The sequence below is a fragment of the Mobula birostris genome, chromosome 2 (genome assembly GCF_030028105.1).
Source record: "Mobula birostris isolate sMobBir1 chromosome 2, sMobBir1.hap1, whole genome shotgun sequence".
Lineage (NCBI taxonomy): Eukaryota > Metazoa > Chordata > Chondrichthyes > Myliobatiformes > Myliobatidae > Mobula > Mobula birostris.
In genome coordinates, this window is record NC_092371.1 from 210,867,849 (window position 1) to 211,002,363 (window position 134,515).

Genomic DNA, 134,515 nt, shown 5'->3' on the forward strand with positions numbered 1-134,515 from the left:
AATAGTTGTGTCATCAGCAAATTTATAGCTGGCGCTTGAGTAGTGCCTAGCCATACAGTCATGGGTGTAGACGGTTTACTCTTTTCCACAGATGCTGCCTGGCTTGCTGAGTTCCTCCAGCATTGTGTGTGTGTTGCTGATATTAACTAAGTCTATGTTCTGTAGAACTAGCATAAAAGAAACAATCATGTTGATGAAATAGATTTGACCACCTTGGGAGATGAAGTCTATAATGTAAGATGAACTATAGGCAAAGTAGGTAATTTGCATTCATCAGCATAACTGGGAAGAAGACGACAGCTTTGTGAGGTAAATGCTGATTTAGGTCTAACATTCTGATTAGTTCATAATTTAAATAAAAGTCAAAAAATAAAGAAGTTGCAGAAGTAGTTTACAACTATTTTGCTCCTATCATCAGTGCAACAGTTTTGTAATATGGCTTCCACATTGAAATATCCCCATTAAGTAATGCTTTGTTTGTAAAACAGTCATTAACCTTGTCCCCAGGTTAATGGTCAGTTGAGTAGAAATAGGTGGATTTGGTAACGGAACAAACATAATCTTAGGGTTAAAAGTGGCAATATAGTGAACAGCCATTTACATTTTCAGACTGGTGCTGGGCATGAGGTAGGTACAAAATTTGATGATAGTGGAACATGTGCAATGTTCCCTCTAATTTCTTTTTTACAGTTGTACGGATCAACCATTACTCTGAGCAGGAAATTTTCTTTACACAGCTTGAAAACTGCACAACACATTATATAAAAGAAAATTTCCAACTGCACGGCAAAAAAGGCCACGTGTGCAGTAGCATTTCTGTTACTGTGTGGCCGTGCACCCGCGCAACTTGAGGGAACAGAAAGTTTATTTACAGTGTGCATATTTATATAAATTAAATACGTAGTGTAAAAAGAGGAAAAAAAGTAGAGGTAGTATTCATGGGTTCAATGTCCATTCAGAAATTTGATGGCAGAGAGCAAGAAACTGTTCTTGAATCATTGGGTGTGGTGCCTTCAGGCTCCTGTATGTCCCTCCTGATGATAACAATGAGAACAGGGCATGACCTGGGTGAGGGGGGTCCTTACTGATGGATGCCAGCTTTTTGAAGCATTCTCCTTGAAGATGTCCTGGATCTTGGGGAGGCTGATAGAGCTGACTCAGCTTACAACTTTCTGCAGCTTATTTTGATCCTATGCAGTGTCCCCCACCCCACCAGATGGCGATACAGCCATTTTGAATGCTCTCCACAGAACATCTGTAGAAATTTGCAATTGTCCTTGGTGACATACCAATTTTCCTCAAACTCCTAATGAAATATAGCTGTTGTCATGCATTCTTTGCAACTTTGTTGATATGTTGGGCCCACCATAGATCCACAGAGATGTTGACACCCAGAAACTTGAAATTGCTCATCTTTTCCAATCTGATCCCTCAGTCAGGATCGGTGGGTGTTCCCGTCTTACCCTTTCTGAAGTCCACAATTCTTTGGTCTTGGTGACATTGAGTATGAGGTTGTTGCTACAACACCACTCAACTAGGTGACTTATCTCACTCCTGTACACCTTCTCATCACTATCTGAAATTCTGCCAGCAGTTGTGTCGTTAGCAAGTTTGTAGATGGCAGTTGAACTGTTCTTAGCCACACAGTCATGGGTGTAGTGAGCACAGCAGTGGGCTAAGCACACATCCTTGAAGTGCACCAGTGTTGATTATCAGCAAAGTGGAGATGTTATTTCCAATCCTCACAGACTGTGGTCTTCCAGTGAGGATCTAATTGCAGAGGTAGGTACTGAGGCCGAGGTTTTTGGAACTTTTTAAACAGTAGGAATAAGACCCTTAGATATAGGAGCATAATTAGGCCATTTGGCCCATTGAGTCTGCTCGCCATTTCATCATGGCTGATCCAATTTTCTTGAGGCCCAGTCTCGAATGATTTATTAACACTAATACAGTAAATGTCTTAATACAACGCAGAATTTGAATCTGCAAATGCTAATTTGATGTCAAAAGATTCCTCCTTCTGTTAATTATTTTTTCCCTCTCCCTTCACTCTTTTTCTATTCTCCACTCTGGCCTGTCTTTTCTCTTCACCTGCCTATCATGTCCCCTTGGTGCCCTCCTCCTTCCCTTTCTCCCATGGTCCACTCTCCTCTCCTTTCAGATTCCTTCTTCTCCAGCCCTTCATCTTTCCCACCCATGTCACTTCTCCTATCACCTTCTAGCTTGTACTCCTTCTCCCCACCTTTCTATTCTGCTGTCTTCCCCCTTCCTTTCCAGTCCTAAAAGGGGGGGGGGGGCGCGATCCAAAACATCGACTTTTCCATAGATGCTACCTGAACTGCTGAGTTCTTCCAACATTTTGTGTGCGTTACAAAAGCACAAACATCTTTTCCTGAATACAATAAATTCTAAATCTTGACTTCCACATTGGAAAGAACATCTTTTGCTCTCATAATATACACCAATTTAATTTAGCAATAACATTAATTTTCTTTTGTTTTTGATGCTGTGGGAAACTTTTATTATGACCAAATTAAAGAATTTTGACATTAGGATGTTTGTGTCATGCTAAAAGACTAATATCAGGGCTGACATCTTTTAAAGTGTTACCATTGAAGTGCTCTTTTAAATTCCTGTGCAAATCTTAGCTGAGGGAACTGACACTAATTTGGACACTCTTTGGGCTCACACTGCTAAAAAGCAACGGCCTTGCTGTATTAGCCTAGACAACAACTACCACCTAATTTAACATGTCCATATCAAAATGCCCTCATACACAGTTCCCAAACAAGTTGTGAATATTGAGTAATACTATTTTCCCTTTTCTTCTTAGTGCTAGCCTTAATTGTAAAACTGGGGTTACAATTAGAATAAGAAGCTATCTACAGTTAGGAGGGTTTTCTTAAAATCTCATTGAAAGGGTCAGACCATGCTAGATCTACTTCACCTTAAAATAAACAAGTTAGGAAATACACATTTTTACAGTTTATGTTCTGTATAATGTAGCAAATATAACATTAAATCAAACATTCATATTTTAAATTCAAATGGTATTTAATTCATTTGCCAAACTGGACCATTTCTGTGCAGGTAAATTAAAGAGGATCCCACTTTCTACTTAAGAGTTTTATAGTGGATTACCAACCCAGAATATTGTTTCTAAATATACTATGTCAGCTAAGTTATTAAGGGTCAAAATATTATTATATTTTAAAGATTGCATTGGAATGGCTTTATTGCTACCTTATAAGTAGACAAATCTGATATGAACTTACCAAGCTTCACAAAGAAACTGGACAAATTTAAGTGCAAAATTGAACAGCGAGATATATGTAGAAGAGATACGCGAACAAGTTGCAATTGAAGGCACTAATCAAAATGGACTAAAAGATCCAGTATTAAGAGTTATTAGACTGCATGTCATTTAATATTAAATTGTTCAGATAAAACTAGATCATGTATACAAAATGCAACCTTTTTACAGTGTCACATTCAGCAAAGAATGTACATTTTTATTGGTTTAGTTTAGTCAAGCAGAAATTTCATTTTATTGATGGAATTTCTTGCTTTTGTCCTTTGCGTAGTCCAGCAGCAACTGGCAAGGTGTGAACTCAGCACCATAAACATTTTCATATTTCAACAGCTTGTCAACTAGTGTGCTTGCTCCGTAGGAATCTATGAACTTGAAAGGCCCTAAAGAAAATGAAACCCCATAAAAATCAATTTAGAGTAATATCGGCACTGTTAAGATACTTTAAGCTATTATTGTTTAATAGAACAATTGATAATTCGTTGTATGGTTGAATGGAAAATGTAATAACCCGTAATAATATAATTTAAAACTCTACATCTTGATACCTTAATGGCTTTGCACTATCTACAAGGCACAACTTAAGGGTTGTATGGAGCATACAATTACCTAAGTGAGTGTAACTCTTAACTTTCTTCGCCAGGAGTTCCCAATCTGGGGTCCACAGACCCCTTGGTTAATGGGAGGGTCCACGGCAGAAAAAAGTTTGGGAATCCCTAAAGCAGCCACATTTTTCTCAAAACTAAACATTCACTGTAAGAACTAAAAACGCAAACACGAGGAAATCTGCAGATGCTGGAATTTCAAGCAACACACATAAAAGTTGCTGGTGAACGCAGCAGGCCAGGCAGCATCTCTCGGAAGAGGTACAGTCGATGTTTTGGGCCGAGACCCTTTGTCAGGACTAACTGAAGGAAGAGCTAGTAAGAGATTTGAAAGTGGGAGGGGGAGGAGGAGATCCGAAATGATAGGAGAAGACCGGAGGGGGAGGGATGGAGCCAAGAGCTGGACAGTTGATTGGCAAAAGGGATATGAGAGGATCATGGGACAGGAGGTCTAGGGAGAAAGAAAAGGGGGAGGGGGGAAAAAAGCCCAGAGGATGGGCAAGGGGTATAGTGAGAGGGACAGAGGGAGAAAAAGGAGAGAGAGAAATAGGAAGTGTGTATACAAAAAAAAACAGATGGGGTACAAGGGGGAGGTGGGGCATTAGTGGAAGCCTGAGAAGTCAGTGTTCATGCCATCAGGTTGGAGGCTACCCAGACGGAATACAAGGTGTTGTTCCTCCAACCTGAGTGTGGCTTCACGGCCTCCTCTACTGTAAAGATGAAGCCACACCCAGGTTGGAGGAACAACACCTTATATTCCGTCTGGGTAGCCTTTTGCAAATCAACTGTCCAGCTCTTGGCTCCATCCCTCCCCTGTCTTCTCCTATCATTTTGGATCTCCCCCTTCCCCTCCCACTTTCAAATCTCTTACTAGCTCTTCCTTCAGTTAGTCCTGACAAAGGGTCTCGGCCCAAAACATCGACTGTACCTCTTCCTAGAGATGCTGCCTGGCCTGCTGCGTTCACCAGCAACTTTTATGTGTGTTGCTTGTAATTCCAGCATCTGCAATTTCCTCGTGTATGGGTATTAAATGCTGGCTCTGTCAGTAATGCCTTCACCTCCGTGAAAAAAATAAATGATTGATGTCTGGCATTCTCTTCATTTGCCCATATAAAAAAGGCAAAAATCAACATGCAAAGGAACCTCACCATTCATTTTCCTTCATGTAACAGAACACTGGAAACTTATGCCAATTTTTTTTGCCTTCAAGCCAAAATCATTGATATTCCTATGTATAATACTACCTTGTTATCAGCAAATCACAACTAGGCTCACCAAGGAGAATAAATAACAGTATACTTCTATGGCAATTATTAACAAATCTTGAGGATGCAATGCAGAATAAACTCTTCCGGCCTTTCGAGCTGCACCACCCAGCAAACTCCCTGACCTCACCTAATCATGGGACAACTTACAATGACCATTCAACCTCCTAACCAGTACGTCTTTGGATTGTGACAGGAAACCGGAGCATCCAGAGAAAACTCATGCATTCCATGGGGAAAAGGTACAAACTCCTTACAGAAGACGCCAGTGTTGAACCCCGTGCTATAATAGTCACGCTAATTGCTACACTATTGTGGTGCTATTAACAAGTCAACATTTCAATTAATTTTCTATTAAAACAAGTTAACTTAAAATTCCCACTCTGCATTAAAGAGCACTCCAAAGGCCAACTTTGGCAGCAATCTTTTTTTAAAAAAAAAATCCAAATTTCAATGCCCTGGACAAAAGTAGTTTCAGAATGAGTAATTTCTTACCTCCAAGATGTGGTGGGAACCCTAGGCCAAAAACAGCACCAATGTCTCCTTCAACTGGGTTACTTAATATTCCTTCTTGAAGGCACATTACCGCCTCATTCACAAATCTTGATACCAAACGCAATTGAATATCTTCATCTGTTGAACTTGAGAGGGAGAAAAGAAAATGAGCAAATTCGTTTGTAAAATAAAGACTTTACTAGAAGGATGATCCTGCTCTTTAAGAAGGGAGGGAGGCAGAAGAAAGGATAGGTCATTTAGCCTGACTTCAAGGGTTGGGAAGATGTTGGGAGTCCATTATTAAAGATAAGATTTCAGGGTACTTGGAGGCATATGATAAAGTAGGCCAAAGTTAGCATTAAAGGGAAATCATGCCTGACAGATCTGTTGGAATTCTTTGAGGAACTAACTGGCAAGGACAGCAAGAGGGGAGTTAGTGGATGTTGTTTACTTGGATTTTCAGAAGGACTTTGACAAGGTGCTGCACACAAGGCAGCTTAACAAGACAAGAGCCCCTGGTATTACAGGAAAGATACCAGCATGGTAGAGAATTGGCTGGCTGACTGACAGGAAGCAAAAACCTCCAATGGGGATGTGGGGGGGGGGGGGGGGGAGTCTTTTCCAACCAGCTGTGGTAACTAGTGGTGTTCTGCAGAGGTCAGTGTTGGCACTGCTTCTTTTCACTTTGTATGTCAATGATTTGGATGACATATTGATAGCCTTGTGGCCAAGTTTGCAGATGATACAAAGATAGGTGGAGGTGGAGATAGTGTTGAGGAAGTAGCGAAATTGGGAAAATTGACAAAGAAGTGTCAGATGGAACACAGTGTAGGAAAATGTACTCAAAGTAGATTTATTATCAAAGTACATATACAGAATACAACCGTCCCCCCACAGGCAACCACACAACCCATTCAAGAAAACATTAAACACCCAGCGCACGAGAAAAAGAACGAACTGTGCAAATGGCAAAAGCGAGTGAACACCACATAGAATAACGTATATCAAACCAATAGTATTCAGTTTAAGCAACACACACAAAAAATGTTGGTGAACGCAGCAGGCCAGGCAGCATCTATAGGAAGAGGTATAGTCGACGTTTCGGGCCGAGACCCTTCAAAAGGACTAACAGTTAGTCCTGACGAAGGGTCTCGGCCCGAAATGTCGACTGTACCTCTCTCTATAGATGCTGCCTGGCCTGCTGCATTCACCAGCATTTTTTGTGTGTGTTGCTTGAATTTCCAGCATCTGCAGATTTCATGTTTGAGTATTCAGTTTAGTTCAGTTCAGCCCCACACTGCAAGCCAATGCAGGCCGTAGGGCCATTTTTTGCCGCAGCACCCGAGTTTGCATTGGTTGCCCCAATATAACTGATCAAAAACAACAAAAGGGTAACCAGAATTCCAGAACAAATCCAATATGAACTTCAAGGTCCTCCAAAATGAGAATAATCACATACTTTGGTAGAAGGAATAAAGGTGTAGACTATTTTCTACCTGGGGAGAAAATTCAAAAATCAGAGGTGCAAAGGGACTTGTAAGTCCTTGATTGTCTAAAAGTTAACTTGCAGGTTCAGTGGTGGTAAGGAAGGCAAATGCAATGTTAGCATTCATTTCAAGAGGACTAAAATTTAATGGCAAGGATATGATGCTGAGGCTTTACAAAGCATTGGTCAGACCACACTTGCAGTACTGTGAGCAGTTTTGGGCCTCTTGTCAAGGAAAAGATGTACTGGCATTGGAGATCATCCAGAGGAGGTTTATGAGGATGATTTCATGAATGATAGGGTATGAGGAGCATTTGATGGCTCTGGACTTGTACTCGCTGGAGATTATAAGAATGAGGGATGGATCTCATTGAAATCTATCGAATACTGGAAGACCTGGATAGAGTGGATGTGGGAAGAATATTTCCTGTAGTGGATGAATCTAGGACTAGAGGGCACAGCCTCTGAATAGAGTGGTAACCATTTAGAACAGACACGAGAAGGAATGTCTTTACCTAGAGGGAGCGAATCTGTGGAATTCACAGCCATGAATGGCTGTGGAGGCCAAATTACTGGGTATACTTAAGGCAGAGGTTAATTAGTCAGGGCATGAAGGATCATGGGGAGAAGGCAGGAGATAGAAGCTGCGAGGGAAATGGATCACACATGATGAAACTGTGGAGCAGACTTAATGACCAAATGGCCTAATTCTGCTCCTATATCTTATGGTCTTTTTTTTGGCGAGTGTGTGCATGCATGTGCATCTGCGTGTGCGTGTGCAATGTTGGTGGGACGATGTCTTTTTCATGCCTTTTACAGGGCGTGGAGCAAGAGAGAGAGACTGTGGCGCGCCAGTCGTCACACAGACATTTTGCAGTATTTTTCCCTTTATTTTACGAGGTCGAGTTGCGATCTCGACACTCCATCCGGCATGGATGGAAAGTGTACTCGGGAGCGGCCCCGACTGGATTTGAACCCAGAAGCCTTCGTTCTAGCACTGATGTCATTGCGCCATCAACCGGCCCTTATATCTTATGGTCTAATGAAAAGAATAAGCACTTTGCTAGTTTGCAAATTTGATCCACTGGGAAAAAAAATCAGCAAAAAAAAAAACAAACATTATCTACAGCAAAAACTTGCAGATTTGGTTCTGTTAACAAGGCACTCAACGGGGGCAATATCAAACATATAGTGATGGTGTGCCAGAATGTATTGAGACCAGCAGCTAAAAGCTCATTCAAATGTTGAGTTTAATTAGCATCTTAAGGTTAGCAGAACTAGAAGAACTAGGTAGCTCTGAACATGGTAACTCTGGTGGGGTGAGATTTGGACAGGAACACATACTTGCTAGTGTTATGCATTTTCTTGCAACACCTGACTTAATAACATAGTCAAAAATAGATACCTGACTGCAAAAATTCCTTGTGACAGTCCAAATCCATTAAAAATATAAATGGAAGCAATAATATAAAAATCACTTACCTGCTCACTGGAACTGTTATCTAATTTGTTATTGACAATGGAAATGAAAGAATGTAGATAAAATTATCAACATATGTATCTGAAGGATTTATAAAATATTTTGCATTTTACATACACTTCAGGGTTTCCAGGCAGTTTTAAATGATCTAGAATTTCCTTAGCACCAGGATTCAAATTTTTGGCTTTCACGCCTGCCTGGTAAAGGTAACAACCTTTGCCTGTCTTACGGCCTGAAATTGAAAAAATAAAATTGAATTTGATTAGTTTGAATAAATACGAACCTGAGAATTTTAATAAAATTTTCATGCTTCAGCATTCAATTGTGCTGAGAACTTCCATGATTCTTCTATTTTATTATGTGTGAAGTGAGCACCTTGATATACTAGCCATCTCCTAATGTAAGTAATCTGATTTCATAGTTTGTTTAGGTCGCTTGATAACTTATCTTGTGTAAAAGGAGAAGCTCACAGAAGGAGGCTAAAGAATTATGTGGCTCTGATAGCAGAGTTTCTCAGAGCTAGTAGAAGCATTAAGAGATTAGTGGTCAGTGCAACAATGAGTAAACATTTGGAAATAAATAGTGAAAAATTATGGGATGGGAGATAAGTGGAAAAAAATCCACTGTAGAACCTAAGGTTTCTAAAATAAAGCAAATAACCTTTATAATTTCAGAAATGTGATTAAATTCTGAGATAAAGGGGGAAGATTAAGTAACATTATACCATGATACTGAAGGAAAGTGTAAAAAAATGTTTCTCACACAGCTTGCAATAAAGCATCAGAGAGAACTGAGCACTGAAATCAGTGCAAGGACCACTGGAATCATTTCAGGGTGGCAGAGGTCAGGTATGATTTGGTTGGAAAGACATTGTATGATGAACACACCAACGGATTTTTTAAATAAAAGATGTAAAGCTTGAAATCAGTTACAAAATCAGCTTTGAAAGGGGGTATATTACTACAGTTGTGAAGATCCCTGTTGCACCCAGTAACCCTGTGATCGCTGTCTCAGAGGCCGATGTCAGGCTGTCTTTAAAGAGAGTGAATGCTCGCAAGGTGGAAGGTCCCAATCAAGTACCTGGTAAGGCTCTGAAAACCTGTGCCAAACAACTGGCGGGAGTATTCAAGGACATTTTCAACCTCTCACTGCTACGGGCAGATTTCTCACTTGCTTCAAAAAGGCAACAATTATACCAGTGACTAAGAAGAATAAGGTGGGCTGCCTTAATGACTATCGTCCAGTAGCACTCACATCTACGGTAATGAAATGCTTTGAGAGGTTGGTCATGACTAGACTGAACTCCTGCCTCAACAAGACCTGGATCTATTGCAATCTGCCTATCGCCACAATAGGTCAACAGCAGATGCAATCTCAATGGTTCTTCACATGGCCTTAGACCACCTGGACAATACAAACACCCATATCAGGGTGCTGTACATCGACTATAGCTCAGCATTTAACACCAGCGTTCCCACAATCCTGATTGAGAAGTTACAAAACCTAGGCCTCTGTATCTCCCTCTGCAATTGAATCCTCGACTTCCTAACCAGAAGACCACAATCTGTGCGGATTGCTGATAATATCTTCTTCTCGCTGATGATCAACACCAGTGCACCTCAGGGGTGTGTGGTTAACCCACTGCTCTACTCTCTCTATACACATGACTGTGTGGCTAGGGATAGCTCAAATACCATCTATAAATTTGCTGATGATACAACCATTGTTGGTAGAATCTCTTATGGAGACGAAAGGGTGTACAGGAGCGAGGTCTGCCAACTAGTGGAGTGGTGTCACAGCAACAACCTGGCACTCAACATCAGTAGGACGAAAGAGCTGATTGCGGACTTCAGAAAGGTTAAGACAAAGGAACACATACCAATCCTCAGGGGAATCAGAAATGGAGAGAGTGAGTTCCTGGGTGTCAAGATCTCTGAGGATCTAACCTGATCCCAACATCGATGTAGTTATAAAGAAGGCAAGACAGCAACTATACTTCATTTGGAGTTTGAAGAGATTTGGTATGCCAACAAGTACACTCAATAACTTCTATAGGTGCACCATGGAGAGCATTCTGACAGGCTGCATCAATGTCTGGTATGGGGGTGGTGGGGGTGGGGGGCTACTGCACAGGACCGAAAGAAGCTGCAGAGGGATGCAAATCTAGTCAGCTCCATCTTGGGTACTAGCCTACAAAGTACCCACGACATCTTCAAAGAGCAGTTGTCAGAAAGGCAGTGTCCATTATTAAGGACCTCCAGCACCCAGGGCATGCCCTTTTCTCACTGTTACCATCAGGTAGGAGGTACAGAAGCCTGAAGGCACACACTCAGCGATTCAGAAACAGCTTCTTTCCCTCTGCCATTCAATTCCTAAATGGACATTGAACCCATGAACATTACCTCACTTTTTTTAGTATATTTTTTATTTGTTCTTTTGCACACTTTTTAATCTATTCAATAAACGTATACTGTAATTGATTTATTTATTATTATTTTATTTTGCTTTTTTCCCTCTTCTTCTATATCATGTATTGCATTGAACTACTGCTAAGTTAACAAATATCACGACAGATCCTGGTGATAATAAACCTGATTCTGATTCTGAAAATTCCAGTGAAGAAATTGGAAAAGAAGCCAGCTGATAGATTATGAAGGAAAAAAATTGATTTCTGGCACAAAACCGAATCTCAGCTCAAGAACTTAACCGTACATTGCGACAAGAGTTAAATAATTAACAGAAATGGTGATGCTATGGTCACAAAACTATAATAGATACTGAACATTCAGGCATTTTAATTGAGGATTATAAAAAAATGCATTTCCATATTTTGCCTTTAGCTAAGTTAATTTATAGCTGATGTTAGTTACCTAAAAATCCCTTTTCAGCCATTCTTTTCAGTACTTCAACATTTCCACCTGCTAATCGAGAGCCAAAGGCTTTCCCCAAATCTTCTGCAACATGTGCTGCTACATCAACACCAACTTCATCAATCAGTGTGGCAGTGCCTACAGGAAACCCAAAGGCTGTTGTAACCAAATCCAATTTTTTTGGATCACCAGTTTCCTAGAAATTTAAATTGTTGGTATATTAGACACACAAAAAAATGTTATTTCAATATATACAATTTTTGCTGCATTCCATCATAAAATTTATTGCTAAAATTAGTAGACTGAAAAAAGGCCCATTGAGTTCAATTCAATGCCTGGCGTCAACGGTTAAAGAAACAGCATTGAAGGAAACTTGTCATTATCACTGGTGAAAGTATGCATAAATCCTCATTATCCAGAGGATTTCATAATTTTTCAATATTTGCTGACTGGCTCAACAATGCTACAATGCAAAATAAAATCAGTTTGTAATGTTAATGTCATCAGCAGCTACAGTTCATTATACCTAACATGTAACCATCATCAGGTACAAGTTCTATTTGATACATTGATTTGAATTTAACCGTTGATGGCAGGCACTGAATGATTCAATTTAGGCCAAGTCACAGAATTGTATGGTATTTTAATATAACTCCAGTGTATTTCCTGTGTATCAGCTCAATAAATGCAAATAGTTTATCTTAATTTCCATCCCCATCTTGCTGGAAGCAGATCAGTGCTAGAGTATAGGTCATACATAATCCTGAAATAAATTCTACCAGAAAAAGCAGGATCTCCCAGTGGCCACACAATTTAATTCCACTTCCTATTCCCATTCTGATATGTCTACTCTCGCGATGAGGCCACACTCAGGTTGGAAGAAGCTTATATTCCATCTGGGTAGTCTTCAACCTGAAGGCATGAACATTGATTTCTCAAACTTCAAGTAATGTCTCGCCCACCCCCTCACCATTCCCAATCTCCTTTTCCCTCTCTCACCTTACCTCCTTGCCTGCCCATCTCTGGTACTCCCCCCCTCTTTTCTTTCTTCCAGGGCCTTCTGTCCTCTCCTATTAGATTTCTCCTTCTCCAGCCCTGTATCTCTTTCACCAATCAACTTCCCAGCTACTTACTTCACCTCCCCCCGCTTCCTGGTTTCACCCATCACCCTGTGTTTCTCCCTCTCCTCCACTCCTCATCATTTTTTCTCCAGTCCTGTTGAAGGGTCTCGGACCAAAACGTCGACTGTACTCTTTTCCATAGATGCTGCCTGGCCTGCTAAATTCCTCCAGCATTTTGTGTGTGTTGCTGAAATAAATGTGCCACATTTTGACACGCAGCAACTTACAGTATAACCAGGTCAATGCCAGTCATCTATTTTGTCACCACATTCCCATCAACTCTCATCAGACTGAGTCACACATGAAGAATGAATTACTGAGGCTGAAAAACCTACCAACTCACATATCTTTGGGAGGAAACTGCAGGTGCTGGTGGAAAGCTACAGGCTCACATAGAGAACATACGAACTCCACACAGACAGCGTGGGAGGTCAAGACTGAACACAGGTTGTTGAAACTGTGAAAAAGCAGTCCTGCTTGCCCTGCCATTATACACACTAGATTCCGTTTGGATGTTGTTGGTTATTAACCACAGAATGCAGACTAATCATCAGACTTTGGTAATAAGCAAAATCATTGGAAACTGATCAAGAGCAAGGCATTAAACAAACTAAGAAAAAGTGGTTTGCATGGATTTAAAACTGCAATCAGAATAAAAGTCTTCACAAATGGGGGGGAGGGGCAAGAAAGGCAATGTTTACTTTGAAAATTGCAACAGAACCAATTCAAACTTTCAAGAAAATGTTCTATTTATAATCAATAATTTGGAAACTTCTCTATAACGCATGAATGTTTATACCATGTTGTACATATGTTTATACAATAATAAACCAACTTACATTAAAATACTAGTAAACCCATTATGAAGACCAACAGTTTTAAATGAAGCTAACATAATCTAAACAAACCTGTAAGATTCTAAGTGTTTCGGCCAATGTAGGCGCAAGACATCTTGTTGTATAAAAACCAGGGCTGTCCTGAAGAAAATAAAGTCAATTTTCAATTCTAGAAGAATACACTTTTTAAACAATTGGCCCTCCCAACAAAATCATATCCTTAAAAGTTTTTTCTTCAATAGTTAACCTCTGTTAGAATAGAATTGCAATTTGTCTGATCAATTTTTAAACCTCCAACTCTATTATGAGAAAAGGCTCCTGTTGACAAATGATCCAAACAAAACACTATCTAAATGAGAACAACTGATCAGTAATGGTTACTCTTCCAGCAATCTTACATTTCACAAAAAAATTCTAAATGAGCATCCATTACTTCAGTAACTGCATTTCTAAATAAAGCTTGGTAAGTACCCCATAGAAAGTAATAGTGTCTTGCTTTTTGACTTGATCAAATCAACATGCAGAGACTGTTGCACCAAGAGCATGCATTCTACCTAGCATGACATTCCATATTGGCTTGGAAAAAAAATAATACACAAGAAATTTCACACTTGACAATTAATATAAAACCAACATAATTGTATTTGGTTGATAATTATTCACATTTCTTTCCCCTTTAGTTCATGCTGATTTCAAAATTGTTTAATCTGACTGTTTACTCTAACCTTAACTCTATAAGATACCACAACATTCAGGCCCAAAGGGCCCCTTTTCCCCAATGCCTGCAGAAAAGTGAACTGAAAAATGAAAACCTGAATGACTGATAGCAGGTTTTGTTAAGATTCACTTGAGCAACCACTTATGTCTTTATTATCCATTGAGTCCAAACAACAATTCAGTGTTTCTTTCTTGTACAAAGTGAAAGAGAATCAGTTTGAAATGCATAAAACAGTCACTTCTGCCACTGATCTGAAGTCATTGGCCAATTATGTTATCTTCCAAATCTTTCTGTCTTGGTTGCTCTTCAATAAAAGTTTCTAGGCAAACATTAGTTGACCACAACCATTTGTTTCTCAACTCAATATATTAATGGTTTAAATTTTCCTACAAATCAGTTAAAATACATTTCTTCTTCCTATCGGTATTTTAGAATTAATTTTATAATTACTTTTAAATAAGAACTATTTAACATGATAACAAGTTGCAAAACATTAAGTTTTTATCCAAACCTTTGTGTAAAGTTACAAATTTCAAAATACTAATTCTCAAAAAGTATGCCCAAGTCATTTTAAATTTGACTGACAAAAATCCAGATTATTACAGCAAAGGCTACCAGGACAATTCATAAAGTATCATTAAGTAAAAAGCATCCACAAAATTAGCATCTGGACAAATATAACATTGAAATATTTCACACAGAAAATACCGATGTGGAAAATTGGCATTTTCTTTACAGATTTAGTTGGGATCTAAAATTACCAAGTTATTTCGATCCTCCAATAAGGATTATGGCAATGGAAACTGAGATTGTGCCATTTTAAAGATTTTACTGGCTGACAGTCAATTCATAAAACATTTTCATAGTATAGTTAAACGGACAATTTTAGATAAAAGTTGAATTTCCATACACTACAGTGGCCAACATCATGGGGAATATAATTTCTTGCGTTATCTAACAAATCTGGCCACACCTCTGTAGCCTCACAAACCTATCTACAAATGGGCAATGTCCTCTACAAGTACCTTTAACAATTATGACTGAATGACTGGTAAATTAGAAACTGTGCATAATCATATACAAGTTATATGAAATTCATCTGAAATGTTAACTCAGTTTCATTCTTCATAGATGCTGCCTGATCTGTTGGGTATTTACAGCATGTTCTGTTCTGAAAGAACGTGTGCAACATTTCAACTTCCGAAAATAGCTGTGCATTTAAGAAAAATGCTCGTTGTGGCTCATTCCTCTTTCAAAAGATTTTGGAGTTCAAGTTCCATTCCTGGACATAACTTCCAGACTGGTACAGCAGTGCAGTACTGATGGACTGCAGCACTTGCCTTCTCTTGGCTACACTAGAGACTGCAGATATTGTGATGGAGCAAAAGATACTGCAGGAGGAACTTAATGAGTCAGGCAGCATTTGTGTGTGGGAGAAGGGTGGAAAGGGAGGCAGCAGAAAAGGCTGACATTTCAGGTTGAGACCTTGCATCATGGCCAAGAGTGGAGAGGGAAGATAACCAATCTGTACAGTGTAGGAAAGGCAAGACAAGGACCAATAGACCATCACCAGACCAAAGAGTAGTGAAAGATTAAGGGCAGATGGAGCCAAGTGGGAGAAGGAGAATGGTAAAATGAAGACAGAGACAGGTGGATGATAGGTGGAAACCAGGTGGGGGTAAATGTGGAGGCATCAGATTTCAGGATGGTAACCTTTATGTTCCTGCTTATCATTCTCCAGCAGCTGTTCCATTAGGGGAGAGATGGAACCAGATGGGGGTGGGATCTGGTGGGCTGAATCTGCTGAGTTGGATAAGATTAGAAGGATTGTGACAACACTTGTGGGCTACCCCCAGTACAACCTCGGACTGTGATGGCCACTGATGTAAATGACATGTTTCGCTGTATGTTTCAATGTTCCTCTGCACATGTGACAGACAAAGCTAATCTTATGTTTAAAAAATACAGGAAAATTCCATCAGCAGGGTTAAGTTGGGCTGAAATACCTGTTTCTGTGCTATATGGCATCAACTAGGAGCTCAAAATGGCCATTGCAGAGCACAGGTGACACATTTGCCATGTCAAGTGAATGGAATAAATACCACTATTTTGGAAAACATGGATTACTCAGGTATCCTGATCAATATCTAGTCCTCAATAAACAGGGACAAATTATCTGTTCATTTAGACATTGTTTCTTGTGGGAGCGTACTGAGCACAATTCTCACCATTTTCTGCATTTCAGAAGTAATTCACTGGTTGGAAATCACTTTCTGATGAACAATGAGTATTGAAATTCATGCCTTTTATTTTACTTTTTAAAGTAAAAACAAACTGTAGTGCAATCCAAGTAACAATTAGCAACAGTTAAATGCATTTGAAAATCAGTAGCCTAAATAGGGCCAAAAAGCAACGAAACAGACTTTTAACATCTTAAACCACCGGGCTGCTATGTCTTCCACTCGCTGTGAAAATGGGGGACACCTCCCTCTCCCGTCAGGAAGAGAGAGAACCTGTGATTCGTCGAATGTCGGATGAAATGCGAAGCCTTTGGGGTAACTTTGGTCTGTGTCTTTGCTATTGTTTAGCACATGCTTAGGCTCGGTGATGGTGCCAATGCACTTTTTTTGCTGGTGGGGGGAGGGGGCATCATTGCTTGCTGCAGCTTACGTGCGTGAAGAAAAAAAATGGGGTGGGGACTTCGGAGTTCTCATGTTTAACTGTCATTCATTCTTTGGGGCACTTCTCTGTTTTTGTGGGTGTTTGCGAAGAAAAAGCATTTCAGGATGTAGATTGTGTACTGTATGGCCTACACTATAATACAGGACTACCTTACACTGTAGGGACACGTCGTTGCATGTGCTATTCGGCATGTATTGAGCATGCGCTATTAGGCATGTATTGATCTGTACGGGTGTGCCCAGTTCGGTTTCTGCCAGTAAAGAACCATGAACCTTAGCTCCCATCTCCAGCATCTTTATTAATAGCATTGTTGTGTAACCAGACCACATACACAACAGATTGTATACATTTCTTTGACATTAAATTCGACTTTTGAACCTTTGAGATCCAAAATGAGAATTATTTTCCTGTATGGAATAATTCTCCATGTACAATGCCTATAAAAAGTACTCACATCCCCCTTGGAAGTTTTTGTGTATTATTACTTTACAACATTGAATCACCGTGGATTTAGTTTGGCTTTTTTTTTTGACTGATCATCAGAAAAAAAACTCTTTCGTGTCAAATGAAAACCGATCTCTACAAAGTGATCCAAATTAATTACAAATATAGAACACAAAATGTACACCCCCTTCAGGTCAGTATTTAGTAAATGCATCTTTGGCAGGCATTATAGTCTTTGAGTCTGTGTAGATAGGTCTCTATCAGCTTTGCACATCTCAGCACTGAAATTTACCCCATTCTTCTTTACAAAATTGCTCAAGCTCTGTCAGATTGCATAGGGATTGTGAGTGAACAGCCTTTTTCAAGTCCAGCCATAAATTCTCAATTGGATTTGTTGTTTTAAGCCATTCCTGTGTAGCTTTGGCTTTATGCTTGAGGACATTGTCTTGCTGGAAAACAAATCATTCCCAAGTTGCAGTTCTCATGCAGACTGCATCAGATTCCCCTGTATTTTGCTGCATTCATTTTACCCTCAAGCCTTGCAGGGCCTGCAGCAGTGACGCATCCCCACAGCATGATGCAGCCACCACCATGCTTCACGGTAGGGATGTTTTGTTTTTGATGATGGTGTTTGGCTTATACCAAACATAGCGACAAGTCTGATGGCCAAAAAGCTCAATTTTAATTTCATCAGACCATAGAACCTTCTTCCAGCTGACTTCAGTCTCCCACATGCTTTCTGGCAAACTCTAGCCGAGCATTCATGTCAGGTTTTTTCCAACAGTGGCTTTTTCTTTGCTACTATCCCATAAAGCTGTGACTGGTGAAGCACCCGGGTAACAATTGTTGTATGTGCAGTCTCTCCCATCTCAGCCACTGAAGCTTGCAACGTCTCTAGAGTTGTCACACGTCTCTTGGTGGCCTCCCTCACTGGTCCCCTCAGATTTTGAGGATGGACTGCTCCAGGCAGACTTACAGCTGAGCCAGATACTTTCCATTTCTTGATGATTAACTTAACTGTACTCCAAGGGATATTCAGTGACTTGGAAATTTTCTTGTATCCATATCCTGACTTGCACTTTTCAATAACCTTTTTCGTGTAGATAGTTTGAGTGATCTTTTGGCTTCATGGTGTAGTTTTTGCCAGGATATTGACACACTAGCAGTTGGACCTTCCAGATACAGGTGTATTTTTACTGCAATCATTTGGAACACCTTGACTGCACATGGTGATCTCTATTTAACTAATTAAAGCTACGTCCCACACTAGACTGGATAAATCCGTAACCGAAGCTTTTGCTCTTCGTCTTGATCCTCCGTCCACACTGAAACGGCGTTTTCCTCCCCCGAAAATGGAGCTTTTCTAAAACACTCTCCAGAGTGTTTAAATCTGAAACCGCCAGTTGGGTGTTGTAGTGTGTACGGGGTAAACAGAGGTTTTAAAAAAAACCTGTCGTCTCTTTCATTGGTGAAGAGACTATGGCTGTAGGAAATGTTTCCAGGGTGACCCCCCGTGGGAGTGGGGAAGATGTTGGTGGGGCGACCCAAGGGTCTGGGGTCTGTGTGTCCATATGTGTAGCTACTGTAGTGGCTGTGAGGCTGGTATTGTGGCAGTGAAAGGTACTGGTGGGGGGGCCATCATATTCCTCATCATTGCAACACACACAACATGCTGGAGGAACTCAGCAGGTCGGGCAGCATCCGTGGAAACAATCAGTCAACATTTCGGGCCGGAACCCTTTATCAGGACTGAAGGAGGAGGGGGCAGGGGCCCTATAAAGGTGGGGGGAGGGTGGGAAGGAGAAGGCTGGTAGGTGCCAGGTGAAAAAAACCAGTAAAGGGAAAGATCAAGGGGTGGGGGGAGGGGAAGCAGGGAGGAGATAGGCAGGAAAGGTGAAGAACAAATAGGGGAAATCACAATGGGTAGGTAGAAGGAGGCGGAACCATGAGGGAGGTGATAGGCAGCTGGGGGAGAGGGCAGAGTGAAACTGGGATATGGGAAGAGAGGGGGAGGGAATTACCAGAAGTTGGAGAATTCAAAGTTCATACCAAGGGGCTAGAGACTACTCAGACAGTATATGAGGTGTTGCTCCTCCAACCTGAGTTTGGCCTCATCTTGGCAGTAGAGGAGGCCATGTATGGACATATCCAAACGGGAATGTGAAGCAGAGTTGAAGTGGGTGGCAACCGGGAGATCTTGTGTGTTGTGGTGGACGGAGCGGAGGTGCTTGACGAAGCAGTCCCTCAGTCTGCAACAAACATCAAAGTTGCTGGTGAACGCAGCAGGCCAGGCAGCATCTCTAGGAAGAGGTAGAGTCGACGTTTCGGGCCGAGACCCTTCGTCAGGACTAACTGAAAGAAGAGCTAGTAAGAGATTTGAAAGTGGGAGGGGGAGGGGGAGATCCAAAATGATAGAAGACAGGAGGGGGAGGGATGGAGCCAAGAGCTAGACAGTTGATTGGCAAAAGGGATATGAGAGGGTCATGGGACAGGAGGCCCAGGGAGAAGGAAAAGTGGGGGGGGGGGGGGCGGAACCTAGAAGATGGGCAAGGGATATAGTGAGAGGGACAGAGGGAGAAAAAGGAGAGAGAGAAAAAGAATGTGTGTATATAAATAAATAATGGATGGGGTACAAGGGGGAGGTGGGGCATTAGCGGAAGTTTGAGAAGTCAATATTCATGCCATCAGGTTGGAGGCTACCCAGACGGAATATAAGGTGTTGTTCCTTCAACCTGAGTGTGGCTTCATCTTTACAGTAGGGGAGGCCGTGGATAGAAATATCAGAATGGGACGTGGTATTAAAATGTGTGACCACTGGGAGATCCTGTTTCCTCTGGTGGACAGAGCATAGGTGTTCAGCAAAACGATCTTTGAGTTTTTAAATTCCCTCAGTCTGCGTTGGGTCTCACCAATGTAATGGAGGCCGCACCGGGAGCACCGGATGCAATAGATAACTCCAACAGACTCACAAGCAAAGTGTTGCCTCACCTGGAAGGACTGTTTTGGGCCCTGAATAGTGGTGTAGGGACAGGTGTAGCACTTACGCTTGCAGAGATAAGTGCCGGTGGGAGATCCATGGGGAAGGACGTGTGGGCCAGGGAGTCGCGGAGGGAACAATCCCTGCGGAAAGCGGAGAGGGGTAGAGAGGGAAAGAGGTGCTTAGCGGTGGGGTCCCGTTGAAGGTGGTGGAAGTTGCAGAGGATAATGTGCTGGATCCGGAGGCTGGGGGGGGTGGTACGTGAGGACAAGGGGAACTCTGTCCCTGTTGTGGTGACGGGAGGATAGGGTGAGGGTCGAAGTGTGGGAAATGGAGGAGATGCGGGTGAGGGCATCACTGATGACGGCAGAAGGGAAACCACGATCCTTAAAGAAAGAGGGTACTTGAGATGTCCTGGAACGGAAAGCCTCATCCTGGGAGCAGATGCGGCAGAGACAACTAGGAATAGGGAATAGCATTTTTGCATGTGGCAGGGTGGGAAGAGGTATAGTCGAGGTAGTTATGAGAGTCAGTGGGCTTATAGAAAATGTAAGTGGACAGTCTGTCTCCAGAGAAGGAGACTGAGAGATCAAGAAGCAGGAGAGAAGTGTCCGAGATAGACCAACTGAATTTGAGTGCTGGGTTGAAGTTTGAAGTAAAGTCGATGAAATTGGCATGGGTGCAGGAAGCAGAACCAAAGTAGTCGTCAATGTAGCGAAGGAAAAGTTGGGGAGCAGTACCAGTATAGGTTTGGAGCATAGACTGTTCCACATAACCAACGAAGAGGCAGGCGTAGCTGGGGCACATGCAAGCGCCCATAGCTAAACCCTTGGTCTCACATCGGTGAGACCCAAAGCAGACTGGGGGACCGCTTCGTCGAGTACCTCCGCTCCGTCTGCCACAACAGACGGGATCTCCCAGTTGCCACCCACTTCATCTCTGCTTCACATTCCCATTCGGATATGTCCATACATGGCCTCCTCTACTGCCATAATGAGGCCAACCTCAGGTTGGAGGAGCAACACCTCATATACCGTCTGGGTAGTCTCCAGCCCCTTGGTATGAACACTGAATTCTCCAACTTCTGGTAATTCTCTCCCCCTCACTACCCCCATCCCAGTTTCATTCTGCCCCCTCCTTCAGCTGCCTATCACCTCCCTCATGGTTCCGCCTCCTTTTACTACCCATTGTGCTGTCCCTTATTCCTTCTTCACCTTTCCTGCCTATCCTCTCCCTGCTTCCTCTCCCCCACCCCTTGATCTTTCCCTTTACTGGTTTTTCACCTGGCACCTACCAGCCTTCTCCTTCCCACCCTGCCCCCTCCCTCTTCAGTCCTGATGAAGGGTCTCGGCCTGAAACGTTGACTGTTCGTTTCCACGGATGCTGCCCGACCTGCTGAGTTCCTTCAGCGTGTTATGTGTGTTGCTTTGACCCCAGCATCTGCACAGTATTTTGTGTTCCTCATCATTGCAACTCCCTCTGCAACAGAGTTAGTCAATTTTTCAATGTTCGTCGTCAGCCAGGTCATACTGTCTGTGAACTCCCTGTCGGTTGCCTCCATACTCTCCAGTATTTGATTTTTCAGTTTTAAGTCCTCCTGCGCGAGAGCCAACAGCTGTCCATCATTTGGCAATTTCCTTTTAAGTTTTTCTAGTCTGTAACTGGACAAACACACACCAAGTATACCGTTTCCTCTTCGTTTGTTTTCTGTAGGTGTGTCCTGTGCATGCCCAGTAGGAGGAGATTCGCCCAAATACCCGTTTTAATGCGGAACTGGCATTTTCAAAATTATCTGGTCTGGTGTGGACACAGCCTAAGTGATTTCTAAAACCAACTGGCTGCACCAGTGATGATTTGGGTATGTTATATTAAAGGGAGAGGTGTGTGAGTACTTAAGCAATTAATTATTTTGTGTTTTATATTTGTAATTAATTTAAATCACTTTGTAGATATCTGTTTTCACTGTAACACAAGAGCTTTTTTTTCTGTTGATCAATGTCCAAAAAAGGCAAATTAAATCAACTGTGATTCAATGTGGTAAAACAATAAAACATGAAAACTTCCAAGGAGGATGAATACTTTTTATAGGCACTGTATTTGAACATAAGCTTGTCACATAGTTTAAGACTGGAGTAGCTGATGATACCAAATGTTTAAATGACAGGTGAAACATAATAATTACCTTAACTACAATAATCACTTTTCCTTGTTTGAGGCCAACTGTTACAGCTGCTGCAGTTGTGTCCTTGGAGGTTTTATCAGTAGTGATGATTTCCAGTAACTGCATCTTATCCACAGGTGAGAAATAGTGCATTCCAATTACCTGGGCATGAGAATGTATGTACTCATAAACTCTTAACAATTAACACCAAAGGCTGGAACTTATTCTGTAAGTTCACATTTATCCAGCATTATTGTAATGTAGTGACAGCACTCAGAAAACCAAGTAGGTTATAATTCTCATCATTACTGGCCAATTAACATCATATTAAATGTTATAATGGTTAGATAAAGAAAGATAGATCTGAACTATACTGCTACTGGAAAGTAATATAAATTTATTAATAAATCACAATTAATACCTCTTTGGTGAAGTAACCTCAGAGAAAAAGCATTCCAGTATATGTGTTTACTTGACCTTCAAAAACGGATTTTGAGAAAACGATGACAGCACTTTTCTTGTAAGGCATGTTTAGTGTTTTAATGTATACGCAGAAAAGTCATTTTTTGAATAAATATTGATAAGTCAATTGAATACATTTTTGTTGCTTATGGAAATAACTACATTTATCAAGGAACATTTCCTACAAAACAGATGTCAGCACAGAACTTAAATTCCTTTTGGAAAGACTGGATCAAAAAACAGATGGTCTTAGACAAAACACATTCTCAAAGTAAAAGGCATGTAAATCATATTGACATGGTAATAAAGAAGTAGATATTGGAGATGCCTTGGATGTAGTCTACAGGAAGTTTTTAGCTAAATTTGTATTTTAATATACAAGTAACTAGAAATTATTCTCAACAAAAGTCAGTTCAAGGTTACGGGTTCATAAAATGCTAAAAGCAGCACCTTAGATTGATAAAACTGAGGAAAGAATTCCCATCTTATGACAATTAGCATTTTAAAAAAAAGGGACTATGATAACTTAAATCACTTATTGTGTGAACATTGGGCTCCACACTGTCAACAAAATAAGGATTTTATGGAAAAATGCAAAATAGTTCAATAGTTAGGCAACAGAATGTGAGGAGAATCCTGTAAAAGATTTTTACCTTTTAAAAAGTAGAACAATACAAAGACAATGGAGAGGCGTAACTAGTATTTAAAATGATGGTAAACAGAAACAGACTATAATAGCTGGATCAAGAAGCTAAAGGTATAAAATAAAAGCCATTCACAATTTTTTTTACAAGTTGAGCTTGAGGAGTTCACTTCCAGGCTGCACATGAAATATGTTAACATTCTGGAAATGATTGGATAAGAATATGAATATGAAGGAAAAGGAATCACAGAGATTAAAGAACTGGATGATTAGAAGTATCTGCTCAGACTGGCTGAATGTTTCCAAAGGAAAACACTCCTTTCACTATGGAAATACCAAAGGCATCATTATAATTTTAACTATTGATGAGGAGCAAATGACCCACATACGTTTCATTAACCCTGAACTGAGTTTGATATTTTATAAAGTTCTTACTCAACAAGTTTCCATTTCAGTTAAGTTCATGTTACAACTTTACTTTTGTTGGTAATTTAGCTTAAATAAAAATACATGGCATATTCATTTTTAAATATATGCATCCTTACTAACAATTGGAGAGAAAACACTGCCAAATCATATCCTACCTTTTCTGGTCTCTTACTGACAGCAGCAATTTCAGAAATTGGAAGAGCAGATGTGTTGCTAGCAAAAATGCAATGAGGGGATACAACCTGCCAGAGGAAATGCAGCACAATGTATTTTACTGAGCAATATGCAGGATTTGACTTAATATGCATTGTTTTTCTTCGGAAACTTACAGCTTCGACTTCCGTCAGGACATGGTGTTTGATTTTCACATCTTCAAATACTGCTTCAATCACCATGTCTGCTTTCTCAAATCCTTCATAGTCTAACTGACTAATCAGATTTGAATGGAATCTATCACGTTCAAATGATGTTAAAGCCTTCTTCTTTACTTTATCATTCAGTCTGTTAAAATTCCATAAGGTCACAATCATTATAAACATATAAGTTTCAGTGTTTTAAGGCAGTAAACTCTGGGAATAGCCACAAATCACCCATTAACAAATAACCCAGTAATACACTAGTGTTACTCAAAGCAACTTTAAAATATTCTATGATCCCACATAATCCAACTAATTAATTCTTACAAAAAAAAAGCACAAAATTGCAAGAGAAACATCCAACAAATACCATTCCAACATAATAAATAAATTTAAATGGGTCAAAATGCAAGATCTTGAATTACCATATCAATTACATACAAAAGACATCTAGCAAAATTGTCACTGAAAAGAAAAAATTGTTTAACTGCTATATACCCTTTGTAGATCTGTTGTTGACCCCTTTCAAGTCCTTCTAATGTAGTATCTTTTAAGATCGTTGAAATGCCTTTATCAATTGTGACTTGGGCAATACCAGCACCCATTAGACCGGCACCTAAAACAGCAATATTCCTGGAAAAATAAAAATTGCAGTTCATTAAATCACAAACTGAGATTGTGTAAAAGAAAAATTACTATATTTCACTAACCTGCCTGAGGGATTTGGAATACAGAGTGGTGGAGAACTAGAATGCATTTAAACCCACCTGAGGCCAAAAAAGCACTTCATACTTAACTCAAAGTGTAAAAAAGCACGTTAAATTCATACTATGTAAAGGAAATGATCACATCTTTCAACAAAAATAATGACCATCAAATAAGGAGTGGAAACAAAGGGTATTTGAGGCATTAGATGCTCAGAAACCTAGTCAACAGAAGGAAGATAATTTACAAAGTCAAGATTTGGCTTTTAGAAAGGTTAATATGAAACCTGTAGAGAAGCAACAAGACTCAGTGCTGGTTAATAAAACAGAAGTTAAACAAACAGATGATGTTAATTACTACTGCTATACAAAGCTTTACTGTTTGGCAATAATCCAATGACACCAACAAGTTCAAGTTTAGTGTCATTCAAATGTACACATGTATACTGCCAAGTGAGACAAAGCTCCTCTGGATGAAGATACTCAGTGCAGTACAAATAACTCGTGCACCCGCGCACACACATACACACACTATATAAAGTATTAGCACAAATAAATTAATAATAAATGCATATTCAAATTAAAAAGTAAACAGTGTAACGCTACTGGCACTTCATACACGAGACCTGATTAGTGACAGAAAGTTCAGTATTCTTATGGCCTGGAGGACAGAAGCTATTTACCGTCCTAATAGTTCCTGTCTTAATGGTATGACATCTCCTACCTGATGGTAGGGGTCAAAGAGCTTGTTGAACAAGTCAAATGACGACATTTGCTCCAACATCAATCAAATAAAAGAAGATTTTTTTTCATTTCACATTTGATCAATCTTGTGTCATTTTAAATGTGTTTTGTAGAAACTGCACACACAAGGGACACTTCTGAATTTGTCTGGGCATACAAGAAAATCAAACAGAAAACCATCTTATAAAGAAATACACTTACTCGCATTCTTTCTGTGGCTTTCCAAACTTGTTCTTCTTACACTCTACTTGACCATGATAAAGTCCAATCAGAGCTCTTGATTCATTTGTCATTGCCAATTCTCCAAATTTCTAGTTGGGAAAATTTGAAATAATTCTTGGAGTACAAAACACTAATGCTTATTGACTGTTAAGAATGTTTCTTGAAGATTTTTAAAGATATCACATGAAGAAAGTACATGGAAGAATCAAAGGTAAATGAGAATAGTTAAAGCTTCTGTGACATTACAAGAATGTCAAGAAGGGTCAAAAAGATATAAGAAACCAATTAGAAGGCTTAGTCTACGTAATACATTTGCTGTGTCACTAAATTAACATTACCTATTACATTTTACATTGTCAAATTTGAAATGCAGTTATCAAGATGGTGCCAGTGACCTACACGACTAACAGCAATGTCCTGCTGACAAGACACAAAACCACTACTTCTTCTCCTCCTTCTTTAAATATACTCCTACTAATCTGTGTGAGATTGGAGCCGGTGATTTACATTTTGATAATGTGTTTTTTGGGCTGACAGTTCTGTTGCCTCCAAGGGAATTTGATGTAGTTGAGCGTGAGGTTAAGAATGGAATATGCGGCCTAATGGTGGAGCATAATGGCTCCAATTTTCCAACAACTCATTGATTAATATGTTGAGCAAGACTAAAATCTAAGAGGGCAAGAGTGAAGGGTGAGTGCTCATCTGCCTGCATTTGACCAGTCTCCTCCCTCACTGCTGCTGGAGGAAGGTACAGGAATCTTAGGTCCTGAGCAAGGTTTAATTGGTGTGGTTTGTGGATTGGAATCCTTTTTTTTTGAAAAAGGGAACTCTGCAGTTCATGTTATATGTGTTTCTGGATTTTGTTTATGCCAAAAAATAAATACACTGCTATACTGCAACATTTTGATTGGTGTGGACTGGCTCTGCAGCCTGTAGGCAATGAATGATAGCGCTAAATTGAACTAGACATTCCAACACTGTTTCAATTATTCTGTGATTTGATGTTTAATATTCTCCTGCTTTTTGAGATTTGCATGTTTTTTACTTCTGTTGTGTCTTGGGTGCTTCATATTTTCTTTGAGTTGGTTCCATGGCTGTCTGCAGGAAGATGCATCTCAGGGTTGTATAATCCATACACACTTTAATTTTAAACGTACTTCCAATTTTTCAAATATGGTGAATAGAAAAATTTGAAGCTGAGGCAATATTACGTTTCTCAGAAAAATGGCCAATATGTGCCACAAGAGGAATGTGTAACATAAGAGGAAATGAGACAAAAAGCAATTTTTAGAGAAATCTTTGCAAAGCGGATTTTTACAGTGAACAAAAATAATTAGGATTAGGTAATTCAGCACTCATTTTTTTGCTCCTTTCAAAATTAGCCTGTGATTAAATGTGAAGCAGCATCTTTCCAAAGGATGTTCAAAGACACAGCAGAATATGGTCTACACCGTCCCATCATTACCTTCCCAGAATATCTTGATTTTACACAATTAGCTAAGAGAGATAAATATCTCTCTCTTACCTGTGATTCAATCAGGTAACCAGCATCAGATCCCTGCTCTGATCCAGTCTTCACCACCTTCATTGAAGCAAATATTTTGAATCAGAAAAATTGAATTACACATGATCTTACATTAGCTTCACTGATCTAAAGAACAGTGTTCTAATAATTACCTCAATGATCTTCAATGGGGCGGGATAAAGGCCTTTGGTCTGTGCCATCACCTTTTTCTTCACCATTTTGTAAATCTGTTCCCTGATGAAAGGGAACTTCATTGCCCAAGACTGAACCCCTGCAATGACAATCATATAATATTTGTGTATTTCATGATATTCAGGAACCTGCATTTGCTCAACCACTTCGACATGGATAACATCATACAGCACCACAAATGAAAGAAATGGAACCTCTAGCTAAAAAGATGAATTTTAAGTAGGATACTAAAAGACAGCAAAAGAGAATGCAAAATAATGGCACAGTTGGACTTTGATGATGAAAACCCATGTGTGATATGTGAGAAGACATGTAGGTGCCAACTGTAGAGGTTCAGTATGGAAAAGAGATAAACAATAAGATAGGATTGAAAAAACCTGCAGAGGCTAGTCAGGTTCAAGGACTTACCATAATCTTTAAGGCATGCCTGTAGCGTAACAAGAGTACCCACTAATCGCCTTGATAGCTACAGCTCAAGAAACACTTGGGAACCTCAACATCATCCAGAAAAAAATAGCTGTTTAATCAACGCCATCTTCTCAAATACTAAATTCCTTGATAAACAGCATTCTGTGGATGTAATGTGCCCTATTTACAATCACCATTACCTCTTCAGCAATCCTTCCCAAAACCACAAGTCTACTATTTAGAACAGGTCAGCAGTTTCTCTCCAGATTTCACATTTGGAAATCACTTACTATTATTTTATCATTGTCGACTTAAAGTTTACCTTCATATTGGAGAAAGGCTAACTTTGAGGAGATGCAAAGGATTTAGAAGGAGTGGATTGGGACAATTTGTTTTATGGGAAGGATGTAATAGAGAAATGGAGGTCATTTAAAGGTGAAATTCTGAGGGTACAGGATCTTTATGTTTCTGTTAGGCTGAAAGGAAAGGTTAAAAGTTTGAGAGAGCCATGGTTTTCAAGGGATATTGGAAACCTGGTTCAGAAAAAGAGAGAGACCTACAATAAATATAGGCAGCATGGAGTAAGTGAGGTGCTCGAGGAATATAAAGAATGTAAAACGAATCTTAAGAAAGAGATTAGAAAAGCTAAAAGATATGAGGTTGCTTTGGCAAGTAAGGTGAAAATAAATCCAAAGGGTTTCTACAGTTATATTAATAGCAAAAGGATAGTGAGGGATAAAATTGGTCCCTTAGAGAATCAGAGTGGACAGCTACGTGCGGAGCCAAAAGAGATGGGGGAGATTTTGAACGATTTCTTTTCTTTGGTATTTACTAAGGAGAAGGATATTGAATTGTGTAAGGTAAGGGAAATAAGTAGGGTAGTTATGGAAACTGATGATTAAAGAAGAGGAAGTACTGGCGCTTTTAAGGAAGATAAAAGTGGATAAGTCTTCAGGTCCTGACAGGATATTCCCTAGGACCTTGAGGGAAGTTAGTGTAGAAATAGCAGGGGCTCTGACAGAAATATTTCAAATGTCATTAGAAACAGGGATGGTGCTGGAGGATTGGTGTATTGCTCCTGTGGTTCCATTGTTTAAAAAGGGTTCTAAGAGTAAACCTAGCAATTATCGGCCTGTAAGTTTGACGTTAGTGGTGGGTAAATTAATGGAAAGTATTCTTAGAGATGGTATATATAATTATCTGGATAAACAGGGTCTGATTAGGAACAGTCAACATGGATTTGTACGTGGAAGGTCATGTTTGACAAATCTAACTGAATTTTTTGAAGAGGTTACTAGGACAATTGACGAGAGTAAAGCAGTGGATGTTGTCTGTAAGGACTTCAGTAAGGCCTTTGGCAAGGTTCCACATGGAAGGTTAATTCGGAAGGTTCAATTGTTAGGTATTAATACTGAAGTAGTAAAATGGATTCAACAGTGGCCGCAAACACGAGGAAATCTGCAGATGCTGGACTTTCAAGCAACACACATAAAAGTTGCTGATGAGTGCAGCAGGCCAGGCAGCATCTCTAGGAAGAGGTACAGTCGATGTTTCGGGCTAACTGAAAAAAGAGCTAGTAAGAGATTTGAAAGTGGGAAGGGGAGGGGGAGATCCAAAATGATAGAAGACAGGAGGGGGAGGGATGGAGCCAAGAGCTGGACAGTTGATTGGCAAAAGGGATATGCGAGGATCAAGGGACAGGAGGCCTAGGGAGAAAGAAAAGGGGGAGGGGGGGAAACCAGAGGATGGGCAAGGGGTATTGTGAGGGGGACAGAGGCGGAAAAAGGAGAGACAGAAAAAGAATGTGTGTATATCAATAAATAACGGATGGGGTACAAGGGGGAGGTGGGGCATTAGCGGAAGTTTGAGAAGTCAATGTTCATGTCATCAGGTTGGAGGCTACCCAGATGGAATATAAGTTGTTGTTCCTCCAACCTGAGTGTGGCTTCATCTTCACAGTAGAGGAGGCCATGGATAGACATATCAGAATGGGAATGGGACGTGGGAGATGCCAGAGAGTAGTGGTGGATAACTGTTTGTCAGGTTGGAGGCCGGTGACTAGTGATTGTGCCTCAGGGATCTGTACTGGGTCCAATGTTGTTTGTCATATATATTAATGATCTGGATGATGGGGAGGTAAATTGGATTAGTAAGTATGCAGATGATACTAAGATAGGTGGCGTTGTGGATAATGAAGTACGTTTTCAAAGCTTGCAGAGAGATTTGGGCCAGTTAAAAGAGTGGGCTGAAAGATGGCAGATGGAGTTTAATGCTGATAAGTGTGAGGTGCTACATTTTGGTAGGACTAATCAAAATAAGACATACATGGTAAATGGTAGGGCATTGAAGAATGCAGTAGAACAGAGGGATCTAGGAATAATGGTGCATAGTTCCCTGAAGGTGGAATCTCATCTGGACCGGGTGGTGAAGAAAGCTTTTGGTATGCTGGCCTTTATAAATCAGAGCATTGAGTATAGGAATTGGGATGTAATGTTAAAATTTTGCTAGGCATTGGCGAGGCCAAATTTGGAGCATTGTGTACAGTTCTGGTCACCAAATTATAGGAAAGATGTCAACAAAATAGAGAGAGTACAGAGGAGATTTACTAGAATGTTATCTGGATTTCAGCACCTAAGTTACAGAGAAAGGTTGAACAAGTTAGGTCTTTATTCTTTGGAGCGTAGAAGGTTGGGGAGGACTTGATAGAGGTATTTAAAATTATGAGGGGGATAGATAGAGTTGAGGTGGATAGGCTTTTTCCATTGAGAGTAGGGGAGATTCAAACAAGAGGACATGAGTTGAGAGTTAAGGGGGACAAGTTTAGGGGTAACATGAGGGGAAACTTCTTCACTCAGAGAGTGGTAGCTGTGTGGAACGAGCTTCCAGTAGAAGAGAGGCAGGTTTGATTTTGTCATTTAAAATTGGATAGGTATATGGACAGGAAAGGAATGGAGGGTTATGGGCTGAGTGCAGGTAGGTGGGACTAGGTGAGAGTAAGTGTTCGGCACAGACTAGAAGTGCCAAGATGGCCTGTTTCCGTGCTGCAATTGTTATATGGTTATATAAAGTGGAATACAGCAGCTCAAAGTAACAGTTTGTCACCACTTTCTCAAGAATAATATAAATAGTCAATAAATACCAGTCTTTCTTGGGACTATCACTTTCTATGATAACTGCAAAACCCTATTATTTTTCATTTTAGTGCCAATGGTATGCAAATGTTATACAGGAGTCCCCTGCTTTTCGAACGTTCGCTTTACGAAACCTCACTGTTACAAAAGACCTACATTAGTTACCTGTTTTCGCTAACAGAAGATGTTTTCACTGTTACTAAAAAAGGCAGCGCGCGAAAAAAAGCAGCGTGCGCCCCGAGCAGCCACTCCTTCCCCGGAACTGCATTCTAGCCGGCATTGCTTAAACACGTGCCTGTAAGCAGCCATTAGCAAGATGAGTTCTAAGGTATCGGAAAAGCCTAAAAGAGCTCGTAAGGGTGTTACACTTAGCGTAAAACTAGACTTAATTAAGCGTTTCGATCGTGGTGAACGAAGTAAGGACAAAGTGAGTTTGGCTTGTGGAAGTTGATGAAGATGATGTTGAAGAGGTTTTGGCATCTCATGACCAAGAACTGATAGATGAAGAGCTGTTGCAATTGGAAGAGGAAAGGATAACAATCCAAAATGAATGCAGTAGCAAATGGACTGAAAGTGAAGTCGTCCAGGAACTGAACGTGAAGCACCTGCGTGAGATTTTTGCTGCAATGATAAAGTACGACTTTAATTTTGAAAGGGTACGTCGGTTTAGGGCATTATTTGCAAGATGGTTTGAGTGCTTACAGAGAACTGTATGATAGAAAAATGCGCGAGGCTAAGCAGTCAAGCAAGCCTTCCACATCAGCCGACGAACCTCGACCTTCGACATCGAGGCAGGCAGACATAAAAGAAGATGACTTGCCTGCCCTGATGGAAACAGACGACAAGGTGACACCCCAGTGTCCCACCACCCCAACCCCTGGATTGCGGACAGATACTGAACCGCGAAGAATGCAGCGGTAGTCGGGACGCATCCAGCACATCTTTAAGAAAAAAAACAAAATAAACAAGCTTAATTAGGTGCCACCCGGCACGTAAATGTCGGCCCAGATAAGAGGCGATTGCTGATTGCGTCGCCTCTGATCTGGGCCAACATTTACATGCTGAGTGGCAACTAATTAATTAGCTTGTTTATTTTGGCTTTTTTCTTAAAGATGTGCTGGGTGCGTCCCGGCTACTGCTGTACCCCTGCACGCTTCGCGGATTGGTATCGGTTTGCTGCCCGGAGGGTGGGGGCCACTGCACCACCCCAACCTCTGACGACTCAGCCTAACACATCATCATCAGTGTGCTCTGCGCTGACTTCTCGATTCCGGTAAGTGATACTGCACTGTACATTTCTACTTTATATAGGCTGAGTATTTTTATGCATTATTTGCTATGATTTGGCAGCTTCATAGCTTAAAGATTACTGGAGAGAGTGTTCTTGCTGAGAGCACTTGCGTGAGATTTTCACTAGGAAGAACAGTGCAGGCAATGATTGTAGAGAAGTATTTCTACTTTATATAGGCTGTGTATTTCATCATATTATTCCTGCTTTTACTCTTTGTTACTGTTATTTTAGGTTTTATGTGTTATTTGGCATGATTTGGTAGGTTTTTTTGGGTCTGCGAACACTCACAAATTTTTCCCATATAAATTAATGGTAATTGCTTCCTCGCTTTACGAACTGTTTCATAGAAACGCTCTACCTTCGGATGGCGGGGGAAACCTGTAACAGTAAGTGCAATGACAGTGATTCTCTGGTGTTATATGGTGCCTAAAATGAAATTGACAAAATATGGGGAAATTTAAGGTGGGAAGGGATGCCTTCACCTTAGTCACTAAAATACATTCAAGAGCCTTTATAAAGAAAACATTAAGAAAAAAATTGGGACAGCTGAAACTGACAGAAAGGACTAGCATCTGAAAAATATTAACAGTACTTTGAAATAGAGCAGGGGTTTCCAACTTGAGGTCCATGGACCCTCAGTTAGTAGAACTTCAGGAGAACTCACACTTTACATTGATGGTACAGCAGTGGAAACTACAAGCAGTTTCAAACTTTTGGGACTGCACACAACCTTTCATGGTTCCAGAACACATCCTACATAGTCAGGAAAGCTCACCAATGCCCCTTTCCACTGCCTATCACTCGATGAGGACTGGCGTGTTTCCTTGATTTTCCCTTGCTGAAGTCCGTAATCAGTTCCTTGAAGTTACTGATGTTAAGTGCAAGGTTGCTGTTCTGACATCACTCAACCTGTAGATCTATCTTACTCCCGTATGCCTCCTTGTCACCATCTGAAATTCTGCCAACAAAGGTTGTGTCATCTGCAAATTGATAGATCATATTTGAGCTATGTCTAGCTACACAGTTATAGGTGCAGAGAGAGTGGAGCAGTTGGCTACACACACATCCTTTAAGGTTCACCAGTGTTGACTATCAGCAAGATGGAGATGTTATTTTCCGATTTGCACTGAATGTAGTTTCCTGGTAAGAAAGTCAAGAGGGAGGTACAAAAGCCCAGGTTTTGGAGCTTGTTGATTAGGATGGAGGGTATGATTGTGTTGAACGCTGAGCTGTAGTCAATAAACAGCAACCTAACGTAGGTTTGCTATTGTTCAGGTATCCAAAGCCAAGTGGCGAGCCAGTGAGATTGTATCTGCTATAGACCTATTGTGGTAATAGGCAGGAGTTGATTCTGGCCATGTTCAAAACACTCATCACAGTAGATCAGAATGCTATTGGGCAATACACATTGAGGCAGCTCACCCTGCTCTTCAGGGGCACTAGTATAACTGTGAAGCAGGGGGAGCTTCTGAATGTAGCGGTGAGACAGGGGTCCCCAACCTTTTTTGCACCGCGGACCGGTTTAATATTGACAATATTCTTGCAGACCAGCCGACGGGGGGGGGGAGGGGGGGTGGTGGAGATGGTGTTCAAGCACGGTTGCCAACTTTCTCACTCCCAAATAAGGGACAAAAGTAGCAGTCAAATATGGGACACTTGTGTTTACCCCCAGAAAGACTACCATGACCATGAAGCCTCGCGCGAGCACCTGTGTGCCCATGCGTGTACGTGCCGATTTTTTCCCCTACAAATCGGTTTTGGCTTAAGGCTGATTTATACTTCTGCGTCAAATCAGCACCATAGGTATGGCATAGCCACGAACCCTACGCAGTGCCTACGCGGATCCCTACGCCGTAGCCTGGCACGCACCTCTCCCAAAATGTAACTACGCATCGCGGCAACGCAGACTGCAACAACTGTGATTGGTCCGCTTGGTAGCATCGCATTTCCTCCACGCTGCAATAGCTTCCCATTGGGCGACTGAAAGGCAGGGAAGGAACTCTGGCTGCAATGCTTTCCATAAAGCTTCACAGACCTCCGGAATTATGGAGGACACATTTCGCTTTTACGAAAAAAGACGCTCGCCTTAAACTTGTTTACCCCAAGAAAGACTATCATGACCATGACACCTTGTACGGGCAGGTGTGCGCGCATGCGTGACATGTGAATTGCAGAGCGACGCAGACACACCAACGCAGAAGTATAAATGCTCACAATGGTGTTGCCCACTTGCATAGCCTACGGCACAAGCCTGACAGAGAAGTATAAATCAGCCTTTAATCTTCCCGATTCTGTTAAGTGAAACTACGCTGTACGTGCATTATTTCTACTTTATATAGGCTGTGTATTTATCATATCATTCCTGCTTTTACCATATGTTAGTGCTATTTTAGGTTTTATGTGTTATTCGGTATTATTTGGTAGGTTATTTTTTGGGTCTGGGAATGCTCAAAAATTTTTCCCATAGAAATGAATGGTAATTGCTTCTTCGCTTTACGCCATTTCGGCTTATGTTACGAAAGGTTTCATAGGAATGCTCTACCTTAGCGGGGGAAACATGGGACAAGGGCAGTCCTGTATGGGCAAACCAATTTAGCCCAATATATGGGATGTCCCAGCTAATACGGGACAGTTGGCAAACCTATGTTCAAGTTCAACAGTGCGTGACAGGGAATAAGGAAAGGTGCAGCTGACTCATATCGTTTCATATCATCAAATCATACCGTTTCCTCGCGGCCCAGTAGCAAATGCTTTGCGGCCCGGTGGTTGGGGACCACTGCAGTGAGAGATTGAAGATGTCCTTGAACACATCCATCCGTTGGTTGGCACAGGTTTTCAGTGTCCTACCAGGCACAACATGAGGGCCTGATGTCTTGACGGCCCAGCTACTCACTACTGGATCAGATTTCAAGGAAATGTGCCTCTTCACGATTAAAATTTAATTAAAAATGTAATACAGAAATGCTTGCAATGTTTCTGAATTTGGCAAAAAAACTTCAAGCACAGGCAATGGATAGAGGTCATAACTATGAGATCATAAATGAAGATTACAAACATTACAACAGAAGAATACAAAATTAAACATACCATTTGTTGTGGCAAAAAAATATTTATAGTAATCTGATAAACTGCATGGAAAGACACACAGAAATTATATAATGCAGTTTAGAACTTAAAAAAGTTCTACTATTGCAGTAAATTATATATTTTGCTTTGAATACTTACTGTCAGTCAGCTTCTGATCCTTCTTAAGAGAAATTTCTTTATTTGCTATTCCTCTGGCACAATTAATTGCCACTTCTTCCAAGTATTCCACTGTCCTCTCTTCTGGAGTTTTCAACCCAGGGCCTATCAAGTTCAAAAGTTAATGCAATTTTAATTATAAAGCATTTCAGCACAGGCACAGGCACATCATCTATCTACTTCTATGAGAGCAACAATGTCCAGAATGAATGAGAACAAATTATGAAGATACTATACCAATTCCAGAGTCATTTGTAAACAACATTTCCTTCCAAAAATTATTTTAAACATCAAGTAGTACTGTTCATTGGTTAGATTTCTGCCAGTCTACTTTTCTATCTAGTATTAAAGTACCACTTTTAAAATAAAAAAAATTCAAATATAGACCAGCTATATTTCTGTACACCATAAAACTCTGTGACCATGATGGAGTATTTAATCATGATAAATTATACAGTACGAAATTAATGTTGGACAAAATCTAGAAAAATCATTATATGCCATGAACTGATGTTTACTGGAATAAAGACAGACATTCCTTGATATACAAAGAGGTTTGCTCTCTGGGGGAAACACAATGCAGAATTGATAAGCTTTGTCATGTATTTTTTTTTTTAAGTATAACTTGTACAATGTTAAAACTTTTGGATTAGCTTCACTACAAAAACTCTGTACTCCAGTGCTCAAGAACTTTTGACAAAAATAAATCCATCACTATGGCTTTTGCTGACAGCAAAGACAGACAGACTTGATGAGAGACTGGAAAAATGTAATGTTTGAGAGATCAGGCTGTCCTTATACACTACTCACCAAAAGCAATATTCAAGTCCAGCAAATAGTAAGGAAGGCAAGTAGTATGCTGGTCCTCATTGCTAAGAGGATTTGAGTACATAGGATATGGAAGAGTACAGCACAGGAACAGGCCATTCGGCCCACAATGTTTTGCCAAAACTAGATTAAAAGCAAATCCAAAACACCAAAACACTAATCTCTCCTACCTACACCTTCTCCATATCCCTCCATCTTCCTTATATCCATATGTCTATCCAAACATCTCTTAAAAGCCTCTAATGTATTTGCATCTACCACCACACCAGGCAGAGCATTCCAGGCGCTAAGTAAAAAAAAAATTACTCCTCCCATCCCCCTTAATCCCTTCTCACCGTCAATGCATGCCCTTTGGTATTAGACATTTCAACCCTGGGAAACAGATACTCTCTGTCTACTCTAGTTATACCTCTCATAACCGTGTAAACCTCTATCAGATCTCCCATCAGCCTCCGACACGCCAGGGAAAACAACCCAAGTTTACCCGCCTCTCGTGATAGCACATGCCCTCTAAATCAGGCAGCATCCTGGTGAACCTCTTGTGCACCCTCTCTATAACCTCAACATCCTTCCAAGAGGAGGGGAAACTAGAACTGTACACAATACTCCAGATGTGGCCTAACCAGAGTTTTATAAAGTTGCAACATAACCTCCTGACTTTTGAACTCAATGCCTCGACTAATAAAAACAAGCATTCCATAAGCTTTCTTAACCACCCTATCAACCTGTGTAGCCACTTTCAAGGAGCTCTGAACTTGGATCCCAAGATATCTCTGCTCAGCAACACTGTTAATGACCTTGCCCATAACAAGGTATGGTCTCCTTGTATTTGCCCTACTGAGGTGCAACACCTCACATTTATCTGGGTTAAACTCTATCTGCCATTTCTCAGCCCATATCTGCAATGGATCTATATCATGCTGTATTTTTTTTGCCAGTTTTCTACACTATCTACTACTCTACCATTCTTGGTATCATCCACTAATTTACCAACCCACCCACCTACATTTTCATCCAGATCACTTATATACATTACAAACAACAGAGGACCCACCACAGATTCCTGTGGAACTCCACTAATTACAGACCTCCAGCTCAAATAAGTTCCTTCAACCACTACTCTCCATCTCTTCTGTCTTCCATGCGCAAGCCAGTTCTGAATCCAAACAGCCAATTTGCCACAGATCCCATGCATCTTAGCCTTCTGGATTAGCCTCCCGTGTGGGACTTGGTAAAACGCCTTACTAAAATCCATGTAGATAACACCCACTGCCCTACTCTCATCAATCTCCCTCATCATCTCGTCAAAAAACTCAAATCAAGTTGGTAAGGCATGACCTACCACACACAACGCCATGCTGGCTCTCCCTAATTAGGCCATTGGCTTCCAATTGCTCATAAATCTTATCCCTAAGAATTTTCTCTAGCAATTTCTCTACAATTGACGTGAGATTCTGGTCTACAGTTCTTAGGATTTTCCCTTGTTCCCTTCTTAAATAGGGGTACAACATTGGCCACTTGCCAGTCCTCCCAGACCTCACCAATGACTACAATAGCTAGGATGCACTGGTGCAATTATACCGGACCTTGGACAAGAACCCACCTAGAGCTTTGTGTGAAGATTTGGTCTCCTTATCTAATAAGGTTGTTCTTAACATGGATGTAGCTTAGAAAGTATTTGAAATTGATTCTATAAAGGCAGGATACGTCAAGGAGGAATTGGGTAGATCAGGCCTAAGGGGAACATGGTAGCATAGTGATTAGTGCAACACTATTACAGCTTGAGGTGTTCCAGAATTTGTTCAATTCCAGCGCCAACCATATATTGTCTCCAGGTGCCCCAGTTTCCTCCCACAGTTCAAAAATGTACCAGTTAGTAGGTTAATTGGTCATTGTAAGTTGTCCTGTGATTAGGCTAGTGTTAAAATAGGTGGGTTGCTTGGTGGATATACTCTCTTTAGAAAAGAATGAAAGTGGAATCTCATAGATATGTATAAAGATCTAACAGGACGAGGTACATGGAGGATGTAGAACCAGGGGTCAAAGCCTCTGGTATGGATTTCAAAACTCAGATGTGAGGAAGCTTCTTCATCCACTGGATGGTGAACCTGTAGAATTTTCTGCCACCAAATGCAGCCAAGGTCAACTCATTTAAAATAGTCAAGGAAGTAGATAAATTTCTTGATGTCATAAGACACCTGAATTATGAGCCTCAATTGTGCTGAATTGCGGATGTCCCACGATCCAAATTGTGCTCTTAGGTTATGTCTCTATATTTATGGGAGCCACGCTATCTTATTTGACATCTAAATAGATGGTTTGCTGGTAAAGTGGTTTGTATTCTTGCTTTAGTTTAATTTTAAGGCTTTTAATTTTTATCAGATAAATGCTTTAAATTAAATTTTCTGACTTTTAATTTCAAATCATTTCTAATTGATTTAATGATTATGAAGACACGCAGTCCTCTTATATTGTCATTTAGTAATGCATGCATTAAGAAATGATACATTATTTTCTCCGGTGGGATATCACAAAACACAGGACAAACCACGACTGAAAAAACTGACAAAACCACATAATTATAACATATAGTTACAAACAGTGTAACAATACCATAACTTGGTGAAGAAGTCCGTGAGCACAGTAAAATTCAAAGTTTCTCAAATGTCCCACATCTCATGCAGACCGGAGAAGGAAGAAAAACTCTCCCTGCCACGCCGACCACAATCCGACTCTGAGTCATCCGAGAACTTCGAGCTCTGATCAGCTCTCCGACACCGAGTACTGAGCGCCATCTCTGTCCAAACGATTCGACCTCCTTCTTGGTCGCCAAAAGCAGGCAACGCCGGGGATTTTGAGGCCTACCCTCTGAAAGATTCACGACCATACAGTAACGACAGCAGTGAACGGGCGTTTTAGAAATTTCTCCAGATGTTCCTCTGTGCTTTCACGTCCATTCTCCATCAAATCAGAATTGTCAACTTTTAATCCTTAAATCTATTCAATTGTTTCCAAATGACCAACTACTTAGATTAAACAAATGCACAAGCTTTGAAAAAGGGCTTCAAATTGTAGGCTGTTCTACCTCATGCAAACAACTTAAGTAACATGGCCTGTAGATTCATTACAGCATCACAGAATGCATGTGAAGTGCAGGCAAATCAAGCATGATCCAGCCAAATTATGGCAGGCTAAGGCTTTCAGTCTATTTGAAGGGAAAAAAAACTCCAACTTTTTTCCCCCATTGTTAAATGTAGGATTTCTTAGAAGTATTAACTTACCCAGGGGAGAAACTAAATGGTCCACTATACCCATCTTCTTGGCTTTATCAGCTTGAATGTTTTTCCCAGTCAACATCACGTCAAGAGCATTAGGAAGGCCAATCTGATAATAATTTAAGGCAAGAAATTAGAAAATTGAATTATATTCAATGTACCGCTGAGAACCAGGCCATCAGGACAAAATGCTTAATACCAGTTTATGTTCCAGATAAGCTATTATCTCCAATGATATATATCCTTCAACTTTCTTGTCCAGTGTTTATTGTATGTCATGCTATCATAATAAATCTGTATATTATTTGTCTGTCCAAATAACTCGGTAAGGATGATCATACATAACTTTCCTCTTTGAAATCTGTTTTCAACTCTTGCTTTTTTTCCTTAAAATTTTATCTATTATGTTTTTGAACCAGGAACGGTGCCATCAATTTGTATCATCAGGATAGGGTCTTGGGTGTGTACATACGTGTGTACACACACACACACAGACGTGACTATGTTTTTTTGCTCGCTGCTTTAGATTGCTATGTTTTGCACCTCAGCCATGTTTTGTTTGGCTGTATCCGTATATGGCTGAATAATTAAATTTGATTTTTAAATTAATTTGATTATGTATCTTGCATATTTAGTTATACTATATACACATAGACACTTTGTTTGGAATTTTTTAAACATTGGAACAATTGTTTCCCCTCATTCTCTTATTTCACTTCTAACACATTTAAAAGTCACAAACAAGAGCAAATCCACTGTAAGTCAAAGTAATACACACAAAATGCTGGAGGAACTCAACAGGCCAGGCACTATCTATGGAAAGAGTAACCATTCAACATTTCAAACGAAACCCTTCATCAGGACTGGAAAAAGAGAGAAGTCAGGGAAAGGTGGGGGGAGGGGAGGAAGAGTACAAGGTAGTGGGTGACAGATGCAACCAGGAAATGGGGTGGGGTGAAGTAAAGAACTGGGTAGTCGACTGGGGGGAAATCTGATGAGAGCGAACAGAAGGCCATGGCAAAAAGGTGGGGGGGGGGGGAAGCACCAGAGAGTGGTGACAGGCAGGTAAGGAGATAAGGTGAGAGAGGGAGAAATGGCAATGCGGAATGGTGAAGGTGGAGGGAGTAACTGGAAGTTTTAGAAATTGATGTTCATTCCAACAGGTTGGAGGCTACCCAAATGGAACATAACCTAAGTGTGGCCTCATCGCAGCAGCAGGAGAGTCCATGGACTGACACGTTGGAATGGGAAGCAGAATTGAAATGGGTGGCCATCGGGAGATCCCACTTTTTTCGGCGGACAGGTGTTTGGCAAAGCAGACTCCCATTCTGCGTAGGGTCTCACAGGAGGCCACAGCGGGAGGACTGGACATAGTAGATGACCCCAACAGACTGACAGGTAAAGTGTCACCTCGTCTGGAAGGACTGCTTGGGCCTCTGAATGATAGTGAGGATGTGAGGCAGGTGTGGCACTTGGTCTGCTTGCAATGATAAGTACCAGGACAGAGATCAGTGGGGAGGGACGAATGGACAAGAAAGACATGAAAGGATCCCTGCGGAAAGTGGGGAAGGAGGGAACGATGTGTTTGGTGGTGGGATCCTTTTGCGGATGGCAGAAGTTAAGGAGAATTATGTGCTGGACGCGGAGGCTGGTGGGGTGGTAGGTCAGGACAAGAGAAACCCGATCCCTGGTGGGGTGAAGGTGGTTGGGGTGAGGGCAGACATGTGTGAAATGGAAGAGATGTGGGTGGGGCAGCATTGATGGTGGAGGAAGGAAAGCCCCTTTCTTTGAAGGAGGAGGACATCTCATTAGTTCTGGAATGAAAAGCCTCATCTTCAGAGCAGATGTGGCAGAGACGGAGGAATTGAGAGAAGGGGATGGCAATTTTTACAAGTGACAGGGTGGGAAGAGGTATAGTCCAGGTAGCTGTCAGAATCAGTGTATTGATAAAAGATATCAGTAGATGAACTGTCAAATCAGTATCTATTGGGGGGGGGGGGGGGGGGAGAGGAGAGAGAGAGAGAGAGAGAGAGAGAGAGAGAGAGAGAGAGAGAGAGAGAGAGAGAGAGAGAGAGAGAGAGAGAGAGAGAGAGAGAGAGAGAGAGAGAGAGAGAGAGAGAGAGAGAGAGAGAGAGAGAGAGAGAGAGAGAGAGAGAGAGAGAGAGAGAGAGAGAGAGAGAGAGAGAGAGAGATATAGAGAGAGAGAGAGAGAGAGAGAGATAGAGATAGATGTATGTATGTAGAGATATAGAGATGGAGAAAGGAGAGGGAGGTGTCGGAAATGAACCAGGCAAACTTGCGGGCAGGGTGTAAGTTGGAGGCAAATTTAAAAGACTATTCCTTTTATGCAAAGTAAAACACTTCAAGAGGTCTTAAAATCTGAAAAATCAACATGCTTTGTGTGAATATTTTTGGGATAAAACAACCATATCTTCTCTTTAAGTTACATCTAAAAGACATATTCTAAGTTACAAAGAAACCTATAATGGTGCATAATAGACTCATCAAGTTCATTTTTCCCATTGCTTAGTAGGTTATTTGATTATGAATTTGACAAACAAGAACAGCATCACTGAACTCAGTTACTTTGGTTGATACTGCAATCAAATTTGCATAGTAGACTTACTTACCATCTTAGGCAATCGCTGAGTACCACCGGCTCCCGGCAGTAAACCAAGCATGACTTCTGGAGTGCCTAGGACTGTCTTTCTGTCCTTTGTTGCTATCCTGTACTGGCAGGCAATTGCGACCTATAAGCACATTCAATAATTTAGTTTCAGTGATAGGTGTATTAAAAAAAAATCTACGTTTTTTTGAATAAGATACAATGAGCTATTTGCCTACAGAGAATGCTGTGTCACCATTTAATTACAAAACTGAAAGCAATCACAAGTTCCTCAGCAATCTGTCACAGAGTTATGCATATATCATACAAATCACTTCAACTCAAATGATGTTCATCATATTCCATTTCTAACTCTGCAATGGACGGTTGCATTCCTGGGCGAGGAAGAGTCTTCGCCTAGGAGACATATGAAATTCTGTGTGAAAGCAGAAGCCACAGGGCTGATCAATCTTCTACTGGATCGGAACAGAAGACTCTTACGAGCTGCTTTCAATGGCCTATGCCCCAGCAGGGCGCTGAGCTTAAGAAGAAGATACTCCATTTCTGATTGAAAAATCACATGAAATTAAATATTTTTAAATATTTTGGTGATAATTTCACTAAATCATGGATTTCTTCAGTTCCAGAACTGAAAATGAAATAGTGATGGATAGAACAAGATCTTGAGTTATATCAGAATTTATAAGGGTAACAGTGCAAAACACAAGTTGCTGAGTTGGCTTATCAGAAGGCAAAGATAATCGTGAATGAAAAAAAACAACAATTCAGTCAAGATAAAGGATAACAAGACATATTGCTAGCTCTAAAAATAGCTGTATACATTATTGAAACAGGCCCTTCAACACATGTCCATGTCAGCCTTTTATTCCATCTACACTAATCCATTCTGCCCACATTAGGACTATCTTTCAATGTTTTGCCCATTTGAGCCTGTCTAAATGGCTTTTATATGTAGTAATCGTATGTGATTCTACCACTGGCTCTAGCAGCAACTCTGATAGCTCAACTACTCTCTGAAAAATACTTAAATTTTAGATCCCTTTTAAAACTTCTTCCTCTCACCTTAAACTATCTTGTTTTTGGTACTATGGGGAAAAGGTTTCGACTATCTCCCCTATCTATGCCTCTCATAATCCTATATACTTCTTTCTTCCAAGGGTCACCCCTCAGATCATTCACTTCTGGAAAACAGCCTAATCAATCTCTCCCCATGAAGGTTATGGGTCAAATGCAGGCAAATGGGATTTGCTTACATTGGGCATCTTGGTCAGCATTGAAGGGCTTGGTTCCTTCCTGTCTAACTCCATAACTCTACGATGCCTAGTCCCTAAATACAGCAACATCTCAGTAAATTTACTTTTCACTCTCTCCAGCAAAAATCACAGTTTTCCTATAATAAGACTATAATCATTGAGTGTGATCAAAACAACATTGATTCAGTACTTACATGCTTCAATAATTATATCTTACTTTAAGTATGCTGTGGGGAAAGGGAAGTGTACATAAGTTTTGATTTAAACAATTAGAAAAGTCCACTTTTCAAAAGCAAGAAAATAATAATAGCAAAACAGGAAAACACTGAACCAATGCAAAATTTTTTTGAAGGAATTCAGAACATTGAGGTAAATGCCTCTTAGGTGAGAGATGCAATTCATTCAAGACATATTTATATGGAGCAACATAAATAAGCAGGTGTAGATTTACTCTGGAGCTACAAAGCATCTGCTGGAAGAACTCAGAGAGTCAGGTAGGATCTGTGAGAGGAAAGGAAAGGAATCAGTGATGTTTTGGGTTGAAACATTGCATCAAGACTGAGAGTGGAGAGGCAAGATGATCAGAATGAAGAAGAGAAGGGGAGTCTGGAGTGGCTGGTGGACTGAGGAAGGCTGAAAGGTGACAGCCAGGTTCTGATAGATGGGGGAGGAGAACAGGGTTTGACTGATGTTGGGAGATAGTGGTGGTCATTAACTTCAAGCCCTTTCTCCTCGTTTCTCTGCAACTAGTTAGATTGCACATAACAAAGAAAGAACAAAGTCCATACCTCAAGACCGCCACCCAGACAGGAACCATTGATAGCAGCGACAACTGGCTTAGTGGACTCTTCAATCTTCGAAAAAAATTTCTGTCCTTCTTGAGATAAACGAACCACCTCTTCAGCAGTTTTACACTCCTCTATCATACTGCAAAGAGAACAAGCTTTTGTGTGACTACATTTCATACTAATGTAACCCACTTACAATGCAACTTTTTTCACATTCATAGGATTTAACAATACTGCAGCCAATGCCAACTTCTTGCTAAGAGCTTAATTTATATTGGACCAATAAATAATCTTTTGAGCTACTTTTGGAGACTGCAATACAATCAAAGGCTTCAACATAACCCGAAAAACATTTATAAATTTTAAACATGTTGATCAAATTAGAAATCATTGTTTCTTGATTACTTAATTCAGACCGTACATAGTAAGTTCTTAAACTGTACATTACGCAAAGTTTTCTTTCCCCTTTAAGAATAAAGATAATCTGTCAAGAAAGTAACTTTCTCACACTCTTCAAAATTAAAACTGGTAGAAAAACAAATGCTATGATTAATAGCTTTAAAAAAGCTAAGTTTAAAAAAAAGAGGAAAAGAAGCAATATGGACAGGAAATAAACCGAAAAAATGGAAAAGCTGTATATCATATTGCATAAATAACATGGGAATTTTACATCACACAAGGGTCTACAGTCTTCTTGACTGTCAGATCTTTGGAACAACTAGTCTCACCCCACTGCTCTTCTAGTCCTGCAAATAATCCTTGTTAAATGTTGGAAATAAATTTTAAAAATGCAACATACTTGATGTCAGCACCAGCTATGAAACAACCCGGTTTTGATGAGATAAGTACAATGCTTCTGACTGCATCATTTGCCCAGGCTTCATTCATCACATCAGTAAATTCTGACTGTAGCTTTTGGGATAGAGTGTTAACCTAAACAGAATCAAAAGGAAACAAATTTCAAATCACTCAAGTCACATATAAACACAAGAGATTCTGCAGATCTGGAAATCCAGAGTAACACATACAAAATGCTGGAAGAATTCAACAGGTCAGGCTGCATGTACAGAAAAGAATAAACAGTCCACATTTTGGGCCAAGTCCCAATGAAGGGTCTCATTATTTCACTGGATATTATCTCAAGACTTAATTTCCAACATGCACTTGACATTCAAAGGCATAGAATCAGATACCTCAATAAACACCCGTTCCTATAATAATCTTAATTATTTCCACATTGTACAATTTTATACGGAGCTGAGAGATTTTAGTGCTGGACCCTTTGCATATGATAGGCCTTTGTCAATGCTTTCGAAAATATTCTAGAACATTAAAAACTTTCACATATCACTTTCTGAGAGCACTGGATCTGGATAAATTCAAGAGAGTTGATGAACTGGTTAATTTAACTCATTCAGCAGCCAATCATTATTAAATGCTCAATTTAATTCTTACCTTGGAATTTGGTGTGTTAAATCGCACAACCGCAACATCACTTTTGACTTCATAGTTGACATGGGTCCTCTCTATAAGAAAGACAAAAGGAACTTTATTTTTCTTTTTTAAAAGAATTCCTATAGTTCTCCTCAGTTTCCAAAACTGCCTCTTGCTTGCAATGCCATCTCTCAATTGTACGTGTTGTTAGTGAATAGAACTGTTGCCTCAACTCCAAAAATTTCCAACGTTTTTCTGTTCTTTTATTAGACGTCTGCAACTATTATCGTAGCTTTAAAAAAAGTGTCCAAATACTTTAATTCTAGGCAATGCAATTGAACTCTGCATCAACATTCCAAAGGAAATCCTTTAACTGAGAAATTCATCCTGGTATATAAGGAGATCAAATATCATTTCCAACTATTATCATAATAAACTGCTTGTTAAGCATTAAAACTACACCTTAAGAAAAAAAATCACAAAAATAAACACATACATAATGTACTAAGGTTGTAAAACTATTACAGTGATGATTATATAATATAATTTTGTGGTACATTAAAATATAGAAACATCTTGTTGAAGTGTGAGAGTTAAACCCTATCCATTTTCCATTGATTTCATATTATCTGTAATATTCATAAGAAGATTTTATAGGCAAAAATTGCTTTTTCTACACAATTGTGCCTTTTTTGTCCATGAAAGTTAAAGTTGTCTTGAGGCATGGGTTTAGTTAACTTGAAATGAAACTAAATATGGATTGATTATTTGTCGGCCTTTTATAAATCTTTGTCTGACAGCTTCAACTCTTGTTTGTGTAAAAGTTATCAGTTACTAATAAATATCCACAATACAATGTCTTAAGTAAAGCTTTCAATTTTTAGCTTCTTGCGATGCAACCCAAAATACATACCAGCTGTAGAAATGCTAATTTGATTTTAAGAGATGCTTAACACAAAGATTAAGTAAAAAAATTCTAAAAGTCCATCTCCAAATATTAATTGTATTCCATCAATATTTTCTTTTCCAACTCACTAATGTTGAAGGAAAATTCTGAAAATCACAATTTTCAGTATTTAATTCAAAATTATTAAAACAGAACAAAAATATCCAACTTTTACAGATTTTAGCATAGTGATTTTTTGTTCCACACATTGTTATTTTATATTGGAAAAACTGGATAATCTGTTTATAGCATTTGATATTTGAACCATAAGCATCAAAGTGCCCAGTCAATGTTCTTGACATGAAGTGGTTTATGAACAACCTATTTTTGATGCTATTATTAAAAGCACTTACCCATCATAATTGATGAAACTGTGAAACAGCGATGGAAGTTATCTAAAATAGTAAAATGAAAATAGTTAAATTTAATAACTAACATGAGTCAACCCAAGAGGACTTTAGAATCAGGCTTCTTTTGAACTAGTATATTCCAAACTAAGTTGTGCTGACTCTCTACATCAATAAGTCACACGAATAACTAAAAATTCAATATTGGAAAAGCAGAAATTTCCTCAAAGTGCATTCCTGGAATACCAATGCCATTGGCTTTAATTGTATGCACTCACCACTTAAATGTTTGAAATTAAATTATTTACACCCTTGTAACATAACCTTCCTCTTTTAACATTTTATGCTCTAGGTAATGAATGCAACCATTCCATAAGGCTTCATAACTGCCTATCTACCTGTGCCGTTCCTTCTGGGATCCTTGGAAATGTACCAAAGTCTCTCTGCTCTCCAGTCCTACTTAGTGTCCTACCAATCACTGTACAAATCTTAACTTTTTAGTCAGCTCACATTTTTCAAAATTAACTTCCACCCTCCATTGCTTTGCCATTTTTACCAATTTATTGATGGTATTATCTGCAAACTTATAGTCATAGTCATAGTTTATTGATCCCGGGGGAAATTGGTTTTTGTTACACTTACACCATAAATAATTAAATAGTAATAAACCATAAATAGTTAAATAGTAATATGTAAATTATGCCAGGAAATAAGTCCAGGACCAGCCTACTGGCTCAGGGCATCTGACCCTCCAAGGGAGGAGTTGTAAAGTTTGATGGCCACAGGCAGGAATGACTTCTTATGACGCTCTGTGTTGCATCTGGATGGAACCAGTCTCCGGCTGAATGTACTCCTGTGCCCAACCAGTACATTATGTAGTGGATGGGGGACATTGTCCAAGATGGCATGCAACTTGGACAGCATCCTCTTTTCAGACACCACCGTCAGAGAGTCCAGTTCCATCCCCACAACATCACTGGCCTTATGAATGAGTTTGTTGATTTTGTTGGTGTCTGCTACCCTCAGCCTGCTGCTAGATAAAGTTAGGAACAGTATCTGACCATGTAGTCATGAGTGTACAGGGAATCCAGTAGGGAGCTGAGGACACACCTTGTGGAGCACCAGTGTTTAAGTAGGTGCTGCTGCCCATCCTTACTGACATTGGTTTGTTGGTCCAGAAGTCAATGATACAATTGCAGAGGAAGATATTGACTACCAAGTCCAGCTCCAGGTGATGAATTTGCTTGGAATTAGTGTTGAAGTTGCAGTTGTAGTCCTAACCCAGTGTGTGACTGAGGTGTCTTTACAGTTCAGATGCTCCAGAGATGAGTAGATCTAGCAACTGGCATCCACTGAGATCCTATTTCGGCAGTGGGTTGAGTTTGTCTGGAAGTCTGGAGTTAAGGCACACCCTGACCAGCCTCTCAAATCACTTCATTTTGGTAGATGTCAGAGACACTGGACAGTAGTTACTAAAGCACGTTATTGTGTTTTTCTTAGATACTGGGAATATAGTGGTGTTAAAACAGGTAGGAACTACAGATTGAAGCAGGGAGAAGTGAAAAATATCTGCAAATACCCCTGCTAGCTGAATTACACGTGCACTTTCCAAAAGATTGACCTTACATCTGCTAGTGATTATGGATTCAAGTGCACTGGAGACTGTTGGGGTGGGCAATTTCATACATTCTTTTCTGTTGAAACTGTGCATAAGTGTTGCATATTTTGCAACACACACACACACACACACACACACACACAGTATTGAAGGAACTCCCTAGGTTAGGCAGCATCTATGGAGGAGAATAAAAAGTCAAACACGAGAAAATCTGCAGATGCTGGAAATAAAAAGTCACTGTTTTGAGCAGAAACCTCATCATCTAATGCATCTTTTAATGTTTTCTCTTTTATTTTTCCCCTCCTGCCTGAAAATCTCTTCTGGCAACAGAGCTTAGAAATATATTGTCAGCTGCATGAATCTGGTGTTGAGTGTGCTAACAATGTTGCCTGCCCAGTTCAATGGAACTAGGGCCACAATGCTAGAGATATTTGCAGTGAATTTGAAGGACTTTGCAGAGACAGTGATGCTGCCATCTTTTCCCAATGCCTAGAGCTGCTGTTTGCAGGTTATTCAGATCTCTGGAACAACTATTGCCAAGTACACCAGAGGTCTGAGATCCCTGTCAATCTGCATCATACAGCCCTCTGAAAACAAAGGTTCAGCACACATCCCTAAAAATGCAGAACAATCCATTTTATATACCACTTCTCAGCAAAAATAGTCATCAGTGGTTAAATTCACTGTTGTCATTAATGTGCTAGCACAACCTTTGGATGACTGGGAAAAAAAAGATTTGAAAACGAAGACTTTAGATCTGGAACAAAACTCACGAATTCCTTTATTCCTTTAATTGATATAGCATTCCAACAATGCTGATTTTGAAATGAAAACCAATTAAAAAGTTAGTGACAAGAAACATGGCTTGGAATTCTAAAGTGACTTCCAAAATAATACAGAGTCATAGAAAAATACAGCACGGAAACAGGCCCTTCAGTCCAACCTGTCCATGCTGAACCATTGACACTGCCTACTCCCATCGACCTGCACTGGGAACATAGCCCTCCATACCCCTACCATCCATGTACCTATCCAAACTTCTTTTAAACATTGAAATCCAGCTTGCACGCACTACCTGTACTGGCAGCTCCTTCCACACTCTCACGACCCTTTGAGTGAAGAAGTTTCCTTTCATGCTCCCCTTAAACTTTTCATCTTTCACCCTCAACCCATGACCTCTAGCTGTTGTCCCACCCAACCTCAGTGGAGAAAAAGCCTGCTCGCATTTACCCTAGTAATACCCCTGATAACTTTGTATACATATCAAACCTCCTCCTAATCTTCTACTTTCTAAGGAATACAGTCCTAACCTATTCAGTCTTTCCAAATAACTCAGGTCCTCCAGACCTGGCAAAATCCTTATAAATTTTCTCTGTACTTTTTCAACCTTATTTACATCTTTCCTGTAGGTAGGTGACCAAAACTGCACACAATACTCCAAGTTAGGCCTCATGAACGTCTTATACAACTTCAACAAAACATCCTGTACTCAATACTTTGATTTATGATGACCAATGTGTCAAAAGCTCTTTTTTTTTAATGATCCTATCTACCTGTGCAACCACTTTCAGTGAATTACAGATCTGTATTCCCAGATCCCTTTGTTCTACCACACTCCTCAGTGTCCTACCATTTACCCTAGTTGGATCCACCAAAGTGCAAAACCTCGCACTTGTCTGTATTAAATTCCATCTGCCATTTTTCAGCCCATTTTTCCAGCTGGTTCAGATCCTGCTGCAAGCCATGATAACTTTCCTCACTGTCCACTAAACCCCCAATCTTAATGTTATCCACAAATTTGCTGATCCAGCTAGCCAGATTATCTTCCAGATTGTTGATATAGGTGGCAAACAACAAGGGAACCAGCACCAATCCTTGCAGTATTCCAGCAGTCACAGGCCTCCAGTCAGAAAGTCTACCATCTCCTACCACTTTCTGGCTTCCTCCACAAAGCTAGTGTCTAGTATATTGGATTAGACATCTCATCTTGAATGCGGTGTGACTGAAACTCCTTGACCAACCTCCCACGCGGGATCTTGTCAAATACATAGAGTCCACATAGACAACAGCCACTGCCTTGCCTTCATCAACTTTCCTGGTAACTTCCTCAAAAAAAAAACTCCGTAAGATTGGTTAGACGTGACCTATTGTGCACAAAGCCATACTGACTATTCTTAATCAATCCATGTCCATCCAAATACTTATATATCCAGTCCCTCAGAATACCTTCCAATAACTTTCCCACTGCTGATGTCAGGCGCACTGGCCTAAAATTTTCTGCTTTTTTTATAGCCTTTCTTAAACAGCGGAGCAACATTGGCTATCCCCCAATCCTCTGGTACCTGACCTGTTGGTTAGGATGATTTAAATATCTTTGCTAGGGGCACTGCAATTTCTGTACTTGCTTCCCACAAGGTCTGAGGGAATACCTTGTCAGGCCCTGGGAATTTATCTACCCTAATTTGCCTTAGTACAGCAAACACCCTCTTCATAGGTGCTCACCCTCTTCTCCCCTGTAATCTATCAACTTCAAGGGTCCATGAAGTTGAAGTCGCTTTGCCTCATTTCTATAGACCTCATGTCCGTCTACTCAGTAAATGCAGATGCAAAAAAAATACTTTAAGATCTCCCCCATTTCTTTTGGCTCCACAAATGGATTACCATTCTGATCTTTCAAGGATCAATTTTGCAATCCTTTTGCTCTTAACATATCTATAGAATCCCTTAGGATTCTCCTTCACCTTGTCTGCTAGGGCAACCTCATGCCTTCATTTAGCCCCCTGATTTCTTTTTTTAAGTGTTCACTTGCATTTCTTATAGTCCATAAGCACCCCATTTGTTCCTTCCTACCTATAACTGCTATGCACCTCCTTTTTTCCCTTAACCTGGGCCTCAATATCTCTTGAAAACCAAGGTTCCCTGCACCTTTTATCTTTACCTTTTATTCTGACAGGCACATACATGCTTTGTATTCTCAAAATTTCACTCTTGAAGGCCTCCCATTTATAAAGACACTTTTGCCAGAAAACAGCCTGTTCCAACCCACATTTGCCAGATCTTTTCTGATATTATCAAAATTGGCCTTTCTTCAATTTAGAAACTCAACCTGTGGACCAGACCTATCTTTTTGCATATTTATCTTGAATAGTGGTATTGTGATCACTAAATGAAAAGTGTTCACCTACCCAACCTTCTGTCACCTGCCCTGTCTCATTCCCTTATAGTAGATTAAGTATCGCACAATCACTCACTGAGACTTCTATATACTGATTAAAGAAGCTTTCTGGAACACACTTGACAAGCTCTATCCCATCTAGATCTTTCACAGTATGGGAGTCCCAGTTAATATATGGAAAGATAAAATCACCTACTGTAACAACCTTATGTTTCTTGCCACAGTCAATGATCTCTCTGCAAATTCTCTTCTAAATCCCTTGGACTGTTGAGAGGTCTATAATATAGCCCCATTAACATGGTCACAAATGGTTTCACCCAGTCTGTCCTAACTGAGCACTGCCTTGACATTTTCCCTGACTACTAATGTCACCGTTCCTCCTTTAATTCCTCCCACTCTGTCACATCTAAAACAATGGAACCCTGGAAATATTGACCTGCCAGTTCTGCCCCTCCTGCAACCAAGTCTCACAAATGGCTACAATATCATAATTCCAAGTGTTGATCCATACCCTGAGATCAGCTGCCTTTCCTATGATACTTCTTGCATTGAAATACATGCAGTTCAGGACATTGCACCGCGCTCAACTTTATCATTCCTAACATGGTCTGAGGTCTTCTTAACAACATGACTCCACAACCTCTCTACTAACTCTTCTGGCACTCACGTTCCCATCCCCCTGCAACTCTGTTTTAAACCCCACTATGCAGCACCAGCAAAGCTTCCCGCTAGGATATTAGTCCCCTTCCAGTTCAGTTACAAACTGTATCTTCTGTGCAGGTTGCACCTTTCCTGGAAGAAAGCCCAATGATCCAAACACCTCCTACACCAAGTCCTTAGCCATGTGTTAAATTGTATAATCTTCCTACTTCTGGCCTCACTAGCATGCAGCACGGGTAGCAATCTTGAGATCACAACCCTGGAAGTCCTCCCCTTTATCTTAGCACCTTGCTCCCCGAACTCACTTTGCAGAACCTCGTCATTCTTCCTCTCTACATCATTGGTACCTACATGGACCACAACCTCTGGCTGTTCACTCTCCTACTTAAGAATACTGAGGACTTGATCTGAGATGTACTGGACCCTGGCACCCAGGAGTTTTAACTGAGTAAATATACAATGACTCAGTTTCTATTGATTGACCTTTTCCCCTTATTTAATGATTTTACTGAACAATCATATCACATTCAGTTAGCAAGGCAAATTTCATCAAGTGAAAGGATATATTGTGCAAGAACATTATCTCAACCCAATATTAAGCAAAATAAGATGTTAAACCACCCTTCGGCCTTTTTCCTGAAGGCTGTGCATCAAGGGAGATGAACAACTGAATTCAGTGATGTAAAATGGAATAATTACAGAACATGCTGTAAGTTAAGTTTTCAATGGAAAGTCATTTCTAATGACATGTGTTGTGGCCCATTAGGATGTAAAAAAAATGTTTACTTAATTTCTTCACATAACTATCATGATCAGCTTTTTTGAAGAAATTAATGACATTTTAATTTTAGAATATAACTCTAAATATTTTTATCTGATATTAATCTTTTGCCATCAAATAAACATACCAAAGAACATAGTGCAAACAGTACACGTGGGCAACTGGAATTACTGAACTTGTCTACCCCCTGAATTATGCAAATATGCTAGATGTAGCATGCTATTTAATCATTAAACTTTGGCACAGATTGTTCACTTACTTCCCATACATGGTTTAAACAACAGGCTGGGATAACCTTTGTCCCACTTCCAACGTGTATGCTTGTTTGCAGATTAGGCCACCAACTGTTCTGTTGGTCTAACACTACCACAAATACTTGCACCATTCGATATGATTGCAACACTTTGCAATTATGACAAAAAAATAGTAAGGATGGCAATTTAGTGCTCAGGATGAGCAGAGCAAAAGTAACAAAGCACAAAGTTAAACTGCATTTAAATAATGATTTTGTTGAAAACTGTCAGATCCCAAACAGAGAGGAAACTGAAACATGAGTTAACACCAAGCTGAACTCTTAAAATGAAGACAATACTACTTTTTATGGACACTAAATATGTGGTTATCATCATTACGTGCTGTGTCGTATGATGCGGACGATCATGGTCTACAGGCTAGTGGAGGGAAGGAGCGCCTTATACCTCCTTTGGTAGAGACGCATCTCCACCCCGCCAGCCAAATGTATGGTACAATGCACAAAATAGCATTGTACATCAAAATACTGTACCCTGCAATAACAGATGAAAGCAATATTTTCAGACTAATCTGCTTTTCATTTCCTTAGGGTTTAGTTCTACATTCACACATATCTTTGCATTATTGTCCAGATTTGAAGTTCACCAAGATGCCTAGCTTAATAGGACACATTATTTAAAATTTGAAACACCATAAATGAGAAATGTAATGATAAACATGATATAAGCTGGACATATCTCAAATTTGGAGCCACATAATTAAAACATTCACAAGTTGCTTGAATAAGGGGGTTTGGAACACAAGCAAAGAAATAAGGGTTTTTTTTGAAGTCTGGACCTGCAAGAACTAATCCACTTACAGGGAATCTAATCGGGTATTTAAATTTATAAAAGTTTCCAACAGTGAAAAAGCAACACACAAAATGCTGGAGGAAGTCAGCAGGTCAGGCAACAGTGAAAGGGCGGTGTTTAATAGACAAGCACATCAGTGGTTTTGGATAATTAATATTCTATAGTTCGCAAGTGGCTCTGCTTTGAGGGTTTCAATTGACAATGAAATATATTTTTATCTAACTAAAGAGAAAGACCTCCAGTACACTAAGTTAGAACCATTCTTTCACCTTAATAAAAAGGGACTGATGGCAAGAGAAAAATGGTATGCATCTGGAGGATAGGAAGATCCTGACATACCAAAACATTGCGGGGAATAATTCTATAGATTCTTTTCTCATCTATTTCTCTCGCATCTCAGAAGTGAGCATGTCAGAGGTAAAGTAAAGTGACCAACTTTAAGAAAGGAGAAAACAAAACTTGATTGTGAGAGACTATGTTCCCTTTAAGCTGTGCGCGTGTGCGCATGCACACGCGTTTTTCAACCAGCGCACAAAGGAAATTAATGTGTGCACAAAAGGTTAGTTATCTAAAATAATGTAGTAGTTAATAATTATACTTATTGAAAATAATCTTTCAGCTAAATGTTTCTGTTAACTAGTTAGTCGGTTTTTCAAATACCACAATGCACGTCACTAATTTACGTCACCTCACCTATCCTGTTCCAGGATCTGGGAGACAATGTTTCGTGCAGTGACAAAGTTAAAGTTTTGCTAAGCCAACAACGTGAAGAAAACATCACAGTAGATACAAGTTCGCTGTTGACCTTTATAAATAGTCTTTGTGTTCATTCAGAAGAAAGGTTTCCTGAAGATGAGGTACAAGAATGGTCAGCTTTTGATTTCTCCGCAATTGCAGATTGTGACTTCACATTTGGCGATGAACAAGTTAATGCCTTATGTCTAAAATATCATGATTTTCTAGCTGAAGATACTGTAATAGTTAGAAAGTTGATTTCAAATTTTCCGTGCAAGAAAAAATTAAATCCAAACTGATTTCAAACTTTGCTCAAATGGTGGCATTTGTACTTCAAAATGAAGAGTTTTGCAACCATGCACAGTTGGTGGACATTGGGGGAACCTTTCTTGCATCTAGTGCGGACTGTGAGCGAGGTTTTAGCCTAATTAATCAACTCAAAAAGAAGCTGAGAAACCGTTTAGGTGAATGCCATTTGGATATGTTAATGAGAATCAAAAGCTATCATAGAACCAGAGAACATTACAGCACAGAAACAGGCCTTTTGGCCCTTCTTGGCTGTGCCGAACCATTATTCTGCTTAGTCCCACTGACCTGCACCTGGGCCATATTCCTCCATACACCTCTCATCCATGTACCTGTCCAAGTTTTTTTTCTTTTTTTTGTAATTTATTTTTTATTGAATATCATCAAACATTTCCATAAGATGTATTTCAGATACTGTACATATATTATATAATCATATTCGTCACAAATCTCCACATAATATTTATCTGATAGAAAGCAGAGGAAAGAAAGAACAATCGAAAGAAGAAAACTATGTACAGAGCAGGGAGTAATCTTTTTTTTTAATAACATTTTTATTGACGTGAGAATAAAATCAGGCCTATGAGGTGTTATGTAGTTAAACCATTTTTTCCAGTATGAATAAAATTGTTCCAACTTATGATTAACAGATGCTGTTATCTTCATTTTGTAAATGTCCATTGTAATTTTAATCCATACATTTAAAGCTTTCCTGTGATAACCATTTCCTAGTAAGGGTCTTTTTACCAGCCACCAGCAGTACATTCATTAAATACTTATCTCTTTTCAACTATTCTTGACGTATATACCCAAAATATATAACCCCCCTGTTTGCTGGAGAAATTGTGGAAATCAAAATGCAAACCATTATCATATTTTCTGGGAATGCCCTGTTATCAAAGACTATTGAAATGGGATACATAATGCCCTAAAAGACATCTTTAAATGTGGAATACCCTTTGAGAGTAAGACCATATCAATTGGATGGAAGTTCTATTAGTCTAGATAGAGTTTACAAAGAATGGGTAAATGCCAAAGACAGGAGAGAGAAAAAAATAACTGAGTGACTTAAATATGTTATTTTGTTGTTATTCTGTGCAGTGTACTAAAAATTAGAGGGAACATTGGTGATAGATACAAAGGGTTCTCCCGGGGAATTGATCACGATAATCTCTTGATAATAATGGGTGATCACTACACCCATCTCCTACCCAACCATCATATGGCTGAAGAGCTCTTCCCTGAGATACAATGAAAATTCTGCCCACAATACCAAGCTATATAAGGAGATATTGTAGTTAAGAAAAATAAGAATTGGTCAAAAATGTAGAATTTAACATTAAAACAAGTAGAATGGGTGCAAACACGAGGAAATGGGTTCAAGGTTTAGGGAGGTAATTCCAAAACTTAAAAACTGTAGGTGGCTCAGGTCACAACCATCAATTTGGAAAGCCGAAGAGACCAGAAATGGAGAATTGGTGGGTTTTTGAAAAGATAATAGGACTGGAGGACACCACTGTGACATTTGAGATCTTTTGTTCTTCTCACCTGATATGCTGCATTTTATGGAGTGGACACAAATCAATTCCATTTGTTTCTGATGACATTTAAGATTGTATTTATATACTGACTATTTAAGTTATATAAACTACTTTTTTCCAATGCTATTGCAAATGCAAATTCAATTCAAAGCAATTCACGCAAAATGCTGAAGGAACTCAGCAGGCCAGGTAGCATCTACGGAAAAGTGTAAACAGTTGACATTTCGGGCTGAGACCCTTCATCATCAATTCAAACAGTTTTAGTTGCTGACCAAAGGAAATTTTAGGTAGTTTCACTGAGTAAACAATTTACATATTTTAGAACTTTGCTCCCTCAGAGAGCATTATGATGAAAATTTATCAGAACTTCTGTAAATAAAAAAAATGAATCAGATCATGAACATAAAATGTGATCGGAGCACTTCATAAAAACCTGATCATCGACTGAAAAGTAGATGTCAATTTGACAGTTTTTACTATGGATATTGTTTGGCAACTTGGGATATTTATAACATTGTTTTTATATATATTTGTTAACTTTATGCCTAAGATTTTTACTCTTCTGCCTATGAAATCTTCACTGACCTTCAAGCACACGTTAACTCCAAACTCTTCCAAACGGAAACCTCAAATTAATATTTGCAAAAAATCATAATTTGAATTATAACAAATTAAATTATGACTGATATAAATTTGATGTTGGTGTCAGGTAAAAGGTTTAACCACAACAGACTTTAATAAAATAGAGGTGACCCAGCATTAGGAGGAGGCCATATTCTTAGAAAATTGTCGCTATTGTAATTTTCGATATCACAAAGATATACATGAAACGAGAAACACAGTTGGGGAAAAAAGTTGTTTACTTTATTTTCCCACATAAATTCTGTGAGAGTGAGTTTTATTGTTCTCAATTTTTTTGGGTGGTGATTTTTAAATTTCTTTTACACAAATTGGTATATTCGCAAATTCTCCAACTAAAATCACTAAATTTTCAATAAATGAAAGAGTTGATTTTCATGAGTGCTCAACTAAGATCCTTAATTAAAACAGAAGTTTATATTCAACACTTAAAAAGCAAATGTTTAAAAAATCATAAATACTGTAAGTTGCCAGTGTCCACCGTACAAAGGTCAAATTGACATTTACTTTCAGCAACTATGTCAATAAATGCCTGCTGCATAAACAGTACAGGGACAACCTTATAAAAATTAATCCTAGAGATGCTGCCTGGCCTGCTGCGTTCACCAGCAACTTTGATGTGTGTTGGAAGAGTTATTATTAACTGTTTTAATTCATTTATTTCTAGTGCTGTTGGTCAAAATTGTCTCTGAGAAAAAAAAGACAGAAAAAGCTGGAAACACTCAGCACGTCTGGCAGCATCTGTGGAAAGATGATACTTGACCTGAAACATCTTTTACAGATGCTGGTCCAGCTGCAGTTTCTAGTATTTTGCTTTTATCTGAGTATTTCCAACAACTATAGTTCTCTTTTTTCACTTACTGACAAGAGGGCTGATTGACATCATCCTACACAATGATAGGAAATTAAAGTGCAATATTTAATTTCACATTCCATTCAAACGTTTTAATTTATTTGTTCTTTCAAAGATTAGGGTGGCAGCTAAAGCGTTTTTATTCGAAGAGAACACTCCCAATTGGGCGAAACCATTATGTAAAAACAAAACAAACATTTAACGTGGAAAAACATTTGAGTTTTGTATTGCCAAGTTCAATAATATATGCAAATGTTCTTTTATATCATGAGCTACGTAGATCGCACAGTACAACATACGTCTCGAACACAGAAGTGTGTGTGTGTGTGTGTGTGTGTGTGTGTGTGTGTGTGTGTGTGTGTGTGTGTGTCAGTCAGTCGGTCGAAGTATCAGATCTCTATAAACTTGTCTCCAGGAGAAAGTAACGAATAATGCTGGAAGAATTTTTCTTTTGACTTATAAGGTCGAAAAGCTGGTCTAATGACCAGAGATGAGATAGTGAAATTCCGTAGCATAAAGTTATCAAAATGTCGTGGCATTTATGTCCAGTTTTAGTAGCTGTGAGACGCACTGCATCAACACAAACTGTCGCTAAATTTAGGCATCTATTCTCAGACAGTCGGCCGTAACGAAGGAAATAAAAACTTGAATTCCTTCCATAAATGAAATTATATCTTAAACCGTGTGTACCTGAAAAGCGCAGCCGCCTCCCGGCTAAAAGCCGGAGCCGTAGTGGCAACGCCACCGTCCGTGCCACCGCCGCCATCTTCTGCTTGACCCGGCTCCGCCCTGTGCAACGGCCTAAGGGAAATCTCGGGCTCGCCTGAGCAGAAATACCCGCAGTGGGTCTAATAGGTCAGAATCGCATTTAATCTTGAATATTTTACTCTCTATTTCCTCTACCGCTTTAAAATGTTTTTGTGCGGGGGGAGGGCAAAATACAATAATGGGCGGGCTTTGAGGTTAGGCTGGGAGGGGACCTACGCTGGTTGTTAGGGGAGAGTACTACGGTTCGGGTCCAGGAAGCCGGAGATTGAAGCGAGAACGGAGCACTGCGGGATCGGAGAATCGAGGGGTCGGATAGGGAGGAGCGCGGCAACGAGAGGCCGGAGCCGAGTCGGAGAAGCAGAGGTGAGGGGCCGGGAGCTGATAACCTTGCTCAGCTGGCAGTGGGCGAGGCCATCTTATATTTGTGAAGCGGAGCCTGTGGAGAGTCTTGGGCTTGGCTGGCGAAGATGTTGGATGTCTGACATTAAAAGAGAAAATACTGAACATGCTCGGCAGATGGGGTTTTTTTTTGTGGAGAGATCATTGCTGGAAATGTATTATAAAACGGATGACGATGCTGTTGCTTCACTTGGTTTAGTTGAGACTTTACTACGGATAATTTTTGAATTTGGCTTCATAGTTGTGAGGCTGGAGGGGAGAGGGGTGGTGTGTGTCCGGTGGCGGGGGAGGGAGCAAGTTATGGGATGGATTTCGCTTGGGGCATGATTGTCCACGACCAGAGTGTCCGGTGCTCGGCCCTGTCCCTCGCCCCAGTCATCGCCAATAATTTCGGGGGAATTGGATTCGTTGTCATATCAGGCCCTGTGTCTTCCCGGCCGTGACAGAGTTAATTCTCAATGTTGACTATTCTGTCAACTCATTTTGTAAACTCTTCTCGCAACTCTTTGCAATGTAGTAATTTTGTTTTCACTTGCGCTGATTTTAAAGTAACTTATTGATAAAGTGTAAAAGGTGTAAATCTCTTCATGTAAATGGTCCCGTTGATACTTACGATATGTCATTTCGGATTTCACCCTTACAATCTTGACTTCATTGCCCATGCAACTAATACGTCTTTGTAGTTTTTATTATTTGTCGTGTTTGAATTTTAAGTGTGTGATGGTCAACTTCGTTATTTCTAACTATACAATTTAGAGTGATATAGTACATTCTTACACACTGTTCCACGAGAGTAGGCTAAACTTTATAATGCCATAACTCTGAAAAAGTTGAAACTACAGGTTGAGCACTCCATATCTGAAATGCTTGGGGTTGGAAATGTTTTGAGTTTTGGAATATTTGCATTTATAATGAGATACCTCGGGGATGTGACCCAAGCTTATACATATATCCCAAAGGTAGTTTTATATAATATTTTAAATAATTTTGTGCATGGAACAATAATGTATAGATTGAACCATAAGAAAGATGTTATCACCAACAAGAGAAAATCTGCAGATGCTGGAAATCCAAGCAAGCCACACAAAATGCTGGATGAACTCAGCAGGCCAGGCAGCATCTATGGAAAAGTGTGTAGTCAATGTTTTGGGTAAGATCCTCATCAGGACTGGAGAAAAAAAAGATGAGGATCAGAGTTAGAAAGTGGGGGAGGAGAGGAAGAAACACAAGATGATAGGTGAGACCTAGAGCAGGAGGGGTGAAGTAAAGAGCTGGGAAGTTGATTGGTGAAAGAGATAAAGGGCTGGAGAAGGAGGAATCTGATAGGAGAGGACAGAAGGCCATAGAAGAAAGAAAAGGGGCAGGTAAAGAGTTAAGATGAGAGAGGAAAAAGTGAATGGGGAATGGTGAAGGGGGGAGCATTACTGGGAGTTTGAGAAATTGATGTTCTTGCCATCAGTTTGGAGGCTACCCAAACTGCCAACCTGAGTGTGGCCTCATCGCAATGGTAGAGGAGGCCATGGACTGACAGAATGGGAATGGTAAGTGGAATTAAAAGGGGCGGCCACAGGGAGATCCGGCTTTTTCTGGTGGACGGAGCATGGGTGCTCAGTAAAGCGATCTCCCAATCTCTGTGGGGTCTCACCAATAAACAGGAGGCCACACTAAGTGTACTGGATACAGTAGATGACCTAACAGACTCACAGGTGAAGTGTCGCCTCATCTTGGAGGACTGTTTGGGGCCCTGAATGGTAGATGTTATCACTACCTCGGCCACCCAGGTGGACAGTCAGTAGCTGTTTGGCATCGCCTTCATTCTTGACTCTGTGTTTATGTGTTACTAGTAAGCAATCATCATCTAACACTTGTTCATCACACATATATACAGATGCAGATATTTAGCATGTTAGATTTTCATCAGTAACAATCTTAGCAAACTCAATGAATTTCTCTGTTGCTTCATGAACATCAGATGCTTTATCACAAATGTTTAAAAAGTTAATGCCTTGTCTTTTCTTAAAATTCTGCAACCAGACTGCTGAATATTCACAATTACCTTAAATTTTCAGTTTGTCATGACAGATCTTTGCTTTTGTCATGATAGCAGACCGTGAAGTGGCACATGTTCACTCCATGCTGATGAATCCGCGCTTTCAATACATCGAGATCTTCATTTTTTGCTTTAGGCAGTGTTTTTCTAATATTCATTAGCTTCTGTTCATTACGTATGTGAGGTCACTTCTCAAAACTTTCTCATGCACAGAGACCTCCTCTTTGTTTGGGAACCTTCCCAGTTCCTTGTTGAAATATCTGTTTGTGACGTTATGACAGCATTCAATATAACATTTGGATTTTGGAGGTTTTTGGATAAGGAGTGCTCAACTTGCATACTTTTTGCTTTGGTTACTGCAATATACATGCAATATTGCATAATTGTAGTCTATAATAATTGAAAAAAGGTTCAAAGGTTCATTTATTATCAAAGTACACAACTCTGAAATTCTTCACCACATAGCTACAAAACCAGGAAAGAAAAGAATGGCAGCATGATCATCAACCCCCAAGTTCCCCTCCTCTGTACAGAAATAAAATGCGGTCAGGCGAAAAGCCAGAATATAAAAAAATAAGACTTTGTCTTTATTAATAGTAACAAAGATGTGACCTTACCACTGCTGTGCTGCTTGATAATATCTGAGACCACTTTGTTCTGTTTTGCCTTCTACCCAGTTAAGAATATAAATTTATGGAATTGATTTGTGTTTATTAAACAAGTTTCATATTGTGGTTAAGTATCATACTTCATATGACTTCAGGATTTTGTCTTGTGTATACCGGTACTGGTCATACTAACAAATGGAGATACAGGTTTCCCCCGCCATCCGAAGGCAGAGCGTTCCTATGAAACAGTTCGTAAGCTGAAATGTCGTAAAGCGAAGAAGCGATTACCATTTATTTATATGGGAAAATTTTGTGAGCGTTCGCAGACCCGAAAATAACCTACCAAATCATGCCAAATAACACATAAAACCTAAAATAACAGTAACATATAGTAAAAGCAGAAATGATATGATAAATGCACAGCCTATATAAAATAGTTAAAATAGAAATACTTTTCCACAATCATTACTGCACTGTTCTCCGTAGCGAAAATCTCACACAAGCGCCGTCGACAGAAAATCTCACCCAAGCGCTGTTGGCAAAAACACGGCGCAAGTGCTCTCCAGTAACCTTTAAGCTATGAAGCTGCCAAATCATACCAAATAACACATAAAAATGCGCAGCTTATATGAAGTAGAAATAATGTATATACAGTGTAGTATCACTTACCAGAATTGGTTCAGCGCCGAGCACACTGATGATGGTGTGTTAGACTGAGTCGTCGCAGTTTGGGTGGTGCAGTGGCCCCCTCCCTCCAGGCTGCCGACCGATACATTGCCGCGAAGCATGCAGGAATGCAGCGGTAGCCAGGAGGCACCCAACACATCTTTAAGAAAAAAGCCAAAATAAACATGCTGTTTAATTAGGTGCTGCCCGGCACATAATTGTCGGCCCAGATCAGTGCCGATTTCCGATTGCGTCGTCTCTGATCTGGGCCGACAATTATGTGTCGGGCGGCACCTAATTAATTAGTATGTTTATTTCAGTTTTTTTCTTAAAGATGTGCTGTGTGCCTCCTGGCTACCGCTGCATTCTCCACGAATCGGTATCTGTCCGCGGCTGGGTGTTGGGGTGGTGGGACACTGGGGCATCATCTCGTCGTCTGTTTCCATTAAAGCAGGCAGCTCATCTTCTCCTATGACTGCCTACCTCGATGTCGAAGGTCGAGGTGCGTCGTCTGCTCTGGCTGATGTGGAAGGCTTGCTTGACTGCTGAGCCTCATGCATTTTTCTATCATACAGTTCTTTGTAAGGACTCAAACCATCTTGAAAATATCTCCTAAACCTATGTACCCTTTCAAGATTAAAGTCGTACTTTATCATTGCAGCGAAAATCTCACGCAGTTGCTTCACGTTCAGTTCGCTACTGCATTCGGTTTCGATTGTTATCCTTTCTTTTTCCAATTGCATCAGCTCTTCATCTATCAGTTCTTGGTCATGGGATGCCAAAACCTCTTCAACATCATGTTCGTCAGCTTCCACAAGCCAAACTCACTTTGTCCTTACTTCGTTCACCACGATCGAAACGCTTAATTATGTCTAGTTTTACGCTAAGTGTAACAGCCTTAGAGCTCTTTTAGGCTTTTCCGATACCATAGAACTCATTTTGCAAACGGTTGCTCACAGGCATGTGTTTAAGCAATGCTGGCTAGAATGCTGTTCCCGGGGAGAGCGGCTGCTCGGGGCGCGTGCTGATTTTTTATCGCGCACCGATTTTTTTTTTTAACTAACCGTGAAAACACCTTCTGAAAGTGAAAACAGGGAACTAATGTTGGTCTTTAGTAACAGTGAGGTTTCGTAAAGCGAATGTTCGAAAAGTGGGGGACACCTGTACACATTTTGAAGGAAAATACTCTTTTGATGCTGCTGCTCATCTATATACAACTTAGCTTTTCCTTAAAATTTGCATTAGCTTTATTTATTTGATGATTTAGCATGTTTTAAAGAAATTGGTGCAAATGAATTTAAAAATGCCAATTTGAATACTGAGCAAGCTTTTAGAAGATGTACGGCAAGACTTTTGCCAAACTGTTGGCAGAATCTCAGATGGTGACTAGCAGGCATACAGGAGTGAGATGGCTGGTTGAGTGATGGTGCAACCACAACCTTGTACTCGATGTCAGTGAGACCAAGGAATTGATTGTGGACTTCAGGAAGGGGAATTTGAGGGAACGCACACCAGTCCTCTTTGGGGAGTCAGTAATGGAAAGGGTGAGCATTTTCAAGTTCTCTGAAGATCCATCCTGTGCCCAAGGTATTGCTGCAATTAGGAAGATATGTCACCAAAGACTCAAGCAAATTCCTACAGATGTACTGTGACTCGCATTCTAACTGGCTGCATCACTATCTGGTATAGAGGGGCCATTACACAGGATTGGGAAAAGGCTGTAGACGGTTCCAAACTCAGTCAGCTTCATCATGGGCACTAACTAGCCTCCCCAGCATTGAGGACATATTCAAAAGGTGATCCCTGAAAAAGGTGGCATCAATCACTAAGGACCGTCATCACCCAGAACATTACTTATTACTACCATCAGAAAGGTCCTGGAGCCTGAAGACAGTTTATAAACAGCTTCTATCCCTCTGCCGTTAGATTTATTAATGGACAATGAATCAACCCATGAACACCTCCTCATTATTTTTACTCTCTTTACCAGTGCACTACTTATTTAATTTTTTTTGTATATCTTCCTTATTGTAATTTATATTTTTATATATTGCACTGTACTGCTTCCACAGATCAATAAATTTCATGGCATTCAGTATGTCAGTGATATTAAACTGGATTCTTATTCTTAAGTATTAATTTTGGTAATGACATTCTATGTATCAAAGAAAAAATATGCAATGATGTTCAGAAGAATAATATCAGTTTTAAAAAAAAGTTGAAGGCATCTCAGTTTTCATTAGTCATTTTTTATATATACATATATATTAAATACAAACAGGAAAAAATGAAGTTAATATTTCTAATTATAGAAATGTTAAGTTAGTTTTTCTTTCCCTATTTTATAGCACATTTCCAACAACAGCAGCATTTTGCTTTTGTCTACAGAAATTTGCTTGAAAATATAGCTACAGATTTGGCAGTGGGGAATTAATGTTCTGTGGCATACTGATGAGCAGTTCTTACAACATTGAACTTTATTTCTACAGAAATTAATTTATAAGTCATGGCTTCCATGTTGATGCACACGTTTAGAATTGTACCCACCAATGTGAAATGGGCTGCAAAATTAAGTAAGTATGTGCGTAATATCAGTTTGAAATATTTATTTTCATCCAATGGACATTTGTTGCATTGCTACTCTACTTCTTGCCACTCAGTTTTTGGTGGTACTCTGATTATACTGTTACTTTTTTCAGGCAATCAGTTAGGCTTCTCCACATTAATTAGTGAAAAGTTCCCTATACACCTAACGTGGCACATATTTGTTTTCTGAATTTAATTATGAAAGAAAATTACATACATAAATAACAGCTTCATTTCATACAAAACAGAATGAAGTTTAATCAATATACACTGTACAATATCACAATTTTAATAATTTTGATAGAGGATGAGCCATTGATTTTTATTTACTATCGAATTGACTCTGACAGGACATGATCCTAAAGAACATAGAATAGTACAGCACAGTACAGGCCCTTTGGCCCACAATATTGTGCCGACCCTCAAACCCAGCCTCCCATATAAGCCCCCACCTTAAATTCCTCCATCTACCTTTCTAGTAGTCTCTTAAACTTCACTAGTGTATCTGCCTCCACCACTGACTCAGGCAGTGCATTCCACGCACCAACCACTCTGAGTAAAAAACCTTCCTCTAATATCCCCCTTGAACTTCCCACCCCTTACCTTAAAGCCATGTCCTCTTGTATTGAGCAGTGGTGCCCTGGGGAAGAGGCGCTGGCTATCCACTCTATCTATTCCTCTTATTATCTTGTACACCTCTATCATGTCTCCTCTCATCCTCCTTCTCTCCAAAGAGTAAAGCCCTAACTCCCTTAATCTCTGATCATAATGCATACTCTCTAAACCAGGCAGCATCCTGGTAAATCTTCTCTGTACCCTTTCCAATGCTTCCCCGTCCTTCCGATAGTGAGGCGACCAGAACTGGACACAGTACTCCAAGTGTGGCCTAACCAGAGTTTTATAGAGCTGCATCATTACATCGCGACTCTTAAACTCTATCCCTCGACTTATGAAAGCTAACACCCCATAAGCTTTCTTAACTACCCCATCCACCTGTGAGGCAACTTTCAGGGATCTGTGGACATGTACCCCCAGATCCCTCTGCTCCTCCACAGTACCAAGTATCCTGCCATTTACTTTGTACTCTGCCTTGGAGTTTGTCCTTCCAAAGTGTACCACCTCACACTTCTCCGGGTTGAACTCCATCTGCCACTTCTGCATCCTATCAATGTCTCTCTGCAATCTTTGACAATCCTCTACACTATCTACAACACCACCAACCTTTGTGTTGTCTGCAAACTTGCCAACCCTCCCTTCTACCCCCACATCCAGGTCGTTAATAAAAATCACGAAAAGTAGATGTCCCAGAACATATCCTTGTGGGACACCACTAGTCACAATCCTCCAATCTGAATGTACTCCCTCCACCACGACCCTCTGCCTTCTGCAGGCAAGCCAATTCTGAATCCACCTGGCCAAACTTCCCTGGATCCCATGCCTTCTGACTTTCTGAATAAGCCTACCGTGTGGAACCTTGTCAAATGCCTTACTAAAATCCATATAGATCACATCCACTGCACTACCCTCATCTATATGCCTGGTCACCACCTCAAAGAACTCTTATCAGGCTTGTTAGACACGACCTGCCCTTCATAAAGCCATGCTGACTGTCGCTGATCAGGCCATGATTCTCTAAATGCCCAGAGATCCTATCTCTAAGAATCTTTTCCAGCAGCTTTCCGACCACAGACGTAAGGCTCACTGGTCTATAATTACCCGGACTATCCCTACTACCATTTTTGAAGAAGGGGACGACATTCGCCTCCCTCCAATCCTCCGGTACAATTCCTGTGGACAACGAGGACATAAAGATCCTAGCCAGAGGCTCAGCAATCTCTTCCCTCGCCTCGTGGAGCAGCCTGGGGAATATACCGTCCGGCCCCAGGGCTTATCCATCCTAATGTATTTTAACAACTCCAACACCACCTCTCCCTTAATGTCAACATGCTCCAGAACATCAACTTCACTCATATTGTCCTCACCATCATCAAGTTCCCTCTTATTGGTGGAATACTGAAGAGAAGTATTCATTGAGACCTCACTCACTTCCACAGCCTCCAGGCACATCTTCCCACCTTTATCTCTAATTGGTCCTACCTTCACTCCTGTCATCCTTTTTTTCTTCACATAATTGAAGAATTCCTTGGGGATTTCCTTTACCCTACTCACCAACGCCTTCTCATGCCCCCTTCTTGCTCTTCTCAGCCCCTTCTTAAGCTCCTTTCTTGCTTCCCTATATTCCTCAATAGACCCATCTGATCCTTGCTTCCTGAACCTTATGTATGCTGCCTTCTTCCACCTGACTAGATTTTCCACCTCACATGTCACCCATGGTTCCTTCACCCTACCATTCTTTATCTTCCTCACCGGAACAAATTTATCCCTAACATCCTGCAAGAGGTCTCTAAATATAGACCACATGTCCATAGTACATTTCCCTGCAAAAGCATCATCCCAATTCACACCTGCAAGTTCTAGCCTTATAGTGTCATAATTTGCCCTTCCCCAATTAAAAATGTTCCTGTCCTCTCTGATTCTATCCTTTTCCATGATAATGCTAAAGGCCAGGGAGCGGTGGTCACTGTCCCCCAGATGCTCACCCTGGCCTGGTTCATTACCTAGTACTAGATCTAGTATGGCATTCCCCCTAGTCGGCCTGTCCACATACTATGACAGGAATCCGTCCTGGATACACTTAACAAACTCTGCTCCATCAAAACCCTTGGAACTAATCAGGTGCCAATCAATATTAGGGAAGTTAAAGTCACCCATGATAACAACCCCGTTATTTTTGCACCTTTCCAAAATCTGCCTCCCAATCTGCTCCTCTGTATCTCTACTGCTACCCCCAATAGAGTAACTGCTCCCTTCCTGTTCCTGACTTCCACCCATACTGACTCAAAAGAGGATACTGCTACTTTACCCACCCTTTCTGTAGCTGTAATAGTATACATGACCAGTAATGGCACCCCTCCTCCCCTTTTTCCGCCCTCTCTATCCCTTTTAAAGCACTGAAATCCAGGAATATTGAGAATCCATTCCTGCCCTGGTGCCAGCCAAGTCTCTGTAATGGCCACTACATCATAATTCCATGTATGTATCCAAGCTCTCAATTCATCACCTTTGTTCCTGATGCTTCTTGCATTGGGGTGCACACATTTCAGCCCTTCTACCTTACTGTCTTTACACCGTTTATTCTGCTTCTCTTTCCTCAAAGCCTCCCTATATGTTAGATCTGGCTTTACTCCATGCACTTCTTTTACTGCTGTATTGCTCTGGGTCCCATCCCCCTTGCAAATTAGTTTAAACCCTCCGGAACCACGCTAGCAAACCTACCTGCAAGGATATTGCTCCCCCTCGAGTTCAGGTGCAACCCATCCAATCTGTACAGGTCCCACCTTCCCCAGAAGAGATCCCAATGATCCAAAAATCTAAAACCCTGTTCCCTGCACCAACTCCTCAGCCACGCATTCAACTGCCATCTCCTCCAATTCTTACCATCACTGTCATGTAGCACTGGCAGCAATCCTGAGAACGCCACCCTTGAGTTCCTGTTCTTCAGCCTTCTGCCTAGTTCCCGAAACTCACACTTCAGGACCTCATCCCTCTTCCTGCCTATGTCGTTGGTCCCAACATGTATCACGACTTCTGGTTGCTTTCCCTCTTGTACCAGGATGTCGTGTACCCGGTCAGAGACATCCCGGATCCTGGCACCTGGGAGGCAACAAACCATGCGGATGTCCTTCTCACGTCCACAAAATCCCCTGTCTGCTCCCCTGACTATAGAGTCTCCAATGACGACAGTTCTCCTCTTCTCCGTCCCACCCTTCTGCACCACCTGGTCAGACTCGGTGCTGGAGGCCCTGCCACTGTGGCTCACACCTGATCGGTTGTCCCCACCAACAGTATCCAGGACGGTAAACTTATTATTCAGGGGAATGGGTACAAGGGTGCTCTGCACTACCTGTCTGCTCACCTTCGCTTTCCCCCCCTGACTGTCACCCAACGACCTGCTTCGGACAGCCTAGGTGTGACTACCTCCCTGTAGCTCTCATCTATGACTGCCTCATTCTCCTTTATGAGTCGAAGGTCATCCAGCTGCTGCTCCAGATTTCTTACATGGTCTTCCAGATCGCCCAGCCATATGCACTTCTGGCAGATGTGACTCTGCGGGAGAGGGGCGTTCCCCCAAGACTGCCACATCTCACATGAGAGGCACATCACCGTCTCAGGAGGCATTGTAAAGACTAACTGCGAGCAAGCTTGTCCTCCACCTCTTCTCATCGAAGCCTCTCAAGTCAAAGCCTCAAAGCTCCACTCCTTCACTGGCCCACTCACTCACTGGCCGCTTTCCACAGAAGGAGAATTGCAGGTCTATTCTACCTTATTCCATCGAATAATTATCTATATTGTAGGGGCAGGAGTACAGCAGGTTCCTTGTCCTTCGTGGATGAGTATAAAGAGAACAAATGTTTCTGACATAGGCAATAGCAGATTTCCATTAGTTCATATTTATTGCAGTTAGGAAGAAAATTGAGATTTAATCCTATTGAATATCAAGTATTTGCTTTTTTTTAATGTTTCCATTAGAAAAGTGTCTTTATGATGCCACATATACGGTTGCAGAAAATCACTACAAAATCAGACTGGGCAATATTATCATTTCTCGACGATTAAAATTAATTTATTTCAAGAAAGGAAAGGCCTGCAGAAGTCAAAAATATTGGTGTATTCTCATTAAATCAATTCAATAGTTTTAAGTGCTTGTGAAGTCAATTGCCTGATGATTTAAAAGTGCTAAAAATGCTTTATGCAATTAATCTTTTTATATATCTATGATGAGCCAAGTGGGATCTGATAATTGCTGTCACCTTTCCTTTACCAGATTTGCGTTTATTGAGCTCTGTTTCTTCTACTCAATCTCAAGGTACAGTGTCTTTCTATTTGCTTTCTAATATTTGACATGGATCTAGTACTAACTTCCCTCAATGCTTAAATTCATCTCATTGAGATTTCAAGATATAAGTTTATTATTGTTTTAAAATTATTTCCAACAGTGAAATCAAGCACCAAGAAAACTCTAGCAAAACCAGGGTTGAGAAATGTTGTTCTGGTTGAAGGTGTTCGAATTCCATTCTTGGTGGCTGGTACCACGTAGGTATTAAACTTGGTGTTTGAATCTGCATACTATGTTTACGGATACTTGTATTTGTTGAAGCAAGAAATGTATCATTTGTGGAATTTCCATTATTTTTCCATTTTCCTCTTTGCTGCTTCTCTCCTAGAAATGGTGATTTAATCTGACATATCCCAACAACTTATACTCCTTGTTTGTAAATATTTTGTAATTGTTCAATGTATGTTTAACCAGGGCAACCTGAGTAATATATTTTGATTCTGCCTATAGGATAGTGGTTGAAAAGTATTTATAGAAGGAAAATAATTCAGAAATTATTTTCTTGTACGTGATGGATAAATGACAGTGTTTGAAAGACTAATAAATGGCTTTATCGTACAGATGTTCATTGCATTACACATTGCACATAATTGCAGCATATGCTTTTCATACTGTGTTGTGAACTAGCAAATACTGCAGTCACAGGCACTTTTAAACTTTGAGTTCTCATGTTGTTTTCCTAATAGTTCTCCAATTTTCATTGCTTGAATACAGTTTTGAGTTGAAAGATGTCAAGTCACATCTGCTATTTTAAATGGAACATTTTTAGTTTAACAGAAATAATGTAAATGTTAATGTTCTGTTAATGGTAAATAAATTTGTCAGATTACATTCATTAAGCATGTTACAGAAATATACATTTTTTATTTGCTTAGTATCTCTTGTGATTCACTGGAAATTTGAATAAAAATGATTTTCAAATTTTGAATGTTTCAGTACAATGCTAACTCTTGTTACCACAAGGAAAGTTTTATATGATTGTACGTATAAAACCAGTTATATGTTGATACATCATGTCTTATAGGTATGCAGAATTGATGACTCATGATTTAGCCAGGGCAGCACTAAAGTAAGTGAGAAGACTAAGCTTTGAAATTATTGTTTGTACTTTATAGTATTGTACTTCAGATTATTAAGAGTTTCTTTTGGAAACTAATAGCATTTTTATTTATATAGGGGACTACTGAGAAGAACCAATGTCCCAAAACCAGATGTTGACTATATTACATTTGGTACTGTTATTCAGGAGGTCAAAACAAGTAATGTTGCTCGAGAGGTATGTGGGAGTTCTATATTTGAAGATTTTTATTTTTAATATTCTGCTCCTGATATAACTCATCTTATTGTTTTGCCTTGGACATCTTTAAAACCTTTAAAGATTTTGCATAATGAATATTTTCTTTGGTTTATTGTCCACAGTTATTTCTGTAAATCAATCCGGAATTCAAATTGCTGCATCAAAGCAATACTAATGGATTACTGTATTATCAGAAGTGTTGTATTTTAAATGAGTTAACAAATCCTGTTTGGCAATATAAATGATTCCATTTTGACTTCTTAATGTTGCCTTGGTCAACGTTATGTTAAAACATTGTGAACATTGTATTATTGGGTAGGAAATTCCTCTAAATGGAACCAGAAATGATGACAGAATGGTGAGGGTTTTTTTCAACACAATATAGTCTATGAATTGGAGAAAAATTTGGAAATAGAAGTTTTCTATTGCACCAGATTTTGATAGTGGTGTGGAAAGAAATCTTGGTGAATTGCTGTGTTGCATTTTGTAGATGATAAAGGGTGCAGTTATGACATCCTCATAAAGACATTGTATTTTTGGTGTGATAGCCAAGTTGCCACTTCAGCAATTTGCTTTATTTTGAATGGTGTTGAGCTTGTTGAATGTAATTGAACCACATTCATCTGAATGGTATTTCATCACACCTTAGTATGACCTTTTAAAGCTTTGGGAAGTAAAGAGAGTGAAATGTTGGGGGTTGCCTAGCCTCTATATCACATTTCAGCAAAGACTTCTGCTGATGAAGTAACTGAAGCTGGTTGGATCCATGAGGCACTTGAATCTTCAGTCTGAGGCACAAGAAATATATGACTTTCAGATCAATGGGCTGTGCACTTTGTTCATTTACTCAAGCAAGAACATTTTTATTTATTCTATCAATTGATGGAACTTTCCACTCAAAGTACAAATTTGGAAAATGGCCATCTGTAAAATGGAAACATTTTGCACTTGAATGGCAAAAAGTCTTTGTTTTGAAGGGTGTATTATACCAAAGTAATTTATTTCAAAATCTGAAAATCTCATGGAGTAGGATGTGAATGTTGTATGCACAAACTTTTAGAAGTGCATGCTTTAGAGATTTATTACAAAATGTTACATTGGTGGCTACTTTTTGAAATTGTTAATGGTGTGTCTTTATCTTGCTGCATCTTTCTGTTTGTGTAGTTGTTTTCACACAAGCAGAAAGAAATGTTGGGGAAAAATTATATGGAATGAAAGAGTACAAAACAGTAAGTGAGCAAAAAACGATAAGGACAGATAACTAACCAGTAGTTTTCAGGACAGCAAAATTAGAAATGTTTTCCCCAAAATTGCATCCATACTGCTATTAGATAGAAGAAACATTAAATTGAGTAGGTTAAAGAAATAAATGTTCATTTGTAAACAAAAGAGACATGTTAGAATCTGGAGCAAAGAACAAACTGCTGGAGGAACTCTTTATACACAATATGCTGCTGCAGGCCAAAAACACAGCAGTTCTACCAGCATTTGTGTGTGTTGTTCTGATTTCCAGCATCAGCAGATTTTCTCTTATTTGTAGGGAGAACTGGTCATTTGGCTTTGAGTAGGTTAGGACATAAAATATCAATAACAGTAGAACCTGTCACCATTTGTACTCTGGCAGCATTTTATCAAATCAAGCTGATTGTTTGCCTCAGTTTCCACATTTCCATTGTCATTTGTGGATAATGAAGTAGGTTTTTTGTGGATAGTGAAGTAGGTTTTTGTGGATAATGAAGTAGGTTTTCAAAGCTTGCAGAGAGATTTAGGCCAGTTAGAAGAGTGGGCTGAAAGATGGCAAATGGAGTTTAATGCTGAAAAATGTGAGGTGCTACATTTTGCTAGGACTAATCAAGATAGGACATACATGGTAAAGGGTAGGGCATTGAAGAATGCTGCAGAACAGAGGGATCTAGGAATAATGGTGCGTAGTTCCCTGAAGGTGGAATCTCATGTGCATAGGGTGGTGAAGAAAGCTTTTGGTATGCTGGCCTTTATAAATCAGAGCATTGAGTATATGAGTTGGGATGTAATGTTGAAATTGTATAAGGCATTGGTAAGGCCAAATTTAGAGTATTGTGTACAGTTCTGGTCACCGAATTATAGGAAAGATGTCAATAAAATTAAGAGAGTACAGAGGAGATTTACTAAAATGTTGCCTGGGTTTCATCTCCTAAGTCACAGAGAAAGGTTGAACAATTTAGGTCTTTCTTCTTTGTAGCGTAGAAGGTTGACTGGGGTCTTGATAGAGGTGTTTAAAATTATGAGGGGGATTGATAGAGTTGATGTGGATAGGCTTTTTCTATTGACAATGGGGGAGATTCAAACAAGAGGACATGAGTTGAGAGTTAAAGGGCAACAGTTTAGGGGTAACATGAGGGGGAACTTCTTTACTCAGAGAGTGGTAGCTGTGTGGAACGAGTTTCCAGCAGAAGTGGTTGGGGCAGGTTCGATGTTGTCATTTAAAGTTAAGTTGGATAGATATATGGACAGGAAAGGAATGGAGGGTTATGGGCCGAGTGCAGGTCGGTGGGACTAGGTGAGAGTAAGAGTTCGGCTCGGACCAGAAGGGCTGAGATGGCCTGTTTCCGTGCTGTAATTGTTATATGGTTAGTTCCAAAATTCTACATTCCAGAAATCAGTATTTCTCAGTCTGAGTCACTATATTCCTAATGACTAAGAATCACTGTTATCGAGAGTAAATATGTAGGAACCATGTATCTATGTTCTCTCTGCATTGTATTTTGTGGTGTACATTTATTGTTATGGTAGTTAGTCACATGGGTGGAGACATGATAGAAGCGAAGAGTTTGGTTGTGTGTTCATGCTTCGTCTTTAGTTCAGTCTAGAGTCAATTAGAGTTAGATGCAGCAGGGAATGATATCTTTTTTGTTGACCACTTAATTTCGCTTAAACATCACCTAACTTCACTTAAAATCGCTTAATTACATTGAAGGAAGTTAAGTATGTTTATTACACTAAGACTTTATTTTGTTGTATCGCTAGTTTTAGTTTCATTAGTTTTATTATTTCAAGAGTGGTTTGCTAGTTGCTTAATAAAGGATCAAATGAATTTCTTTGACTTTGTAACTTTATTATTGGATGGGAATGGAAAGCACGTCATACAGGATTATGTCCTCCCCCATGCCCCCCCCCCAACTTTGCAACAATTGGTGGAGACATTTGGTAACTGCACACCTTAATGGCCAAATTTAGCATGATTTTCTAGGTGAAGTACAGTATGTCTTGAAGATCAATTTGTTCTGTATTTTTGAATACAGTGTCTAACGTTCCAGATTTTATGAATCAAATGCATCACATATTTTACTTCATATGAAGAATTCCTCAAACAATTGGAAGTTGTTAGGGATTTTTCTTTCATTAACTGAATAAATGTACGGTGTGTATTTTATGTTATGCAAAAACTCTGCTGTTTTACTTGGTGGTTTGATACTCTCGGCTGCTATGATTTTAACAGGCTGCACTTGGAGCAGGGTTTTCAGAAAGAACTCCAGCCCACACTGTAACAATGGCTTGTATTTCTTCAAATCAGGCAATGACTACAGGTAGGTCAAGATTATTGCATCCCTCTAGTCTATAGACTTGTATCTGCCACAGTATTTGGATTCAAACTGTTGCTTGAGTTAATTGCTGTTCATAAACTGAACTAATTTGGAATATTACTTATAAATTAGTGCATTCTTTTTTGAGTAGTCTGGTCAGACTAGCTCAGGACCAAATTTCTAAATTTTTATCTTTGGAATTGAATTTCTCTTTGCTTTTTTTTGAGGATGTTTATTTATGATGCATCTCTTGTATTACAGCTTATGGTCTGATTGCTTCCGGTCAGTGTGATACAGTAATAGCAGGTGGTGTAGAACTGATGTCTGATGTTCCCATCCGTCACAGCAGGAAAATGAGGAAGGCCTTACTTTCGCTTCCCAGAGCTAAGACAATAGGACAGAAATTGGCTCTGCTTGGAAAAATCCGCCCAGACTATTTTGTTCCTGAGGTATTACTCTAATGTATTCTTACAGTGTATGGGCAAGAATATAATTATTTATTTTAGAGCATGGTAGCAAGTCTTTCCAGTCCAATCGGTCTGCACTACCAAGTTACACAGATGTGACCGATTAACCTACTAACCCATACATCTTTGAAACGGAAGAGGAAACCCGTGTGATCACTGGGAGAGCAGGCAAACACTGGGACACTGGCACTGTAGAAGTGTTACACTAACTACCAAGTGCCACAATCATACGTTTTGTGTTGCTGCAATTGTTAATAAATGTCACAAACTGATTCTTGCTTTTCCAGCCCTTGAAAATATTTAAAATATTGTCACACCTCTATAATGGCAGATTTACACTAATAAGATGTGCAGGTACTCAAGGCCGCTGTGTTTACTGAAGTAGAAAACTATCAATATTTTATATATATTCATTTGCTCCGTAAGTATTCAGCAGTGGTATCCTGTGTGTTTTTAATCAGTTTTTGAAAAAGTTGGGATTTAATTTTTGAGCTATAGCAAAGTTGAATATGTGTCTTACAGTTCACGGCTTTTTTAAGTTTTGGCTAAACTTCCTTACTGAACTTCTTGAAGAACCCAGCTGGTGTGCACTCACAAACATTTGCACTGAAGTCCAAAACTTACCAAGAGTCATTGAGAATATAAATAGTTCTGTATTAAGCATTTGTTGGTAAAAATCCAACTGAATATTGTGTGATTGAAAATGGTGGTGCAACATATGCTCAGAATTACTTAAGGCTCCTGTACAGATTATAAATTGATGTCAGACTGTTTGAAAGGAGTATCCTAATTATAAAGCAAGCAAACATAATGGTGTAAACAATGGAAATTATGAAATTTAGTCCAAAATATAATTTTAGTAATTTATGTAATTTCTCTAGCTTCCAGCGGTAGCTGAATTCTCCACCAATGAGACGATGGGGCATTCTGCAGACAGACTTGCAGCAGCATTCGGTGTATCCCGAAAAGAACAAGATGAATTTGCTTTGCGTTCACATTCTTTGGCCAAGAAAGCAGAAACTGAGAAGCTTCTTAAAGACGTCATTCCATTCAAAGTGCCAGGTAGTTATCTTGTAGAAAACTTATGAAGAGCTGTTTAATTGAAAAATGACAAAATTCTGCTAATTGAAAATACTTAGCCTTGGATTTGTTCCGTAAGCACTGCTTTAAGGAGTCTGAAGTTTAGAGGGGAAATCTGTATATTTAAGAACCTCTCTTAGTCCTGTTTCATTTTGCAAGTAGTATCATTACTAAAATTAGAGCTGTTTAAGAATGGTCTATCATGACTTTCAACATCTAGAGATGAGGGAGGCTGTCATAGTCATATTATTTTACATTATAGGAACAGATTTTTTTTCTAATCCTTTTATCCATTCATGGCAAGCACTCCTTTCCTGCCATGTCTGGAGCGAGCAAACATTTTGCAGCTTTGTTAGTGCTATGGGGAGGGGGTGAGCTGTTAAATTAGCTTGTCTTAATGATAATTTCGTAGGTTCCTAAGGGTGTTTTAGCTGTGGGTGGGGGGGGGCTGATACTGGGGATAAGCTCCCACTACCTATTAAATCTCTCAATGGCATGTGTCTCAAATAGCCTCTGACAACCAAGTCCAGCCCCTGGCCTCGTGTAGCATAGCTACTAAGCCTGGCAGAATCATTTCTGCTGACAGAAGAAGGGGCAAAAGCTGGTTACTGGCACCTTAAAACCAGTCATTTCGGGTAGATGGTGCTTCTCAGCTGTGGTTGGCATCTCATCTAAGGGAAGGAAAATTCTGATCTCGAATCTTCGGTGCCTTGCACTTGTGGGGAAGGCTTCGGGAATAAACCCCAAGGTAAAATCTAGAGCTGGGGTCCCTAAGGCAGTCTTACATTGAATTTAACGCTGATTGCAACTCCTGCGACACTGCTGGTGCCAAATGAAAGAGGTCTCTGACTTTCCTTTGGATTTATTAGCTATGAGGAGAATGGTAGCTTGTTAGATGGGCAACAGTTTACTCTCTATATTTTACTAACCACTTAGACAACTGGAATGCAACATCTATGGTCATCCTTGACCATGGAGGACCTCTTACTGACTACAGGAAGAAAATAAGCAAAATAGGTGCCTGAAAGCAAATTCTAATAGTAATATGGGTCAAAGATAAATGTTAAAAAGTTTAGAATTAATGATGCTGTGTCTGAATGCTCACACCATTCATGACATGGTACTTGAAATAATAGCACAAACAGGTACAATCCAATTGCCATTATTGAAAAATACCAAACATTGTCTGTCCACATATGATCTCCCAACCACCCATGCTTTTCAATGTTGATGACTTTTACCAAGCATGCTCATTTTTTCTGGTATCTTAAGAAATACATTCTGTTTAGATTAATATTGTGGTCTGGTATTAAACCAAGTCACCTTCAGACTCAATTTCTATTTTATTATGTCACTCTTCTCTAAAGGCAGTTTGCTCTATATATGAGAGGATTTGAAAACAGTAGTAAGGAAATCTTATTTCAATAATACAGAGCCTTAATGAAACTATACCCAGAAATTTGTATGGCTTTTTCCACTGCATAGCCATTGATCCTCAATCTTGCATAATAATCTTTAAAGTTAATTTGTCCATGCTTAAATTTATCTCAGTGTTCTTACAACTGTTATGTATTTACACTTTTTTTAATTTACAAATTTTGTGCTGACTTGTAAACCTTAACCATTTTCCCCCTTACTCAGTGTGAATTTGAAGCCACACCTATAACATTTTACTGAGTTTACTCATTAAATTTTAAAGCAGCAGAGATTGGTAATGGAATTTGACTTATTCATATGATTGAAACTACCATGGATTTTTGATGCACTGTTCAAAATAGAAGGAAAAAGGAAAACTCAGGAGTTAGTAATTGTTCAGATAAGCTGATTAACCGAAACAGGTTTTCTTCCTGGGGTCATAAGTAAGAACAGTAAAATTTTAGTGTCTTGCAGCCAGTCTCTGTGCTCTCACCAATCTGATTTTGTTGCTCATTTGACTGGTTGTTTCACAACTGCGGTACAAAGGATTTTTATTGGAGCAAATAAAGGAAATGAAATTCCAACAGACACTTTACTGAAATAAATTGATGTATTCACTTAGATCTAATCTAAAACAGGAAAATGCTAAAAATACTCTGCAGGTAAGGCAGCATCTGTGGAGAAAGAAATATTAAGCAAATCAAATCACTGTTTGCTGTTTAAAAAAAAAAGGAGAGAAGACGACTTGTCTGGCTAGGCAACCTGAAATTATTTATTTATTTTGTGTTAAATCAGGCCATCACACCGTCATCAAAGATAATGGAATTAGACCATCCTCGATGGAACAGTTGGCTAAATTGAAGCCAGCCTTTATCAAACCGCATGGAACCATTACTGCTGCCAATGCTTCTTTCCTGGTAATTGCTTACAAGGTTGAAGTACTATTAATTTGAGAAGTTGGAAGAGGAATGCCAAAACTTAAATAGTATTTTTTATTTGATTGACTCTTGCAAACTAACACACACACATTCATAAACAACACAAAATGCTGGAGGAGCTCAGCAGGCCAGGTAAAGAGTACAGTCAATGTTTCAGGCCGAGACCCTTCATCAGGACCAGCATCTGCAGATTTTCTCTTGTTTGTGATTGCACACACATTCATGTTGGTTTTCATTAAAAAGAGCTATCAGCTCTACTTTGTCTTTGATAGAGCAACTCATCACAAGGTCTTTGTAGTGTCATAGTCATAGGCAGTTATTAACAAAGATTAATGCTGTGCTAGGACATAATTGGAATTATCAAACAGTGCTTGGTCATTCCAGTAGGTCTTGAAGAAGTAAAGGATAATTTTGGAGGTTAGCGTCTGAGAAAGGCATGTGCATCAGGAAGGGATGATTCAAGATCTGTGAATGGCAGGAAAGATATTGCATACACTTGTAAGTCTAAGGAAGGCCAAAGCCATTGAAAATGGAGAGAAGCATTTTAAATAGGACCTCCTGTTGATCAGCAGGATATGAATAATGGGTGAATAATTGGTTTATGTTGAATTCAGTTCATTTGTCTTTTTTTCTTGAATAACTTATTTTAACAGCCTGAACCTGTGGGATGGTATCTCTTATGACTGTTGAGCAAATTAATGGGTTTATTGTTCATAATAATAAACAATAAAGGACAATATCAATCACCTATAATAACTGAAAAATTAATTAATCAACTTCAATCAATATGTCTACATCTTACTCAATCAAAGGATAAAGAAAACTTAAAAAATGAAAAGATAATGTCCATGTGTCCAAAGCCATCTATTCAATCCAGCAAGTTTATCATTGCTATATTTGGACGACATTGGTTTGGATTTAGCTGGTGAGTGTGGTGGTTCCAGATAGAATGGATTCTTCATGGAAGCCAAATTCCTGTGAACTTTGAATAGCTGGCAAAACTGGAAGTGAATCTTAGTCAGTTGCCAAATGTTTTTGGGCAGTTTTCCCCAATGCATCACTGAAGGTCTGATTACTCCTTGAGGTTGCATTGTTCTCCGGCAAACACAATTGCTACTGTCTCCTTTGTCACCAAAGTCAAACACTTGTTTTCTTGCTGATCAGGATAAGTCTGCTGTCTCTTATTCTCATACCCCATTTCAGAAAATGGCCAGTCTATCAATTTAGCCAGCTGCAAGGAAGGAAAAGGGAAGCATAACATCTTTGAGGTCTAGTCATTAAATTCATCAGGATCTCCACTTACCTGGGCTTTCCAGACTTCCTACTTTTTCTCCACCTCCCCATAAACAATGAATCTATATTTGTATTGATTAGCTTTGAATTCTTTCTCTCTGTATCCCAACCCCATCCAATATTCAAAACTTGGCTCTTTTCAGTTTCATGGTTCAAGACTTGATTAACAGATTTTCGTAACATTTGTATCATCTCTCAGCCTTTGAGAATTTGCCAATCCAAGTTTACTGATGAGGCTTCTCTATTTAATTCTAATTTTATTACATTTATTTAGTTATTGGGAATTCAAAAGCTCCAGTTAGTCAAGAATCAGAGATGTACTTGTTTAGTTATTTTGCTTGGTATAGTTTTGAAAACTTATAAGGAATACATACTGTTCCAGGATTTGGACATGTCCTTAGGGCAGATCTTACCGTTAGGTTTAAATTGTGTAAAATAATAGCACCAGTAAACAATTGTTCCAGGAATAAGGAACTTCAGCTATAAGATTAGAATGAAGAAGCTGGGGTTCTTGAAGCAAAAAAGTTGAGACTTGTTAGAGATGTACAAGATCATGACAGATTTAGTTTGGATTAATCAAAATAATTGTTTAAACCCCAAAGAGGATATATTTAAAATTACAGCATGAGATTGCAGATTTAAGGAGAGCAAACTATATTTTACTCAATAAAAATGATCTCTAAACATGATGAGAAAAGAACAATTTTATTCCTTCAACACACATAAAAGTTGCTGGTGAATGCAGCAGGCCAGGCAGCATCTCTAGGAAGAGGTACAGTCGACGTTTCTTTTGTTCTATAAGTCTTTTCTCATGGTCTTAATTTCAGACAGATGGTGCTTCTGCTGTGTTAATAATGTCTGAAGATAAAGCACTGGCTATGGGCTACAAACCACTGGCTTATCTAAGGTAAAAATGTTATTCCTTTTCTACTTGAATGGTGGGGGAATCAATGTGGAAATTTGCTAATTGATGAAATAATACATAGCACTATTTTGTTTCATTCAGGGACTTTGTATATGTCTCACAGGATCCAAAAGACCAGTTGCTGCTTGGGTAATTATTATTATTTCCAATTACTTCATATTTTTTGGCTGTTTTCTTTCTATAATGCAATTTTCTTTTAATGCTAGGCCAACATATGCAACTCCTAAGGTTTTGGAGAAAGCTGGATTAACGCTTAATGATATTGATGTCTTTGAGTTTCATGAAGCTTTTGCAGTAAGTTCATTACTTCATTAAAGGAAACTGTAAAAATGTAATGTAGAGGAGTCCATTCATTGCAGTTTTAGTTATAGCTGATTGAAAAGTTTTACCCAAAATCCAGTAGCCAGAATGCTTATCAATAATTGTAGGTATATTTAAAAAAGTATAAATAGGGTAGGGGTGAATTGATATATTTAAAAATAACTTTCGTTTCTCAACTAACCTCTTGTATAGCCAGCATAAAATAATAATGTACATAGACGGTATAAATAAGTGAAAGTTTTCTTTTGCAAATACTTTGGGCTAGTAGGGTTTTACTGTAGTAGATAGCAGGTCTGTCAGAATACTTAAAAATTCACTTGAATGGTAATGGCAACCAGTTAATATTAATTTTCTTGCAAAGTTAGTAATTTTTTTGTTTTGAGAAAACTTCAGAAAATATAAATAGTGGATTATATTTGTAGTATTGCTGCAGAACTCCTCAGACAAGAAATTATATCAATTGTCAGTACTCTACCAATGTAGTATCAAGACTGATTATGAATATTTGCCTAGCGTTTTGTGTGATCTATAGTAATTACCATTTTCTACTTAAAATAGGCACAGATCCTGTCTAATATGAAAGCTATGGATTCAGAGTGGTTTGCAAAAACCTATATGGGCAGAAAAACTAAGGTATGTTTAAACCAAAATTGTTTTTAGTTATGCAAATTGTAGTGTAGTCTTTATTATTTAGTTATTCTCAGGAACAGCTGGATTCTGAACTGAATAGCTTACTAGGCTATTTCAGAAGGTAGTTTAGATTTAGCCTCATTACAGAGTTGGTTAACTTTTGGCTGGACATTTAAGATTTCCTCCTCAAATAGTGTTATGGATTTTTTTTTGTATACCTGTGGGACAGATAAAACTTTGGTTTAGTATCTTATCGCCCTTCGCTGCAATATTCCATCAGTCCTACACAAGAGGGGTGAAGTGTGTTTCCAAATCATGACACTTGTGAACTTGAAAGCACACCCTTTGTCCATGTGACCACAAAATGTTGGAATCAGTGTGGTCTATGTTACTTCCAGAATGTTATCAAAGTTTCAAATTTTATTTGCTTCAATTACTGTTAAATATCTCCAAGTTTATAAAAATTGGGAATTCCCACCCTGATGGTTCGATGTTTTGATGAATAGGAAGCAGTGAAATTGAATTATAAACCAAAATCGGGTGGAAATCATAATTTTATTCTTTAAGATTTCATAGATCTTCAGCAGCATGGAAAAACATAATGTTCACAGTTGAAATACGATTAATGAACTAGATATTTTTGTAGCATCTGATCTATAAAATCTTTGAAAACCTTCTGTAATCTAACTAGGTTGGTGTTCCTGAAATGGATAAATTTAACTGTTGGGGTGGTTCATTATCCCTGGGACATCCTTTTGGTGCCACTGGATGTCGCCTGGTTACAACGGCTGCTCACAGACTGATTGCAGAAGGTGGACAATATGCACTTGTTGCTGCTTGTGCTGCTGGAGGACAGGTATCTCTTTTATTTGTTATGATACATTAAAGAATTACTGTTTGAGAGTGCAAATTGTAGTACGGCAGTCCATTACTGAGGAAACAGTTTCTACAATATCATTGTTAAATTCTTCCTATACAGTATTACAAAATTCATTTTAGTGTATGCCCTAAATCTTTCTAGTATTAAATGATGGCAACAGATCTATGAGAACAGGTTAGAAGGTTAATCATATCTCTTTTTATGTAATTTGCAATTGAATTATGTACTAGAAGCAATTGTTGGAAACCCTCAGGTTAGTTGGCACCTGATGGCAGGTTATTTACACGAAATGTTAATTAATTTTCTCTTTATGAATGCTACTGAACAGTTATGTATTTCCAGTATTCTTTATCAAATTTCAGGCATTTGCATAATTCTGTTTTTTTAAATTCCTTAAGTTTATTTTATTCAGCCATATGTATACCACCAAACGAAACAACGTTCCTCTGGACCGAGGTGCACAACACACTATATATAACTCATATACACAACACATAAAGTGATATTACCACAAATGAATTAACAAATAATTAGGTGCATTTATGACACAGACTATAGAGTGAACAGTATATTACTACTGGTGCTTCATACGTGATGAGACCTGAGTGATGGCAGGGAGTTCAGTCATCTTAAGGCCTGAGGAAGGTAGCTGTTTCCTATCCTAACAGTTCTTGATGGCATGCCACAGTACCTCCTGCCTGATGGTTGAAGGTCAAAGATTGTTGGATCAATGGAATCAGAATCAGTATCCTTTATTATCGCCAAGTATGTGGACACATACAGGGAATTTGATGCCGGTTTCCCTGAGCTCTCACTGTACAGAATCATAGTCATAGTAGTAGTCATACTTTATTGATCCTGGGGGAAATTGGTTTTCGTTACAGTTGCACCATAAATAATTAAATAATAATAAAACCATAAATAGTTAAATAGTAATATGTAAATTATGCCAGGAAATAAGTCCAGGACCAGCCTATTGGCTCAGGGTGTCTGACCCTCCAAGGGAGGAGTTGTAAAGTTTGATGGCCACAGGCAGGAATGACTTCCTATGACACTCTGTGTTGCATCTCGGTGGAATGAGTCTCTGGCTGAATGTACTCCTGTGCCCAACCAGTACATTATGTAGTGGATGGGAGACATTGTCCAAGATGGCATGCAACTTGGACAGCATCCTCTTTTCAGACACCACCGTGAGAGAGTCCAGTTCCATCCCCACAACATCACTGGCCTTATGGATGAGTTTGTTGATTCTGTTGGTGTCTGCTACCCTCAGCCTGCTGTCCCAGCACACAACAGCAAACATGATCGCACTGGCTACCACAGACTCGTAGAACAAAAAACAAACTATAGTGTAGTGGGAGGGATCACTCAAAATGCTAAGGGCCCTGTGTGTGTAGCGCTCCTGATAAATATCTTAGATAGGTGGAAGAAAGACCCTGATGATCCTCTCAGCAGTACTCAATCTTTTGTAGGGATTTGTGGCCAGAAGTAACTTACCGTAGGTGTTCTGATACCTTTTTACAAATGTTAATATTTCACCACATAGTGCAAGGTAAGATGTTGGTCTCTACTAAAGTGTTTGAATTCTTTGTAATAGTCTTTAAGATTGGAGCAGCTTCGATACTGTTACCATGGTGGTACATCTCTGCCTCCAAAAATGGCTTATTTTAAGCTACGTTTTTCTTTTGAGTATGCATTTAAATAGACATCGTATTTGGGAGTAGAGCTTTAAACATCTCCAATGATTTAATTATTGCTTTTTCTTGAATGTTTTTCAACTAAGCATGAAATTTAGTTATTTCATTACTTTAAACCTGAGATGTTTTACAAATGAAGAGCAAAATAGTAAGAAATATTTGTATACATTTTTCACTTAGCAATTTATTTGTTTTACTTAACCTGTTAATAATATGAGTATCTAAATGCACAACACTTCAGGGTTGTGATCAGTTATTTTGGAAAATGTAATTATCAATTTATTTTTCTTTGTCATATGTGTTCACTACAAGGATTCCCTGTTAACTTGCATTTTCTGTTCTCAGGGTCATGGAATGATTGTTGAAACCTATCCCCAGAAATGAAATGTGCTCTCCTAATCAGCACCAATCCAGTGTAACGGGAAGTTAAATGAAGATCAAAAATATTCTGCTCATCTGAAAATACCATCCACATTTGACAATAAAAAATTAAACCGTTGAATATGTATCTCAAATAAGGAGCTGGCCAGCTTTTAGTATATGACTTTCTTAGTGCACATTATAAGCCTAATTCTGTCTTCCAGCTAAGAATATAGTTTCTTAGTGATTTGTAAAAAGAATAAATTGGATATGCAGAAGAATGGAGATAGATGCATTAATATCAAATTGTGCCTTACTCATTAATAAACCATGTTTTGTGAATTATTTGATTTTCTTGTAATCACCTATGTGGGAGTACATAATTTATTTAAATATATTATGACCACATCACTGATGTGACTTCTGCAAGAAAACCAATCCTTCATTACCAACAGGAGACTTCCTGTTTGCTACTTTTGCCACTGAGTGAATCTAAACTATCGATTGTTATGTGAACGTTAAAGTATTGGTAATTTTCTGCTGGGGGAGTTGGAATTACTATGTCCTGGTAAAAGGGCTCAATCTTACTAACGTGACAATTATAGTCAATATGTCAAAAGCCTTTTGTTACATAGCTTTGCACATGTTGAGGAACGAATCTGATCCATTGCACCTCTCAGTGCTCTCTATTAACTTAAATGCACCAAAATTTTTCACCTTGTTTGGGAATTTGTGTACTTCGGTAAGAGCTAATCATTTAACAAGCTATTGGTGGTAATAACTTCTTTACCCTCCCTAAATATAGGTCAATATTATAATCCATCTCTAAAAATCTAAAATAGGACTTAAAAGTTTCTTGTGAACACCATTTGGAAATTGATTAAAAGAAGTTGCATGATTTATTCAGAACTTTATTTTCTCATGTTAGATAGTGAAAAACTTCTGTAATGGCACTGGAGAATAGGAATTTTAGTTGATAAGAGATGGAGGAATGTCTGGTAACAGGTTAAAAATGATGCGGTTGCACGTGGCAGATGCGCTAATGCTGTTGCTTTGCAAATGCAAATGCAATTAACCTGCTTACCGTGGGTCTTGTTTGTGTGGAATTTGCATGATCTCTCTGACTACCTGGTGCAACAGTTTCCTCTTTTGTCATAAGATGTGCTGGTAGGTTAATTGGGTAAAAGAGGGAATGTATTGGGCATTTGAGGGAAATATATCGCATACTGCAGGAAAGTAGGCAGATGGGGATTGGAAGGTATTGGATTAGTTTGCTTTAAGCTAGCAAAGATCCAGTGGCTGAACAGCCTGTGCTACGAGTAAAAAAAGTTTGAATTTTACACCTCCATTTTTACCATTGTTGCATTAATAATTTAGCCAAAAATCAGAAATTAACAGTAATTATCAATAGTTCAAAGTAAGAAATGTGGACAGCATATACAATATTTTAAAAGAATATGCCATTCCAATGCAAATACTGCTTCAGTGAAATAAATATTGAATGATCACCAATAGTGGAAAATATGCTAAAGCTTGACATCAAACAGCATCAATTATATCTACATTAGTAATATTTAATGAAATCACACTAGAATAGGAATTAACTATTCACCCACACATCAATAAAATTATTGAAATCAACACAAACTGTTCGACTTCTAACTTATGTAGATAGAAGCTAGACAGTGGAGATGTGACCTTGACAATTATTTATTCTAAACATTATTGGTGCAGTGGATTTCAATTCAAGTGCATATTTGATATATAATTGACATAGTTCATAATAAAGCTAGTGTTGGAATATATTCAATTTGACTGCATGTAACAAAATGAGCTTCAGTATTAAATAAAAATGAAAAGCAATTTTAAAAATAAGTAATTTTATTTAAAAGCAGGTTTAACTCTGGGGAAGTTATAACTTGATATGGTTATGTTTTGCTTTTTTTGTATTTATCTAGTATTGATTCACTGTTTACATAATTTGATGCAGATCTCTCAGCTCACATAAAGTTGCAGAAGTTGCATGTAACCATGTACACTCATTTGGGTACTTCTCTCACTTCTCTGTGGTGGAAACATTTCAATATTCACCTTGTCCTTCACCCTTATTTCAATTAGACTACCCTAACTCCAAAGGATACAGTTAAAACCTGTTCCACTTGTTTATTATGGGAGTACTCTCTAATCCAAAGAATTAGCCAAACCAATCACTTCTAGACTGACTCCAAAGGAAATGTATCCTTTTTTAAACTAGGTCAGTAGATCTTTAAATTATTGTGTTGTTCTGATTGAACATTAATTTGTTCAAAACAAAAGGACAATTTTACATAAACAATTGATTGTTATATCAATGAGCCAATTTTCACATGATTTGGTAAACAAGCTTCATTTGTTCTGTAACCTGGAATCTTTTTTGGTGCATTGTACAATTGGAGAAAACATATTATTAGTTAGAACAACACAGATAAAAATATATGGGATTTGTCCAACTTTGGTAATTTTCCCCCCAACCCTTTCTGCTTCAATTCCCCACTCTCGCCTCTTATCTGCCTATTACCTCCCCCTTCCCTTTCTACCATGGTCTACTCTCCTCTCCTATGAGATTCCTTCTGCAGCACTTTTATCTTTTCCACCTCCCAGGTTCTTAACTTCATTCTTCCTACTCCACCACTTGGGTTCACCTATCACCACCTAGCTTGTCCTCTTCTATTCCCCCCCCCCCCCCACCTTCTTAATCTGGCACCTTCTCACTTCCTTTCCGGTCCTGATGAAGGACTGTTTATGTATTTATAGATGCTGCCTGATCTGCTGAGTTCCACCAGCATTGTGTGTGTGTGTGTGTTGCTCTTGAATTCCAGCATCTGTAGGATCTCTTGCATTTATATGAGATTTTTTCTTGTTTTGGTTTCATATCTCAAAGATGGAAATTCATCTCCCAAGACAGCTTACTATCTATTCACTCTCCTTGATTCCAGTTATCAGTTCAAGCTCACAATTTGCAATTAACTGTATCTCTTTGTAAAGTTTTCAGTTTGAATGATGCTATAAACCCATTGTGGAACTGCCCCTTGTAATATATTTAATTAAGAAGGAAAAATAAGACCAATCGTCGAACAATAGGTAAATTAATTGTGGCAACACACACAAAATGCTGGAGTAATTCAGTAGGTAAGGTAGTGTCTATGGGGGGAAAAATGTAGTTTCTGGTGGAGATACTTTGGCAGGACTGTAGAAAAAAAGATGAGTAAATTTAAAAGGTTAGGGAGGGGAGAAAGAAATACAATGTGATAAGTGAAACCAGGAGGGGGCAGGATGAAATAAAGAGCTGCAAAGTTGATTGGTGAAAGAGATACAGGGCTGGAGAAGGAGTTCAATAGGAGAGTACAGAAGGTCATGGAAGAAAGAAAAGGGGGGAGGAGCACCAGAGGGGGGCAATGGGCAAGCAAGGAGATAAGGTGAGAGAGGGAAAAGGGGATGGGGAGTGGTGAAGGGGGGGGGAGGGACATTACTGGAACTTCGAGAAATCAATGTTCATGCCATCAGGTTGGAGGCTACCCAGATGGAACATAAGGTGTTGTTCCTCCAACCTAAGTGTGGCCTGATTGCGACAGTAGAGGAGGCCATGGATTGACATATCGGAATGGGAAGTGGAATTAAAATGGGTGGCCACTGGGATATCCCGCTTCTTCTGGCGGATGGAGCGTAGGTGCTCAGCGAAATGGTCTCCCAAATTACATCTGGTCTCACCCATATACAGGAGGCCACACCAGGAGCACTGGATACGGTAGATGACAACAGACTCACAGGTGAAGTGTCACTTCACCTGGAAGGACTGTTTGGGGCCCTGAATGGTAGTGAAGGAGAAGGTGAAGGGAAGGTATAGCCCTTGTTCTGCTTGTAAGGATAAGTGCCAGGAGGGAGATCAGTGGGGAGGGACGAATGGACTAGGGAATTGCGAAGGGAGCGATCCTTGTAGAAAGCAGAAAATGGGGTGGAGGGAAAGATGTGCTTGGTGGTGGGATCCCATTGGAGATGGCAGAAGTTCCGGAGAATTATGTGATGGACACGTAGGCTAGTGGGGTGGTAGGTGAGCACAAGAGGAACCCTATCCCTGGAAAGGTGGTGGGAGGATGGGGTAAGAGCATTTCACATACGTCTGCTCTTACCCCTGCCCCTACACCTCCTCTCTCACTAACACTCAGGGCCCTAAACAGTCCTTCCAGGTGAGGTGACACTTCACCTGTGACTGTTGGCGTCATCTACTGTATCTGGCGCTCTCAGTGTGGCCTACGTATGCTCTGTCTGGCAGAAAAAGTGGGATCTCCCAGTGGTCACCCATTTTTCTTCCACTTTCCATTCTGATATGTCAATCTATGGCCTCCTCTGCTGTCACGATGAGGCCACATTCAGCACTCGGATTGGAGGAACAACAGCTTATATTCCATCTGGGTAGCCTCCAACCTGATGGCACAAACATCAATTGCTTGAAGTTCCGGTATTGCACCCCTACCCCCCTCACCATTCCTCGTCCCCTTTTCCCTCTCTCACATTATCTCCTTGCCCACCCATAGCCTCCCTCTGGTGCTCCTCCCCACTTTTCTTTCTTCCATATGGCTTTTGTTCTCTCCTATTGGACTCCCCCTTCTCCAGCCCTGTATCCTCTTTCACCAATCAACTCTCCAGCTCTTTATTTCATCCCTCCCCTTCTCGGTTTCTCTCTCCCCTCACCCACCTTTTAAATTTACTCATCTTTTTTTCTCCAGTCCTGCTGAAGGGTCTCGAACCGAAACATCTGCTGTACTTTTTCCATAGATGTTACTAGCCTGATGAGTTCATCCAGCATTTTTGTGTGTGTTGCTTGAACTTCCAGCATTTGCAGATTTTTTCTTGTTTGTGATTAAATTAATTGTGGCTTCTAGTAAGGAAGTTAACACCTTGGAGATTGCATCCAGATCCTGGAATGTGGGTACCATCATCGACTCAGTTGCACAGGAGCAGAGGAAGGTAAATGAGAGGGGAAAAGTGATAGGGGAATTAATCATTGGAGGGAGGGGTTGCCAGGCAAGCAGTTTTGCAGTCAAGGATATGACTCCAGAATGGTCCAGAATGAACCTTTACAGAACACTTAGCCTCAACCAGAGAACAATGTTCAGTTCTGGACATTAAAGATGGGACAGTTGTGAAGGCATTAGTGACGGTCCAGGAAACATTTATGAGAATGACTCCTAAAAAGCAATTGTATAGTTACAAAGAGAGAGAGGCTGGGAATGTTTCCTTGGAAAATGCTAATGAAAGATTTGATAGAAGTATATATAAAATGTTGAAGTTTCCAGACAGTAGATGGTGGAAAAATGTTGGTTTTGGTGGAGGAATTGAAAACATAGTATATAGCCACAAAATAAATGGGGAGAATATTAATAGTTGTTAAAAAAGACAAGTTCTATACTTTTATACTGGCTGTTTTAGATTATACTATGGCCTTCAAGAAGGAACCGGATTAACGAGTTGGCAAAGAAATTGCAAGGCTCTAGAAGAAGGGTTGGTGGAGGAAACTAAAGAATTGTTCTAACAGAGAGCTGGTATGATCATGATGTAACCACTTCATAATTATGTATATGAATTGTGAATCAGCATTCATTTAAAAGGGTACAATTTGTGGTGACAGAAATGAATGATGAAAAACATGATATCACACCTAACGACTACCGTTGGCTCTGACACCCACTATCATAATGGCATGCTCTAACTCCAGACTTCTAGTTAATGATTATCCACTGCAATTATACTAGTGCCAAAACAAGTTTGTGCCAGATGCCATATTGCTTACCTCACACCCATCTCTGGAGCATCTACATTGTAAGGACACCTATGATAGACTGTAGTTTATTGCCTACAGCTCTGCTTTCAACACCGTTCAACTCATCACCGAACTCTGGACCCCGAGAGTCAAAGCCTTCCTCTGGAAATGGATCCTTGACTTCCTGACCACAGTCAGTAAGGATAGGCAGCAAGACCTCCATCATGACTACTTATGGTTCACTGGTGGACCACAAGGTTGTTCTTCAGCCCTCAATGTCACAGAAACAAAGAAGCTGGTTGTGGACTACAGGAGGAATGGAGATGGGCTAACCCCTATTGACATCAATGGATCTGGGCTTGAGAGGGTGAACAGCTTTAAGTTCCTCGGCATCCACATCACTGAGGATCTTACCTGGTCTGTACATACCGGCTGTGTGGTGAAAAAGGCACAACAGCACCTCTTTCACCACAGACGGTTGAGGAAGTTTGGTATGAGCCCCCAAGTCCTAAGAACTTTCTACAGGGGCACAATTGAGAACATCCTGACTGGCTGCATCATTGCCTGGTATGGGAACTGTACTTACTCAGTCGCAGGATTCTGCAGAGAGTGGTGCAGACAGCCCAGTGCATCTGTAGTTGTGAACTTCCCATGATTCAGGACATTTATAAAGATAGGTGTGAAAGAAGAGCCCAAAGAATCATTGGGGACCCGAGCCATCCTAACCACAACCTATTCCAGCTGCTACTATCTGGGAGGCAGTACTGCAGCATAAAAACCAAGACCAACAGGCTCCGGGACAGCTTTTTCTACCGGGGTATCAGACTGATTAACTCATGCTGATTTGAGTGTATTTCTATGTTACTTTGACTGTTCTATTTATTATAAATGACTATGATTGTACATTTAGACGGAGATGTAACGTGAAGATTTTTACTCTTCATGTATATGAAGGATGTAAGAAATAAAGTCAATTCAACACTCTACTCCTTATTCACTTGTGACTGCGAGACCAGGTTCTGCTTTAATTCCATCTACAAGTTTGCGGATGATACCATCATAGTAGGCCATATCTCAAATAACCATGAGTGAGAGGAGATAGAAAGTTTATCATGACAACAGCCTTTCCCACAACATATTATACCAGCTTCCCCTCCATTAACATTGTCTATATGTTTCACTGCCCCAGTAATGCAGCCAACGGAATCAGTGACCCCACCCACCCTGGATATAGTATTTTCTTTCTCCTTCCATTGGGCAAAAGATTAAAAATCCCTGTAAGTATGACTTCAAGCTCAAGGACAGCTTCTAGCCACAGTTATAAGACTGTCAAAGAGATCCCTTGTACGACAATTGACTCTTAACTTCTCAATCTATCTCATCATGATCTTGCACCTTATGATTTAACTGCACGGCATTTTCTCTGTAGCTGTTACATTTTATTCTGCATTGTTATTGTTTTACATTGTTCTACCTCAATGAGCTGCTCTGTATGATCAGTATGCAAGACAAGCTTTTCACTGTATCTTGGTAGATGTGGCAATAATATTCCATTTCCAGACAATTTGGAAATTACAAATTAAACAAGATATATTCATAGGAGTGAAGTTCAAAGTAAATTTATTATCAAAGTATATGTCACCATATACAACCCTGAGATTTGTATTCTTGTGGGCATATATCGTAAATCCAAGAAACATAACAGAATCAATGAAAGATCGCACCCAACAGGATGGGTGGACAACTTGTGCATGAGACAATAAATTGTGGAAATACAAAAGAAAAATAATGAAATAATAATTATAAATCAATAAGCAATAAATATTGAGAACATGAGACGAAGAGTCCTTGAAAGTGAATCCATAGGTTGATGGAAGAGTTTAATGATGGTGCGAGTGAAGTTGACTGAAGTTAAACCCACTGGTTCAAGAGCCTGATGGTTGGGGGGTAATCACTGTTCCTGAACTGGGTGGTGTGAGTCCTGAGGCTCCTTTACTTTCTTCCTGATGGCAGTAGTGAGAAGTGATACTTATAATTCTAAGACTTATTATGAAAATCTTAATGAGCAATTAAAATAATTGAAAAGAAATAGGGAGACTTTGAGTGAGAGGTATTTTCATAAAGTAAAAGTGCACAGATATAATCACAATTAACCACAGTATTTACACCTGGCTGAAATTGCTGTACCATTTACACATCAGAATCAGATTTAATATCACCAGCATATGTTGTTAAGTTTGTCGTAATGTTGCAGCAGTACATTGCAATACATAATAAAATCTGTAAATTATAGTAAATATTGTATATATTTTTATATATATAACTTAATAAGTAGTGTAAAAAGAGAAAGAAAAGTAGTGAGTTAATATTCATGGGTTCAGTGTTCATTCAGACATCAGATGGCAGAGGGGAAGAAGCTATTCCTGAATTGTTGAGTGTGTGCCTTCAGGATCCTGTACCTCCTCCTTGATGGTAGCAATGAAAAGAGGGCTATTCAACATTTTCATATGATGTTATTTGACCTTTCCGAATCCTTCTTATTAACTTAAAATATATGAATAGAGGAGCGGAGTTGACGACATTATTGAACGTGTTCGATTTAAGATATTGGTCTAGCCTTGTTTTGTTCCGTTTGCTTTTTTTTTTGGGTTTAGTATTTAGTTTTTTTATGTTTCTTTTTTGGGGTTTTTCTTTGTATTTTTTTCTTTTTCTTTCTTTTTTCTCTATGATTAATTATATCAAGAGTTTGGAAGTCTATTATACTTGTATTATTTGAAATCTTTTTTGTATATGCTTATCAACAATAAGATTATTTCAATCTTTTTGTATCAACATTGTTATTCTACTTACAATTTTGGAAAATTAATAAAAAGATTTAAAAAGAAAAAAAAGAAAAGAGGGCGAGTCCTGGGTGATGGGGGTCCTTAATGATGGATGCTACCCTTTTTGATGAAGCTGACTGAGTTTTCAACTCTCTGCAGCTTATTTTGATCCTGTGTGGTGGCAGCCTCCCCCTCCCCATACCAAATGGTGATGCAGCCAGTTAGAACGCTCTTCTTGGTACACCTGTAGAAATTTGCAAATGTCGTTGATGACATAGTAAATCTCCTCTAACTCCTAATGAAATATAGCTGCGTTGTGCCTTCTACGTAACTATACCGACATGCTGGGCCAGGTATTAGACCCTCAGAGATGTTGATACCCAGGAGCTTGAAATGCCCACTCTTTCCGTTTCTGATCCTTCTACGTCTTACCCTTTCTGAAGTCCACAAACAGTTCTGACATCAGATTCTTTGCTCTTACTGATGTTGAGTGCAATATTGCTGCTGTGACACCACTCAACTAGCTGATACAGTATATCTTGCTGCTGTACGCCCTCTTGTCACCACCTGAAATTTTGCCGTCGTTAGTTGTGTCAGCAGCAAATTTATAGATGGCATTTGAGCTGTGTCTAGCCACACAGTCATGAGTGTAGAGAGAGTAGAGCAGTGGGCTAAGCACATACCCCTGAGTGACACGAGTGTTGATTATCAGCGAGGTGGAGGTGGTATTTCCGATCTGCACAGACTAATCCTCCAGTGAGGAAGCTGAGGATCCAGTTGTGGAGGGAGGTATAGAGGTTCAGGTTTTGGAGCTTTTGAACAGGAATGATTGTGTTAAGCACTGAGCTGTAGCTAATAAACAGCAGCCTGACATAAGTATTAGTATTTCCAGGTGATCCAAGGTCACATGAAGAGCCAATGACATTGCATCTGCTGTGGACCTATTGAGGCGATAGGCAAACTGCAGTGGGTCCAGGTCCTTGCTGAGGCAGGAGTTAATTCTAGTCATAAACAACTTCTCAAAGCACTTCATCACCGTAGATATAAATGCTACTGGACGATAGTCATTAAGGCAACTCACCCTGCTCTTCTTGGGCACTGGTACGATTGTTGCCCTTTCGAAGCAGGTGGGAACTTCTGACTGTAGCAATGAGAGATTGAAAATGTCTTTGAACACCCTACCAGTTGGTTGGCACAGGTTTTCAGAGACCTACCAGGCGCACATTTGGGACCTATCCCCTTGCGAGGGTTTGCCTTCTTGGAAATCATTCTGATGTTGGCCTCCAAAACAGAGATCACAGGGCCACTGGGTGCTGCAGGGATCGTCATAGCGGTAGTTTTATTCTCAATGTTGAGTGCCAACAATTTATTAGTTTTTATATTATTTCAACTAATATCCTGGCAGTTCAACATGATGCTAATTGTCAACAGCCAAATTACAATTACTACATCTCTGTCACATCCAAGGTGCTTTATCATGTATGTATTTAAATGAATTCCTCATTTAACATCAACACAATGTAAACCACAGCTGGCAATCTTGTTCTAGACTTTAGTTAATCACCATGATTTCAAAAGCAAACGAACAGAAAACAGGAAGGTTGTTACAGAGTCTCCTCTTGGCAGCTCATGGAGTAAGACGCGTTTGTCGCGGCTCCATCTTTCACAACTTACTTTCCACTGTTAGATTTGTTTAAAGTTTGAAGATTTATTACATGCTGAAGGATTTACGATTCAATTATGCTGGCTGATACTCAATCTGGAATCGAATTAAGAGGTGGCAAAACTGTTCTCGAAGTTGAACAAACAAAGAAAACAGAGGAAGTCCCTACTTCAGAAAGAATGCTCTCTTTAATAGGAGCTATTAATGCCAAGATCGGTATGGTGGACACCAAGGTCGATAAACTGACGAACGTTAATGAAAAGCTTGAAAAAAACTACTTTCGCTGTTCAGGAATCTTTGAAGAATCTGGAAGTTCAATATCAGACACTTAAACAGAGTACTCATAGAATTGAAAGAGAACAGGAGTTAATGAGTCAAACTATTAAAGAACAAGAATTGAAGATGTCTTTTATGGAAAAGAAAACTAATGAGGTTACTTTGGAGTTATCAAGAATTAAGAAGAAAACGATCGATCTGGAAAGCAGAAGTTGCAAGATGAATTTACACAAACACGAAGAAATCTGCAGATGCTGGAAATTCAAGCAACACACACAAAAAATACTGGTGAACACAGCAGGCCAGACAGCATCTCTAGGTCGATGTTTTGGGCCGAGACCCTTCATCAGGACTAACTGAAAGAAGAGATAGTAAGAGATTAGAAAGTGGGAGGTGGAGGGGGAGATCTGAAATGATAGGGGAAGACAGGAGGGGGAGGGATGGAGCTAAGAGCTGGAAAGTTGATTGGCAAAAGGGTTACGAGGCTGGAGGAGGGAGAGGATCAGGCAACGGGAGGCCTAGGAGAAAGAAAGTGGTGGGGGGGGGAGCCCAGAGGATGAGCAAAGTGTTATAGTGAGAGGGACAGAGGGAGAAAAAAGAGAGAAATAAAAAGGGAAATATATAAATAAATAATCAAACAAACAAACAGGGAGGTGGGGCATTAATGGAAGTTAGAGAAGTCAATGTTCACGTCGTCAGGTTGAAGGCTACCCAGACGGATTATAAGGTATTGTTTCTCCAACCTGAGTGTGGCTTCATCTCAACAGTAGAGGAGGTCATGGATAGACATAGCCGAATGGGAATGGGACGTGGAATTAAAATGGGCCTTACCTTTGTCCCCCTTCACCCTCAACTCAGCGAGTTCCGCGTTCGCCATGATGCTGAACTCTTCTTCCGCTGGCTCCATCTTCGAGCCTACTTCTTCGGCAAGGACTCTCCCAGCCCCACCGATAACCCATTCTCCCATCTTCAACCCTCCTCCTCTTCATGGACACCCCGCTCTGGTCTTCTGCCTGCTCTGGATCTCTTTATTGCTAACTGCTGACAGGACATCAACTGTCTCGACTTCACCGCACCTTGTTCCCATTCCAATCTCACTCCCTCCGAACGCTCTGTGCTCCACTCCCTCCGCACTAATCCTAAACTTACTATAAAACCCACCATTAAGGGGGGTGCTGTTGTAGTCTGGCATACTGACCTCTACCTTGCTGAGGCACGGTGACAACTCGCTGATACCTCCTCTTATTTACCCCTCGATCATGACCCCACTAAGGAGCACCAGGCCATTGTCTCCCACACCATCACCAACTTTATCAGCTCAGGGGATCTTCCATCCACTGCTACCAACTTTATAGTTCCCACACCCTGCACTTCCCGTTTCTACCTCCTACCCAAGATCCACAAACCTGCCTGTCCTGGCAGACCTATTGTCTCAGCTTGCTCCTGCCTCACCGAACTCATTTCTGCATACCTTGACACGGTTTTATCCCCCTTTGTTCAATCCCTTCCCACCTATGTTCGTGACACTTCGCACACTCTGAATTTTTTTCAATGATTTTAAGTTCCCTGGGCCCCACCGCTTTATTTTCCACCATGGATGTCCAGTCCCTATATACCTCCATCCCCCACCAGGAAGGTCTCAAAGCTCTCCGCTTCTTTTTGGAATCCAGGCCTAATCAGTTCCCCTCTACCACCACTCTGCTCCGTCTAGTGGAATTAGTCCTTACTCTTAATAATTTCTCCTTTGGCTTTTCCCACTTCCTCCAAACTAAAGGTGTAGCCATGGGCACCCGTATGGGTTCCAGCTATGCCTGCCTTTTTGTTGGCTTTGTGGAACAATCTATGTTCCAAGCCTATTGTGGTATCTGTCCCCCACTTTTCCTTCGCTGCATCGATGACTGCATTGGCGCTGCTTCCTGCACGCATGCTGAGCTCGTTGACTTCGTTAACTTTGCCTCCAACTTTCACTCTACCCTCAAGTTTACCTGGTCCATTTCCGACACCTCCCTCCCCTTTCTTGATCTTTCTGTCTCTATCTCTGGAGACAGCTTATCTACTATAAGCCTACGTACTCTCACAGCTACCTGGACTATTCCTCTTCCCACCTTGTCTCTTGCAAAAATGCCATCCCCTTCTCGTAATTCCTCCGTCTCCACTGCATCTGCTCTCAGGATGAGTCTTTTCATTCCAGGACAAAGGAGTTGTCCTCCCTTTTTTAGAGAAAGGGTCTTCCTTTCCTACAGAATCAACTCTGCTCTCAAACGCATCTCTCCCATTTCATGTACATCTGCTCTCACCCCATCCTCCTGCCACCCCACGAGGAATAGGGTTCCCCTTGTCCTCACCTACCACCCCACCAGCCTCCGGGTCCAACATATAATTCTCCATAACTTCTGCCACCTCCAATGGGATGCCACCACTAAGCACATCTTTGCCTCCCCCCCACTTTCTGCTTTCCACAGGGATCGCTCCCTACGCGACTTCCTTGTCTATTCGTTCCCCCTCCCCCCATCCCTTCCCACCCATCTCCCTCCCGGCACTTATCCTTGTAAGTGGAACACGTGCTACACATGCCCTTACACTTCCTCCCTCACCACCATTCAGGTCCCCAAACAGTCCTTCCAGTTGAGGCAACACTTCACCTGTGAGTCGGCTGGGGTGATATACTGCATCCGGTGCTCCCGATGTGGCCTTCTATATATTGGCGAGACCCGACACAGGCTGGGAGACCATTTCGCTGAACACCTACCCTCTGTCCGCCAGAGAAAGCAGGACTCCCAGTGGCCACACATTTTAATTCCACATCCCATTCCCATTCGGATATGTCTATCCACGGCCTCCTCTGCTGTAAAGATGAAGCCACACTCAAGTTGGAGGAACAACACCTTATATTCTGCCTGGGTAGCCTCCAACCTGTTGGCATGAACATCAACCTCTCTAACTTACGCTAATGCCCCACCTCCCCCTCGTACCCCATCCCCTATTTATTTATTTATTTATTTATTTATTTTCCCTTTTTTTCCCTCTCTTTTTTCTCCCTCTGACCCTCTCACTATACTCCTTGCCCATCCTCTGGACTTCCCCCCCTTCCCCTTTCTTTCTCTCTAGGCCTCCCATCCCATGACCCTCTCCCTTCTCCAGCCTCGTATCCCTTTTGACAATCAACTGTCCAGCTCTTGGCTCCATCCCTCCCCCTCCTGTCTTCTCCTATCATTTCAGATCTCCCCCTCCCCCTCTCAAATCTCTTACTAGCTCTTCTTTCAGTTAGTCCCGATGAATGGTCTCGGCCCGAAACGTCGACTGTACCTCTTCCTATCGATGCTGCCTGGCCTGCTGCGTTCACCAGCATTTTTTGTGTGTTGCTTGAATTTACGCATACTGGGTTTGGCTGAAAATACGGAAACCGGTGAGCCATTAAAGTTCTTTTTGAACATGTTATATTCACTTTGTAGTGTGATCCTTGAAGCCCGTCTGATACCGGACAGAGCCCACTGAATTCGACGTCCTAAGTCTTCAGCTGAAATGAAACCTCGTCTTGTGATATTACGGTTGCATTATTTTACAACTAAAGAAGCTATTCTTTGGGATGCAAGGAAAAGGGATAAGCTAATTTATAATGGAGTAAAGATTCGTATAGTTGAAAATTTTACCCCAGAGATTTATGCTGAAAGAATTAAATATCGGGAAATCATGGCTGAACTTTATAAGATTAACTGCCGTCCCTCGCTGCGCTCTACGGCTCGCTTGAGAATTACTCCACCTAATACTCGTCCAAAACGGATTGACTCCCCAGAAGACGGTTGGAAATTTATAAAGGAGTTTAAACCCATTTTGCAAGCAATTTGAATAGTTAATCCTTAGCTGGGAGCTGTTTGTAGCGCCTCATTGAAAGTCTGCTCCATGTTTTATGATTGCCCAGACATGGAACTTGGTTGATTTACTTAGATCTGTTGTTGTTTGCTTTAATAGTTAATATAGTTTTGGATTTTATACATATATATATATATTTACTTATTTTTTCTTTGATTTGTAAGTCTTTAACATTAGTTGTAGTATATTAGTTGGTTGGATTTATCTTTTTTTGAATACATGGTTACGTATTTTAAATGAATCTAAGATGGCAGTCGTTAGTTAGGTATTAACTATTGTTAGACATAATATGAAAATATTTGGAATTTGTTTATTTCTTTATGTACCCTTTGTTATGTCTTTTTGGTGGTGGTAATATATTACTTTGTAAGCAGGGGCTACTAACTGCAGACAGGGGTCAAGAGTCATTAGAGTAGCATGCTGTCTGCCTATTGGATGGTTTCCGGGTTTTGAGTGGAGAGGGGTGGATCTATTAGATCAGTTTTTTTTCGACTGGGCAGTCCTGAGAGGTTTTTTTTTGTCAATTATCTTGCTTTTCTTTCTGATTGAGTCATGCTTTGTCATTTCTTCAGATTTAGTTTGTGCCTATGCATTAGCTTATTTTATAAAATTTAAAATTAAACTTTAAATATGGATCTTAATAAAATTAATATCATATCTTGGAATCTGAATGGTATGAACCAACCTATTAAGTGCAGAAATTTTTTTAAGAAATTAAAAACACTTCATGCGGATATTATTTTTGTGCTGGAGACTCATATCCGTAGGCAGGATGAAAATCATTTTTTTAAATTTTGGAAGGAACCCTTATTTCGTTCTTTATCAGTAAAAAAAATAAGAGGGGTATCTACTTTTATTAATTCTAAAATCCCTTTTGTATATTTTAATACTGTTACTGATTTAATTGGAAGATATTTAATTGTTACTGGTCTGCTATGTGGTCAAAAGGTGGCTTTGGTGTGTGTTTATGCACCTAATACAGATAGCCCTGAATTTTTTAAGAAGCTATTTTCTGTGCTGCCGAATTTAAATGAATACAAGTTGATTATGGGTGGTGACTTTAACTGCTGTCTCAATCCGTCGATTGATAGGTCATCCACCAATCCGTCGCTTCCTAATAAAGCTGCGACTTGTATTAATTATTTTTTATTAGAGTATGGTCTGGTTGATATCTGGAGATCTATGCATCCTAAAGATAGGGATCTTTCTTTTTTTTCCACATGTATACCATAAATACTCAAGAATTGATTATTTTTTGCTGGACACGCGATTGGTGCCCTCTGTTGCTGATTGCGCGTATGATGTGATTGCATTGTCGGATCATGCACCTATGATATTAACTTTGAAGTTCTCTGACAATATACTAAAGATACCTCAGTGGAGGTTTAATGTTACATTGCTACAAGATTCAACCTTTGTAAGTTTTATTAAAGAGCAAATTTCTCTATTTTTTGAATTAAATACAACTGAGGGGATGTCAAATTTGGTTATTTGGGATACGATGAAGTCTTTTCTTAGGGGACAGATAATTTTATACTCAGTAGGTTTAAGAAGGAAAACCAAGGCGGAAATTTTAGTGATTACTAGTAGGATTAAAGAGATAGGTAAAGTTTATTCAGTAATGCCTAATGAAGATCTCTATAAGGAAAGGGTGGAACTCCAAACACAGCATGATTTGCTTTTGACTTTTCCCATTGAGCAGCAACTTCTTAAATCTAAAAGTCAATTTTATATACATGGGGACTGATCAGACAAATTATTGGCTGGTCAATTAAAAGCAACTATGGCTAGAAGACAGATCCTGAAAATACGAAGACCTGATCGAACCGAAAGGGTAGATCCTTATGAAATTAATAAGATATTTATGGATTTCTACTCTAACCTTGATAAATCTGAATTTTCAGACAATATTACTTTTATGAATAGATTTTTGCAATAATTGAATATACCTAAAATTTCTATCCAAGATATGAATACATTAGATGCACCTATTAAACAAGAGGAAATAGCAAGGGCTATACCTTCCTCCAACCAGGTTAGGCTCCAGGACCAGATGGATATACAGTGGAATTTTATAAGATTTTCACTGAAATACTTACAACTCATTTATGTCAAATTTTCACTGATTCGATATCCTCTGGGAATCTCCCGAAAACTTTTTATGAAGCATCAATCTCATTAATTCCTAAAAAAGAAAAAGATTTATCTGAATGCACTTCCTGTAGACCAATCTCTCTACTGAATGTGGATTTTAAAATTCTTTCTAAGATCTTGGCTAATAGACGAGAGTATTTTACTTAGTGTTATTTCCAATGATCAAACTAGATTTATTAAAAATAGGTATTCACATTTTAACATTCGAAGATTATTTAACATTATTCACTCCTCTCCATCTAAAGAATCTGAATGTGTTGTTTCTCTTGATGCAGAGAAAGTCTTCGATAGGGTGGAGTGGTCTTACTTATTTGAGGTTTTGGAAAGATTTAATTTTGGTCCGGGATTTATTTCCTGGATCAAATTGATCTATCAAGCCCCTATGGCTGCGATTATAACTAATAATCAAAAATCTCCTTACTTTAGATAATACAGAGGTACCCAGCAGGGATGTCCTCTCAGCCCTTTATTATTTAACTTGGCCTTAGAACCCCTTGCTATTGCTCTTAGGGATCCCAATACTGTTCAGGGTATTAAGAGAGGGGACAAAGTACATAAGGGTTTGTTGTATGCAGTTGACCCGTTAGTTTATATTTCAGAATCCTAGGAAATCTATTCCTTCTATGTTATCTATATTTTCTGAATTCAGTAGCTTTTCTGGATATAAATTAAATTTACATAAAAGTGAGTTATTTCCCATTAATAATTACTCGGATCAACATCATCAAGTACCTTTTAGTATTGCTAAAAATTACTTATCTTGGTATTAAAATTACTAAAAATTTTAAGGAGCTGTATAAATATAATTTTCTCCCATTAATTGATTACACCCAACAAATGCTTTCTAAATGGTCACCTATGATGTTATCATTAATAGGTAGAATTAATGCTATTAAAATGATAGTTCTACTGAAATTCTTATATACATTTCAGGAAGTTTCTTCCTTTGTTCCTAAAACATTTTTACACAGAATAGTCTCTATCATCTTATCTTATATTTGGAATAATAAAAATCCTAGATTGAGTAAACCCTTATTGCAGAAATTAAAAAAGGACAGTGGTATGGCTTTACCAGATTTTAGAATGTATTTTTGGGCAATTAATATTCAATATATTACTTTTTGGATTCATTATTCAGACATACATGAATATCCTTCATGGTTGGATTTGGAGGAAAACTTGGCGAACGGGTTCTCCTTGGCCTCTTTACTGGGAGCTCCTCTTCAGTTTTGTTTTCTAAGATTAGTAGACAAGACTTTAATCCCATTATTAAACATACATTAAGAATTTGGTTTCAGTTTTGTAGATTTTTTGAGTTAAATAAATTTGTTCTTTCTAGTAATATCCATTTCAATTATTTTTTTAAACTATCAATTTTGGTTAAGGCCTTTTAAATTTGGAAAACCAAGGGAATAACAACTTCTTCAAATTTGTTTTTAGGGGATTGTTTAATATCTTTTTCTCAGTTAGTGGATAAATATGATTTATCTAATGTACACTTTTTTAGATATTTACAAATTAGGAATTTTTTACATGGTTTGCTGCCAAATTACCCTTTTGCTTATCCACCTAATATGACAGATGCTCTCTTTCTGCTTAAACCACTTCAAAAAGGGTTGATAGCTACAATTTATAAATGGTTATTGAACTTATGAATGATATCTAACAATAAAATTAAACATGCTTGAGAATTGGAATTTCGAGAGACATTTTCAGATAATCAATGGAGTAAATTTTTTCATTTGGTTAATATTTGTGCCCGCCTTTCCTTGATACAATTCAAGGTAGTGCATCGGGCACATATGTAAAGGATAAACTAGCAAGTAGTTTTTCCAACATCAATCCTATTTGTGACAGATGTAATATTGAGGTGGCCACTTTAACTCATATGTTTTGGTCTTGCATAAAGCTAGACAGTTTTTGGAGAGATGTTTTTAAAACATTATCAAAAGTCTTGGATCTGGATCTACAACCTAATTTACTTACAACAATCCTTGGGATTATCCCATCGGAAGCAGGAAATATTCCTGTTTCCGCTCAACGTATGATAGCCTTTTCAACTTTATTGGCTAGGAGAGCCATCTTATTGAAGTGGAAGGATTCTAATCCACCTACTGTCTTTTATTGGCTTTCCTCCATTATGTCCTGTTTAAGTTTAGGGAAAATAAGAAATCGGACATTTGATACATCCTTTAAATTTGAGCAAATCTGGTGACCTTTCATTCAATATTTTCATTTGATTTGATTTATTACTCTCCCAATTTTTTTTTTGAAGTTTTAGATTTGATCAGAAAGTCTTTCTTTTTTTTGGTCATATCCTCAGAACGGACTGCCCAGTCCCTTTTTTTCCTTTTCTCGTATATTGTAGTGGGTTTTTTTCTTCTTTGTTTAAAAATTTAAAGTCTTTTTTCTCTCCATGAATTGATAAGAGGAGAATTAGCTGTCTTCTTTTTTATTATATACTATATATTAGCTTAATGATTTTGATAATGTCTATTTCACTTTCTGTTTGTATTGTTATTGATGTATATATTTGAGATAATTCTCCTCTTGTTTGTATATATGCTGTTTTTAAATCAATAAGAAGATTAATAAAGAAAGAAGAAAGGAAGGTTGCTGTTTTTTTTGCCTCATAACTTATGCCATATAACCTTCAAGATTAAGCGAATTAATATGCCCATTTCCAGATCTTAAACAAGCACATGACACACCTTAATATCACATGACAACTTCAGAAATTTGGGCCGAAAAACTTACGTGAAGGCAAGTAGGCCAAAAGCCTATCAATAGACAACATTGGGATTTATTTATCTGGAAATTCAATAAAAATGCTATTTCTGTGACATAATATTAATTCTGTTACCACATTTGATAAAAGGTCACTAGCTATTTATACCACCACAAGCAACAGTGCATTTAGTGCTACTGTTAACCTACAGCATACAGTGAATGAGAGATATTCTATATTATTTTTCAGATAGACATACAAAACAATTTTCTTTAGGTCATAGAGCCGTAGAAAAGTACAGCAAAGAAACAGGCCCTTCAGACCAGCTAGTCTGCGCTGAACCAATTAAGCTGCCTAGTTCCATTGACCTGCACTGGAGCCATAGCCCTCCATACCCCTACCATCCATGTACTTATCCAAACTTCTCTTAAAACACTGAAATTGAGCCTGCATACACTCTTGTGCTGGCAGATCGTTCCACAGTCTCATGACCCTCTGAGTGACCCCTCCTAGAGGTCCCATTAAACTTTTCACCTTTCACCCTTAACACATGACCTCTTGTTGTAGTCCCAACAACCTCAGTGGAAAGGAGCCGGCTTGCATTTACATTATCTATACCCCTCATAATTTTGTATACCTCTTTCAATTCTCACCTCAGTCTTCTATGTTTGAAGGAATAAAGTACTAGCCTATTCAAACTTCCCCTATAATTCAGGTTCTCCAGTCCTGGCAACATGCTTATAAATCTTCTCTGTACCCTTTCAAACTTATTTACATTATTTCCCATAGGTAGGTGACCAAAGCTGCACACAACACTCCACATTAGGCCTCACCAATGTCTTATACAACTTCGACATAGCATCCGATCTTCAGTACTCAGTACTTTGATTTATGAAGGCCAATGTACCAAAAGCTTTCTTTATGACCCTATCTACCTGTGACACCACTTTCAATGAATTATGGGCCTGTATTCCCAGATCCCTTTGTTCTACCGCACTCCTCAGTGCCCTACCGTTCACTGTGTAAGACCTACCCTGGTTGGTCCTACTGAAATGCAACACCTTGCACTTTTAAGTATTAAACTCTCCTTCTGCCATTTTTTCAGCCCATTTTTCCAGGTGGTCCAGGTCCCTCTGCAAGCTCTAACAGTCTTCCTTACTGTCCACTACACCCCCAATCCTAGAGTCATCCACAAATTTGCAGATCCAGTTAACCATACATCATCCAGATCACTGATTTAGAAGATAAACAACAACAGACCCAGCATTGATTCCTGAGGCACTCCACTAGTCCTAGGCCTCCAGAGAGAGAGGCAACCATCCACTATTACTCTCTGGCTCCTCTCACAAAGTCAATGTCTAATTGAATTTATGACCTCATCTTGAACACCAAGCGAATGAACCTTCTTGACCAACCTCCCATGAGGGACTTGTCAAATGCCTTCCTAAGGTACATGTAGACAACATCCACTTCCTTGCCTTCATCAACTTTCCTGGTAACTTCCTCAAAAAACTGTTTAAGATAGGTTAGACATGACCTGCCACACAAGAAGCCATGCTGAATATCCCTAATCAGTCCATGTCTATTCAAATACATATATATCCAGTCCCTTAGAATACCTTCCAATAATTTTCTCATTTCTGATGTCAGGCTCACCGGCTTTAATTTACTGGTTTATTTTTAGAGCTTTTCTTAAACAGCAGAACAACATTAGCCATCTTCCAATCCTCCGGTACTTCATATTACAATTATTGAAATCTTAATCTTCAGAAACAATGGGGTTTAAAATTGGTGTATTCTGCCATTCACAAAATATAGACAACTATAGAGGAACACAAATAAAATGCTGGAAGTGTCTTGGCCCAAAATGTCTTTTCCATTGGGTCTGGCCTGCTGAGTTCCTCCAGCATTTTGTGAGGGTTGCTCAGATCCCCAGCATTTGCAGATTTTCTCTTGTTTGTGATTCAGTTATAAAGGATGCTGATGTTGGTGATCCAGTAACTGCTCAGAAAGGCAGAACTCTTTGAGAGATGTAAAAAGAGTATCAATGGAACAAATGCTTTACATGAGATTGAATTAACAAAATTTTACAGCTGGTTATGAAATTGTACATGTTAAGCATTTTTATTCTTGTATTTATTTGGCTGTACAAACCAAGTTTGTAAAAATTAATCAACTCAGATTTTAACTTTAAAACGTTCTACAAGGGAATGAACAGGCCTCCCAACTTTTCCATTGTTCCATTGCACTGGCAATGCAATACCTTAACCAGGTTATGATTGTTCATCTGTCAGCCTCTGTGTTGAGCTCCATATGTTTTCACACCTTTAAAGCCTTCATGCAAAGTGTGAACATTGATGTATGTACACATCCTCCCTGGAGCCTTGGTTTAGAATTAGTCTTGACTTTGAGGTTGGCTGGAATCAGATACACAGCACAAATCAGTGGTTAAACCAGCAAATTATTTGATCTGTTTGAATTGGTTCTGCTGATTAGTTTTGTACAAGAAATCAAATACAAGGCTATTCATTTCAGCAAAGGATATTAAGTGAACAAGTGTTATATTCTTTGCAATCAGAAAACTTTTTAAAAGAATATCTCTCTTTAGCCAGAACATCCTACTAATTGTTAAAAGATCTAACAGTTTTCATTGATATTTGTACAACTGTACTCCGCATTTCCATCAAATCATAAATATGAACATTTATATTTAATACCAAAATTGCACATTTTTAACTCAGGTAATCTGATAATTCTGGGCCCCATTTACACTGTACGGTATTGTATAGTTTTGTACACGCATAAGAAATCTCTGGGCAATATTATACTACAGATCGGAAACAAGCTGCAGAACATTCCAAAGAAAGCAAGAAGATTTTTAGTAACAAGGTCTCTGTTGCACTGTCTGAAGTAATACTTTAAAAATGAACCTAGAGAGCCTTTTAGGATCTAAACATTTAAATCTACTTTGGCAGTTTAAATTATTGCCAAACTAACTTTTTAGTACTACTGCACCATTGTTTTAACAAATGCAGCAAATCATAAACACAAAAGATGCTGCAGATGCTGAAAATCCAGGATAACACACGCATACCCAAGAGTATTCTGATGAAGGGTCTCGGACTAAAACATTTCTCTTTATTCCTTTCCATAGATGCGGCCCGACCTTCAATCACGACTTGCATTCTTTGATATACTTTTACATTTCCAGGTGATTAATGAATTGACTAATTTAATCAACCATGAAAAATTTCTCAACTGTGAACATCCAGTTTAAGCATTGAATATTACTGCTGAGAAATGCTGAAATTAAAACCCATTTATTATTTTTGAACAGACACTTCATTGTACCTGAGAAAAATCTGCCCCCTTTCTTCTTGCTTGCTTAAGCTCATCTACATTTAAACAATCTGCTAGAACAGCCTAAAGGCAGCTCCTCTACTTCCTCGGAAGTTTGCGAAGATTCAGCAGCATATTTAAAACTTTGACAAACTTTCATAGATGTTTGATGGAGAGTATATTGTCTAATTTTATCACAGCTTGGTATGGAAAATCCTACAGAAAGTGGTGGATACAGCCCATTCCATCACGGATAAAAACCCTCCCCACCATTGAGCACATCTACGTGGGGCACTGTCACAGGAAGGCATCATCCATCATCAAGGGCCTCCAACACCCAGGCCATGCTCTCTTTTTGCTGCTGCCATCAGGAAAGTGGTACAGGAGCCTCGGGATTCACATCACCAGGCTCAGGAACAGTTATTACCCTTCAGCCATCAGGCTCTTGAACTACTGGGGATAACTTCACTCATCTTTACTCACTCCATCACTGAATTGTTCCCACAACCTATGAACTCATTTTGAAGGACTGTTCATCTCATGTTCTTGATTTTCAGTGCTTATTTATTTATTATTATTGTGTTTGCAGTTTGTTGTCTTTTGCACATTGGTTGCATTGGGTACAGTCTTTCATTGATTCTATTGTGTTCCTTGGATTTTCTGTGTATGCCTGCAAGAAAATGAATCTCAGAGTTTTATATGATGACGTATGTGTATTTTAATAATGAATATGCTTTGAACTTTGAATGTCTGTAATTTCTTAGTAAAATTAAGAATATACAGCAAAACTATTGCTATTCCACTAAATCTATCTTCTGTGAAATGATTCATTATTCAGTCTGAAATGCATTTGTCAAGTACTTTGTAGATATGATCACATTTTAAGTGTTAGTAACTGTAGAGCAGACTTCTGTGCATGATAAAATAGATTGCTTTCTTGGGCCTGATTACATTATAATTTGCATATTATTTATATGTATTTATATTACTAACTATTGGCTTAAATTTAAGTTCTGTGTTCTGGCCCTATGTTAGCAATAAATTTTTGACAGCTCAAACTGATAGACAAATTGAAGGCAAAACCCCTCAGTAACTATTTTTAGTTACCTCACAGTCAAGATTTTAACATATTTCTCAAATTAGAAATTTCCTGAGTCGTTATGAGTCCAGTTGCCTACTGGGATTTAGATAAAACTTGAGCACCTGTTATTGATGGATATTCTCAAGGTAAGTATTTATAAAGTGTTCAATGTGATACACTTCTCTGGACTTAATAATGATTGAGTCACTCGTCTAGGAACTTACAGTTTGTTTTTTTTTGCCACACTTACTTATAGTCTATAATGTGTGCTATTTTTACTACACTATTTTATATAAATAAGGGTTTCTCAGAAATAATTTTCTTATTATACATCACATTTTTGCATATGATAGAGATGAACACCAGGCTACTGAAATTCTACAATTCCACAATCTAGGATACCCAGGCTGGCCAGAAGAGGGCATTTCTGGTACAGGTTCTATAAACATCCAGCTATCAGAGAAGATCCAATCTGCTCCAAAAACTAAAAAAAAGCACCTGGGTAGAATCCAGCCAACAAGGGAACTTACTCTGTATAGTTTCTAAAAGAATCAGCAAGGCTTGTGTTCGAAATAAATAATCCATTTTGCTTTTAAGACTCTTATGGAGCAACATCCGAACTCAAGCCAGCTCTCCACTCTACTCTTTAGTGCCTTGACTAGTTAACTGGCATTGATTTTCTTTGGAATAGTGGCCTTCCCTTCTGATGATCATAATAATTATACACATACCAATCCTGAGCTATGAATTAAGTTATCTTACAATGTCCAAATTTATAAAATGTTTATAATTATTCAGAATACAATATGGATATTTTGAGCATGTTTTGGATTTAGCATATTTACATTTAGCAAATGACTTCTCAGCCACCAATCTTCAAGTCAGAATGTAAATTGTAGATTTAATTTAAATGAACAATAGGTTCCTAAAAGCCGTGAATCACAGACCAGACAATGCTGATTAAAATTCAGTTAGATGTCCATGGTGTGGGTGCAGATCAGGAGGTGTGAAGTTTGAGTGTAGTTTCAAAAAAAGCATTGTAAATATGGAATTGCCCTTTGATGTTCAGAACAAACATATCAAGCCCCACGTTGGGCCAGTGAGACATTTCCACTGAAAACATTTCCATATGATTGAAGTTAATTTAAAGTTGAATTGACTTTATTTCTTACATACTTCACATACATGAGGAGTAAAAATCTTTACGTTACATCTCCATCTAAATGTGCAATGTGCAGTTTATAGTAATTTGTAATAAACAGTATGGACAGTCCATATAGCATAGAAATAGAATTGTATCAGCGTGAATTAATCAGTCTGATGGCCTGATGGAAGAAGCTGTCCCGGAGCCTGTTGGTCCTGGCTTTTATTGTGCGGTACCGTTTCCCGGATGGTAGTAGCTGGAACAGTTTGCGGTTGGGGTGACTTGGGTCACCAATGATCCTTTGGGTCCTTTTTTCACACCTGTGTTCATAAATGTCCTGAATCATGGGAAGTTCACATCTACAGATGCGCTGGGCTGTCTGAACCACTCTCTGCAGAGCCCTGTGATTGAGTAAGTACAGTTCCCATACCAGGCAGTGATGCAGCCAGTCAGGATGCTCTCAATTGTGCCCCTGCAGGAAGTGCTTAGGATTTGGGGGCCCATACCAAATTTCTTCAACCGTCTGTGGTGAAAGAGGCACTGTTGTGCTTTTTTCACCACATAGCCGTTATGTACAGACCACATGAGATCCTCGGTGATGTGCATGCCAAGGAACTTAGAGCTGTTGAGGGTGCCGACACAGTCATGGGTATATAGAGAGTAAAGGAGGGGGCATAGGACTGCTGTATCTTGCTTTGTCAAATAACGAAGCTGCTTCGTTACTGCCAGTACTTTTCTCCGGTGACTTCATTCGTGCAACAACATGAAGTTCAGATTTGAATACAGAGGAGCAAGCAAACAAGATTCCAATGATATAGCAAACATCATAAATGTTACAAACCCTATCTGCATCCCAGGATTTTTTTTCAACTGCCTTCACAGCCATGTGTACCATTCATCAAAAGGTTATCTTAGTTCTGACATCAATGCCACAAGTTCAACTTGCTAATTCTTGTTTCATTGCTATTTTCCTTAAGTTGGCGCTTCAAGTTACTTTATGTGGTTCTGTATAAATCTAGACAGACCTAACCGGATGGCATCTTCCCAGACCAGGTCCATCAACCAACATTAATGCTTTTCACATGCTTACACTTGCCTGAACATTAGCAGGTTTCTAAACTTTGGAGTCACCTGACGAGGCATAGCAAACCCCCAGAGGCCTCCATTGACAGAGTTGAGGTCCTGCCCATGGACTTTCTCTATAAGCAATGTCAGAGGCAAAGCAGGAGGCAGAGCCTTCTCCTCTGTCAAACATGTAAGGAATTTCATGTTCATCAACATTTAAAACAAAATCAATAGGAATAAAATGTTGATTTTTAATAAAAGGTTAATTACAAATACATAAAATTATGCATAAATGATTACACTGAAGCAGAATATTTATTTAAAAGGTAAATAAAATATGATTCATTTATTTTTAAAGTAAATAAATACATTCATGGGTGGTACAGTGCCAGAGACCAGGGTTCAATCATGATCTTGGGTATTGTCTGTGTTGCGTTGTCACATTTGTTGAGATGGCATACATTTTCTCTATGTTTTCTGATTTCTTCCCAGATCCTAAGCACATACAAGTTGGTAGGGTTATTGGCCATTGTAAATTTCCCTTAGTATTCAAATGTGTGGTAAAACTAGGTGGGGAGCTGCAGGGCTGATAATTCAGGAAGAATTTAAAATGGGATTGGTGTAAAATTTGTGTAAACTGGATGATTCATAGGCCCATTGAACCTGCTCCGCCATTCAATAAGATCATGGATGACATGACCATGGACTCATCTCCACCTACCTGCCGTTTCCCCATAACCCTTAATTCCCCTACTATGCAAAAATCAATCCAACCTTATCTTAAGTATATTTACTGAGGTAGCCTCCACTGCTTCATTGGGTAGAGAATGCCACAGATTCACCACTCTCTGGGAAAAGCAGTTCCTCCTCATCTCCATCCCAAATCTACTCCCCTGAATCTTGAGGCTATGTCCCCTAGTTCTAGTCTCACCCACCAGTGGAAACAACTTTCCTGCCTCCATCTTATCTATCCCTTTCATAATTTTATATGTTTCTATAAGATCTCCTCTCATTCTTCTGAATTCCAGCGAGTACAGTCCCAGGTGACTCAATCTTTCCTCATAGTCTAACCCCCTTATCTCTGGAATCAACCTGGTGAACCTCCTCTGCACCACCTCCAAACCCAGTACATCCTTCCTCAAATAAGGAGACCAGAACTGCACGCAGTACTCCCAATGGGCCTCACCAGTACCCTGTACAGTTGCAGCATAACCTCCCTGCTCTTACATTCAATCCCTCTAGCAATGAAGGCCAACATTCCATTTGCCTTCTTGATAGCCTGCTGCACTACAAACCAGCCTTTTGTGATTCATGCACAAGCACTTCCAAGTCTCTCTACACAACAGCATGCTTTTCCACTCAATTTAGTATCATCAGCAAACCTAGATACACTACATTTGGTTTGCTCTTCCAGATTGTTAATGTCTATTGTGAACAGTTGCAGGCCCAGCATCGACCCTTGCAGCACACCGGTCACCACTGATTGCCAACCAGAGTAACACCCAGGTATCCCAACTCTCTGCTTTCTCTTGGTTAACCAATCCTCTATCTATGCTAGTACATCACCCTCAACTCTACACATCCTTATCTTATGGATAAGTCTTTTATACAGCACCTTATCGAACGCCTTCTGGAAATCCAAGTACATAACGTCCATCTGTTCCCCTCTATCCACTGCACTTGTTATATCCTCAAAGAACTCCAGTAAGTTTGTCAAACAGGACCTATTTTTGCTGAATCCATGCTGCATCTGCTCGATGGATCTATTTCTTTTCAGATGCCTTGCTATTTTTTCTTTAATGATAGCTTCAAGCATTTTCCCAACTACAGATGTTAAACTAACTGGCCTATAGTTAACTGCCTTTTGCCTACATCCTTTTTTGAACAGTGGCATGACATTCTCCATCTTCCAATCTGCCGGGACCTGTCCAGAGTCCAGAGAATTTTGGTAAATTATCACCAAAGCCTCTACTATAACTTTTGCCATTTCTTTCAGTACCCTGGGATGCATTCCATCAGGACCAGGGGACTTATTTATCTTCTGGTCTACAAGTTTGCTCAGCACTATCTGTCTAGTAATAGCTATTGTATCAAGATCCCCACCTCCCATCGCATCTATAACATTTCTCTTTGGCATGTTAGATGTGTCCTCCACCATGAAGACCAACACAAAATAGTCATTCAAAGCCTCTGCCATTTCCTTGTTACCCTATATCAATTCCCCCTTCTCATCCTCCAAGGAACCCAAATTCACTTTAGCCACCCTTTTCCACTTTGTATAATCATAAAAACTTTTACTATTTGTTTTTATATTTTGTGCTAGTTTATTTTCATAATCTAGTTTCCCTTTATTTATTGCTCACTTAGTGGTACTTTAAAGTTTTCCCAATCTTCCAGTTTCCCACTACTCTTGGCGACTTTGTATGCATGAGCTTTTAGTTTGATGCCTATTTTTATTTCCTGTTATCCAAGGCTAGCTCTCCCGCTCTTACTGTTCTTGCTTTTAACTGGAATGAACCTTTGTTGAGCACCATAAAAAATCTCTTTGAAAATCTTCTGCTGTTCCTCAACCATCCCACCATCTAGTTCCCAGTCTACACTAGCCAAATCCTCCCTCATTCCATTGTGGTCTCCGCTATTTAGGCATAATACACTGGCTTTCGATCGAAATATTGCACCCGCCATTTGTATGAGAAACTCACTCAGACTGTGCTCACTCTTTCCAAGAGGACCCCTAACCACAAGATCACTAATTTTACCTGTCTCATTGCACAGGACCAGATCTAAGATAGCACATTCATTTCCTTGTAGGTTCAGTAACATACTGTTCAAGAAAGCTATCACAGATGCATTCTATGAAGTCCTCCTCAAGACTGCCTCGACCAACTTGATTCACCCAATCTATGTGCAAGTTAAAGTCCCCCACGATAACTGCTGTTCCATTCTTACATTCCTCAGATATTTCTCCGTTTATTGCCTTTGGCACTGTAATGTTATTATTCGGTGGCCTATAGACAACACCCACCAGTGATTTTTTTCTCTTTACTATTCCTAATCTCTTCCCAGATGGATTCAGCATTGAATAGACAAGGAAGTAAATGAAAGAGTGATCCCTGCAGAAAGCAGAGTGGTTGGGGATGGGGGCAGCGGGGGTGGGAAGGAAGTACGGGCTTAGTGGAGGGATCCTGTTGGGCATGGCAGAAGTTGTGGATAATGATGCGTTGGATGCAGTGGCTTTGGTCGTAGAAATAAATGTTCAGACTATTTTTTAAATGAAGAGAAAATCCAAAAATCTGAGATGCAAAGGGAGTTGGGAGTTCTTGTGCAGAACAGCCTGAAGGTTAACTTGCTGGTTGAGTTGGTGGTGAGGAAGGCAAATGACATGTTAGCATTCATTTCAAGAGGTCTAGAATACAAGAGCAAGGATGTGATGCTGAGGCTTTATAAGGCACTGGTGAGGCCACACCTGGAGAACCGAGAACAGTTTTGGGCCCCTCATTTTAGAAAAGATGCGCTGGCGTTGAAGGAGGCTCCAGAGGAGGTTCAAAAGGATGGTTCCAGGAATGAAAGGGTTATCATATGAGGAACATTTGATAGCTCTGGGTCTGTACTCAGTAGAATTCAGAGGATAAGGGGGGGATCTCATTGAAACCTTTCAAATGTAGAGAGGCCTAGACAGAGTAGATGTGGAAAGGATGTTTCCCATGGTGGAGAGTCTAGGTCAAGAAGGCACAGCCTCAGGATAGAGGGACACCCTTTCAAAACAGAGTTGCGGAGAAATTTCTTTAGCCAAAGGGTGGTGAATTTGTGGAATTTGTTGCCACATGCAGCTGTGGAAGCCAGGTCATTGGGTGTATTAACAGTAATTCCCAGTGCAAATGGATGAGGATATCAGAGCCAGGGGTGCCAGGCGGGGTCCATGCGGCAGAGGTTGTCCAGGGTGTTGGCAGCCTCCACAAGCGTGTTGATCTTGCTCTCGCCGCCCTTGAACCGAGCCAGGCTGTGCAGTCGGGTCATGATGGCCGTCACCGCCTTCTGTATCAGAGAGACCAGTTGTTGGCTGTCCATGTTCTCTGGCTGGCTGGCGGCCGACAGTGGCGAGGACATGTCTTCCTGCGTCTTCTTGTTCCAGGCGATGATTTCGTCCCACAGCACGGCCTTCAGGACGCCGTCCACTTGAAGTTTAGCTGTGCGAAGCACCTGGCCACAGCTATCATGGAGGCTGTGAGTGGCCCAGACATGCCAATGGTCACTCCAGGCACATGTACTGTGGTCTGACTGGCAGACCACAGGACGTATGCCTGCAACACTGTGTGTCCGACAGAGTGATCAGCAGCACTGGGGCTCCACAGGGGACTGTCTTGTCTCCCTTTCTCGTCACCATTTACACCTTGGACTTCAACTACTGCACAGAGTCTTGTCATCTTCAGAAGTTTTCGGATGACTCTGCCATAGTTGGATGCATCAGCAAGGGAGATGAGGTTGAGTACAGCAGGGCTATGGTAGGAAACTTTGTCACATGGTGTGAGCAGAATTATCTGCAGTTTAATGTGAAAAAGACTAAGGAGCTGGTGGTAGACCTGAGGAGAGCTAAGGTACTGGTGACCCCTGTTTCCATCCAGGGGGTCAGTGTGGACATGGTGGAGGATTACAAATACCTGGGGATACAAATTGACAATAAATTGGACTGGTCTAAGAACACTGAGGCTGTCTACAAGAAGGGTCAGAGCCGTCTCTATTTCCTGAGGAGACTGAGGTCCTTTAACATCTGCCGGACGATGCTGAGGATGTTCTACGAGTCTGTGGTGGCCAGTGCTATCATATTTGCTGTTGTGTGCTGGGGCAGCAGGCTAAGGGTAGCAGACACCAACAGAATCAACAAACTCATTCGTAAGGCCAGTGATGTTGTGGGGATGGAACTGGACTCTCTGATGGTGGTGTCTGAAAAGAGGATGCTGCCTAAGTTGCATGCCATCTTGGTCAATGTCTCCCATCCACTACATAATGTACTGGGTGGGCACAGGAGTATATTCAGCCAGGGACTCATTCCACCAAGATGCAGCACAGAGCGTCATAGGAAGTCATTCCTGTCTGTGGCCATCAAACTTTACAACTCCTCCCTTGGAGGGTCAGACACCCTGAGCCGATAGGCTGGTCCTGGACTTATTTCATAATTTACTGGCATAATTTACATATTACTATTTAACTATTTATTACTATTTTCTATTACTATTCTATTACTATTTATTATTTCCATGACTATTACTATTTATTATTTACTAATAGTAGTATTACTATCACTATTTCTATTACTATTTATAATTTATGGTGCAACTGTAATGAAAACCAGTTTCCCCTGGGATCAATTAAGTATGACTATGACTATTTAAAGCAGAGATGGATAGGTTCTTGATTGGACATGGCATCAAAGGTTATGGGGAGAAGGCCAAGGACTGACATTGAGGAGGAGGAGAAAAAAGGATCAGCCATGATTGAACGGTGGAGCAGACTCGATGAGCCAAATGGCCTAATTCTGCTTCTATGGCTTATGGTCTTCTGGCTTTGGGGGAATAGATGAACACAGGGGAAGCCCTGTCGCTGTTATGTTGGATTTCACTACCACTTTGTTTTCCTTCATTCCAGTGGCCTTCTCACGCCTTCCCTGCCCATGACCTCCGCACATCTTTCCCTTATTTTATGGTCTGCTGTCCTCTCCTATCAGACTTGTTCTTCTTCAGCCCTTTACCTATTACATCCCAGTTTCTCACATCATCCATCTCCCACACCCCCACCCCCACCCCCACACCTTACCCACTCACAAGGTCTCACCTATCCTATCCCCACTAGGACTCCTTCACCACCGCCCACCTTCTTATTCTGGCTTCTGCCCACTTCCTTTCCAATCCTCATGAAGGGTCTTGGCCTGGAACACAGACTGTTCATTTCCCTCCATAGATGCTGCCTGACTTGCTGAGTTTCTCCAGCACATTGATTTGTTTCATACGCCCAATTTTCATTAAATGAGTGACTCTTAAGTGATTCTTGATTGGTCAGGGCATGAAGGGATATGGGGAGAAGGCAGGAGATTGGGGCTGAGAGGAAAATTGGATCAGCCATGATGAAATGATGGAGCAGACTCGATGGGCCAAATAGCCTAATTCTGTTCCTATATCCAATGATCTTATGGTCTTATGATGATGGAGCACTTAACAGACTTGAAATACTTTGCAAACTGACTTGCTGAACTTTAACTTACCTAATTGTTATTTTATTCTCAATATATAGTGTAAAAATTGAAAATGAAATATAATATAATACAAAGGAATTATAACATGAAAAGAGGTCATTTATTGTTAATTATCCAGCCAGTGAGTAGTCTAAATTACTTTCACCCACCACAAAACAACCACCTGGATGGCCTCTTCGTAATTGCAGGAGACTTTAATCATGTTAACCTGCAGGACATGTAACCAAATTTCCACTGACACATCACCAGTATGGGAACAAACAGACTGGGTATTTCTCCTACACCCTCACGCTGGTCTCTCTGACCAGATCTCCATTCAAAGATTCTTAAAGTACAGTTATTATCAAAGTATGTATAGAGTACATAACCTTGAGATTAGTCTCCACCCCAGACAGCCATGAAACAAAGAAAACCATGGAATCCATTTAAAGAAAAACGTTAAACGCCCAGCACACAAAAAAAGAACAAAGTGCGCAATCAGCAAATAAAACAGCAAAAAACACAGAATACAAAACACCAAATTAAAGAGACCAGGAATATTCAGTTCAAACCAGTGCTGCGTCTCTCATGATCTGCAGGCCACAGTGTGAGCCTGCCCCGATCAAAATCAGACAAAACAGCAGATGGACTACGTCCCAGAGTCCTGAGAGAGGTTGCTGAAGAGGTAATGGATGCATTGGTCATGATCTTTCAAGAATCACATGATTCTGGCATGGTTAGCCTAACCTCAGTGGTTGGGAAAGTGTTGGAGTCTATTATTTAAGGATGAGTTTTCAGGGTACTTGGAGAATAATGATAAAATGCTTCAAGGAAGTAACAAGCAGTGTGGACAAAAGAGATGCAGTGGATGTCCTTAATCGGATTTTCAGAAGGCATTTGATAAGGTGCCACACGTGAGGCTGCTTAACAGGATAAAATTCTATGGCATTACGGGGAAGATAGTGGCATGGATAGCGGAATGTTTGACAGGCAGGAAGCAACAAGTGGGAATAAAGGAGGCGTTTTCTGGTTGGCTGCCAGTGACTAGTGGTGCTGCTCAGGGGTCAGTATTGGGACCGCTACTTTTCACCGTTTTTGTCAATGATTTGGATAACGGAATTGATTACTTTGGGGCAAAGTTTGAATATGATACAAAGATAGGGGAAGGGGTAGGCAGTGCTGAGGAAGCAATGCGATTGCAGCAGGGCTTAGACAAATTGGAAGAATGGGCAAAAAAATGGCAGCTGGAATACAGTGTTGGGAAATGTATGATAATGTATTTTGGTAAAAGAAACAATAGTGCAGACTATTATCTAAATGGAGAGAAGGTTCAAACATCAGAGGTGCAGAGGAACTTAAGAGTCCATGTGCAAGACTCACAGAAGTTTAATTTACAGGTTGAGTCTGTGGTAAAGAAGGCAAAAGCAAAGAGAAAATGCTGAGCCTTTGTAAGAAGCATGTCAGGCCACATTTGGAGAACTGTCAACAGTTTTGGGTCCCAAATCTTGGAAAGGATATGTTGTCATTGCGGAGTGCCCAGAGGAGGTTCACGAGGATGATTCCGGTAATGAAGGGGTTATTACGTGAGGAAGGTTTGGCAGCTTTGGGCCTGTACTCACTGGAATTTAGAAGAATGTGGGGTGATGTCATTGAAGCCCACCGAATGTTGACAGGACTAGATAGAGTCGCTGCGGAGAGGATGTTTCCTGTGGTGGGGGTATCCAGAACTAGCGGACACAGCCTCAAAATTGAGGAACGACCTTTTAAAACAGAGGTAAGGAGGAATTTTTTAGCTAGAATTTAGTGAATCTGTGGAATGTTCTGCCACAAACTGCAGTGGAGGGCAAGTCCATGAGTATATTTAAGGTGGAAGCTGATCATTTCCTGATCAGTCAACGCAACAAAGGATATGTTTGAGAAGGCAGGTGTATGGGGTTGAGTGGGATCTGGAATCAGCCATGATGAAATGGCAGAGCAGACCCAATGGGCTCCATAGCCTAAGTCTGCTCTCATGTCTTATATTCTTATGGTCTTAAGCGAGAGGGAGAGAGAGACCGTTTGTGCACAGGCAACTTCAACCGGAAGCAACGAGTGAGAGTGAGAGAGGGACTGTTCACACGCTGCTAGACGACTCTGAACACCCACCCACCTTCCGTTCTCATCCTTCTTCTGCAACACTTTAACCTGCAGGATCATTGAAGAATGGATTTGATCATGGGCTTGCAGCTCACCTCCAGGCTTCTTAGCCCCAAGGCTGCACCCTTTACTCAAAACCTTGCTGAACTCAGTTGGATATAGCAAAGCGCCGGATTATTCAACTGGCTGGAAAACACACCACCAAAATGTAGATAACAGGCTCCAGAAAACACACCACAGAAATGTAGATCACAGGCTCCCGAAAACACACCACCAAAATGTAGATCACAGGCTCCCGAAAACACACCACCAAAATGTAGATCATAGGCTCCAGAAAACACACCACAGAAATGTAGATCACAGGCTCCTGAAAACACACCACAGAAATGTAGATCACAGGCTCCTGAAAACACACCACAGAAATGTAGATCACAGGCTCCAGAAAACACACCACCAAAATGTAGATCACAGGCTCCAGAAAAAACACCACAGAAATGTAGATCACAGGCTCCAGAAAACACACCACAGAAATGTAGATCACAGGCTCCAGAAAACACACCACAGAAATGTAGATCACAGGCTCCCGAAAACACACCACCAAAATGTAGACCACAGGCTCCCGAAAACACACCACCAAAATGTAGATCACAGGCTCCTGAAAACTCACCACAGAATTAAAGATCACAGGCTCCAGAAAACACACCACAGAAATGTAGATCACAGGCTCCCGAAAACACACCACGAAAATGTAGACCACAGGCTCCCGAAATCACACCACCAAAATGTAGATCACAGGCTCCCGAAAACACACCACCGAAATGTAGATCACAGGTTCCCGAAAACACACCACAGAATTATAGGTCACAGGCTCCCGAAAACACACCACAGAAATGTAGATCACAGGCTCCCGAAAACACACCACCAAAATGTAGATCTCAGGCTCCCGAAAACACACCACCAAAATGTAGATCACAGGCTCCCGAAAACACACCACAGAATTATAGATCACAGGCTCCCGAAAACACACCACAGAATTATAGATCACAGGCTCCAGAAAACACACCACAGAATTATAGATCACAGGCTCCAGAAAACACACCACAGAAATGTAGATCACAGGCTCCCGAAAACACATTTCAGAAATGTAGATCACAGGCTCCCGAAAACACACCACCAAAATGTAGATCACAGGCTCCCGTAAACACACCACCGAAATGTAGATCACAGGCTCCCGAAAACACACCACAGAAATGTAGATCACAGGCTCCCGAAAACACACCACCGAAATGTAGATCACAGGCTCCCGAAAACACACCACAGAATTATAGATCACAGGCTCCCGAAAACACACCACAGAAATGTAGATCACAGGCTCTCGAAAACACACCACAGAAATGTAGATCACAGGCTCCCGAAAACTCACCACAGAAATGTAGATCACAGGCTCCAGAAAACACACCACAGAAATGTAGATCACAGGCTCCCGAAAACACACTACCAAAATGTAGATCACAGGCTCCCAAAATCACACCACCAAAATGTAGATCACAGGCTCCTGAAAACACACCACCGAAATGTAGATCACAGGTTCCCGAAAACACACCACAGAATTATAGGTCACAGGCTCCCGAAAACACACCACAGAAATGTAGATCACAGGCTCCCGAAAACACACCACCAAAATGTAGATCTCAGGCTCCCGAAAACACACCACCAAAATGTACATCACAGGCTCCCGAAAACACACCACAGAATTATAGATGACAGGCTCCCGAAAACACAACACAGAATTATAGATCACAGGCTCCCGAAAACACACCACAGAATTATAGATCACAGGCTCCAGAAAACACACCACAGAAATGTAGATCACAGGCACCCGAAAACACACCACCAAAATGTAGATCACAGGCTCCCGAAAACACACCACCAAAATGTAGATCACAGGCTCCCGAAAACACACCACCGAAATGTAGATCACAGGCTCCCGAAAACACACCACAGAATTATAGATCACAGGCTCCCGAAAACACACCACAGAAATGTAGATCACAGGCTCCCGAAAACACACCACAGAAATGTAGATCACAGGCTCCCGAAAACAAACCACCAAAATGTAGATCTCAGGCTCCCGAAAACACACCACCAAAATGTAGATCACAGGCTCCCGAAAACACACCACAGAATTATAGATCACAGGCTCCCGAAAACACACCACAGAATTATAGATCACAGGCTCCCGAAAACACACCACAGAATTATAGATCACAGGCTCCAGAAAACACACCACAGAAATGTAGATCACAGGCTCCCGAAAACACATTTCAGAAATGTAGATCACAGGCTCCCGAAAACACACCACCAAACTGTAGATTACAGGCTCCCGTAAACACACCACCGAAATGTAGATCACAGGCTCCCGAAAACACACCACAGAAATGTAGATCACAGGCTCCCGAAAACACACCACCGAAATGTAGATCACAGGCTCCCGAAAACACACCACAGAATTATAGATCACAGGCTCCCGAAAACACACCACAGAAATGTAGATCACAGGCTCCCGAAAACACACCACCGAAATGTAGATCACAGGCTCCCGAAAACACACCACAGAATTATAGATCACAGGCTCCAGAAAACACACCACAGAAATGTAGATCACAGGCTCTCGAAAACACACCACAGAAATGTAGATCACAGGCTCCCGAAAACACACCACCAAAATGTAGATCACAGGCTCCCGAAAACACACCACAGAAATGTAGATCACAGGCTCCAGAAAACACACCACAGAAATGTAGATCACAGGCTCCCGAAAACACACCACCAAAATGTAGATCACAGGCTCCCGAAATCACACCACCAAAATGTAGATCACAGGCTCCCGAAAACACACCACCGAAATGTAGATCACAGGTTCCCGAAAAAACACCACAGAATTATAGGTCACAGGCTCCCGAAAACACACCACAGAAATGTAGATCACAGGCTCCCGAAAACACACCACCAAACTGTAGATCTCAGGCTCCCGAAAACACACCACCAAAATGTAGATCACAGGCTCCCGAAAACACACCACAGAATTATAGATCACAGGCTCCCGAAAACACAACACAGAATTATAGATCACAGGCTCCCGAAAACACACCACAGAATTATAGATCACAGGCTCCAGAAAACACACCACAGAAATGTAGATCACAGGCTCCCGAAAACACACCACCAAAATGTAGATCACAGGCTCCCGAAAACACACCACCAAAATGTAGATCACAGGCTCCCGAAAACACACCACCGAAATGTAGATCACAGGCTCCCGAAAACACACCACAGAATTATAGATCACAGGCTCCCGAAAACACACCACAGAAATGTAGATCACAGGCTCCCGAAAACACACCACCGAAATGTAGATCACAGGCTCCTGAAAACACACCACAGAATTATAGATCACAGGCTCCCGAAAACACACCACAGAAATGTAGATCACAGGCTCCCGAAAACGCACCACCAAAATGTAGATCTCAGGCTCCCGAAAACACACCACCAAAATGTAGATCACAGGCTCCCGAAAACACACCACAGAATTATGGATTACAGGCTCCAGAAAACACACCACAGAATTATAGATCACAGGCTCCCGAAAACACACCACAGAATTATAGATCACAGGCTCCAGAAAACACACCACAGAAATGTAGATCACAGGCTCCCGAAAACACATTTCAGAAATGTAGATCACAGGCTCCCGAAAACACACCACCAAAATGTAGATTACAGGCTCCCGTAAACACACCACCGAAATGTAGATCACAGGCTCCCGAAAACACACCACAGAAATGTAGATCACAGGCTCCCGAAAACACACCACCGAAATGTAGATCACAGGCTCCCGAAAACACACCACAGAATTATAGATCACAGGCTCCCGAAAACACACCACAGAAATGTAGATCACAGGCTCCCGAAAACACACCACCGAAATGTAGATCACAGGCTGCCGAAAACACACCACAGAATTATAGATCACAGGCTCCCGAAAACACACCACAAAAATGTAGATCACAGGCTCTCGAAAACACACCACAGAAACGTAGATCACAGGCTCCCGAAAACACACCACCAAAACGTAGATCACAGGCTCCCGAAAACACACCACCAAAATGTAGATCACAGGCTCCCGAAAACTCACCACAGAAATGTAGATCACAGGCTCCAGAAAACACACCACAGAAATGTAGATCACAGGCTCCCGAAAACACACCACCAGAATGTAGATCACAGGCTCCCGAAATCACACCACAGAATTATAGGTCACAGGCTCCCGAAAACACACCACAGAAATGTAGATCACAGGCTCCCGAAAACACACCACAGAATTATAGATCACAGGCTCTCGAAAACACACCACAGAATTATAGATCACAGGCTCCAGAAAACACACCACAGAAATGTAGGTCACAGGCTCCCGAAAACACACCACAGAAATGTAGATCACAGGCTCCCGAAAACACACCACTAAAATGTAGATCACAGGCTCCCAAAAACACACCACCAAAATGTAGATCACAGGCTCCTGAAAACACACCACCAAAATGTAGATCACAGGCTCCTGAAAACTCACCACAGAATTAAAGATCACAGGCTCCAGAAAACACACCACAGAAATGTAGATCACAGGCTCCCGAAAACACACCACCAAAATGTAGATCACAGGCTCCCGAAATCACACCACCAAAATGTAGATCACAGGCTCCCGAAAACACACCACCGAAATGTAGATCACAGGTTCCCGAAAACACACTACAGAATTATAGGTCACAGACTCCCGAAAACACACCACAGAAATGTAGATCACAGGCTCCCGAAAACACACCACCAAAATGTAGATCTCAGGCTCCCGAAAACACACCACCAAAATGTAGATCACAGGCTCCCGAAAACACACCACAGAATTATAGATCACAGGCTCCCGAAAACACACCACAGAATTATAGATCACAGGCTCCCGAAAACACACCACAGAATTATAGATCACAGGCTCCAGAAAACACACCACAGAAATGTAGATCACAGGCTCCCGAAAACACACCACCGAAATGTAGATCACAGGCTCCCGAAAACACACCACAGAATTATAGATCACAGGCTCCCGAAAACACACCACAGAAATGTAGATCACAGGCTCTCGAAAACACACCACAGAAATGTAGATCACAGGCTCCCGAAAACACACCACCAAAATGTAGATCACAGGCTCCCGAAAACACACCACCAAAATGTAGATCACAGGCTCCCGAAAACTCACCACAGAAATGTAGATCACAGGCTCCAGAAAACACACCACAGAAATGTAGATCACAGGCTCCCGAAAACACACCACCAAAATGTAGATCACAGGCTCCCGAAATCACACCACAGAAATGTAGATCACAGGCACCCGAAAACACACCACCAAAATGTAGATCTCAGGCTCCCAAAAACACACCACCAAAATGTAGATCACAGGCTCCCGAAAACACACCACAGAATTATAGATCACAGGCTCCCGAAAGCACACCACAGAATTATAGATCACAGGCTCCCGAAAACACACCACAGAATTATAGATCACAGGCTCCAGAAAACACACCACAGAAATGTAGATCACAGGCTCCCGAAAACACACCACCAAAATGTAGATCACAGGCTCCCGAAAACACACCACCAAAATGTAGATCACAGGCTCCCGAAAACACACCACCGAAATGTAGATCACAGGCTCCCGAAAACACACCACAGAATTATAGATCACAGGCTCCCGAAAACACACCACAGAAATGTAGATCACAGGCTCCCGAAAACACACCACCAAAATGTAGATCACAGGCTCCCGAAAACACACCACAGAATTATAGATCACAGGCTCCGGAAAACACACCACAGAAATGTAGATCACAGGCTCTCGAAAACACACCACAGAAATGTAGATCACAGGCTCCCGAAAACACACCACCAAAATGTAGATCACAGGCTCCCGAAAACACACCACAGAATTATAGGTCACAGGCTCCCGAAAACACACCACAGAAATGTAGATCACAGGCTCCCGAAAACACACCACAGAAATGTAGATCACAGGCTCCCAAAAACACACCACAGAAATGTAGATGACAGTCTCCCGAAAACACACCACCAAAATGTAGATCACAGGCTCCCGAAAACACACCCCAGAATTATAGATCACAGGCTCCAGAAAAGCCACCACAGAAATGTAGATCACAGTCTCCTGACAACACACCACCAGAATGTAGATCACAGGCTCCCGAAAACACACCACCAAAATGTAGATCACAGGCTCCCGAAAACACACCACAGAATTATAGATCACAGGCTCCAGAAAACACACCACAGAAATGTAGATCACAGGCTCCCGAAAACACACCACCAAAATGTAGATCACAGGCTCCAGAAAACACACCACAGAAATGTAGATCACAGGCTCGCGAAAACACACCACCAGAATGTAGATCACAGGCTCCCGAAATCACACCACCAAAATGTAGATCACAGGCTCCCGAAAACACACCACCGAAATGTAGATCACAGGTTCCCGAAAACACACCACAGAATTATAGGTCACAGGCTCCCGAAAACACACCACAGAAATGTAGATCACAGGCTCCCGAAAATACACCACCAAAATGTAGATCTGAGGCTCCCGAAAACACACCACCAAAATGTAGATCACAGGCTCCCGAAAACACACCACAGAATTATAGATCACAGGCTCCTGAAAACACAACACAGAATTATAGATCACAGGATCCCGAAAACACACCACAGAATTATAGATCACAGGCTCCAGAAAACACACCACAGAAATGTAGATCACAGGCTCCCGAAAACACACCACCAAAATGTAGATCACAGGCTCCCGAAAACACACCACCAAAATGCAGATCACAGGCTCCCGAAAACACACCACCGAAATGTAGATCACAGGCTCCCGAAAACACACCACAGAATTATAGATCACAGGCTCCCGAAAACACACCACAGAAATGTAGATCACAGGCTCCCGAAAACACACCACCGAAATGTAGATCACAGGCTCCCGAAAACACACCACAGAATTATAGATCACAGGCTCCCGAAAACACACCACAGAAATGTAGATCACAGTCTCCCGAAAACACACCACCAAAATGTAGATCACAGGCTCCCGAAAACACACCACAGAATTATAGATCACAGGCTCCAGAAAACACACCACAGAAATGTAGATCACAGTCTCCCGACAACACACCACCAGAATGTAGATCACACGCTCCCGAAAACACACCACCAAAATGTAGATCACAGGCTCCCGAAAACACACCACAGAATTATAGATCACAGGCTCTCGAAAACACACCACAGAATTATAGATCACAGGCTCCAGAAAACACACCACAGAAATGTAGGTCACAGGCTCCCGAAAACACACCACAGAAATGTAGATCACAGGCTCCCGAAAACACACCACCAAAATGTAGATCACAGGCTCCCAAAAACACACCACCAAAATGTAGATCACAGGCTCCTGAAAACACACCACCAAAATGTAGATCACAGGCTCCTGAAAACTCACCACAGAATTAAAGATCACAGGCTCCAGAAAACACACCACAGAAATGTAGATCACAGGCTCCCGAAAACACACCACCAAAATGTAGATCACAGGCTCCCGAAATCACACCACCAAAATGTAGATCACAGGCTCCCGAAAACACACCACCGAAATGTAGATCACAGGTTCCCGAAAACACACTACAGAATTATAGGTCACAGGCTCCCGAAAACACACCACAGAAATGTAGATCACAGGCTCCCGAAAACACACCACCAAAATGTAGATCTCAGGCTCCCGAAAACACACCACCAAAATGTAGATCACAGGCTCCCGAAAACACACCACAGAATTATAGATCACAGGCTCCCGAAAACACACCACAGAATTATAGATCACAGGCTCCCGAAAACACACCACAGAATTATAGATCACAGGCTCCAGAAAACACACCACAGAAATGTAGATCACAGGCTCCCGAAAACACACCACCGAAATGTAGATCACAGGCTCCCGAAAACACACCACAGAATTATAGATCACAGGCTCCCGAAAACACACCACAGAAATGTAGATCACAGGCTCTTGAAAACACACCACAGAAATGTAGATCACAGGCTCCCGAAAACACACCACCAAAATGTAGATCACAGGCTCCCGAAAACACACCACCAAAATGTAGATCACAGGCTCCCGAAAACTCACCACAGAAATGTAGATCACAGGCTCCAGAAAACACACCACAGAAATGTAGATCACAGGCTCCCGAAAACACACCACCAAAATGTAGATCACAGGCTCCCGAAATCACACCACAGAAATGTAGATCACAGGCACCCGAAAACACACCACCAAAATGTAGATCTCAGGCTCCCAAAAACACACCACCAAAATGTAGATCACAGGCTCCCGAAAACACACCACAGAATTATAGATCACAGGCTCCCGAAAACACACCACAGAATTATAGATCACAGGCTCCCGAAAACACACCACAGAATTATAGATCACAGGCTCCAGAAAACACACCACAGAAATGTAGATCACAGGCTCCCGAAAACACACCACCAAAATGTAGATCACAGGCTCCCGAAAACACACCACCAAAATGTAGATCACAGGCTCCCGAAAACACACCACCGAAATGTAGATCACAGGCTCCCGAAAACACACCACAGAATTATAGATCACAGGCTCCCGAAAACACACCACAGAAATGTAGATCACAGGCTCCCGAAAACACACCACCAAAATGTAGATCACAGGCTCCCGAAAACACACCACAGAATTATAGATCACAGGCTCCGGAAAACACACCACAGAAATGTAGATCACAGGCTCTCGAAAACACACCACAGAAATGTAGATCACAGGCTCCCGAAAACACACCACCAAAATGTAGATCACAGGCTCCCGAAAACACACCACAGAATTATAGATCACAGGCTCCCGAAAACACACCACAGAAATGTAGATCACAGGCTCCCGAAAACACACCACAGAAATGTAGATCACAGGCTCCCAAAAACACACCACAGAAATGTAGATGACAGTCTCCCGAAAACACACCACCAAAATGTAGATCACAGGCTCCCGAAAACACACCCCAGAATTATAGATCACAGGCTCCAGAAAAGACACCACAGAAATGTAGATCACAGTCTCCCGACAACACACCACCAGAATGTAGATCACAGGCTCCCGAAAACACACCACAGAATTATAGATCACAGGCTCCCGAAAACACACCACAGAAATGTAGATCACAGGCTCCCGAAAACACACCACCAAAATGTAGATCACAGGCTCCAGAAAACACACCACAGAAATGTAGATCACAGGCTCCCGAAAACACACCACCAAAATGTAGATCACAGGCTCCCGAAAACACACCACCAAAATGCAGATCACAGGCTCCCGAAAACACACCACCAAAATGTAGATCACAGGCTCCCGAAAACACACCACAGAATTATAGATCACAGGCTCCCGAAAACACACCACAGAAATGTAGATCACAGGCTCCCGAAAACACACCACCGAAATGTAGATCACAGGCTCCCGAAAACACACCACAGAATTATAGATCACAGGCTCCCGAAAACACACCACAGAAATGTAGATCACAGTCTCCCGAAAACACACCACCAAAATGTAGATCACAGTCTCCCGAAAACACACCACCAAAATGTAGATCACAGGCTCCCGAAAACACACCACAGAATTATAGATCACAGGCTCCAGAAAACACACCACAGAAATGTAGATCACAGTCTCCCGACAACACACCACCAGAATGTAGATCACACGCTCCCGAAAACACACCACCAAAATGTAGATCACAGGCTCCCGAAAACACACCACCAAAATGTAGATCACAGGCTCCTGAAAACTCACCACAGAATTAAAGATCACAGGCTCCAGAAAACACACCACAGAAATGTAGATCACAGGCTCCCGAAAACACACCACCAAAACGTAGATCACAGGCTCCCGAAATCACACCACCAAAATGTAGATCACAGGCTCCCGAAAACACACCACCGAAATGTAGATCACAGGTTCCCGAAAACACACTACAGAATTATAGGTCACAGGCTCCCGAAAACACACCACAGAAATGTAGATCACAGGCTCCCGAAAACACACCACCAAAATGTAGATCTCAGGCTCCCGAAAACACACCACCAAAATGTAGATCACAGGCTCCCGAAAACACACCACAGAATTATAGATCACAGGCTCCCGAAAACACACCACAGAATTATAGATCACAGGCTCCCGAAAACACACCACAGAAATATAGATCACAGGCTCCAGAAAACACACCACAGAAATGTAGATCACAGGCTCCCGAAAACACACCACCGAAATGTAGATCACAGGCTCCCGAAAACACACCACAGAATTATAGATCACAGGCTCCCGAAAACACACCACAGAAATGTAGATCACAGGCTCTCGAAAACACACCACAGAAATGTAGATCACAGGCTCCCGAAAACACACCACCAAAATGTAGATCACAGGCTCCCGAAAACACACCACCAATATGTAGATCACAGGCTCCCGAAAACTCACCACAGAAATGTAGATCACAGGCTCCAGAAAACACACCACAGAAATGTAGATCACAGGCTCCCGAAAACACACCACCAAAATGTAGATCACAGGTTCCTGAAATCACACCACAGAAATGTAGATCACAGGCACCCGAAAACACACCACCAAAATGTAGATCTCAGGCTCCCAAAAACACACCACCAAAATGTAGATCACAGGCTCCCGAAAACACACCACAGAATTATAGATCACAGGCTCCCGAAAACACACCACAGAATTATAGACCACAGGCTCCAGAAAACACACCACAGAAATGTAGATCACAGGCTCCCGAAAACACACCACCAAAATGTAGATCACAGGCTCCCGAAAACACACCACCAAAATGTAGATCACAGGCTCCCGAAAATACACCACCGAAATGTAGATCACAGGCTCCCGAAAACACACCACAGAATTATAGATCACAGGCTCCCGAAAACACACCACAGAAATGTAGATCACAGGCTCCCGAAAACACACCACCAAAATGTAGATCACAGGCTCCCGAAAACACACCACAGAATTATAGATCACAGGCTCCGGAAAACACACCACAGAAATGTAGATCACAGGCTCTCGAAAACACACCACAGAAATGTAGATCACAGGCTCCCGAAAACACACCACCAAAATGTAGATCACAGGCTCCCGAAAACACACCACAGAATTATAGATCACAGGCTCCCGAAAACACACCACAGAAATGTAGATCACAGGCTCCCGAAAACACACCACAGAAATGTAGATCACAGGCTCCCAAAAACACACCACAGAAATGTAGATGACAGTCTCCCGAAAACACACCACCAAAATGTAGATCACAGGCTCCCGAAAACACACCCCAGAATTATAGATCACAGGCTCCAGAAAAGACACCACAGAAATGTAGATCACAGTCTCCCGACAACACACCACCAGAATGTAGATCACAGGCTCCCGAAAACACACCACCAAAATGTAGATCACAGGCTCCCGAAAACACACTACCAAAATGTAGATCACAGGCTCCCGAAAACACACCACAGAATTATAGATCACAGGCTCCCGAAAACACACCACAGAATTATAGATCACAGGCTCCAGAAAACACACCACAGAAATGTAGGTCACAGGCTCCCGAAAACCCACCACAGAAATGTAGATCACAGGCTCCCGAAAACACACCACCAAAATGTAGATCACAGGCTCCCGAAAACACACCACCGAAATGTAGATCACAGGCTCCCGAAAATACACCACCGAAATGTAGATCACAGGCTCCCGAAAACACACCACAGAATTGTAGATCACAGGCTCCCGAAAACACACCACAGAAATGTAGATCACAGGCTCCCGAAAACACACAACAGAAATGTAGATCACAGGCTCCCGAAAACACACAACAGAAATGTAGATCACAGGCTCCCGACAACACACCACCAGAATGTAGACATCAGGCTCCCGAAAACACACCACCGAAATGTAGATCACAGGCTCCCGAAAACACACCACAGAATTATAGATCGCAGGCTCCAGAAAACTCACCACAGAAATGTAGATCACAGTCTCCCGAAAACACACCACCAAAATGTAGATCACAGGCTCCCGAAAACACACCACAGAATTATAGATCACAGGCTCCAGAAAACACACCACAGAAATGTAGATCACAGGCTCCCGAAAACACACCACCAAAATGTAGATCACAGGCTCCCAAAAACACACCACCAAAATGTAGATCACAGGCTCCCGAAAACACACCACAGAATTATAGATCACAGGCTCCCGAAAACACAACACAGAATTATAGATCACAGGCTCCCGAAAACACACCAGAGAATTATAGATCACAGGCTCCAGAAAACACACCACAGAAATGTAGATCACAGGCTCCCGAAAACACACCACCAAAATGTAGATCACAGGCTCCCGAAAACATACCACCAAAATGTAGATCACAGGCTCCCGAAAACACACCACCGAAATGTAGATCACAGGCTCCCGAAAACACACCACAGAATTATAGATCACAGGCTCCCGAAAACACACCACAGAAATGTAGATCACAGGCTCCCGAAAACACACCACCGAAATGTAGATCACAGGCTCCTGAAAACACACCACAGAATTATAGATCACAGGCTCCCGAAAACACACCACAGAAATGTAGATCACAGGCTCCCGAAAACGCACCACCAAAATGTAGATCTCAGGCTCCCGAAAACACACCACCAAAATGTAGATCACAGGCTCCCGAAAACACACCACAGAATTATGGATCACAGGCTCCAGAAAACACACCACAGAATTATAGCTCACAGGCTCCCGAAAACACACCCCAGAATTATAGATCACAGGCTCCAGAAAAGACACCACAGAAATGTAGATCACAGTCTCCCGACAACACACCACCAGAATGTAGATCACAGGCTCCCGAAAACACACCACCAAAATGTAGATCACAGGCTCCCGAAAACACACCACAGAATTATAGATCACAGGCTCCAGAAAACACACCACAGAAATGTAGATCACAGGCTCCCGAAAACACACCACCAAAATGTAGATCACAGGCTCCCGAAAACACACCACCAAAATGTAGATCACAGGCTCCCGAAAACACACCACAGAATTGTAGATCACAGGCTCCCGAAAACACACCACAGAAATGTAGATCACAGGCTCCCGAAAACACACAACAGAAATGTAGATCACAGGCTCCCGAAAACACACAACAGAAATGTAGATCACAGGCTCCCGACAACACACCACCAGAATGTAGACATCAGGCTCCCGAAAACACACCACCGAAATGTAGATCACAGGCTCCCGAAAACACACCACAGAATTATAGATCGCAGGCTCCAGAAAACTCACCACAGAAATGTAGATCACAGTCTCCCGAAAACACACCACTAAAATGTAGATCACAGGCTCCCGAAAACACACCACAGAATTATAGATCACAGGCTCCAGAAAACACACCACAGAAATGTAGATCACAGGCTCCCGAAAACACACCACCAGAATGTAGACATCAGGCTCCCGAAAACACACCACCGAAATGTAGATCACAGGCTCCCGAAAACACACCACAGAATTATAGATCGCAGTCTCCAGAAAACTCACCACAGAAATGTAGATCACAGTCTCCCTAAAACACACCACCAAAATGTAGATCACAGGCTCCCGAAAACACACCACAGAATTATAGATCACAGGCTCCAGAAAACACACCACAGAAATGTAGATCACAGGCTCCCGAAAACACACCACCAAAATGTAGATCACAGGCTCCCAAAAACACACCACCAAAATGTAGATCACAGGCTCCCGAAAACACACCACAGAATTATAGATCACAGGCTCCCGAAAACACACCACAGAATTATAGATCACAGGCTCCAGAAAACACACCACAGAAATGTAGATCACAGGCTCCCGAAAACACACCACCGAAATGTAGATCACAGGCTCCCGAAAACACACCACAGAATTATAGATCACAGGCTCCCGAAAACACAACACAGAATTATAGATCACAGGCTCCCGAAAACACACCAGAGAATTATAGATCACAGGCTCCAGAAAACACACCACAGAAATGTAGATCACAGGCTCCCGAAAACACACCACCAAAATGTAGATCACAGGCTCCCGAAAACATACCACCAAAATGTAGATCACAGGCTCCCGAAAACACACCACCGAAATGTAGATCACAGGCTCCCGAAAACACACCACAGAATTATAGATCACAGGCTCCCGAAAACACACCACAGAAATGTAGATCACAGGCTCCCGAAAACACACCACCGAAATGTAGATCACAGGCTCCTGAAAACACACCACAGAATTTTAGATCACAGGCTCCCGAAAACACACCACAGAAATGTAGATCACAGGCTCCCGAAAACGCACCACCAA

The 134,515-nt window shown here is 40.4% G+C and overlaps 2 protein-coding genes across 3 annotated transcripts; one reads left to right on the plus strand and one right to left on the minus strand.

Annotated features, from left to right (window-relative positions):
* Positions 1–3,035: 3,035 nt before the first annotated feature.
* Positions 3,036–59,712, minus strand: LOC140194038 (trifunctional enzyme subunit alpha, mitochondrial-like). The gene is made up of 20 exons (XM_072251400.1): positions 59,399–59,712; positions 47,304–47,345; positions 46,026–46,096; positions 45,370–45,503; positions 44,571–44,709; positions 42,534–42,653; positions 39,910–40,012; positions 35,783–35,905; positions 27,688–27,806; positions 27,536–27,592; positions 25,990–26,099; positions 24,839–24,973; positions 24,314–24,485; positions 24,140–24,226; positions 22,472–22,612; positions 13,541–13,609; positions 11,512–11,707; positions 8,759–8,873; positions 5,676–5,821; positions 3,036–3,693 (listed from the first exon to the last, which is right to left on the minus strand). Exons 1-20 carry the CDS (start codon positions 59,472–59,474, stop codon positions 3,548–3,550), a joined length of 2,301 nt encoding a protein of 766 aa, XP_072107501.1. The 5' UTR covers positions 59,475–59,712; the 3' UTR covers positions 3,036–3,547.
* Positions 59,466–85,954, plus strand: hadhb (hydroxyacyl-CoA dehydrogenase trifunctional multienzyme complex subunit beta). Of its 2 annotated transcripts, none has more exons than XM_072251402.1 (16): positions 59,466–59,563; positions 65,689–65,772; positions 70,671–70,712; positions 70,843–70,939; positions 71,767–71,811; positions 71,919–72,018; positions 75,518–75,605; positions 75,864–76,051; positions 76,951–77,131; positions 79,361–79,482; positions 81,624–81,703; positions 81,803–81,850; positions 81,928–82,015; positions 82,601–82,675; positions 83,364–83,528; positions 85,595–85,954. In XM_072251402.1, exons 2-16 carry the CDS (start codon positions 65,706–65,708, stop codon positions 85,631–85,633), a joined length of 1,425 nt encoding a protein of 474 aa, XP_072107503.1. In that variant the 5' UTR covers positions 59,466–59,563; positions 65,689–65,705; the 3' UTR covers positions 85,634–85,954. The 2 variants fall into 2 exon arrangements, with proteins under 2 accessions (XP_072107503.1, XP_072107502.1); XM_072251401.1 differs by lacking the exon at positions 59,466–59,563 and adding an exon at positions 59,678–59,839.
* The last annotated feature ends 48,561 nt before the right edge of the window (positions 85,955–134,515 follow it).

Coding starts and splice junctions, on each gene's coding strand:
- hadhb (XM_072251402.1), top strand. CDS start 65,706: ATGGCTTCCATGTTGATGCACACGTTTAGAATTGTACCCACCAATGTG. Junction 70,713..70,842: donor TTCTTCTACTCAATCTCAAG/GTACAGTGTCTT, acceptor TATTTCCAACAG/TGAAATCAAGCACCAAGAAA. Junction 72,019..75,517: donor CAAGTAATGTTGCTCGAGAG/GTATGTGGGAGT, acceptor TGATTTTAACAG/GCTGCACTTGGAGCAGGGTT.
- LOC140194038 (XM_072251400.1), bottom strand. CDS start 59,474: ATGGCGGCGGTGGCACGGACGGTGGCGTTGCCACTACGGCTCCGGCTT. Junction 42,654..44,570: donor GTCTGGGTGGCGGTCTTGAG/GTATGGACTTTG, acceptor ATGTGCTTATAG/GTCGCAATTGCCTGCCAGTA. Junction 35,906..39,909: donor CCATTTAGTTTCTCCCCTGG/GTAAGTTAATAC, acceptor TGAACTTGATAG/GCCCTGGGTTGAAAACTCCA.